This window comes from Anomaloglossus baeobatrachus, chromosome 12, assembly GCF_048569485.1.
Source record: "Anomaloglossus baeobatrachus isolate aAnoBae1 chromosome 12, aAnoBae1.hap1, whole genome shotgun sequence".
Lineage (NCBI taxonomy): Eukaryota > Metazoa > Chordata > Amphibia > Anura > Aromobatidae > Anomaloglossus > Anomaloglossus baeobatrachus.
Window position 1 is genome coordinate 101,434,212 of NC_134364.1, and position 110,869 is coordinate 101,545,080.

At 52.5% G+C, this 110,869-nt stretch overlaps 1 protein-coding gene across 1 annotated transcript; it reads right to left on the minus strand.

The window, feature by feature from the left end:
• Positions 1–38,441: 38,441 nt before the first annotated feature.
• SETDB1 (SET domain bifurcated histone lysine methyltransferase 1) lies at positions 38,442–100,886 on the minus strand. Its single transcript, XM_075331000.1, has 22 exons — positions 100,774–100,886; positions 97,216–97,429; positions 96,906–97,063; positions 96,753–96,790; positions 95,629–95,707; positions 95,356–95,541; positions 95,048–95,249; positions 92,322–92,395; positions 91,895–92,085; positions 91,007–91,136; positions 90,795–90,921; positions 84,652–85,122; positions 83,683–84,261; positions 83,228–83,344; positions 57,895–58,064; positions 56,881–57,416; positions 56,730–56,758; positions 56,512–56,638; positions 56,292–56,436; positions 49,721–49,935; positions 43,456–43,544; positions 38,442–38,767 (listed from the first exon to the last, which is right to left on the minus strand). The coding sequence occupies exons 2-22, from the start codon at positions 97,425–97,427 to the stop codon at positions 38,650–38,652; spliced, it is 3,993 nt and encodes a 1,330-aa protein (XP_075187115.1). The 5' UTR covers positions 97,428–97,429; positions 100,774–100,886; the 3' UTR covers positions 38,442–38,649.
• Between the last annotated feature and the right edge of the window lie 9,983 nt (positions 100,887–110,869).

Consider the following 110,869-nt stretch of genomic DNA (forward strand, 5'->3'; position numbering starts at 1 on the left):
TCCAGGCACTGAGACCGTGCTTCATCCACAACTCCTGTGGAGCCTGCTGGATAGGAGCCGGGCATCGTTCAGGGACATGGCCCTGCTACTTGGAGGTACTCTGTATCCCTGTGGGGACAGCGCACAGCAACACTCCAGCTTTGCTGGGTGTGCTAGTGCACCGGGGACCACGGCGCTGACCGGGTTAATATGTGCCATTACACACTCAGCGTTGCTGAGTGTGTTTATGTATAGGGACTGCCGCACTGACCGCCGCGGCCATGGAAACACTGCGGCGCGGCTGGGACTTGTAGTGCGCCGGGGACTTTCACGCCGGCCGCGCTTTTACGGCGGCCGCGTTTATTACTAGAGTCCCTGGCTTTTTGCGGCCTAGTTTCCTTTCCTCCCGCCCACAGCCCTGACAGGCAGGGGAAGGGCGGGACGCTGCACAGAACGAGCAGCACTGAGGGCTGGAGCATGCTTTGCATACTCCACCCCTCTCACTGTGCACAGTGCGGGCACCAGTTCCCGCTCTTTCTGGGTCACGCCCACGGCTCCCTCCTCTCCTCAGGACGCCGGCAGCCATTCCTGTCAGCTCCTCGGACGCTGCAGAGGGGGACAAAGTCTGGGAGACCCAGGCAGGGACTCTGGTGGCCTCACAACCGCTTTAGGCGGGTGGTAAGCAGCACCTGTGGTGCTAGCCCCATTGTGCAGTAGTGTAACATTATATGTTTATGGTATATATGTTTTACACTGTATGGTGCACAGTTGATTTCTGGCTATATACCCTATTGTGTTACTCAGGGAAGATAATAGCATGGCGCCCATGAAAGGCAGGGGTGCCAAAACACAGGCTTATTATGTTGCCTGCGCCGCATGTACGACCCCGCTACCGGCAGGTTCCACTGACCCTCATTGTGTGCACTGTTCGGCCCCTGTGGCACTTACTCAGCCGGAGCCTCTGCTAAGAGGGGCCCAGGGGGAGCCACCTGCTAACACTGTTCAGGTGACGGGGACGGAGTTTGCAAAACTCTCTGAGACTATGGCTAAGATACTAGAAGCCTTGCAGTCCAGGCCGGTATCTCAGCACAGGGACTCTGTTGAATCTTTGTTCCCTGGCCCACCTCAGCTGGACCAACAATGTCCTCCCGGGGTATCTCATGGATCCCAGGCTGAGGGTTCTGACACAGACCCCAGCCCCAGACCGACTAAGCGAGCTCGCTTAGATTTTCCCTCGACATCATCATATTGTGCAGGGTCTCAGAGGGGGGAATCTCTGGTTGATGATGCGGAGACAGCTGATCAGGATTCTGATCCTGAGGCCGCTCTCAATCTTGATACTCCGGACGGGGACGCCATAGCGAACGACCTTATTGCGTCCATCAATCGTATGTTGGATATTTCTCCTTCAGCTCCTCCGGTGGAGGAGTCAGCTTCTCAGCAGGAGAAATTCCGTTTCAGGTTTCCCAAGCGTACACCGAGTATGTTTCTGGACCACTCTGATTTCAGAGAGGCAGTCCAGAATCACCATGCTTGTCCAGATAAGCGTTTTTCTAAGCGCCTTAAGGATACACGTTATCCTTTTCCCCCTGACGTGGTCAAAAGTTGGGCTCAGTGTCCCAAAGTGGATCCTCCAATCTCCAGACTGGCAGCTAGATCCATACTTGCAGTGGAAAATGGGGCTTCACTCAAAGATGCCACTGACAGGCAGATGGAACTCTGGTTGAAATCCATCTATGAAGCTATTGGCGCTTCTTTTGCCCCAGCGTTCGCAGCCGTATGGGCGCTACAAGCTATCTCAGCAGGTCAAGCGCAAATTGACGCAGCCACACGCACGTCCGCGACACAGGTGGCGTCCATAACCACTCAGACGTCGGCATTTGCGTCTTACGCTATTAATGCTGTCCTGGACTCTGCGAGCCGTACGGCGGTTGCAGCCGCCAATTCGGTGGTACTCCGCAGGGCCTTGTGGCTACGGGAATGGAAGGCAGATTCTGTTTCCAAAAAGCGCTTAACCAGTTTGCCAATTTCTGGCGACCGATTGTTTGGCGAGCGTTTGGATGAAATCATCAAACAATCCAAGGGAAAGGATACATCCTTACCCCAGCCCAAACCGAACATACCCCAACAGAGGAAGGGGCAGTCGAGGTTTCGGTCCTTTCGGGGAGCGGGCAGGTCCCAGTTCTCCTCGTCCAAAAGGCCTCAGAAAGATCAAAGGAACTCTGACGCATGGCGGTCTAAGTCACGTCCTAAAAAGGCCACCGGAGGTGCCGCTACCAAAGCGGCTTCCTCATGACTTTCGTCCTCCTCACTCCGCATCTTCGGTCGGTGGCAGGCTCTCCCGCTTTTGCGACGCCTGGCTGCCACGGGTAAAAGACCGTTGGGTGAGAGACATTCTGTCTCACGGTTACAAGATAGAGTTCACCTCTCGTCCCCCGACTCGATTCTTCAGGTCATCCCCGCCTCCCGAGCAAGCCGAGGCTCTTCTGCAGGCGCTGGGCACTCTGAAGGCAGAAGGAGTGGTGGTCCCTGTTCCTCTTCAGCAACAGGGCCACGGTTTTTACTCCAACTTGTTTGTGGTCCCAAAGAAGGACGGGTCTTTCCGTCCTGTCCTGGACCTGAAACTTCTCAACAAACACGTAACGACCAGGCGGTTCCGGATGGAATCCCTCCGCTCCGTCATCGCCTCGATGTCCCAAGGAGATTTCCTTGCATCGATCGATATCAAAGATGCTTATCTCCACGTACCGATTGCTCCAGAGCACCAGCGCTTCTTGCGCTTCGCCATAGATAACGAACACCTGCAGTTCGTGGCACTGCCGTTCGGCCTGGCAACAGCCCCACGGGTTTTCACCAAGGTTATGGCTACTGTAGTAGCGGTCCTCCACTCTCAGGGTCACTCGGTGATCCCTTACTTGGACGATCTCCTGATCAAGGCACCCTCTCAAGAGGCATGCCAACACAGCCTCGACGCTACCCTGGAGACTCTCCAGAGTTTCGGGTGGATCATCAATTTTCCAAAATCAAATCTGACACCGGCCCAATCGCTCACATACCTTGGCATGGAGTTTCATACCCTCTCAGCGATAGTGAAGCTTCCGCTGATCAAGCAGCGGTCACTACAGACAGGGGTACAATCTCTCCTTCAAGGCCAGTCACACCCCTTGAGGCGCCTCATGCACTTCCTGGGGAAGATGGTGGCAGCAATGGAGGCAGTTCCTTTCGCGCAGTTTCACCTGCGTCCTCTTCAATGGGACATCCTACGCAAATGGGACAGGAAGCCGACGTCCCTCGACAGGAACGTCTCCCTCGCTCAGGCGACCAAAGCTTCCCTTCGGTGGTGGCTTCTTCCCACTTCATTATCGAAGGGGAAATCCTTCCTACCCCCATCCTGGGAGGTGGTCACGACGGACGCGAGTCTGTCAGGGTGGGGAGCGGTTTTTCTCCACCACAGGGCTCAGGGTACGTGGAACCAGCAAGAGTCCTCGCTTCAGATCAATGTTCTGGAAATACGGGCAGTGTATCTTGCCCTGAAAGCGTTCCAGCAGTGGCTGGAAGGCAAGCAGATCAGAATTCAGTCGGACAATTCCACAGCGGTGGCATACATCAACCACCAAGGCGGCACACGCAGTCGGCAAGCCTTCCAGGAAGTCCGGCGGATTTTGATGTGGGTGGAAGCCACGGCCTCCACCATCTCTGCAGTTCACATTCCAGGCGTGGAAAACTGGGAAGCAGATTATCTCAGTCGCCAGGGCATGGACGCAGGGGAATGGTCCCTTCACCCGGACGTGTTTCAGGAGATCTTTTGCCGCTGGGGGGTGCCGGACGTCGACCTCATGGCGTCCCGGCACAACAACAAGGTACCGACGTTCATGGCACGGTCTCAAGATCCCAGAGCTCTGGCGGCAGACGCCTTAGTTCAGGATTGGTCGCAGTTTCAGCTCCCTTATGTGTTTCCTCCGCTGGCACTGTTGCCCAGAGTGTTACACAAGATCAGGGCCGACTGCCGCCGCCTCATCCTCGTCGCTCCACACTGGCCGAGGCGGTCATGGTACCCGGATCTGTGGCATCTCACGGTCGGCCAACCGTGGGCACTACCAGACCGACCAGACTTGCTATCTCAAGGGCCGTTTTTCCATCTGAATTCTGCGGCCCTCAACCTGACTGTGTGGCCATTGAGTCCTGGATCCTAGCGTCTTCAGGGTTATCTCAAGACGTCATTGCCACTATGAGACAGGCTAGGAAACCAACGTCCGCCAAGATCTACCACAGGACGTGGAACATTTTCCTGTCGTGGTGCTCTGCTCAGGGTTTTTCTCCCTGGCCTTTTGCCTTGCCCACTTTTCTGTCCTTCCTTCAATCTGGACTGGAAAAGGGTTTGTCGCTCGGCTCCCTTAAGGGACAAGTCTCAGCGCTCTCTGTGTTTTTCCAGAAGCGCCTAGCCAGACTTCCACAGGTACGCACGTTCCTGCAGGGGGTTTGTCACATCGTTCCTCCTTACAAGCGGCCGTTAGAACCCTGGGATCTGAACAGGGTGCTGCTGGTTCTTCAGAAACCACCATTCGAGCCAATGAGAGATATTTCTCTCTCACGCCTTTCGCAGAAAGTGGTTTTTCTAGTAGCAGTCACTTCACTTCGGAGAGTGTCTGACCTAGCAGCGCTGTCATGCAAAGCCCCTTTCCTGGTTTTTCACCAGGACAAGGTGGTTCTGCGTCCGGTTCCGGAATTTCTCCCTAAGGTGGTATCCCCCTTTCATCTCAATCAGGATATCTCCTTACCTTCTTTTTGTCCTCATCCAGTTCACCAATGTGAAAAGGATTTGCACTTGTTAGATCTGGTGAGAGCACTCAGACTCTACATTTCTCGTACGGCGCCCCTGCGCCGCTCGGATGCACTCTTTGTCCTTGTCGCTGGCCAGCGTAAAGGGTCACAGGCTTCCAATTCAACCTTGGCTCGGTGGATCAAGGAGCCAATTCTCGAAGCCTACCGTTCGGCTGGGCTTCCGGTTCCCTCAGGGCTGAAGGCTTATTCTACCAGAGCCGTGGGCGCGTCCTGGGCTTTGAGGCACCAGGCTACGGCTCAGCAGGTGTGTCAGGCGGCTACCTGGTCGAGCCTGCACACTTTCACGAAACACTATCAGGTGCATACCTATGCTTCGGCGGATGCCAGCCTAGGTAGACGAGTCCTTCAGGCGGCGGTTGCCCACCTGTAGGAAGAGGCCGTTTTACGGCTCTCTTACGAGGTATTATTTTACCCACCCAGGGACTGCTTTTGGACGTCCCAATTGTCTGGGTCTCCCAATGGAGCGACAAAGAAGAAGGGAATTTTGTTTACTTACCGTAAATTCCTTTTCTTCTAGCTCCAATTGGGAGACCCAGCGCCCGCCCCTGTTTTTTTGTTTACACATGTTGTTCATGTTGAATGGTTTCAGTTCTCCGATATTCCTTCGGATTGAAGTTACTTTAAACCAGTTTATAATTCTTTTTCCTCCTTCTTGCTTTTGCACCAAAACTGAGGAGCCCGTGGGAGCACGGGGGGTGTATAGGCAGAAGGGGAGGGGCTTAACACTTTTAAGTGTAATACTTTGTGCGGCCTCCGGAGCCATAGCCTATACACCCAATTGTCTGGGTCTCCCAATTGGAGCTAGAAGAAAAGGAATTTACGGTAAGTAAACAAAATTCCCTTCTTTTTTTTTAACCCCTTAGAAAAATATACATGTTTGGTGTCTACAAACTTGTACCGATCAGAGACATTACACAAACAAAGGGAATTTTGTTTACTTACCGTAAATTCCTTTTCTTCTAGCTCCTATTGGGAGACCCAGACAATTGGGTGTATAGCTTCTGCCTCCGGAGGCCACACAAACTATTACACTTTTAAAAAAGTGTAACCCCTCCCCTCTGCCTATACACCCTCCCGTGCATCACGGGCTCCTCAGTTTTGGTGCAAAAGCAGGAAGGAGAAAACTTATAAATTGGTCTAGGGTAAATTCAATCTGAAGGATGTTCGGAGAACTGAAGACCATGAACCATAAGAACAAATCAACATCAAAAACATGTGTACACAAAAGAACAACCAGCCCGAAGGGCACAGGGGTGGGTGCTGGGTCTCCCAATAGGAGCTAGAAGAAAAGGAATTTACGGTAAGTAAACAAAATTCCCTTTTTCTTTGTCGCTCCATTGGGAGACCCAGACAATTGGGACGTCCAAGAGCAGTCCCTGGGTGGATAAAAGAATACCTCAATAAAAGGAGCCGAAAACGGCCCCCTCTTACAGGTGGGCAACCGCCACCTGGAGGACTCGCCTACCTAGACTGGCCTCTGCCGAAGCATAGGCATGCACTTGATAGTGCTTCGTGAAAGTGTGCAGACTAAACCACGTAGCTGCCTGACACACCTGCTGAGGCCGTCGCCCGGTGCCGCAAAGCCCAGGACGCACCTACGGCTCTGGTAGAATGGGCTTTCAACCCTGAAGGAAGTGGAAGCCCAGAAGAACGGTAGGCCTCGAGAATCGGTTCCTTGATCCACCGAGCCAAGGTTGATTTGGAGGCCTGAGAGCCCTTACGCTGGCCAGCGACAAGGACAAAGAGCACGTCTGAACGGCGCAGGGGCGCCGTGCGAGACACGTAGAACCGGAGTGCTCTCACTAGATCTAAAGAGTGCAAATCCTTTTCACACTGGTGAATTGGATTAGGGAAAAAGGAAGGCAAGGAGATATCCTGATTTAGATGAAAAGGGGATACCACCTTAGGGAGAAATTCCGGGACAGGATGCAGAACCACCTTATCCTGGTGGAAAACCAGGAAGGGGGCTTTGCATGACAGCGCTGCAAGCTCAGACACTCTCCGAAGTGATGTGACCGCCACCAGGAAGGCCACCTTCTGAGAAAGACGGGAGAGAGAGACATCCCGCAGCGGCTCAAAAGGCGGCTTTTGAAGAGCCGTCAGAACCCTGTTAAAATCCCAAGGTTCCAACGGACGTTTGTAAGGTGGGACCATGTGGCAAACCCCCTGCAGGAACGTGCGGACCTGCGGAAGCCTGGCTAGACGCTTTTGAAAAAACACGAACGCCGACACTTGGCCCTTGAGAGAGCCGAGGGACAAACCCTTGTCCATTCCAGATTGTAGGAATGAAAGAAATGTGGGTAAAGCAAACGGCCATGGAGGGAAACCGTTATCAGAGCACCAGGATAAGAAGATTTGCCAAGACCTGTAATAGATTTTGGCGGACGTTGGCTTCCTGGCTTGTCTCATGGTGGCAATGACATCCTGAGATAACCCTGAAGACGCTAGGAGCCAGGACTCAATGGCCACACAGTCAGGTTGAGGGCCACAGAATTCAGATGGAAAAACGGCCCTTGTGACAGCAAGTCTGGGCGGTCTGGAAGCCCACGGTTGACCCACCGTGAGATGCCACAGATCCGGATACCACGACCGCCTCGGCCAGTCTGGAGCGATGAGAATGGCGCGACGGCAGTCGGACCGGATCTTGCGTAGTACTCTGGGCAGCATCGCCAGAGGGGGAAACACATATGGCAGTCGAAACTGCGACCAATCCTGGACCAGAGCGTCCGCTGCCAGAGCTCTGTGATCCTGAGACCGTGCCATGAAGGCCGGGACCTTGTTGTTGTGTCCACCAGTGACTATGTAAGGGGAATACATGAAATAGCAGAAACTGCTGTGTGAATACTGACTTGAAAAATCCAATAGCTATATGTAAGAGTGAAAATGTGAAAAATGGAATCTGCATTACTGCCATGAACATATGAATCAAGAGAAATTTAGCTACTGAATTGATCAATGCAATAGAGCCCCAACACTACGCCAAAGTATATCTCTACTTTGGGGTCCCTAGCTTGTGTGTGTCCTCTCATGCAGTTAAAAAACTTTTAACTGCATGAGAGGACACACACAAGCTAGGGACCCCAACGTAGAGAAATACTTTGGCGTAGTGTTGGGGCTCTATTGTATTGATCAATTCAGTAGCTAAATTTCTCTTGATTCATATGTTCATGGCAGTAATGCAGATTCCATTTTTCACATTTTCACTCTTACATATAGCTATTGGATTTTTCAAGTCAGTATTCACACAGCAGTTTCTGCTATTTCATGTATTCCCCTTACATAGTCACTGGTGTGCATACCTTATCTCCCCATAGTGATGTTTTTTTAGGTTTTTGCACCCAGTTCAGACTTAGAATGGTGTTCCAAACGTTATTCCTTATTATTGCTTGTTGTTGTGTCGTGACGCCATGAGATCGACGTCCGGCGTTCCCCAGCGGCGACAGATCTCTCGAAACACGTCTGGGTGAAGAGACCATTCCCCCGCGTCCATGCCCTGACGACTGAGAAAATCTGCTTCCCAGTTTTCCACGCCCGGGATGTGAACTGCAGAGATGGTGGAGCCTGTGACTTCCACCCACTGCAGAATCCGCCCGACTTCCTGGAAGGCTTGACGACTGCGAGTGCCGCCTTGGTGGTTGATGTAGGCGACGGCAGTGGCGTTGTCCGACTGGATTCGGATCTGCCTGCCCTCCAGCCACCGATGGAAAGCCAATAGGGCTAGATATACTGCCCTTATCTCCAGAACATTGATCTGAAGGGACGATTCTATTGGAGTCCAGGTTCCTTGAGCCCTGTGGTGGAGAAAAACCGCTCCCCAACCTGACATGCTCGCGTCCGTGGTGACCACGGCCCAGGTTGGGGGGGAGGAAGGATTTTCCCCGAGACAGAGATGTGGGTAGGAGCCACCACTGAAGTGATGTTTTGGTTGCAAGTGAAAGAGAGATGTTCTTGTCGAGGGAAGCCGAACTCTTGTCCCATCTGCTGGAACGCTTTCAGGGCAAGATACACTGCCCGTATTTCCAGAACATTGATCTGAAGCGAGGACTCTTGCTGGTTCCACGTACCCTGAGCCCTGTGGTGGAGAAAAACCGCTCCCCACCCTGACAGACTCGCGTCCGTCGTGACCACCTCCCAGGATGGGGGTAGGAAGGATTTCCCCTTCGATAATGAAGTGGGAAGAAGCCACCACCGAAGGGAAGCTTTGGTCGCCTGAGCGAGGGAGACGTTCCTGTCGAGGGACGTCGGCTTCCTGTCCCATTTGCGTAGGATGTCCCATTGGAGTGGCCGTAGATGAAATTGCGCGAACGGCACTGCCTCCATAGCTGCAACCATCTTCCCCAGGAAGTGCATGAGGCGCCTTAAGGGGTGTGACTGACTCCGAAGAAGTGACTGCACCCCCGCCTGCAGAGAAAGCCGTTTGTCCCGCGGTAGCTTGGATTTCGGGAAATTGATGATCCACCCGAACTGCTGGAGAGTCGCCAGAGTGACGGTAAGACTTCGTTGACACGCCACCCGAGAAGGGGCCCTGACTAGGAGATCGTCCAAGTATGGGATCACCGAGTGGCCCTGAGAGTGCAGGACCGCCACGACGGATGCCATGACTTTGGTGAAGACCCGTGGGGCTGTCGCCAGGCCAAGGGCAATGCGACGAACTGGAGGTGTTCGTCCCCGATGGCGAAACGCAGGAAACATTGATGTTCGGGTTCGATCGGCACATGGAGATAAGCATCCTTGATGTCGATCGATGCTAGGAAGTCTCCTTGTGACATCGAGGCGATGACCGAGCGGAGAGATTCCATCCGAAACCGTCTGGTTCTCGCATGTCTGTTGAGCAGCTTGAGGTCCAGAACGGGACGGAATGACCCGTCCTTTTTTGGCACCACGAACAAGTTGGAGTAAAATCCGCGACCACGTTCCTGAAAGGGAACGGGAATCACAACTCCTTCCATCTTTAGAGCGTCCACTGCCTGAAAAAGTGCGTCGGCCTGTGCGGGGGGTGGGGAGGTTCTGAAAAAACGAGCCGTAGGTCGAGAGCTGAACTCTATCCTGTAACCATGAGACAGAATGTCTCTCACCCATCGGTCTTGAACGTGTGGCCACCAGGCGTCGCCAAAGCGGGAGAGCCTGCCACCGACCGAGGATGTGGCTAGATGAGGCTGAGAGTCATGAGGAGGCCGTCTTGGAGGCAGTGCCTCCTGCGGCCTTTTGGGGGCGTGACTTGGACCGCCACGCATAGGAGTTCCTCTGGCCTTTCTCCGGCTGGTTGGACGAAGAGGATTGGGGCTTGGCGGAGGGACGAAAGGACCGAAACCTCGATTGGATTTTTCTCTGCTGAGGTCTCTTAGGTTTGGACTGGGGTAAGGAGGAGTCCTTTCCCGAGGATTCCTTAATAATCTCATCCAACCGTTCGCCAAACAAACGTTCGCCAGAAAAAGGCAAACCAGTTAAGAACCTTTTGGAAGCAGAGTTTGCTTTCCATTCGTGCAGCTACATGGCCCTGCGGACTGCCACGGAGTTAGCGGATGCCACAGCCGTACGGCTAGCGGAGTCCAGGACGGCGTTCATGGCGTAGGACGAAAATGCTGATGCCTGAGAGGTCAAGGAAGACACATGCGGAGCAGAATTCCGCGTGACAGCATTAATCTCAGTCAGACATGCCGAGATTGCTTGGAGAGCCCACACAGCCGCAAAGCCCGGGGCAAAAGACGCGCCCGTGGCCTCATAAATAGACTTCACCAAGAGCTCTATCTGTCTGTCAGTGGCATCCTTCAGGGATGAGCCATCGGCAACAGACACAACGGACCTAGCAGCCAATTTAGAGACTGGAGGATCCACCTTGGGAGAGTGTGCCCAGCCCTTAACGACTTCAGGTGGAAAGGGATAACGCGTGTCAGTGTGCCGTTTAGCAAAGCGCTTGACGGGACCGCTCTGGGCTTCTGGACAGCGTCCCTGAAGTTAGAGTGATCAAAAAACGTATTGCGCGTACGTTTGGGGAATCGAAATTGGTGTTTCTCCTGCTGAGAGGCCGACTCCTCTGCAGGAGGAGGTGGTGGTGAGAGATCCAACACCTGGTTGATGGACGAGATAAGATCATTTACTAAGGCGTCCCCCTCAGGGGTATCAAGGTTATGGGCGAAGTCAGGGTCAGAGCCCTGAGCTCCCACGTCCGCCTCGTCTTCCTGAGAGTCCTCAAACTGGGATCCAGAGCAGCGTGAGGAGGCCGGGGAAGAATCCCAGCGAGGCCGCTTAGCAGGTCTGGGGCTGCGATCCGGGCAGGAGTACTCCGCCTGGGACCTAGGGGCTATCCTGGGAGCGCGCTGCGGCGCGGACCGAGAAGGGCCTGGAGGAGACAAACTAACAGGGACCGGGGACTGTGAAGAGCCCGGTCTGGACTGCAATGCCTCAAGCAGCTTAGATGACCATTTGTCCATAGACTGAGCAATGGATTGAGAAAGTGACTGAGAGAGTTTCTCAGCGAAAGAGGCCAACGCCGGTGTCTCTGTCCCTGCAGCCTGCTCAGGGGGAGCAGGGGGATCTACCTGAGCCGAGGGGCCCACAATTGCCCTAGGCTCCGGCTGAGCAAGCGTGGCAGGAGTCGAGCATTGATCACAGTGAGGGTAGGTGGATCCCGCAGGCAACATAGCCCCACAAGAGGTACAGGCCGCGAAAAAAATCTGTGCCTTAGTAGCTTTGCTCCTTGTGGACGACATGTTGTTGTCTCTTAGGAGAGTGACCACTGAGGGTATATGGGAAAAGGGTATACCGCCTTTCAGAACAGATATATATATCTATTTATATATATATATATCCCGGCACCTTAGGGGGGACCAGCACCGGGTGACCGGTGTGGCTTACCAACCGCTCACGAGCGGAGTGTGTCCTCCAGATTCCCTGTTGTGGATCCCCCGGAGCTGCAGAGCCTTGCTGCTGAATAGCATCCACCGGCAGAATGCTAAAAATGGCTGCCGGAGCTCTCAGGGGGGGAGTGGAGCCGAGGGCGGCGCTAGCAGAGAGCGGGAATCTGGAGTCCCCAAGTGGTCAATGAGGGGGGAGGGAGACATGCAGGATGCTCCAGCCCTCAAGGCCGACGTCATGTCGGCAATCCCGCCCTTACCCCTGACAGGCAGGCTCGGGGGCGGGATTTTTCGGACTAGGCCGCGACGAAGCCGGGGGCTAAATTTAAGGCCGCGCCCGACAAGCGGGCACGGTCGGCGCGGAAGTCCGCCGAAAAGATAATGGACGGAACCACCGCGGCTTCCGGGGAGAAGGTGCGACCCCTGTATAGTCCCCACATGAGGATACAGAGTACCTTCAAGTTGCAGGGCCCGGTCCCTGGGGATGAAGAAGCTCCGGTCCGGCAGGTTCCACCAGGGGCTGCGGATGGAGCACGGTCCCAGCACATGGATGACCGCATAGGATCCCACTTCTTCCAGAGCCGCATAAGGGATGGTGAAGGAGACGGCATGTGGCTCCAGCCTCCATACCCGCAATGGGTACCTCAACCTTAACAACACCGCCGACTTAGTGGGGTGAGAAGGGAACATGCCAGGGACCCCATTGGGGACCTCTTTTCTTCCATCCGACATAACTATGTATGAGAATGCATGAGTGGATGTGTGCCTCCTTCCACACAAAGCATAAAACTGAGGCGCCCGTGGTCCATGGGAGGGTGTATAGGCAGAGGGGAGGGGTTACACTTTTTAAAGTGTAATACTTTGTGTGGCCTCCGGAGGCAGAAGCTATACACCCAATTGTCTGGGTCTCCCAATGGAGCGACAAAGAAACATCGGTTTTGCTATATCGTGAATAAAATATACCCAAAAAAATCACGCAATCACACATTTTGTTTTTCGCAATTTTTTGCACTTGGAATTTGAAACTTATGGTTTCATTCAAAAATTCAACGTTTAAGGCCATGTGTCCACGTTGCTTTTTACCTGCTTTTTTGCTGCTTTTTCAACTGCAGCGTTTAATGCCAAAATAGATGTGTTCTGCTTTTCAAGCAAAGTCTATGGGAATTTGGGTTTCTTGTGCCCACTATGCAGTTCAAACTGCAGCCTTTTTGTGGCAGAAATTTGGTCAAAAACTCTGCTTTTCAGTTGAAAACGCAAATGGCAAAAACAATTGACATGTTGCTTCTTTGAAAAGCAGAGTTTTTGCCCAAATTTCTGCCACAAAAAGGCAGCATTTTGAACAGCATAGTGCAGACAAGAAACCCAAATTCCCATAGACTATGCTTGAAAAGCAGAACACATCCATTTTGGCATTAAACGCTGCAGTTGAAAAAGCAGCAAAAAAGCAGGTAAAAAGCAAAGTGCGGACATAGCCTAAGAATATACAGTGTGTCCACCCATATCCTGTCCACCGCCAGTAACTTGAGAACAGCGGCAGCTCTAGGCATAGAAGTGGTGTCTAGGTATAGTAAAGTAGCCATGTGCTACGTAATGAAACCACCTATAGCGCCACCTGGTGGAAAACAACGGAGTTAGGAATTTTATCTTAAAAACGGAACGAGATAGAGAAAAAAACAGATTTTTGTGTACTCACCGTAAAATCGTTTTCTCTTAGCCATCATTGGGGGACACAGGACCATGGGTGTTATGCTGCCTATCCATAGGAGGACACTAAGTAGATGCAAAAGCATAGCTCCTCCTCTGCAGTATACACCCCATGGCCGGGCCAGGCAACCTCAGTTTTAGTACACAAGCAGTAGGAGAAAAAAACAGTAAAAACGTCTCAACAGAGGAACATGAGAAAAGAAGAGTCATAACCAAATAAGTTACTGAGAGAACCAAGGCCCAACAGGGCAACAGGGTGGGTGCTGTGTCCCCCAATGATGGCTAAGAGAAAACGATTTTACGGTGAGTACACAAAAATCCGTTTTTCTCTGACGCCTCATTGGGGGACACAGGACCATGGGACGTCCTAAAGCAGTCCATGGGTGGGAAACATAAAAGAAGATAACGCAACCCAAGGACTAGGAACCAGTCCCAGACAGCCTGGAGCGCCTACTGAGAGAGGTGCTACCCTAATTTTCCTACCCAGATTTGCCTCAGTTGAAACCTGGGTATGGACTCTGTAATGCTTTGAAAACGTATGTAGGCTAGACCAGGTCGCAGCCTTACACCTCTGTTCCACTGAAGCCTGATGCCGAATGGCCCACGAAGCGCCAACTGCTCGCGTGGAATGAGCCCGCAGCCCACTAGGAATGGGCTTGAGTTGCAAGTGGTAGACTTCCTGGATCGCAGAGCGAATCCAGCGAGTCAGAGTCGCCTTTGAAGCTGCCTGTCCCTTCTTAGGCCCCTCAGGAATGACGAACAAAGAGTCCGTTTTCCTAACGGTGGCTGTCCTGGATATGTAATATCTGAGAGCTCTGACGAGGTCTAACGAATGCAGAGACCTTTCCACCCTATGAACCGGGTGTGCACAAAAGGAAGGCAGAACAATGTCCTCGTTCAAATGAAACGGGGTAAGAACCTTTGGAAGGAAATCCGGAAGGGGGCGCAGAACCACCTTGTCCGGGTGAAAGATCAGAAAAGGCTCGCGGCAAGAGAGTGCTGCTAGCTCCGAAACCCGTCTGATGGACGTAATTGCCACCAGGAATGTTACCTTCCAGGACAGAAGAGCAAGGGAGGATTCCTTGAGGGGTTCAAAGGGAGACCTCTGGAGACCATCCAGAACGAGGTTGAGGTCCCATGGTTCCAGCGGCCGTTTGTACGGGGGAACTAGATGGGAAGCGCCCTGGAGGAAGGTCTTGACTTGCGGTTTTTGAGCCAGGCGGCATTGGTAGAAGATTGAGAGCGCTGAGACCTGCCCTTTAAGGGAACTGAGAGCCAACCCCGCTTGCAAGCCAGACTGTAGAAAGTCGAGAATTCTGGGGATGGCCAGAGGCATAGGCTGGACGTTAGTTTCCCTGCACCATGAAGAAGGGAATTTTGTTTACTTACCGTAAATTCCTTTTCTTCTAGCTCCAATTGGGAGACCCAGACAATTGGGTGTATAGCTACTGCCTCCGGAGGCCGCACAAAGTACTACACTTAAAAGTGTAAGGCCCCTCCCCTTCTGGCTATACACCCCCCCGTGGGAGCACGGGTCCTTCAGTTTTAGTGCAAAAGCAAGAAGGAGGAAAGCCAATAACTGTTTCAAAAACAAATTCAATCCGATAAACAATATCGGAGAACGTAAGTTATTAACATGAACAACATGTGCACCCGAAAAACAAATACCCTCAGAAAAACAGGGCGGGTGCTGGGTCTCCCAATTGGAGCTAGAAGAAAAGGAATTTACGGTAAGTAAACAAAATTCCCTTCTTCTTTTTTGCTCCTAATTGGGAGACCCAGACAATTGGGACGTCCAAAAGCAGTCCCTGGGTGGGTAAAATAATACCTCGCGATCGGGCTGTCAGGCAGTCCTTTCTTACAGGTGGGCCACCGCCGCCTGCAGGACTTTTCTACCTAGGCTGGCATCCGCCGAAGCGTAGGTATGCACCTGATAATGCTTGGTGAAAGTGTGCAGACTCGACCAGGTAGCCGCCTGGCACACCTGCTGAGCCGTAGCCTGATGCCGTAATGCCCAGGACGCACCCACGGCTCTGGTAGAATGGGCCTTCAGTCCAGAAGGAGTCGGAAGCCCAGCAGAACGGTAGGCGTGAAGAATTGGTTCCTTGATCCACCGCGCAAGGGTGGATTTGGAAGCTTGCGACCCTTTATGCTGACCAGCGACCAGGATAAAGAGTGCATCCGAACGGCGCAGAGACGCCGTGCGGGAAATGTAGATCCTGAGTGCTCTCACCAGGTCCAACAGATGTAAACCCTTTTCAAAATGGTGAACTGGATGCGGACACAAAGATGGTAAAGTGATATCCTGATTGAGATGAAAAGAAGATACCACCTTGGGAAGAAACTCTGGAATTGGACGCAGTACTACCTTGTCTTGGTGAAACACCAGGAAGGGAGATTTGCAAGATAACGCCGCCAGCTCTGACACTCTCCGAAGAGACGTGACCGCCACCAGAAAAGCCACTTTCTGTGAAAGCCGAGAAAAGGAAATCTCCTTCATAGGCTCGAAAGGTGGCTTCTGGAGAGCAATCAGAACCTTGTTCAGATCCCAGGGTTCCAATGGCCGCCTGTAAGGGGGAATGATATGACAAACCCCTTGCAGGAACGTGCGTACCTTAGGAAGTCGCGCCAGGCGCTTCTGAAAGAATACGGATAGCGCAGAGACTTGTCCTTTAAGGGAGCTAAGCGACAAACCTTTTTCCAACCCAGACTGCAGGAAGGAAAGAAAAATAGGTAATGCAAATGGCCAGGGAGAAACTCCCTGAGCAGAGCACCAAGATAAGAATATCTTCCACGTTCTGTGGTAGATCTTGGCGGAGGATGGTTTCCTAGCCTGTCTCATGGTGGTAACAACATCATGAGATAAACCTGAGGTCCCTAGGATCCAGGACTCAATGGCCACACAGTCAGGTTCAGGGCCGCAGAATTCAGATGGAAAAACGGCCCTTGAGACAGCAAGTCTGGACGGCCTGGTAGCGCCCACGGTTGTCCTACCGTGAGATGCCACAGATCCGGGTACCACGACCTCCTTGGCCAGTCTGGAGCGACGAGAATGGCGCACCGGCAGTCGGACCTGATTTTGCGGAGCACTCTGGGCAACAATGCCAGAGGTGGGAACACATAAGGTAGTCGGAACTGCGACCAATCCTGAACTAAGGCGTCTGCCGCCAGAGCTCGGTGATCGTGAGACCGTGCCATGAAAACCGGGACCTTGTTGTTGTGCCGTGACGCCATCAGGTCGACGTCCGGCATCCCCCAGCGGCGACAGATCTCCTGAAACACGTCCGGGTGAAGGGACCATTCCCCTGCGTCCATGCCCTGGCGACTGAGAAAGTCTGCTTCCCAGTTTTCCACGCCTGGGATGTGAACTGCGGATATGGTGGATGCTGTGTTTTCCACCCACGTCAGAATCCGCCGGACTTCTTGAAAGGCTTGTCGACTGCGTGTTCCCCCTTGGTGGTTGATGTACGCCACCGCTGTGGAATTGTCCGACTGAATCCGGATCTGCTTGCCCTCCAGCCACTGTTGGAAGGCTCGCAGAGCAAGATAGACTGCTCTGATTTCCAGAACATTGATCTGAAGGGTGGACTCTCTCTGAGTCCACGTACCCTGAGCCCTGTGGTGAAGAAACACTGCTCCCCACCCTGATAGGCTCGCATCTGTCGTGACCACCGCCCAGGATGGGGGTAGGAACGACTTTCCTTTTGACAATGAGGTGGGAAGAAGCCACCAACGGAGAGAGTCCTTGGTTGCCTGAGAGAGGTAGACATCCCTGTCGAGGGACGTCGACTTCCCGTCCCATTGGCGGAGAATGTCCCATTGTAGAGGGCGCAGATGAAACTGCGCGAAAGGGACTGCTTCCATTGCTGCCACCATCTTCCCTAGGAAATGCATGAGGCGCCTCAAGGAGTGGGACTGGTTCTGCAGGAGAGATTGCACCCCTGTCTGCAGAGAGCACTGCTTGTCCAGTGGAAGCTTCACTATCGCTGAGAGAGTATGAAACTCCATGCCAAGATATGTTAGTGATTGGGTCGGGGTTAGATTTGACTTTGAAAAGTTGATAATCCACCCGAAACTCTGGAGAGTCTTCAGTGCCACGTTCAGGCTGTGTTGGCATGCCTCTTGAGAGGGTGCCTTTATAAGTAGATCGTCCAAATACGGGATCACGGAGTGACCCTGCGAGTGCAGGACAGCTACTACTGCTGCCATGACCTTGGTGAAGACCCGAGGGGCTGTTGCCAGCCCGAAAGGTAACGCTACTAACTGTAGGTGTTCGCTTTCTATAACGAAGCGTAGAAAACGCTGATGCTCTGGCGCAATCGGCACGTGAAGATAAGCATCCTTGATGTCTATTGATGCTAAGAAATCTCCTTGAGACATTGAGGCTATGACGGAGCGGAGAGATTCCATCCGGAACCTCCTGGTTTTTACATGTTTGTTGAGCAACTTTAGATCCAGGACGGGCCGAAAGGACCCGTCCTTCTTTGGCACCACAAACAGATTGGAGTAAAAACCGTGACCTTGTTCTTGAAGAGGAACGGAAGTTACCACTCCTTCCGCCTTTAGAGCGGTCACCGCCTGCAGCAGAGCATCGGCTCGGTCGGGCGGTGGGGAAGTTCTGAAGAAACGAGTTGGAGGACGAGAGACGAATTCTATCCTGTACCCGTGAGACAGAATGTCCCTCACCCAACGGTCTTTGACCTGTGACAGCCAAATGCCGCCAAAGCGGGAGAGCCTGTCACCGACCGAGGATGCGGAGAGAGGAGGCTGAAAGTCATGAGGAAGCCGTCTTGGTAACGGTTCTTCCTGCTGTCTTTTTTGGGCGTGACTGCGTCCGCCAAGAATCTGAGCCTCTCTGATCCTTTTGAGTCCTCTTGGACGAGGAGAATTGGGACCTGCCTGAGCCTCGAAAGGACCGAAAACCAGACTGACCCCTCCTTTGTTGGGGCTTGTTTTGTCTGTGTTGAGGTAAGGATGAGTCCTTACCCTTGGAGTGTTTAATGATTTCATCCAAACGCTCCCCAAACAATCGGTCACGAGAAAAGGGCAAACTGGTTAAGCACTTCTTGGAAGCAGAATCTGCTTTCCATTCTCTCAACCACAGGGCTCTGCGCAAAACCACGGAGTTGGCTGACGCCACCGCCGTACGGCTCGTAGAGTCCAGGACAGCATTAATCGCGTAAGACGCGAATGCAGACATTTGAGAGGTCAATGGTGCCACCTGCGGGGCAGATGTACGTGTGACCGAGCCGACCTGTATAAGCCCAGCTGAAATAGCTTGGAGTGCCCATACGGCTGCGAAAGCTGGCGCCAACGACGCTCCAATAGCTTCATAGATGGATTTCAGCCAGAGCTCCATCTGCCTGTCAGTGGCATCTTTAAGTGCCGCTCCATCTTCTACTGCAACTAAGGATCTAGCTGCAAGCCTGGAGATTGGAGGGTCCACCTTGGGACACTGGGTCCAACCCTTGACCACGTCAGGGGGAAAAGGATAGCGTGTATCTTTAAGCCGTTTAGAAAACCGCTTCTCAGGATAAGCGTGGTGTTTCTGGATTGCATCTCTAAAGTCAGCGTGGTCCAGAAAAGTGCTTAATTTACGCTTGGGATATCTGAAATGGAATTTCTCCTGCTGTGAAGCTGCCTCCTCCTGAGTAGGAGCTGGCGGAGAAATATCTAACATCCTATTGATGGACGCTATAAGATCATTCACTATGGCGTCACCATCCGGTGTATCCAGATTGAGGGCGGACCCAGGATCAGAATCTTGATCAGTTACATCCGCCTCATCACCCATAGATCCGTCCCGCTGGGACCCTGACCAGTGAGACGAAGTTGAGGGCCCCTCATAACGAGCCCGCTTAGGTTGTCTGGGACTGTCGTCCGAGTCAGAATCGTCACCCTGGGGTGCATGTGACACCCCCGGAGCTTGGAAGTGTTCCAGCTGAGGGGGACCAGGGAGCAATGATGCCACAGTGTCCATGGTCTGAGTTACTGGTCTAGACTGCAATGTTTCAAGAATCCTTGACATGGTCATAGACAATCTGTCAGCAAAAGCTGCAAACTCCGTTCCTGTCACCTGGACAGCATTCACAGGTGGTACACCCTGGGTCACGTCCAGCAGAGGCCCCGGCTGTGCAAGTTGCACAGGGGCCGAGCACTGCACACAATGGGGTTCAGTGGAACCTGCCGGTAGAGCAGCCCCACATGCGGTACAGTCAGCATATAATGTCTGTGCCTTGGCACCCTTGCGTTTTGCGGACGACATGCTGTTGCCTCCTTGTAATCTAGGAGGGTATATAGTCGAGAATCACCAGCGACCGTACAGTACAAAGTATTTGCAACACAAAATACTCAGTATACAAACGGCACAAGTGGGGGTGAGCCCTTGAGGGCTGCTTACAGCCCGCTGAACAGCGGGTATGAGGCCGTAGAATCCCGTGTCTGGGTCTCCCCGTCTCCCCTCTGCAGCTCAGCGTGCAGGCAGGAATGGCTGCCGGCGTTCTGTGAAGAGGGGCGGACCGTGGGCGTGCCACAAACAAAGAGCGGGAAACTGCGTCCTACTGTGCCTGGTGTGAGGGCTGGAGTATGTAAAAACGACTCCAGCCCTCAGCGCTGATGCTCTGTACAGCGTCCCGCCCTCCTCCTGACTGGCAGGTGCGGAGGCGGGAACGAACGAACTAGGCCGCAAAAGCCGGGGACTGTAGTAATAAGCGCGGCCGTGATATATGCACGGCCAGCGCGGAAGTCCCCGGCGCACCACAAGTCCCAGCCGCGTCGCAGTCCCAGCGGCCGGCGCGACCGTTCTCCCTGAGTCTACCCACTCAGCTAAGCTGAAGTGAGGAAATGGCACAAGCGCAGCAGCGCTGTTGTCCCCGGCGCACTAACACACCCAGCAATGCTGCGGTGTGCGCGCGTATGCACGGGGACACAGAGTACCTTGACGGAGCAGGGCCATGTCCCTGACGATACTCAGCTCCATATCCAGCGGCTTCTCCAGGGGCTGCGGATGGAGCACGGTCTCTGTGCCTGGAGACCGGTAAAATCCCACTTCGCCCAGAGCCCTAATGGGGATGGGGAAGGAATCAGCATGTGGGCTCCAGCCTCCGTACCCGCAATGGGTACCTCAACCTTAACAAGCACCACCGACAAAAAGTGGGGTGAGAAGGGAGCATGCTGGGGACCCTTGTATGGGTCCTCTTTTCTTCCATCCGACATAGTCAGCAGCTGCTGCTGACTAAACAGTGGAGCTATGCGTGCGTGTCTGACCTCCTTCGCACAAAGCAAAAAACTGAAGGACCCGTGCTCCCACGGGGGGGTGTATAGCCAGAAGGGGAGGGGCCTTACACTTTTAAGTGTAGTACTTTGTGCGGCCTCCGGAGGCAGTAGCTATACACCCAATTGTCTGGGTCTCCCAATTAGGAGCGAAAAAGAAGAAGGGAATTTTGTTACTTACCGTAAATTCCTTTTCTTCTAGCTCTTATTGGGAGACCCAGACGATTGGGTGTATAGCACTGCCTCCGGAGGCCACACAAAGCAATTACACTAAAAAGTGTAAGGCCCCTCCCCTTCTGGCTATACACCCCCAGTGGGATCACTGGCTCACCAGTTTTAGTGCAAAAGCAAGAAGGAGGAAAGCCAATAACTGGTTTAAACAAATTCACTCCGAGTAACATCGGAGAACTGAAAACCGTTCAACATGAACAACATGTGTACCCGCAAACAAACCAACAATCCCGAAGGACAACAGGGCGGGTGCTGGGTCTCCCAATAAGAGCTAGAAGAAAAGGAATTTACGGTAAGTAACAAAATTCCCTTCTTCTTCGGCGCTCTATTGGGAGACCCAGACGATTGGGACGTCCAAAAGCTGTCCCTGGGTGGGTAAAGAAATACCTCATGTTAGAGCTGCAAGACAGCCCTCCCCTACGGGGAGGCAACTGCCGCCTGCAGGACTCTTCTACCTAGGCTGGCGTCCGCCGAAGCATAGGTATGCACCTGATAATGTTTGGTGAAAGTGTGCAGACTCGACCAGGTAGCTGCCTGGCACACCTGTTGAGCCGTAGCCTGGTGTCGCAATGCCCAGGACGCACCCACGGCTCTGGTAGAATGGGCCTTCAGCCCTGATGGAACCTGAAGCCCCGCAGAACGGTAGGCTTCAAGAATTGGTTCTTTGATCCATCGAGCCAGGGTGGCCTTAGAAGCCTGCGACCCTTTGCGCTTACCAGCGACAAGGACAAAGAGTGCATCCGAACGGCGCAGGGGCGCTGTGCGGGAAATGTAGATTCTGAGTGCTCTCACCAGATCTAACAAATGTAAATCCTTCTCATAACGATGAACTGCATGAGGACAAAACGAAGGCAAAAAGATATCCTGATTAAGATGAAAAGAGGATACCACCTTCGGGAGAAACTCCTGAATGGGGCGCAGCACTACCTTGTCCTGGTGGAAGACCAGGAAGGGAGCCTTGGAAGACAACGCTGCTAGCTCAGACACTCTCCGAAGAGATGTGATCGCTACCAGAAAAGCCACTTTCTGTGAAAGTCTAGAAAGTGAAACCTCCTTCAGAGGCTCGAAGGGCGGCTTCTGGAGGGCAACTAGTACCCTGTTCAGATCCCATGGATCTAACGGCCGCTTGTACGGGGGAACTATATGGCAAACCCCCTGTAGGAACGTGCGCACCTTAGAAAGTCGTGCTAGACGCTTCTGAAAAAAGACGGATAGCGCCGAGACTTGCCCTTTAAGGGAGCCGAGCGACAAACCTTTTTCTAACCCAGATTGCAGGAAAGAAAGAAGGGTAGGTAATGCAAATGGCCAGGGAGACACTCCCTGCGCAGAGCACCAGGATAAGAATATCCTCCACGTTCTGTGGTAGATCTTAGCAGACGTGGGCTTCCTAGCCTGTCTCATGGTGGCAACGACCCCTTGGGATAAGCCTGAAGACGCTAGGATCCAGGACTCAATGGCCACGCAGTCAGGTTGAGGGCCGCAGAATTCCGATGGAAAAACGGCCCTTGGGACAGTAAGTCTGGTCGGTCTGGTAGTGCCCACGGTTGGCCGACCGTGAGATGCCACAGATCCGGATACCACGCCCTCCTCGGCCAGTCTGGAGCGACGAGTATGACGCAGCTGCAGTCGGATCTGATCTTGCGTAGCACTCTGGGCAAGAGTGCCAGAGGTGGAAACACATAAGGGAGCCGGAACTGCGACCAATCTTGCACTAGGGCGTCTGCTGCTAGAGCTCTTTGATCGCGAGACCGTGCCATGAATGTTGGGACCTTGTTGTTGTGCCGGGACGCCATTAGGTCGACGTCCGGCCTTCCCCATCGGTGACAGATTTCCTGAAACACGTCCGGGTGAAGGGACCATTCCCCTGCGTCCATGCCCTGGCGACTGAGGAAGTCTGCTTCCCAGTTTTCTACGCCGGGGATGTGAACTGCGGATATGGTGGAGGCCGTGGCTTCCACCCACATCATAATGCGCCGGACTTCCTGGAAGGCTTGCCGACTGCGAGTCCCTCCTTGGTGATTGATGTATGCCACCGCTGTGGAGTTGTCCGATTGAATTCGGATCTGCTTCCCTTCCAGCCACTGCTGGAAGGCTAGTAGGGCAAGAAACACTGCTCTGATTTCCAGAACATTGATCTGAAGGGTGGACTCCTGCTGAGTCCACGTACCCTGAGCCCTGTGGTGGAGAAACACTGCTCCCCACCCTGACAGACTCGCGTCTGTCGTGACCACCGCCCAGGACGGTGGTAGGAAGGATCTTCCCTGTGATAATGAGGTGGACAGGAGCCACCACTGCAGAGAGTCCTTGGCCGTCTGGGAAAGGAAGACTTTCCTGTCCAGGGATGTCGACTTCCCGTCCCATTGGCGGAGAATGTCCCATTGAAGTGGACGCAGATGAAACTGCGCAAACGGAACCGCCTCTATTGCCGCCACCATCTTCCCGAGGAAGTGCATGAGGCGTCTTAAGGAGTGCGACTGACTTTGAAGGAGAGCCTGCACCCCTGTCTGTAGTGACCGCTGCTTGCTCAGCGGAAGCTTCACTATCGCTGAGAGAGTATGAAACTCCATGCCAAGATACGTTAGTGATTGGGTCGGTGACAGATTTGACTTTGGGAAGTTGATGATCCACCCGAACGCCTGGAGAGTCTCCAGTGCAAAATTCAGGCTGTGTTGGCATGCCTCCTGAGAGGGTGCCTTGACTAGTAGATCGTCCAAGTAAGGGATCACAGAGTGTCCGTGAGAGTGCAAGACTGCTACCACTGCTGCCATGATCTTGGTGAACACCCGGGGGGCTGTCGCCAGACCAAATGGCAGAGCCACGAACTGAAGATGTTCGTCTCCTATGACGAAGCGCAGAAAGCGTTGGTGTTCCGTAGCAATCGGCACGTGGAGATAAGCATCTTTGATGTCTATTGATGCTAGGAAATCTCCTTGGGACATTGAGGCAATGACTGAGCGGAGGGATTCCATCCGGAACCGCCTGGCGTTCACATGCTTGTTGAGCAGTTTTAGGTCCAGAACAGGACGGAAGGAGCCGTCCTTTTTTGGAACCACAAAGAGATTGGAGTAAAATCCTCGCCCCCGTTCTAGAGGGGGGACAGGGATCACGACTCCTTCTGCTCTTAGAGAGTCCACCGCCTGCAGCAGGGCATCTGCTCGGTTGGGGTGTGGGGAGGTTCTGAAGAACCGAAGTGGAGGCCGAGAACTGAACTCGATTCTGTACCCGCGAGACAAAATGTCTGTTACCCACCGGTCTTTGACCTGAGACAGCCAAATGTCGCAAAAGCGGGAGAGCCTGCCACCGACCGAGGATGCGGAGGGAGGAGGCCGAAAGTCATGAGGTAGCCGCCTTGGAAGCGGTTCCTCCATTTGCTTTCCTGGGGCGTGAGTGAGCCCGCCAGGAATCTGAGCTCCCTTGTCCTTTCTGAGTCCCTTTGGACGAGGAGAATTGGGGCTTGCCCGAGCCTCGAAAGGACCGAAACCTCGACTGCCACTTTTTCTGTTGAGGTTTACTTGCTCTGGGCTGTGGTAAGGAAGAGTCCTTACCCTTGGACTGTTTTATGATTTCAGCCAATGGCTCACCAAACAGTCTGTCTCTAGATAATGGCAAGCTGGTTAAGCATTTTTTGGAACCAGCATCTGCTTTCCAGTCCTTTAACCATAAGGCTCTGCGCAAAACCACAGAATTGGCGGCCGCCATAGAGGTACGGCTCGTAGATTCTAGGACAGCATTGATAGCATAAGTCGCAAACGCAGACATTTGCGAAGTTAGGGACGCCACCTGTGGCACTGCTGGATGTATGATAGCATCCACCTGTGCTAAACCAGCTGAAATAGCTTGGAGTGCCCACACGGCCGCGAATGCTGGAGCAAACGACGCGCCGATAGCTTCATAGACAGATTTCAACCAAAGGTCCATCTGTCTGTCGTTGGCATCTTTAAGTGAAGCGCCATCCTCTACTGCGACTATGGATCTAGCCGCAAGCTTGGAAATTGGGGGATCAACCTTTGGGCACTGGGTCCAGCGTTTGGCCACTTCAGCGGGAAAAGGATAACGGGTATCCTTAGAACGTTTAGAGAAACGCTTGTCTGGATGAGCGTCGTGCTTCTGGATAGATTCTCTGAAGTCAGAGTGGTCCAAAAAAGCACTTAATTTACGCTTGGGATACAGGAAATGGAACTTCTCCTATTGTGCAGCTGCCTCCTCTGCTGAAGGAGCTGGGGGAGAAATATCCAACAGTCTATTAATCGCCGATATAAGGTCATTAACCATGGCGTCACCCTCAGGGGCATCCAGATTGAGAGGGGCCTCAGGATTAGAATCCTGATCACCGTCCTCAGTCTCATCACAGAGAGATTCTTCTCGCTGAGACCCTGAGCAGTGTGATGACGTGGAGGGTCTTTCCCAGCGAGCTCGCTTAGGCTGCCTGGGACTGTCATCTGAGTCAGAGACTTCAGCTTGTGATGCTTGAGACCCCCTTGAAGTACGGATTAGTTCCAACTGAGGGGGACCAGAGAGCATAGCCACAGCAGTGTCCATGGTCTGAGGAACTGGCCTGGCCTGCAAGGTCTCCAGGATTTTTGTCATAGCCTCAGACATTTTATCAGCAAACACTGCAAAGTCTGTCCCCGTCACCGGGGCAGGGCTCACAGGCGTCTCTGCCTGGGCTACCACCACAATAGGCTCTGGCTGACGAAGTGCCACTGGGACTGAACATTGCACACAATGTGAATCATTGGAGCCTGCCGGTAGATCAGCCCCACATGCAGCACAAACAGTGCACACAGCCCGTGCCTTGGCAGCCTTGCGTTTTGCGGATGACATGTTGCTGCCTCCTCAGAGCAGTACAGGGTGTCCAGCCAAGAAGCGACCTACAGTGCAACTATATATATATATATATATGGTACCAAGACAAAAGTACACTATATATCACTGAGGCACTAGTGGGGCCAGCACTACTGTGCAGCTTACCGCCCGCTTAGGAGCGGTGTGTGGTCGCCAGAAATCCCTCTAGTCTGGGTCTCCCAGAGCCTGCTGCCTCTCCCCAGCCAGATCGCATGTGTAATGGCTGCCGGCGTCCTTGTGGAGAGGGGGGGCGGGCCCTGGGCGTACACCGACGAAGAGCGGGAAGTCTGCTTCCCCTTGTGCCTAGTGAGAGGGCTGGAGCATGTAAATAAAGCTCCAGCCCTCGGCGCTGCCTATTGAGCAGCGTCTCTCCCCTACCCTGATTGACAGGGTGGGGGCGGGAACGAAGCGGCGCTAGGCCGCAGAAGCCGGGGGCTAAAGTTAGAAGCGCCGCCGCCGTAAAAGCGCGGTCGGCGCAAAGCCCCCGGCGCACCACAAGTCGCAGCTGCGCCGCCGCTCCAGGAGCGGTCGGCGCAGTAGTTCCCAATACACAACGTCACTCAGCAAAGCTGCAGTGACCTAACCCCCAGCGTACAGCGCCACTGTCCCCGGCGCACTACAACGCTCAGCAAGCCCTGAGAGTGTCCGTGCCTGCCGGGGACACAGAGTACCTGAAAGTTGCAGGGCCTTGTCCCTGAACGGCACTCCCGCTCCACATCCAGCAGGTTCTATGGGTCTGTGGATGGAGCCCGGCCCCAGGGCTTGGGGGCCGGCAAGATCCCACTTCCACAGAGCCCTCCAGGGGATGTGGAAGGAAAACAGCATGTGGGCTCCAGCCTCCGTACCAGCAATAGGTACCTCAACCTTACAAGCACCAACCGCGGGTGAGAAGGGAGCATGCTGGGGGCCCCATATGGGCCCTCTTTTCTTCCATCCGATAGAGCCAGCAGCTACTGCTGACTACAAACAGTGGAGCTATGCGTGGATGTCTGACCTCCTTCGCACAAAGCAGAAAACTGGTGAGCCAGTGATCCCACTGGGGGTGTATAGCCAGAAGGGGAGGGGCCTTACACTTTTTAGTGTAATTGCTTTGTGTGGCCTCCGGAGGCAGTGCTATACACCCAATCGTCTGGGTCTCCCAATAGAGCGCCGAAGAAAGGAAGATTTTCCACGTACGGTGGTAAATGCGGGATGAAGCAGGCTTTCGGGCGCTGATCATGGTGGAAATAACCGCGGGGGAGAATCCCGCTCTTGTTAATACCCAGGTCTCAATGGCCATGCCGTCAGCTTCAGGGCTCTGGAGTTCTGATGGGAAATGGGCCCTTGGGTCAGCAAGTTTGGGATGTCTGGAAGGCACCACGGTGCGTCTGAGCGCATTTGTACTAATTGGGCGTACCAGGCGCGCCTGGGCCAGTCCGGTGCTATCAGTATCACCGGGACTCCCTCTGCCTTGATCTTCCTGATTACCTGCGGCAGCAGGGGTAGAGGTGGAAATATGTAAGGCAGGCGGAATTGGTGCCAGGAGCAGACTAGAGCATCCGCGCCGATGGACTGCGGGTCGCGTGACCTGGCTATGAACGTGGGTACCTTTGCATTCAACCTTGAGGCCATTAGGTCCACGTCTGGTGTGCCCCAGCGAGTGCAGATGTGTAGAAACACATCTGGGTGGAGAGACCATTCTCCGGCGGCCAGGCCTTGGCGACTTAGAAAGTCTGCTGCCCAGTTCTCTACCCCCGGTATGTGTACCGCTGATATCACTGATCCCGACGATTTGGCCCAGCTGAGGATCTTGTGGGCCTCGAGATAAGCCGCTTTGCTGCGGGTGCCCCCTGCCGATTGATATAGGCTACAGCTGTCGCATTGTCCGATAGGACTCGAATCTGACGACCCGCTAGCAAAGGGCAGAACGCTCTGAGCGCGAGGAAGATCGCGCGGAGTTCCAGGATGTTTATGGGTAAGAAAGACTCCTGGGGCGTCCAACGTCCTTGAGCAGTGTAGTGCCGGTATACTGCTCCCCAGCCTAGGTCAGGACCAGCCAAGTTCACTGGGAGAAAAGATCTTCCCTTCGATAGGGATGAGGGCCGAAGCCACCAGCGGAGTGCGTACCTGACTGAAGGCGTCAGGTGAAGATGTCTGTCCAGGGAGAAGGGGCTCTTGTCCCAGGCCGCTATAAGGGTTAGCTACAGTGGGCGGAGGTGCAGTTGAGTAAAGGGTACTGCTCCCATAGCTGCCACCATCCTGCCGAGCACTTTCATGCTGAATCGAATGGAGCGAGACGGAGGACGTAGAAGGCAGCATACCGCTCGTTGAAGAGCGATCGTCTTGTCCTGAGGGAGAAGGATCAAGCCCCGACGGGTGTCCAGGGACATGCCCAGGAAGGTGATGGATCGTGATGGGATCGGGGATGATTTGTCCAGATTCACTAGCCACCCTAAGCGGGATAGGGTGTCCACAGTGATCAGTACGCTGGTTGAGCAGTCGCAGAAGGAGGGGGCATTGTTGAGGAGGTCGTCCAAGTAAGGGAGAACGACTACTCCCCTGGCGTGAAGGACGCTCATGGTGGCCGCCATGACTTTGGTGAACACCCGTGGTGCGGTGGCAAGGCCGAAGGGTAGAGCTACGAATTGAAAGTGGGAGTCCTTAATTGCGAAGCGGAGGAACTTTTGGTGATCTGGGGCGATGGGTATGTGCAGGTACGCGTCCTTGATGTCTATGGAGGCGAGGAAGTCCCCTTCCACCATGGATGCAATAATGGACCTTAGGGACTCCATTCTGAATCTCCGTACGTGCACATGTTTGTTCAGGTGTTTGAGGTCTAGGATGGGTCGAACTGACCCATCCTTTTTGGGGACCACAAAGAGGTTGGAATAAAAACCCCCAAACTTCTCGTCGTCTGGGACAGGTATTATCACTCCTGCTGTTTGGAGTGAGTGGATTGCTGAGAAAAAAGCTTCGCGTCGTTTTGAGTCTTTGGGGGGTTTGAGAGAAAGAACCGACTCGGGGGTCGGGTCCGAAATTCTATGTGGTAACCGGAAGACACAAGGTCTTGCACCCATTTGTCGTCTGAGGCGGCAGCCCAGATGTGATGAAAGAGCCGCAGTCGACCTCCTAAAATGAGTGTGTCTTCCAGGGCGCCGAAGGAGTCATGAGGGGGGAAACAGTCGTGGCCGAGTCTCCCTAGTCCTGGACTGTTTCGGTCTAGGCTGCCATGACGAAGTGGGTTTCGGGGAGAGCTGAGGTCAGTCCCTGCGTAGTCCGCGGCTGGTGGCGGGGACAGCACAGGATGTCGACCAACCAAATGAGTTCCGAAAGGAGCGGAACGAGGACTGTGGACGTCTGGTGAAGGACGTCCTGGACTTCAGCTGGGGGAGGGAGGTACTCTTTCCTCCCGTGGCATCAGAAATGAGCTTGTCCAGACGTTAGCCAAACAATCGGTCTTGAAAATAGGGAAGACACGTGAGAGAGTTCTTGGAGGCAGAGTCCGCTCGCCATTGTCAGAGCCAGAGAGCTCTACGGATGGCTATGGTATTTGAGGCAGGAAAAGGCTGCGCAGGTAGCAGCGTCCATGGAGGCCTACATGAGGTACTCCGCCGCAGCGGCAATTTGAGCTGTTACCTCTGTGAAGGTATGAGTGAACTGGGATTCCTCAAGCGAAGTGTTAAGGGATTATGCCCAGACCGAGATCGCCTTTGCGACCCACACAGCGGCAAAGGAGGGTGAGAGGGAGGAACCCGCAGCCTCAAAAGCAGAGCGGGCGAGGTGCTCCACCTGTCTGTCAGGTCCTTGATTGAGGAACCATGGGGTAAAGACAGGAGCGTCTTTGTGCTAAGGCGGGAGACCCAGCCCTTAGGGGCAGGTGAGGCAAAAGGGTACAGGTACTCCATGAGTTTTCGGTTACCGAAGCGCCTGTCAGGCTTCTCCCTTTGCTTTGTGAGGATATCCTGAAACTCTGGGTGATCAGCGAAAACCTTTTGGGGTTTCCCTGCCCTCTTAAAGGAGACCGCATGGTCAGTGGAAGTGGATGGGGGATCCTCCACATGCAGAGTATGGTTGATTGCGGCTATAAGGGAGTCTTATTGCAGTTTGATCATCTGGGGAGGCTGAAACCAAGGAATCCTCTTGGTGTAAACAGCATTCTCCCTCCTCTAGCTCATCAGAAGCCGTGGAGCGTGTGGGAGAGCCTACCCTGTGTGCTCCCGAGGGAGAGCCCGCTGGAGACACTCGGCCGTGTGATCTTTTCCTGATCCCTGCAATCGGTGAAGCATGTGCCCGGATTACCTCAGAAGGATCCTTCATAGGGGTATCCTCAGACTGCGTTCCGTCCAGGGACCCAGAAGGGTGTGGAGGACGACATTGCATAGCCAGCACCAGGTTCTGTGCCAGTTATTCCATGGATTGGGACAGAAACTGTGCCCATTCCGGTGGGCTGGGAGCCCTAGGCTCTGGGCTGACGGTTGCGGCGGTGGTGGCAGGAGCGTCTTGAGGGGCTATAGGGGCACAGGACTTACAGAGAGGTGTGTTTACGTGGTAGCTCAGCATGGCAAGCATTGCAGGCTGAATAATAGACTATGTGGGCCTCAGCACTCCTAGTGCCCTTAAAATTCTGCATGTTCCTAATAGGAGTATGCCAGTAGGGGGAGCAATGCTCAGCAGAGCTACAAGTGAAGCAAGCACCTCACCAGAATCAGCCGATGGCCCTGTCCTCAGGAAGGATTAAGCTCTATGGAGATCTTCACACGCTTTCCTGGGGGTAGGGGGGCTTATCGCGGCCGTGGGGGGGGGGGGGGCTTAGCGCTAAAAGAGCGCGAAGATGAAGTCGGTGTGCCCTTGTCACTGGTGGTTATCAGCCGGCTTTTTCTGCTAGAGCAAATAAACAGCGTGAGTCCCTGAGCCCTCCCCCTGCCACGGGAAATTATCTGCAGGACTTTCTGCAAACAGGAGTGACTTCTCCCCTTCTCCTGCCAGCAAGCTAGAGAAGAGTTAACACTGTGTGTGCAGGATACTTGGGGCTCTCCTCCTTGCACTCAGCAAGGGACTTTCTCATAATAAATACTGTAACTGTCCTGGGAGCCTTCCCTGCAGCGTCTTTTCTCCCTTTGTCTGGGAAACCAGTCAGGGGGGATCTCACCTTAAAGAAGGGAATTTTGTTACTTACCGTAAATTCCTTTTCTTCTAGCTCTTATTGGGAGACCCAGACGATTGGGGTATAGCTACTGCCTCCGGAGGCCACACAAAGCACTACACCAAAAAGTGCAAGGCCCCTCCCCTTCTGGCTATACCCCCCCGTGGTATCACGGGTTCTCCAGTTTTAGTGCCAAAGCAAGAAGGAGGAAAGCCAATAACTGGTTTAAACAAATTAACTCCGAGTAACATCGGAGGACTGAAAAACCGTTCAACATGAACAACATGTGTACCCGCAAACCACAAAAAAATCCCGAAGGACAACAGGGCGGGTGCTGGGTCTCCCAATAAGAGCTAGAAGAAAAGGAATTTACGGTAAGTAACAAAATTCCCTTCTTCTTCAGCGCTCTATTGGGAGACCCAGACGATTGGGACGTCCAAAAGCTGTCCCTGGGTGGGTAAAGAAATACCTCATGTTAGAGCTGCAAAACAGCCCTCCCCTACGGGGGTGTCACTGCCGCCTGCAGGACTCTTCTACCTAAGCTGGCATCCGCCGAAGCATAGGTATGCACCTGATAATGCTTGGTGAAAGTGTGCAGACTCGACCAGGTAGCTGCCTGGCACACTTATTGAGCCGAAGCCTGGTGTCGTAATGCCCAGGACGCACCCACGGCTCTGGTTGAGTGGGCTTTTAGCCCTGAAGGAACCGGAAGCCCCGCAGAACGGTAGGCCTCTAGAATTGGTTCTTTGATCCATCGAGCCAGGGTGGCTTTAGAAGCCTGCAACCCCTTGCGCGGACCAGCGACAAGGACAAAAAGTGCATCGGAACGGCGCATGGGCGCCGTGCGGGAAATGTAGATTCTGAGTGCTCTCACCAGATCCAGCAAACGTAAGTCCTTTTCATACCGGTGAACCGGATGAGGACAAAAGGAAGGCAAGGATATATCCTGATTAAGATGAAACGAGGAGACGACCTTAGGGAGAAACTCCGGAATGGGCGCAGCACTACCTTGTCCTGGTGGAACACCAGGAAGGGAGCCTTGGATGACAGAGCTGCCAGCTCCGACACTCGCCGAAGCGATGTGATCGCAACAAGAAACGCCACTTTCTGTGACAGGCGAGAAAAGGAAACTTCCTTCAGAGGCTCGAAAGGCGGCTTCTGGAGAGCAACTAGTACCCTGTTCAGATCCCATGGATCTAACGGCCGCCTGTACGGGGGCACAATATGACAGACCCCCTGCAGGAACGTGCGCACCTTAGGAAGACGTGCTAGACGCTTCTGAAAAAACACGGATATTGCCGATACTTGCCCTTTAAGGGAGCTGAGCGACAAGCCCTTTTCTAACCCCGATTGCAGGAAAGAAAGAAAAGTGGGCAATGCAAATGGCCAGGGAGACACTCCCTGAGCGGAACACCAGGATAAGAAAATCTTCCACGTTCTGTGGTAGATCTTAGCAGAAGTCGACTTTCTAGCCTGTCTCATTGTGGCTACAACTCCTTGGGATAATCCTGCAGACGCTAGGATCCAGGACTCAATGGCCACACAGTCAGGTTCAGGGCCGCAGAATTCTGATGGAAAAACGGCCCTTGGGACAGTAAGTCTGGTCTGTCTGGAAGTGACCACGGTCGGCCGACCGTGAGATGCCACAGATCCGGATACCACGATCTCCTCGGCCAGTCTGGGGCGACGAGTATGACGCGGCTGCAATCGGATCTGATCTTGCGTAAGACTCTGGGCAAGAGTGCCAGAGGCGGGAATACGTATGGGAGCCGGAACTGCGACCAATCTTGTACTAAGGCGTCTGCCGCCAGAGCTCTTTGATCGCGCGACCTCGCCATAAATGCCGGGACCTTGTTGTTGTGCCGGGACGCCATTAGGTCGACGTCCGGCACTCCCCAGCGGCGACAGATTTCCTGAAACGCGTCCGGGTGAAGGGACCATTCCCCTGCGTCCATGCCCTGGCGACTGAGGAAGTCTGCTTCCCAGTTTTCGACGCCTGGGATGTGAACCGCGGATATGGTGGATGCTGTGTCTTCCACCCACATTAGAATGCGCCGGACTTCTTGGAAGGCTTGCCGACTGCGCGTCCCTCCTTGGTGGTTGATGTATGCCACCGCTGTGGAGTTGTCCGACTGGATTCGGATCTGCTTTCCTTCCAGCCACTGTTGGAAGGCTAGTAGGGCAAGATACACTGCCCTGATTTCCAGAACATTGATCTGAAGGGTGGACTCCTGCGGAGTCCACGTTCCCTGAGTCCTGTGGTGGAGAAAAACTGCTCCCCACCCTGACAGACTCGCATCTGTCGTGACCACTGCCCAGGATGGGGGCAGGAAGGATCTTCCCTGAGACAATGAGGTGGGAAGGAGCCACCATTGTAGAGAGTCCTTGGCCGTCTGGGAAAGGGAGACTTTCCTGTCTAGTGACGTTGACTTTCCGTCCCATTGGCGGAGAATGTCCCATTGAAGTGGGCGCAGATGAAACTGCGCAAATGGAACTGCTTCCATGGCTGCCACCATCTTCCCTAGGAAGTGCATGAGGCGCCGCAAGGGGTGCGACTGACCCTGAAGGAGAGATTGCACCCCTGTTTGTAGTGATCGCTGTTTGTTCAGCGGAAGCTTCACTATCGCTGCTAGAGTATGGAACTCCATGCCAAGATACGTGAGTGATTGGGTCGGTGACAGGATCGACTTTGGAAAGTTGATGATCCATCCGAAAGACTGTAGAGTCTCCAGCGTAGCATTCAGGCTGAGTTGGCATGTCTCTTGAGAGGGTGCCTTGACCAGTAGATCGTCTAGGTAAGGGATCACCGAGTGTCCCTGAGAGTGCAAGACTGCTACCACTGCCGCCATGACCTTGGTGAAGACCCGTGGGGCTGTCGCCAGACCGAATGGCAGAGCTACGAACTGAAGATGGTCGTCTCCTATCACAAAACGTAGAAAACGTTGATGTTCTGTAGCAATTGGCACGTGGAGATAAGCATCTTTGATGTCTATTGAGGCAAGGAAGTCTCCTCGAGACATTGAGGCAATGACAGATCGTAGGGTTTCCATCCGGAACCGCCTGGCGTGCACATGTTTGTTGAGCAGTTTTAGGTCCAGAACAGGACGGAATGAGCCGTCCTTTTTTGGAACCACAAAGAGATTGGAGTAAAACCCTCGACCCTGTTCCTGAGGAGGGACAGGGATCACTACTCCTTCCGCTCTTAGGGAGTCCACCGCCTGCCGCAGAGCATCTGCTCGGTCTGGATGTGGGGAGGTTCTGAAGAATCGGGCTGGAGGACGAGAACTGAACTCGATTCTGTACCCGCGAGACAAAAGGTCTGTCACCCACCGGTCCTTGACCTGTGACAGCCAAATGTCGCAAAAGCGGGAGAGCCTGCCCCCGACCGGAGATTCGGCGGGAGGGGGCTGGAAGTCATGAGGTAGCCGCTTTGGAAGCGGTTCCTCCATTTGCTTTCTTGGGGCGTGCGTGAGCCCGCCAGGAATCTGAGTTTCTTTGCGTCCTCTGAGACCCTTTGGACGAGGTAAATGGTGTCTTGCCCGAACCTCGAAAGGACTGAAACCTCTGCTGCCACTTTTTCTGCTGAGGTTTGCTTGTTCTGGGCTGGGGTAAAGAAGAGTCTTTACCCTTGGACTGCTTAATGATGTCAGCCAATGGCTCGCCAAACAGTCTATCTCTAGATAAAGGCAAACTGGTTAAACATTTTTTGGAACCAGCATCTGCCTTCCAGTCCCTTAACCACAAGGCTCTGCGCAAAACTACCGAATTGGCGGACGCCATTGAGGTGCGGCTGGTAGATTCTAGGACCGCATTGATAGCGTAAGACGCAAACGCAGACATCTGCGAGGTAAGGGACGCCACTTGTGGCACTGCTGGATGTATGATAGCATCCACTTTTGCTAAACCAGCTGAAATAGCCTGGAGAGCCCATACGGCTGCGAATGCCGGAGCAAACGACGCGCCGATAGCTTCATAGACAGATTTTAACCAAAGGTCCATCTGTCTGTCATTGGCATCTTTAAGTGAAGCGCCATCCTCCACTGCAACTATGGATCTAGCTGCAAGTTTGGAAATCGGGGGGTCTACCTTTGGACACTGGGTCCAGCGCTTGACCACATCAGGGGGGAAAAGGATAACGTGTATCCCTAGAACGTTTAGAGAAACGTCTTTCTGGGTGAGCGTCGTGTTTCTGGATTGATTCTCTGAAGTCAGAGTGATCCAACAAAGCACTCAATTTACGCTTGGGATAGAGGAAACGAAACTTCTCCTGCTCTGCAGCTGCCTCTTCTGCTGAAGGGGCTGGGGGAGAAATATCTAACAGCCTATTGATGGCTGAGATGAGGTCGTTTACCATGGCGTCCCCATCAGGGGTATCCAGGTTGAGAGGGGTTCCAGGAGTGGATTCCTGATCACTCTCTTCAGACACCTCACAGGGAGACTGATTGCGCTGAGACCCTGAGCAGTGTGATGACGTTGAGGGTCTTTCCCAGCGAGCTCGCTTAGGGTGGCTGGGGCTATCATCTGAGTCATAATCCTCAGCTTGTGAAGCCGGGGACCCCCTTGTAGTCTGGATTGGATCCAGCTGAGGGGGGCCAGAGGACAGAGACCTCGCCGAGTCCAAAGACTGAGCCCCAGACATGGATTGCAAAGTTTCAAGGATTTTTGTCATAGTCACAGACATTCTATCAGCAAAAACTGCAAAGTCTGTCCCTGGCGCCGGGGCAGGACTTACAGGCGTCTCAGCCTGGGTCACTACCTCTCCGGACTCCGGCTGGCGAAGCAGCACCGGATCGGAGCATTGCACACAATGGGGGTCATCGGAGCCTGCTGGTAGAGCAGCCCCACATGCAGCACACGCAGTGTACACAGCCCTAGCCTTGGCAGTCTTGCGTTTTGTGGATGACATGTTGCTGCTTCCTCAGAGCGATCTGGGTATCCAGCCAGGAAGCGACCTCACAGTGCAAGAAATAAATAAATATATATATCTGGTGACACAGTACACCAATACACACTGAGGCACTAGAGGGGCCAGCTGAAATGCCGCTTACCGCCCGCTTAAGAGCGGGTGTGTGGTTGCCAAAAGCCCCCTAGTCCAGGTCTCCCAGAGCCTTGCGTCCTTCCTCCAGCCAGACTGCATGTAATGGCTGCCGGCGTCCTGGGAGAGGAGGGGGGGCGGGCCCTGGGCGTTCCTGGCTAAGAGCGGGAAGCCTGCTTCCCTCTGTGCCTAGTGAGAGGGCTGGAGCATGTAAATCAGGCTCCAGCCCTCGTCGCTGCTGCGAAACAGCGTCTCTCCCCTACCCTGATTGACAGGGTGGGGGCGGGAACGAAGCGGAGCTAGGCCGCAAAAAGCCGGGGACTAAAGTTATAAACGCCGCCGCCGTAAAAGCGCGGTCGGCGTGTCCCCGGCGCACCACAAGTCACAGCAGCGCCGCCCGATCCAGTGGGGGTCGGCGCTGCGTTCCCACAACACAAAGTCCCCCAGTAAACTGTAGGAACACTAACTCCAACGTTACGGTCCCCGGCGCACTACAACACCCAGCCAGCCCGGAGTGTGTCTGTGCCTGCCGGGGACACAGAGTACCTGTATGATGCAGGGCCTTGTCCCTGATTGTACTCCTGCTCCATATCCATCAGGTTCAACTGGGTCTGTGGATGGAGCCCGGCGTCAGAGCTTAGAGGCCGGCAGGATCCCACTTCCACAGAGCCCTACAAGGGGATGTGGAAGGAAAGCAGCATGTGGGGCTCCAGCCTCTGTACCAGCAATAGGTACCTCAACCGTACACCATCCACGGGTGAGACGGGAGCATGCTGGGGGCCCTATATGGGCCCTCTTTTCTTCCATCCGAAATAGTCAGCAGCTACTGCTGACTAAAATCTGTGGAGCTATGTATGGATGTCTGACCTCCTTCGCACAAAGCTTGAAAACTGGAGAACCCGTGATACCACGGGGGGGTATAGCCAGAAGGGGAGGGGCCTTGCACTTTTTGGTGTAGTGCTTTGTGTGGCCTCCGGAGGCAGTAGCTATACCCCAATCGTCTGGGTCTCCCAATAGAGCGCTGAAGAAACACTGCTTCCGTCCAGGCAGTGAAAATAGCAGAGTCAGCTTGCTGCGTCCGGTCACACCAGTGCCATATTCAACTCAGAGCCTGCAAAGAGAGGCTGAGGAATTGGGCTATAGGGGCACAGGCCTCTACCCTGGGCTTTGGAAAATCGGTGTCTGTGGAATCCGTCGTCCAGCCCAGAATCCAGCATCGCAGGAGGGGGTATGTGGAGGCGACACTCCACGTTCCCACCCGATGATGGTAGTGGGAGATCGGTCCCAAAAGGAAACAGTCACCCTCAAAAAATAACAAAACCTTTAAAAGGAAGTGCCTCCTACAGACACTAAGCTAAAACTGAGGCTGCCTGGCCCGGCCAGGGGGTGTATACTGCAGAGGAGGAGCTATGCTTTTGCATCTACTTAGTGTCCTCCTATGGATAGGCAGCATAACACCCATTGTCCTGTGTCCCCCAATGAGGTGTCAGAGAAAAAGTGATTACAAAGTTGCAGGGCATCATCAATTCAATACGAATCGACACCTTGTATACAGAAATGCTATGATTAGAACGTGTAAAACTCACAAGGCTGCGGACGTGAAGCGATACCTCATGGAGACCTTCCTACAAGTCATTGGGTATGGAGGCTGTGTGGAGTGGCCTCCACACTCACCTGACCTGACCCCATTGGACTTCTTTCTGTGAGGTCACATCAAACAGCAGGTGTATGCGACCCCTCCACCAACATTGCAGGACCTACGACGATGTATCACAGATGCTTGTGCAAACGTGTCACCTACCATATTGCACAGCGTGCAGCAAGATACAGTATGCTGTGCAGAGGCCAGATGTGCATTGTAGCTGATGGGGGCCACTTTGAGCATCAAAGTTAAATGAGCGCCATATGCGTGACCAGCATTCAATGTTTTTTGGGGGGGGGGGGGTCATGGGTTTCATATCATAGCATTTCTGTATGCAAGGTGTCGATTCGTATTGAATTCATGATGCCCTGCAACTTTGTAATCACTTTTTTTCTCTATCTCGCTCCATTTTCCAGATAAAAATGCTAACTCCGTTGTTTTCCACCAGGTGGCGCTATAGGTGGTTTCATTGCGTAGCGCATGGCTACTTTATTATACCTAGACACCACTTCTATGCCTATAGCTGCCGCCGTTCTCAAGTTAATGGCTGTGGACAGGATATGGGTGGACACACTGTATATGAATAGTAAGCAATGCTATTTTAGATCAGTTTCTCCTGATCCTTGCACCAGGAGAAGTTGAACCCCCTCAAAATTAGTTGTTTTAGAATAATCCCTTACAGAAAAGCGGCAAGCACTGACCCCTATCCTCTCCGTGCACCCAAATTTTATTACATTTTTTTGTTCTACTCTGATAGGTCCTGCATGAACATGTAGATGATCAATGGCCTGCAAACACCGCTGTTGTGGTCTCCAGACCCCAAACCACCACTGCATGGAGTTGGAAAGGAGATGTGAACACACAAATAAAGGGGTTATAACAGAGCTCTTCCCCTTATAAGCAACGACACCATAATTACACTCTAACTTTTATTATTTGGACATAGGAAAAAAAAAAAAATTAAACTAAACCAAACTAGAAAAGAAAAGGTGCCCTCTCCTCATCCCCTGGAGAGGCAGTAAGAGGGAGTGAGGGTAACGTGTGTGTGACGTGGAGTCGGGAGAGAGGGGGGGGGGGGGGAATATGTTTTCAGCACCAGGATTAGGTATTTGGCAGAAAGGAGTTACAGCAGACGCCCCCTGCACTCGGTGGATCCACAGCAACACAGCAGCTTCTTGCCTTCCACGCTGCCCACCTCGTAGTTGTAATCCCAGGTGAGCTCGGTGCCGGCTCGTATCCTCCTAGAAGGAGACAAGTAAAAGTAGTGCGGTATTACACAGTATATACACCTTACACAGCTTTATCTCCAGATACCTGATGCAACAAGGATCAATAAGTGTTTGTGATTATACGGGAGCTGCACGCGGTGTTCTTTACCTCCCTCGTAAAGGAGTGGGAAAGTGGCCACCTCTGATAATGTTCTTGACTTCATCACTCGTCTTAAGTGATAGAATTAAACACCTGTTTATTCTTAAAGGGATTGTCCAGGCATCAGCCTCAAGTCTGCAGTCCTAGGTGCACGCGGTCAGGATTCTCAGGAGACGTAAATAACCGCAAGTATAAGATTTTCATACATGCGGTCACATGCAGACTAGACGTGCACAGCCTGCACAACACAAGTGTATTGAATGAGGCTGGCCAAGTCTAGTTGGAATGCGGCTGGAAATATGCAAATCGCATACTTGGTCACATGACCACCCAGCGCCGGAAAATTTTGTCAACCTTCACAAAGAGACTACAAAACTTGAGGCCCCAAGCCTGGACAACCCCTTAAAGAACAGAGTGGATTTTTAGAATAAGAGGGGAAAAACGCAAAGTGGTTGCTCTTTACAGGCATTTTGGAATCTTACCCTCTAAAAGCAACCGAGACAACCCATTGAACCAACGCCAACGGAAAGCTTTTGTACTTTGTTTTTCTGGGGCAGATCAATATGGATGTGAGAGTTCCCTAATCTAGAACGGATGACAAACAAGTCACCGCTCATCGGCCCACCCTGTGTGATCATTGGCAGATGTGTCCTATATTCACAAGAACGACAAAAGATCAGGCATGTGGACAACCCCTTTTATAATCCATAACTGGGGTGTGATAGTATAGGAACATTTCTATGCTGAGGCATAATATTAGACCAATTAACCCTTTCATGTATATTTACGTCAAAGATTATGTCCCTAGCTTTTTCAAACTAAAACATTCCTAGTTCTTTTAGCCGTTCTTCATGTGACATGGTTTGCAGACCTTCTACCATCTTGGGGGCTCTTCTCTGGACTTGCTCCAATATATCAATGTCTTTCTTGAATTGAGGGCGCCCAGAACTGTACTCAGTTTTCCAGGTGGGGTCTGACCAGGGCAGAGTATAGGGGAATAATTAGTACCTTTCTTGATTTAGATTTAATGCTGGTCTTGATATATCCCAGAATTTTGTTGGCCTGTATCAAGGCAAGCATTGAATCTAGATCAAGAGAGGTGATTATTCCCCTATACTCTGCCCTGGTCAGACCATACCTGGAATACTGTGTACAGTTCTGGGCGCCCCAATTCAAGAAAGTCATCGATATATTGAAGCATGTCCAGAGAAGAGCAACAAAGATGGTAGAAGGTCTGCAAACCATGTCCTGTGAAGACCAGCTAGAAGAACTAAAGAGAAGGCTGAGAGGAGACTTAATAGCGGTCTACAAATATCTGAGAGGAAGTCACAGTGCAGAGGGAAATACCCTATTCTCATTAGCACAAGTACAAGACGCAATGGGATGAAACTTAATGGAAGATTCAGATTAGACATTAAGAAAAAGTTTCTGACAGTGAGGGCAGTCAGAGAGTGGAAAAGGCGACCACGGGAGGTAGTGAGGGCAGTCAGAGAGTGGAAAAGGCTACCACGGGAGGTAGTGAGGACAGTCAGGAAGTGAAACAGGCGACCCTGGGAGGTAGTGAGGGCAGTCAGGGGAGTGGAACAGGCGACCCTGGGAGGTAGTGAGGGCAGTCAGGGGAGTGGAAAAGGCGACCCCGGGAGGTAGTGAGGCCAGCCAGAGAGTGGAACAGGCTACCACGGAACGTAGTGAGGGCAGCCAGAGAGTGGAACAGGCGACCACGGGAGGTAGTGAGGGCAGCCAGAGTGGAACAGGCGACCATGGGAGGTAGTGAGGGCAATCAGGGGAGTGGAACAGGCTACCATGGGAGGTAGTGAGGGCAGTCAGGGGAGTGGAACAGGTGACCACAGGAGGTAGTGAGGGCAATCAGGGGAGTGGAACAGGCTACCCCGGGAGGTAGTGAGGGCAGTCAGGGGAGTGGAACAGGTGACCACAGGAGGTATTGAGGGCAGTCAGGGGAGTGGAACAGGTGACCACAGGAGGTAGTGAGGGCAGTCAGGGGAGTGAAACAGGTGACCACAGGAGGTAGTGAGGGCAATCAGGGGAGTGGAACAGGCTACCCCGGGAGGTAGTGAGGGCAGTCAGGGGAGTGGAACAGGTGACCACAGGAGGTAGTGAGGGCAGTCAGGGGAGTGGAACAGGTGACCACAGGAGGTAGTGAGGGCAGTCAGGGGAGTGGAACAGGCGACCACAGGAGGTAGTGAGGGCAGTCAGGGGAGTGGAACAGGCTACCCCGGGAGGTAGTGAGGGCAGTCAGGGGAGTGGAACAGGCTACCCCGGGAGGTAGTGAGGGCAGTCAGGGGAGTGGAACAGGTGACCACAGGAGGTAGTGAGGGCAGTCAGGGGAGTGGAACAGGCTACCCCGGGAGGTAGTGAGGGCAGTGAGGGGAGTGGAACAGGTGACCACAGGAGGTAGTGAGGGCAGTCAGGGGAGTGGAACAGGCGACCACAGGAGGTAGTGAGGGCAGTCAGGGGAGTGGAACAGGCTACCACAGGAGGTAGTGAGGGCAGTCAGGGGAGTGGAACAGGCTACCCCGGGAGGTAGTGAGGGCAGTCAGGGGAGTGGAACAGGTGACCACAGGAGGTAGTGAGGGCAGTCAGGGGAGTGGAACAGGTGACCACAGGAGGTAGTGAGGGCAGTCAGGGGAGTGGAACAGGCTACCCCGGGAGGTAGTGAGGGCAGTCAGGGGAGTGGAACAGGCTACCCCGGGAGGTAGTGAGGGCAGTCAGGGGAGTGGAACAGGTGACCACAGGAGGTAATGAGGACAGTCAGGGGAGTGGAACAGGTGACCACAGGAGGTAGTGAGGGCAGTCAGGGGAGTGGAACAGGCGACCACGGGAGGGAGTGAGGGCAGTCAGGGGAGTGGAACAGGCGACCACGGGAGGTAGTGAGGGCAGTCAGGGGAGTGGAACAGGCGACCACGGGAGGTAGTGAGGGCAGTCAGGGGAGTGGAACAGGCGACCACGGGAGGTAGTGAGGGCAGTCAGGGGAGTGGAACAGGCGACCACGGGAGGGAGTGAGGGCAGTCAGGGGAGTGGAACAGGTGACCACAGGAGATAGTGAGGGCAGTCAGGGGAGTGGAACAGGCGACCACGGGAGGGAGTGAGGGCAGTCAGGGGAGTGGAACAGGTGACCACAGGAGATAGTGAGGGCAGTCAGGGGAGTGGAACAGGCGACCACGGGAGGTAGTGAGGGCAGTCAGGGGAGTGGAACAGGCGACCACGGGAGGTAGTGAAGGCAGTCAGGGGAGTGGAACAGGCGACCACAGGAGGTAGTGAGCTCTTCCTCAATGGAAATCTTCAAGCGGAAACTGGATAAACATATAGCTGGGATGATTTAGAAAAACCTGCACTCGCAGAGGGTTACACCCTTTGGCCTATAAGGTCCCTTCCAACTCCACCATTCAATGATTCTATCTTTCCCTGCATGTCGGCTGATCTTTTCAGTTGACATGTCTCCAGTCACGTGTGGATCAGAAAACTGCCCGCTGCTGTTAGCCAGTTATATCTCGCTGTCAATCTGACAGTGGGATTTAACACGCTCCGGTGGGGAACACGTCGTTCCCCGCTAACACCGGCAGCCCTGTGACATGACATTTGTTCTCACTAAGTTAAGGAATATTAAATCTATACAAATAAAAAAAAAGGAAAACAGCGCATGCGGCACTTACAGTACAGCCAGCCTTGATAGAGCCAGTCTTGGGTGGACCCTATCAATCAAGGCTGGATATTTTGGAAGCACCGCATGTGCTCTATTGCTTTAAGACTCCATCTGCGGTATCTCCAACCAAGGGCATTATTCGCAGCACATTGATCGGGCAGCAGGACACAACAATAAGCAATAAGGAGATAGTCTACATGAGCCTAATGTGCTCACTATAGAGGAGTGCAATAATTACACATATTGCCAATACAAGCTTTATGGTTTACTACGCTCAGAAAAAGTGCTGCACTGTGTCTTTTCCTTCATCCCTATAGGGGGATATATTGAATCATAGATCTATAAAAATATAAATGAATCCGATTGGTAAATGGCTTAAAGAAAAAAAGCCAGAATCTGGATTTTGGCATCCGAATCATTGCAATAAAATAGAATAAGGGGGGGTTACATCATCACATTTACCCATAAATGTTATCAGTAATAACGATACAAATCAATTTTCTATTGGAATGCGGTGCTATGTATAACCCCGCCCACACTACTGATTGGCTGCTTTCTGTGGGAGCGTGGCTGGACTAGGAGGCACAAGAGACCTAGTCCTGTAGTGATAATCTCCTGCTGATAAAACAATGATTGTATTGAAACAACAACTTAAGAGAATGGCACTCCTGGAATGAAGTCTTCTTTGAACCCCATAAATCAGAAGTAATTTTGTGTGCCACAATTCAATATTTCTGTATTGAAACAACAGCACACAGCCTAATAAGTGAAACATTGGTTCAATCAAACTCTCAGCACCTACATCATGAAATCTGGTGAAAGATTCTCTTTCCCTCTCCACACAAATAACACATCCTGTCACTAATGGGAGAGCGGAGGAATGTTAAGCGGATTACTTACTTGCTGGCGAAGAAAGCCACCCAAGGGAAACGCAGGTCGTGAGTGTCCACAAACACGTTCTGGACAAACAGGTTAGGGCTGCAGCTATGCTGGAACGGGACACAAAGGGTCAGGTGAACCGATGGTTGAGGATGGGGAGTATTCTCATATACACAAAGGGGTTAAAGAAGGGAATTTTGTTTACTTACCGTAAATTCCTTTTCTTCTAGCTCCAATTGGGAGACCCAGACAATTGGGTGTATAGCTATGCCTCCGGAGGCCGCACAAAGTATTACACTAAAAGTGTAAAGCCCCTCCCCTTCTGCCTATACACCCCCCGTGCTCCCACGGGCTCCTCAGTTTTGGTGCAAAAGCAAGAAGGAGGAAAAAATTATAAACTGGTTTAAAGTAAATTCAATCCGAAGGAATATCGGAGAACTGAAACCATTCAACATGAACAACATGTGTACACAAAAAAACAGGGGCGGGTGCTGGGCTCCCAATTGGAGCTAGAAGAAAAGGAATTTACGGTAAGTAAACAAAATTCCCTTCTTCTTTGTCGCTCCATTGGGAGACCCAGACAATTGGGACGTCCAAAAGCAGTCCCTGGGTGGGTAAAATAATACCTCGTAATGGAGCCGTAAAACGGCCCCTTCCTACAGGTGGGCAACCGCCGCCTGAAGGACTCGTCTACCTAGGCTGGCATCCGCCGAAGCATAGGTATGCACCTGATAGTGTTTCGTGAAAGTGTGCAGGCTCGACCAGGTAGCCGCCTGACACACCTGCTGAGCCGTAGCCTGGTGCCTCAAAGCCCAGGACGCGCCCACGGCTCTGGTAGAATGGGCCTTCAGCCCTGCGGGAACCGGAAGCCCAGCAGAACGGTAAGCTTCGAGAATTGGCTCCTTGATCCACCGAGCCAGGGTTGATTTGGAAGCCTGTGACCCTTTACGCTGGCCAGCGACAAGGACAAAGAGTGCATCCGAGCGGCGCAGGGGCGCCGTACGAGAAATGTAGATTCTGAGTGCTCTCACCAGATCTAACAAGTGCAAATCCTTTTCACATTGGTGAACTGGATGAGGATAAAAAGAGGGTAAGGAAATATCCTGATTGAGATGAAAAGGGGATACCACCTTGGGGAGAAATTCCGGAACCGGACGCAGAACCACCTTGTCCTGGTGAAACACCAGGAAAGGGGCTTTGCACGACAACGCTGCTAGCTCAGACACTCTCTGAAGAGAGGTGACTGCTACTAGGAAAACCACTTTCTGCGAAAGGCGTGCGAGAGAAATATCCCTCATTGGCTCGAATGGTGGTTTCTGAAGAGCCACCAGCACCCTGTTCAGATCCCAGGGTTCTAACGGCCGCTTGTAAGGAGGGACGATGTGACAAACCCCCTGCAGGAACGTGCGTACCTGTGGAAGTCTGGCTAGGCACTTCTGGAAAAACACAGAGAGCGCTGAGACTTGTCCCTTAAGAGAGCCGAGCGACAACCCTTTTTCCAATCCGGATTGAAGGAAGGAAAGAAAAGTGGGCAAGGCAAAAGGCCAGGGAGAAAAACCCTGAGCAGAGCACCACGACAGGAAAATTTTCCACGTCCTGTGGTAGATCTTGGCGGACGTTGGTTTCCTAGCCTGTCTCATAGTGGCAATGACGTCTTGAGATAACCCTGAAGACGCTAGGATCCAGGACTCAATGGCCACACAGTCAGGTTGAGGGCCGCAGAATTCAGATGGAAAAACGGCCCTTGAGACAGCAAGTCTGGTCGGTCTGGTAGTGCCCACGGTTGGCCGACCGTGAGATGCCACAGATCCGGGTACCACGACCTCCTCGGCCAGTCTGGAGCGACGAGGATGACGCGGCGGCAGTCGGCCCTGATCTTGTGTAACACTCTGGGCAACAGTGCCAGCGGAGGAAACACATAAGGGAGCTGAAACTGCGACCAATCCTGAACTAAGGCGTCTGCCGCCATAGCTCTGGGATCTTGAGACCGTGCCATGAACGTCGGTACCTTGTTGTTGTGCCGGGACGCCATGAGGTCGACGTCCGGCACCCCCCAGCGGCAACAGATCTCCTGAAACACGTCCGGGTGAAGGGACCATTCCCCTGCGTCCATGCCCTGGCGACTGAGATAATCTGCTTCCCAGTTTTCCACGCCCGGGATGTGAACTGCAGAGATGGTGGAGGCCGTGGCTTCCACCCACATCAAGATCCGCCGGACTTCCTGGAAGGCTTGCCGACTGCGTGTGCCGCCTTGGTGGTTGATGTATGCCACCGCTGTGGAATTGTCCGACTGAATTCGGATCTGCTTGCCTTCCAGCCACTGCTGGAACGCTTTCAGGGCAAGGTACACTGCCCGTATTTCCAGAACATTGATCTGAAGTGAGGACTCTTGCCGGGTCCACGTACCCTGAGCCCTGTGGTGGAGAAAAACCGCTCCCCACCCTGACAGACTCGCGTCCGTCGTGACCACCTCCCAGGATGGGGGTAGGAAGGATTTCCCCTTCGATAATGAAGTGGGAAGAAGCCACCACCGAAGGGAAGCTTTTGTCGCCTGAGAGAGAGAGACGTTCCTGTCGAGGGACGTCGGCTTCCTGTCCCATTTGCGAAGGATGTCCCATTGAAGAGGACGCAGGTGAAACTGCGCGAAAGGGACTGCCTCCATTGCTGCCACCATCTTCCCCAGGAAGTGCATGAGGCGCCTCAAGGGGTGTGCCTGACCTTGAAGGAGAGATTGTACCCCTTCTGTAGCGACCGCTGCTTGATCAGCGGAAGCTTCACTATCGCTGAGAGGGTATGAAACTCCATGCCAAGATATGTCAGCGATTGGGCCGGTGTCAGATTTGACTTTGGAAAATTGATGATCCACCCGAAACTCTGGAGAGTCTCCAGAGTAGCGTCGAGGCTGTGTTGGCATGCCTCTTGAGAGGGTGCCTTGATCAGGAGATCGTCCAAGTAAGGGATCACCGAGTGACCCTGAGAGTGGAGGACCGCTACTACAGTAACCATAACCTTGGTGAAAACCCGTGGGGCTGTTGCCAGGCCGAATGGCAGTGCCACGAACTGCAGGTGTTCGTCTCCTATGGCGAAGCGCAAGAAGCGCTGGTGCTCTGGAGCAATCGGTACGTGGAGATAAGCATCTTTGATATCGATCGATGCAAGGAAATCTCCCTGGGACATTGAGGCGATGACGGAGCGGAGGGATTCCATCCGGAACCGCCTGGTCTTTACGTGTTTGTTGAGCAGTTTCAGGTCCAGGACAGGACGGAAAGACCCGTCCTTCTCTGGGACCACAAACAGGTTGGAATAAAAACCGTGACCCTGTTGCTGAAGAGGAACAGGGACCACCACTCCTTCTGCCTTCAGAGTGCCCAGCGCCTGCAGAAGAGCCTCGGCTCGCTCGGGAGGCGGGGATGACCTGAAGAATCGAGTCGGGGACGAGAGCTGAACTCTATCCTGTAACCGTGAGACAGAATGTCTCTCACCCAGCGGTCTTTTACCCGTGGCAGCCAGGTGTCGCAAAAGCGGGAGAGCCTGCCACCGACCGAGGATGCAGCTTGCGGAGGCCGAAAGTCATGAGGAAGCCGCTTTGGTAGCGGCACCTCCTGTGGTCTTTTTTGGACGTGACTTAGACCGCCATGAATCAGAGTTCCTTTGATCTTTCTGAGGCCTTTTGGACGAGGAGAATTGGGACCTGCCCGCGCCCCGAAAGGACCGAAACCTCGACTGCCCCCTCCTCTGTTGGGGTATGTTCGGTTTGGGCTGGGGTAAGGATGTATCCTTTCCCTTGGATTGTTTGATGATTTCATCCAAACGCTAGCCAAACAATCGGTCGCCAGAAATTGGCAAACTAGTTAAGCGCTTTTTGAAAGCAGAATCTGCCTTCCATTCCCGTAGCCACAAGGCCCTGCGGAGTACCACCGAATTGGCGGATGCAACCGCCGTACGGCTCGCAGAGTCCAGGACAGCATTAATAGCGTAAGACGCCATTGCTGACGTCTGAGCGGTTATGGACGCCACCTGCGGCGCGGAAGTGCGTGTGGCTGCGTCAATTTGCGCTTGACCTGCTGAGATAGCTTGTAGCGCCCATACGGCTGCGAATGCTGGGGCAAAAGAAGCGCCGATAGCTTCATAGATGGATTTCAACCAGAGCTCCATCTGCCTGTCAGTGGCATCTTTGAGTGAAGCCCCATCTTCAACTGCAAGTATGGATCTAGCCGCCAGTCTGGAGATTGGAGGATCCACCTTGGGACACTGAGTCCAACCTTTGACCACGTCAGGGGGAAAGGGATAACGTGTATCCTTAAGGCGCTTAGAAAAACGCTTATCTGGACAATCATGGTGATTCTGGACTGCCTCTCTGAAATCAGAGTGGTCCAGAAACATACTCTGTGTACGCTTGGGAAACCTGAAACGGAATTTCTCCTGCTGAGAAGCTGACTCCTCCGCCGGAGGAGCTGAGGGAGAAATATCCAACATACGATTGATGGACGCAATAAGGTCGTTCACTATGGCGTCCCCGTCCGGAGTATCAAGATTGAGAGCGGCCTCAGGATCAGAATCCTGATCAGCTGTCTCCGCATCATCAACCAGAGCTTCCCCCCGCTGAGACCCTGCACAATATGATGATGTCGAGGGAAAATCTAAGCGAGCTCGCTTAGTCGGTCTGGGGCCGGGGTCTGTGTCAGAACCCTCAGCCTGGGATCCATGAGATACCCCGGGGTGACATTGTTGGTCCAGCTGAGGTGGGCCAGGGAACAAGGATTCAACCGAGTCCCTGTGCTGAGATACCGGTCTGGACTGCAAGGCTTCTAGTATCTTAGCCATAGTTTCAGAGAGTTTATCTGTAAAGACTGCAAACTCCGTCCCTGTCACCTGGAGAGTGTCAGCAGGTGGCTCCCCCTGGGCCCCTCTTAGCAGAGGCTCCGGCTGAGCAAGTGCAGTAGGGGCCGAGCAGTGCACACAATGAGGGTCAGTGGAACCTGCCGGTAGCAGCGTCGTACATGCGGCGCAGGCAGCATAGTAAGCCTGTGTTTTGGCACCCCTGCCTTTTGTGGGCGCCATGCTATTGTCTTCCCTGAGCAACACAATAGAGTATATAGCCAGAAAACAACTGTGCACTATACAGTGTAAAGTATATACCATAAACATATAATTACACCTCTGCACAATGGGGCTAGCACCACAGGTGCTGCTTACCACCCGCTTAAAGCGGTTGTGAGGCCACCAGAATCCCTGCCTGGGTCTCCCAGAATTTGTCCCCCTCTGCAGCGTCCGAGGAGCTGACAGGAATGGCTGCCGGCGTCCTGAGGAGAGGAGGGAGCCGTGGGCGTGACCCAGAAAGTGCGGTAACTGGTGCCCCACAGTGCACAGTGAGGGGGGTGGAGTATGCAAAGCATTCTCCAGCCCTCATTGCTGCTCGTCTGTACAGCGTCCCGCCCTTCCCCTGCTTGTCAGGGCTGTGGGCGGGAGGAAGAAAGACTAGGCCGCAAAAGCCGGGGACTCGAGTAATAAGCGTGGCCGCCGTAAAAGCGCGGCCGCGCGGAAGTCCCCGGCGCACTACAAGTCCCAGCCGCGCCTCAGTGTTAAACATGGCGGCGGCGGTCAGCGCGGAAGTCCCCCTACATAAACACACTCAGCGACGCTGAGTGTGTAATGGCACATTTAACCCGGTCAGCGCCGCGGTCCCCGGTGCACTAGCACACCCAGCAATGCTGGAGTGTTGCTGTGCTCGGTCCCCACGGGGACACAGAGTACCTCAAAGTAGCAGGGCCATGTCCCTGAACGATACCCGGCTCCTATCCAGCAGGCTCCCAGGAGTTGTGGATGAAGCACGGTCTCAGTGCCTGGAGACCGATAGGATCCCACTTCACCCAGAGCCCTAAGGGGGATGGGGAAGGAAAACAGCATGTGGGCTCCAGCCTCCGTACCCGCAATGGATACCTCAACCTTAACAACACCGCCGACAAGAGTGGGGTGAGAAGGGAGCATGCTGGGGGCCCTATATGGGCCCACTTTTCTTCCATCCGACAAAGTCAGCAGCTGCTGCTGACCAATCTATGGAGCTGTGCGTGCATGTCTGCCTCCTTCGCACAAAGCATAAAAACTGAGGAGCCCGTGGGAGCACGGGGGGTGTATAGGCAGAAGGGGAGGGGCTTTACACTTTTAGTGTAATACTTTGTGCGGCCTCCGGAGGCATAGCCTATACACTTAATTGTCTGGGTCTCCCAATGGAGCGACAAAGAAAATAAAAATGCGGAAAAAAAAAATAAATAAATAATCAACTTACATTTAGGTACCGGCCCAAGTTTCCTTCCAATTTGGCATCGATAATGTAACAGGATTCTTCCCCGTCGTAAAACTGGCGGGTCGCCCTGCGCCCACCTCCTCCATCGCCTCGATCAGCCGATGCCATGTTGGGCTTGACTGTCATACCGTAAGTGGATTTCAGGGCAAATCCACGAGTAGATTTTACAGCCACTTGTCTCTTCACCGCCTTACCGCCTAAAGGGAGAAAAAATAAAATAAATAAATGGAAACAAAACAGGGCAGGGGGATCCCATCATCATTCCAAAAGAACTTTTGGCTTCAGGTTGCCTTGGCAGCCTGGAGATTATTAACTATTACATTTCCTTTTTTAAATTACAAAGAATAACACTAAGGGAACATTATATAAAAAAAAACCCATAAAAAATGAAACGTCGGAAAGAAGGGAATTTTGTTACTTACCGTAAATTCCTTTTCTTCTAGCTCTTATTGGGAGACCCAGACGATTGGGGTATAGCTACTGCCCTCCGGAGGCCACACAAAGCACTACACTAAAAAGTGCAAGGCCCCTCCCCCTCTGGCTATACCCCCCGTGGTATCACGGGTTCTCCAGTTTTAGTGCCAAAGCAAGAAGGAGGAAGCCAATAACTGGTTTAAACAAATTAACTCCGAATAACGTCGGAGAACTGAAAAACCGTTCAACATGAAGAACATGTGTACCCGCAAACAACCAAGAAATCCCGAAGGACAACAGGGCGGGTGCTGGGTCTCCCAATAAGAGCTAGAAGAAAAGGAATTTACGGTAAGTAACAAAATTCCCTTCTTCTTCAGCGCTCTATTGGGAGACCCAGACGATTGGGACGTCCAAAAGCTGTCCCTGGGTGGGTAAAGAGATACCTCATGTTAGAGCTGCAAAACAGCCCTCCCCTACGGGGATGTCACTGCCGCCTGCAGGACTCTTCTACCTAAGCTGGCATCCGCCGAAGCATAGGTATGCACCTGATAATGTTTGGTGAAAGTGTGCAGACTCGACCAGGTAGCTGCCTGGCACACCTGTTGAGCCGAAGCCTGGTGTCGTAGCGCCCAGGACGCACTCACGGCTCTGGTTGAATGGGCTTTCAGCCCTGAAAGAACCGGAAGCCCTGCAAAACGGTAGGCTTCCAGAATTGGTTCTTTGATCCATCGAGCCAGGATGGCTTTAGAAGCCTGCAACCTCTTGCGCGTACCAGCGACAAGAGCATCGGAACGGCGTACGGGCGTCGTGCGTGAAATGTAGATTCTGAGTGCTCTCACCAGATCTAGCAAACGTAAATCGTTCTCATACCGGTGAACCGGATGAGTGCAAAAGGACGGTAAGGAGATATCCTGATTAAGATGAAACGAGGATACTACCTTAGGGAGAAACTCCGGAATGATGCGCAGCACTACCTTGTCCTGGTGAAACACCAGGAAGGGAGCCTTGGATGACAGAGCTGCCAGCTCAGACACTCGCCGAAGCGATGGGATCGCAACGAGAAACGCCACCTTCTGTGACAGGCGAGAAAAGGAAACTTCCTTCAGAGGCTCGAAAGGCGGCTTCTGGAGAGCAACTAGAACCCTGTTCAGATCCCATGGATCCAACGGCCGCTTGTACGGGGGTACGATATGACAAACCCCCTACGGGAACGTGCGCACCTTAGAAAGACGTGCTAGACGCTTCTGAAAAAACACGGATAGTGCTGAGACTTGCCCTTTGAGGGAGTCTAGCGACAAGCCCTTTTCTAACTCCTATTGTAGGAAGGAAAGAAAGATAGGCAATGCAAATGGCCAGGGAGACACTCCCTGAGTAGAGCACCAGATTAAGAAAATCTTCCACGTTCTGTGGTAGATCTTAGCAGACGTGGGCTTCCTAGCCTGTCTCATGGTGGCAACGACCCCTTGGGATAATCCTGAAGACGCTAGGATCCAGGACACACAAGCCACACAGTCAGGTTCAGGGCCGCAGAATTCCGATGGAGAAAACGGCCCTTGAGACAGTAAGTCTGGTCGGTCTGGTAGTGACCCCGGTCGGCCGACCGTGAGATGCCACAGATCCGGGTACCACGATCTCCTCGGCCATTCTGGTGCGACGAGTATGACGCGGCTGCAATCGGATCTGATTTTTGCGCAGTACTCTGGGCAAGAGTGCCAGAGGTGGAAACACATATGTGAGCCGGAACTGCGACCAATCTTGCACTAAGGCGTCTGCCGCCAGAGCTCTGTGATCGCGCGATCGTGCCATAAATGCCGGGACCTTGTTGGTGTGCCGAGACGCCATTAGGTCGACGTCCGGCCCCCCCCCAGCGGCAACAGATTTCCTGAAACACGTCCGGGTGAAGGGACCATTCCCCCGCGTCCATGCCCTGGCGACTGAGGAAGCCTGCTTCCCAGTTTTCTACGCCCGGGATGTGAACTGCGGATATGGTGGATGCTGTGTCCTCCACCCACATGAGGATTCGCCGGACTTCCTGGAAGGCTGCTGACTGCGTGTCCCTCCTTGGTGGTTGATGTATGCCACCGCTGTGGAGATGTCCGACTGGATTCGGATCTGCTCCCTTCTAGCCACTTTTGGAAAGCTAATAGGGTAAGATACCCTGCCCCGATTTCCAGCACATCGAACTGAAGGGTGGACTCCTGCTGAGTCCACGTCCCCTGAGCCATGTGGCGGAGACAAACTGCTCCCCACCCTGACAGACTCGTATCTGTCGTGACCACTGCCCAGGATGGGGGCTATGGCAATGAGGTGGGAATAAGCCACTATTGCAGAGAGTCCTCGGCCGTCAGGGAAAGGGAGACTTCCCGTCCAGGGAGGTTGACTGCCCATCCCATTTGCGGAGAATGTCCGATTGCCGTTGGCGCAGATGAAACTGCGCAAAGAGAACTGCCTCGATGGCTGCCACCATCTTCCTTAGGAAGTGCATGAGGCGCCTTAAGGGGTGCGACTGGCCTTGAAGGAGAGACTGCACCTCTGTCCGCAGTGAACGCTGCTGGTTCAGCGGAAGCTTCACTATGGCTGATAGAGTATGAAACTCCATGCCGAGATACGTTAGTGATTGAGTCGGAGACAGATTTGACCTTGCCAAATTGATGATCCACCCGAAAGTCTGGAGAGTCTCCAGCGTAACATTCAGGCTGCGTTGGCATGCCTCGAGGGAGGTTGCTTTGACGAGTAGATCGTCCAAGTACGGAATCACTCCGTGAGAGTGCAAGACTGCTACCACTGCTGCCATGACCTTGGTGCCCACCCGTGGGGCTGTCGCCAGACTGAATGGCAGAGCTACGAACAGAAGATGTTCGTCTCCTATCACAAAACGTAGAAAACGTTGGTGCTCCGTAGCAATTGGCACGTGGAGATAGGCATCTTTGATGTCTGTTGAGGCAAGGAAGTCTCCTCGAGACATTGAGGCAATGACGGATCGGAGGGATCCCATCCGGAACCGCCTGGCGTTCGCATGCTCGTTGAGCAGTTTCAGAACCAGAACAGGACGGAAGGAACCGTCCATTTTTGGAGCCACAAAGAGATTGGAGTACAAACCCTCGCCCTCGTTCCTGAGGGGGGACAGGGATCACCACTCCTTCTGCTCTTAGAGCGTCCACCGCCTGCAGCAGGGCATCTGCTCGGTGGAGAGGTGGGGCCGTTCTGAAGAATGGAGTCGGAGGACGAGAACAGAACACTGTCCTGTGCACGTGAGCACAATGTCCGTCACCCACCGGTCTGTGACCTGTGGCAGCTAAATGTCGCCAAAGGCGGGGGAGTCTGCCATCAACCGCGGATGCGGAGAGAGAGAGAGAGCTGAGAGTCATGAGGAGACCGCCTTGGTAGCGGTTCCTCCGGCTGCCTTCTTTGGGCGTGATTGAGCCCGGCCGGAATCTGAGCCCGTCTGAGGTTTTGTAGCCCTTTTGCACGAGGACAATTGGGACCTGCCCGAGCTTGGGAAGGACCGAAACCTCGACTGTACTTTTAGGACAGCATTAATAGGGTAAGTCGCAGTGCAGACATTGCGGAGTTACGGACGCCTCTGCGGTACAGATGTACATGTGCTCAAGGCCAGCTGCGCAAGAACCGCTGAAAAGGTTAGGTTGCCTATACGGCTGTGAATGCCGGAGCAACCGACACGCCGATAGCCTCCTAGACAGATTTCAACCAGAGTCCATCTGTCTGTGAATGGCATCTTTAAGTGAAGCCCCATCTCCAGTGCAACTATGGCTCTATATGCAAGCCTGGAGATTGGAGAATCCACCTTTGGACCCTGGGTCCAGCGCTGACCACGTCAGGGGAAAAAAGGGATAACGTGTATCCTAAAAACGTTTGGAGAAGACGCTTATCTGGTAAGCGTGGTGTTCCTGGACTGCTTCTCTGAAGTCAGCGTGGCCAGAAAAATACTCAATATCTGCGTGAGACACTGAAAAGGAACTTCTCCTGTTCGTCTCCTATCTCCACTGGGGGAGCTGAGGGAGGAAGATCCAACCTTCCATTGGTGGACGGTATAGGATCATTCCGTATGGCGTTACCACCCGGTGTATCCGGATTGAGAGCGATGTCAGTATCAAAGCCCTGAAGAGCTGCCTTTTGTTCAAGTAGATTGCCCATGGGTGCAAGTCTCTAAATTATGACTACTCCGTCCCTGTCCATGGACAGGGTTGACAGGAGGTTTCTTTGGCCACAACTAGTAGAGCCCCGGCAGACGAAGTGCTAGAGACCCCGGCAGACGACGTGCTACAGGGGAGCATGCACACAATGGGACGGTGTCATGAACAGCATCCCATGTAGTAAAAACAGCACTGAAAACTGTGTTGCTTTTTTGCCGCTGCCGACTAGCTATCTAGAAGTATATAGCCAAGATTGGTGACCGTACATTGCAATGTATAGCATACAGGCATAAAGTACAAATGACCACTGCAGCACAAGCAATACAAGCAGCATAGAAGCCTGTGCCCTGGCACCCCTGCTCTTCTGCTGCTGTATACTAGTCATCTAGGGGAATATAGCCCAGAAGAGTGACCCTACAGTGCAATGTATAGCATACAAGCACAAGTACAAATGAACACTGCAGCACATGCAATCCAAGCAGCATAGAAGCCTGTGCCCTGGCACCTCTGCTCTTCTGCTGCTGTAGACTGGTCATCTCGGGGAATATAGCCCAGAAGAGTGACCATACAGTGCAATGTATAGCATACAAGCACAAGTACAAATGCACACTGCAGCCCATGCAATACAAGCAGCATAGAAAAAAACCTGTGCCCCAGCACCCTTGGTTTTCTGCTGCTGTAGTCTAGCCATTCCAGGAGAATATAGCTAAGACTAGCGACTGTACAGTGCAATGTATAGCATATCAGCATAAACACAAATGAACACCTCAGTCGTGCAAAACAAGCAGCCTAGAAAGCCTGTGCCTTAGCACACCTGCTTTCCTGCTGCTGATGTGTCGCTCCCCAAGCGGGCATATAGCGACCTATGCAGTTAAAAACAACACATGTATACACTGCATCTATATTGTGGTCAGCACTATATGTGCCCTTACCGCCCGCCTATAAGCGGGTGTATGATCGCCACTGTCCTGCCTTGGTGCCCCGAGCTCTGCAGTAATGGCTGCCGGCTTCTTCCCCAGCTCGTGTGAGTAGGGGCGGGCCGTGGGCGTGCCCCCAAGGCAGAGCGGGAATCCGGCGTCCGACAGAGTGCAGTGAGAGGGCTGGAGCATGTAAAAAGGCTCCAGCCCTCGGCGCTGCTGATTGCTCAGCGCCTGTCCCCTTCCCTGAGTGACAGGGAGGGGGCGGGAACGAAGCGGCACTAGGCCGCAGAAGCCGGGGACTGGATTTATAAGCGCCGCCGCCGTAAAAGCGCGGTCGGCGCCCAGTCCCCGGCGAACTACAAGTCCCAGCCGCGCCGCCGCTCCCGGAGCGTCCGGCGCGGTAGTTCCCAAAACACAAGGTCACTCAGCAAGGCTGCAGTGACTGTAACCCTTTACTGTCCCCGGCGCACTAGCACACCCAGCAAGTCTGGAGTGTGCTGTGCCTGTGTGTACGGGGACACAGAGTACCTGTAATGGTGCAGGGCCATGTCCCTGAACGGTACTCCAGCTCCGTATCCAGCAGGTTCAAATGGGTCTGTGGATGGAGCCCGGCGTCAGAGCTTTGAGGCCGGCAGGATCCCACTTCCTCAGAGCCCCTCAGGGGGATGTGGAAGGAAAGCAGCATGTGGGCTCCAGCCTCCGTACCCGCAATAGGTACCTCAACCTTACAACACCATCCAGGGGTGAGAAGGGAGCATGCTGGGGACACTATATGTGTCCTCTTTTCTTCCATCCGAAATAGTCAGCAGCTACTGCTGACTAAAATCTGTGGAGCTATGCGTGGATGTCTGACCTCCTTCGCACACAAAGCTAAAACTGGAGAACCCGTGATACCACGGGGGGTATAGCCAGAGGGGGAGGGGCCTTGCACTTTTTAGTGTAGTGCTTTGTGTGGCCTCCGGAGGGCAGTAGCTATACCCCAATCGTCTGGGTCTCCCAATAGAGCGCTGAAGAAAATGGCAATATTGGTGCTTACATGATGATAAGTCAGCTGGATGGGTCTACCTGTGTTAAAAGGGACATTCTTCTTGTCCTCATCCACATCGGAGCCGGAGGAGATGGTCTGAATGTCGTCACTATCGGCGTTAGCCTGCGCGGCCCGCTTCTTTGTTCCGCCTTCGCTCTCTGAGCTGGATAGTGTCAGGACCTCCTAAAAAGTACAAATATAAAAATCAGCATTTGGAGGATGACCCCCATCATCATCATCATGTCCGTGTCTGCTTACATCATTGGTCTGCGTGTTGGACTGGCGCCGGTTCTGGTGCATGGAGGTCTTGCTGACTGGTCTCCTGATGCCCTGAGGGTGCGCCGGGCTCGGGTTGTAGCCGTATACCCTGTTACTTTCTCCATGCCTAAGGGCAAAAAAAAATTAAAGTTGTGTAAAAAAACCTACCAGATATAGGAAACCCCTTTATAGGGTTCGGCTCTTCCTCCTGTACATACCCAGCAGGTTTGCCGGCTTCATCCGCCTCCTGTATGACAACATAGAATAAAGCAGCATGTTATTAGTGTGAACAGCATCTTATATCTGTGCTGTTCCCTTGGTAACTCCTCCTGTACATATGATTTAGTGGTGGGGCGCGCTCCTTCTCACCTTGCCACGTTCCTCCTTCTTTAGCAGTTTCTCTGCATCGGGTGCGTCTCCCTGTTTCAAAGACGACCGGCTGTCAGAGTCCATGTACGTGTCATTCATGGTATTCGAGCTCAGCCAGGAGGCCACCTTATTTTTGGAGGTCTCCTCCGGCAGCTTGCAGTCCGTGTTCTCCTCCTGGCTGGCTTGTCTGGCTAACGCGGAGTCCTTGGAAGCCGACTCAGACGTCCCATTGTCCTTCTGCCCCCTGGTTTGCCGGCGCGTGGAGTATGTCCGCCACACTGAGCTGTTGGTCAGGTCCTCCTTGTTGGCAAAGTTGTCGTCTGAGCTGTCATTGGACTCCTCCTGCTCATCGCTGCCGCTGTTCTCTTCTCCGTCCTCCTTCAGGTCTACCCCGCTGCTGTCGGAGGACGATTTTGCTTCGCTCTCGTACCCTTCTTTGAAGTTCTCCACACTTTCGATGTGGTCTAAGTTGGCGAAGTATTCGTCGCCCATCTCTAGACCTTCCTTGTCTGCAAAGTCATCTGTCAGGATTTTACCTGCAGGAGGACAGATCGGGAAAAATCACTTCTCTGATTTGTCACCATTAAAATAAAGATTGTGTACTCTGTAAAATCTTTTTCTCTGAGCCTTCATTGGGGGACACACACAGTCTCTCCTGTGTCCCCCAATGAAGCGATAGGGAAATAACCAGGTCTCAGCTTCCTGCTGTGGGTTTGGGTTTTTTGCGGTCTTCTCACTGATGAGCTTCCATATTTATAAGCACTGCATAACCCCGCCCCCTTCACCGATTGGCTTTCTGCCTACAGCGCACACACACACCTACCAATAAGTGGTGTGGGTGTGGTTGAAAAGACTAGAAGAGCTGAAGCTGGGATCTCAAAACAACAGCAAGTAGCCCAGTAAATGACCCAGCACTGGAATCAGGATCCCATTGGTGTGATCAGGTGTAGTATATAGGAGGTGGGGTCAGTGTGTATAGGATAAACGTGCACCTTGTGTGTCAGCGAGCCGTACCTGCGTATATACAGACGAAGGAACCCTTTGCTATGTCATCCAGGCAGCGGATCCCCCAGCCTTTGTTCTGGGTTTTGAAGAGCTGGAGACGCACCTGGAGGCCGTGCTGCACCAGGCGATTCGTGCACATGTTGTGGTTGCACTTACACCTCTTGTTGCACTCGTACACCCTGCAAAGAGCAAGTTAAAAAGCGCCTGTTAAAAATGAGCAAGTCTATAAATTTCTCTCTTCCTAAGAATCTTCTCTGTTGTATTGACTCGATGGCATAAATCTTTCCCAACAGATGAAGGGAATTTTGTTACTTACCGTAAATTCCTTTTCTTCTAGCTCCAATTGGGAGACCCAGACGATTGGGTGTATAGCTACTGCCTCCGGAGGCCACACAAAGTATTACACTAAAAAGTGTAAGGCCCCTCCCCTTCTGCATATACACCCCCCGTGGGATCACGGGCTGCTTCAGTTTTAGTGCAAAAGCAAGAAGGAGGAAAGCCAATAACTGGTTAAACAATTCAATCCGAAGGAACATCGGAGAACTGAAACCATTCAACATGAACAACATGTGTACCCGAACAACCAAAAATCCCGAAGGAACAGGGGCGGGTGCTGGGTCTCCCAATTGGAGCTAGAAGAAAAAGGAATTTACGGTAAGTAACAAAATTCCCTTCTTCTTCGGCGCTCCATTGGGAGACCCAGACGATTGGGACGTCCAAAAGCAGTCCCTGGGTGGGTAAATTAATACCTCAAGTTTGGACTGTAAAAACAGCCCTTCCCTACATGGAGGCAACCGCCGCCTGCAGGACTCTTCTACTTAGGCTGGCATCCGCCTAAGCGTAGGCATGCACCTGATAACGCTTGGTGAAGGTGTGCAGACTCGCCCAGGTAGCCGCCTGGCACACCTGCTGAGCCGTAGCCTGGTGCCGAAATGCCCAGGACGCACCCACGGCTCTGGTAGAATGGGCCTTCAGCCCTGATGGAACCGGAAGCCCAGCAGAACGGTAGGTTTCAAGAATTGGTTCCTTGATCCATCGAGCCAGGGTGAATTTGGAAGCCTGCGACCCTTTGCGCTGACCAGCGACAAGTACAAAGAGTGCATCCGAGCGGCGCAGGGGCGCCGTGCGGGAAATGTAGATACTGAGCGCTCTCATCAGATCCAACAAATGCAAATCCAATTCATATCGATGAACTGGATGAGGACAAAAGGAAGGTAAGGAGATATCCTGACTGAGCTGAAAGGGGGATACCACCTTAGGGAGAAACCCCGGAATCAGGCGCAGCACTACCTTGTCTTGGTGAAACACCAGGAAGAGAGCTTTGGATGACCGCGCTGCTAGCTCGGACACTCTCTGAAGAGACGTGACCGCTACCAAAAAGGCCACTTTCTGTGAAAGTCGAGAAAGTGAAACATCCCTCAGAGGCTCAAAGGGCGGCTCCTGGAGAGCAATTAGTACCCTGTTCAGATCCCATGGGTCTAACGGCCCCTTGTACGGAGGGACAATGTGACAAACCCCCTGCAGAAACGTGCGTACCTGAGGAAGTCGTACTATGCGCTTCTGAAAGAATACAGACAGCGCTGGGACTCGACCGTTAAGGGAGCCGAGCGACAAACCTTTTCCCAAACCAGATTGCAGGAAGGAAGGAAAAGTAGGCAATGCAAATGTCCAGGGAGACACTCCCTGAGCAGAGCACTAAGATAAGAATATCTTCCACGTCTTGTGGTAGATCTTGGCAGACGTCGGCTTCCTAGCCCGTCTCATGGTGGCAATGACCCTTTGAGATAATCCTGAAGATGCTAGTATCCAGGACTCAATGGCCACACAGTCAGGTTCAGGGCCGTAGAATTCAGATGGAAAAACGGCCCTTGGGACAGTAAGTCTGGCCGGTCTGGCAGTGCCCACGGTTGGCCCACCGTGAGATGCCACAGATGCGGGTACCACGACCTCCTCGGCCAGTCTGGGGCGACGAGGATGGCGCGGCGGCAATCGGAGCTGATCTTGTGTAGCCCTCTGGGCAACAGTGCCAGAGGGGGAAACACATAGGGTAGCTGGAACTGCGACCAATCCTGAACTAAGGCGCCTGCCGCCAGAGCTCTTTGATCGTGAGACCGCGCCATGAAAATCGGCACTTGTTGTTGTGCCGAGACGCCATTAGGTCGACGTCCGGCCTCCCCCAGCGGCTACAGAGTTCTTGAAACCCGTCCGGGTGCAGAGACCATTCCCCTGCGTCCATGCCCTGGCGACTGAGGAAGACTGCTTCCCAGTTTTCTACGCCCGGGATGTGAACTGCAGATATGGTGTATGCTCTGTCTTCCACCCACATCAGAATCCGCCGGACTTCCTGGGAGGCTTGCCGACTGCGTGTTCCGCCTTGGTGGTTGATGTATGCCACCGCTGCGAAGTTGTCCGACTGAATCCGGATCTGTTTGCCTTCCAGCCTCTGCTGAAAGGCTTGCAGGGCAAGATACCCTGCCCAGATTTCCAGAACATTGATCTGAAGGGTGGACTCCTCTGAAGAGAGTCCTTGCCCGTCTGAGAAAGGGGTACGTTCCTGTCTAGGGACGTCGACTTCCCATCCCATTGGCGAAGAATGTCCTATAGAAGTGGACGCAGATGAAACTGCGCGAAAGGGACTGGCTCTGCATGAGGCGTCTTAAGGGGTGTGACTGGCCTTGAAGGAGAGACTGCACCCCCGTCTGTAGTGAACGCTGTATGTCCAGCGGGAGCTGCACTATCGCTGAGAGAGTGTGAAGCTCCATGCCAAGATATGTCAGCGATTGGGTCTGTGACAGATTTAACTTTGAAAAGTTTATGATCCACCCGAAACTCTGGAGAGTCTCCAGCGCCACGTTCAGGCTGTGTTGGCATGCCTCTTGAGAGGGTGCCTTGACAAGTAGATCGTCCAAGTAAGGGATCACAGAGTGACCCTGAGAGTGCAGGACTGCTCCCACTGCTGCCATGAACATGGTGAAAACCCGTGGGGCTGTCGCCAGACCGAAGGGCAGGGCTACGAACTGAAGATGCTCGTCTTCAATAACGAATCGTAGCCAACACCGGTGCTCTGGAGCAATCGGTACGTGGAGATAAGCATCCTGATGTCTATTGACGCTAGGAAATCTCCTTGAGACATTGAGGCAATGACGGAGCGGAGGGATTCCATCCGGAACCGCCTGGTTTTCACGTGCTTGTTGAGCAGTTTTAGGTCCAAAACGGAACGGAAAGAGCCGTCGTTTTTTGGTACCACAACCAGATAGGAGTAAAAACCGTATCTTGTTCCTGAGGAGGAACAGGGATTACCACTCCTTCTGCCTGCAGAAGAGCATCGGCTCGGTCGGGAGGTGAGGAAGTTCTGAAGATCTAGTCGGAGGACGAGAACAGAACTCTATCCTGTACACGTGAGACAAAATGTCTCTCACCCACCGGTCTTTGACCTGTGGCAGCTAAATGTCGCCAAAGCGGGAGAGTCTGCCACCGACCGCGGATGCGGAGAGAGAGGGCTGAACGTCATGAGGAAAACGCCTTGGTAGCGGTTCCTCCGGCTGCCTTCCTTGGGCGTGATTGAGCCCGCCAGGAATCTGCGCCTCTCTGAGCCTTTTGAGTCCTTTTGGACGAGGACAATTGGGACCTGCCCGAGCCTGGGAAGGACCGAAACCTCGACTGTCCCTTCCTCTGTTGGGTGTTGTTTGATCTGGGCTGGTGTAAGGAAGAGTCCTTACCCTTGGACTGTTTAATGATTTCATCCAATCGCTCACCAAACAGTCTGTCACCAGATAATGGCAAACTGGTTAATCACTTTTTTGGAAGCAGAATCTGCTTTCCATTCCCTCAACCACAAGGCTCTGCGTAAAACCACGGAGTTGGCGGACGCCACTGACGTACGGCTCGTAGAGTGCAGGACAGCATTAATAGCGTAAGTCGCAATGCAGACATTGCGAGGTTAAGGACGCCATCTGCGGCACAGATGTACATGTGACAGTGTCCACGTGCGCAAGGCCAGCTGAAATAGCTTGGAATGCCCATACGGCTGCGAATGCCGGAGCAACCGACACGCCGATAGCTTCATAGACAGAATTCAACCAGAGGACCATCTGTCTGTCAATGGCATCTTTAAGTGAAGTCCCATCTTCCACTGCAACTATGGATCTATCCGCAAGCCTGGAGATTGGGGGATCCACCTTTGGACACTGGGTCCAGCGCTTGACCACGTCAGGGAGAAAAAGAAGGGAATTTTGTTACTTACCGTAAATTCCTTTTCTTCTAGCTCCTATTGGGAGACCCAGACGATTGGGTGTATAGCACTGCCTCCGGAGGCCACACAAAGCAATTACACTAAAAAGTGTAAGGCCCCTCCCCTTCTGGCTATACACCCCCAGTGGGATCACTGGCTCACCAGTTTTAGTGCAAAAGCAAGAAGGAGGAAAGCCAATAACTGGTTTAAACAAATTCACTCTGAAGTAACGTCGGAGAACTGAAAACCGTTCAACATGAACAACATGTGTACCCGAAAAACAACCAAAAATCCCGAAGGACAACAGGGCGGGTGCTGGGTCTCCCAATAGGAGCTAGAAGAAAAGGAATTTACGGTAAGTAACAAAATTCACTTCTTCTTCGGCGCTCCATTGGGAGACCCAGACGATTGGGACGTCCAAAAGCTGTCCCTGGGTGGGTAAAGAAATACCTCATGTTAGAGCTGCAAAGACAGCCCTCCCCTACGGGGAGGCAACTGCCGCCTGCAGGACTCTTCTACCTAGGCTGGCGTCCGCCGAAGCATAGGTATGCACCTGATAATGTTTGGTGAAAGTGTGCAGACTCGACCAGGTAGCTGCCTGGCACACCTGTTGAGCCGTAGCCTGGTGTCGCAATGCCCAGGACGCACCCACGGCTCTGGTAGAATGGGCCTTCAGCCCTGATGGAACCGGAAGCCCAGCAGAACGGTAGGCTTCAAGAATTGGTTCTTTGATCCATCGAGCCAGGGTGGCCTTAGAAGCCTGCGACCCTTTGCGCTTACCAGCGACAAGGACAAAGAGTGCATCCGAACGGCGCAAGGGCGCCGTGCGGGAAATGTAGATTCTGAGTGCTCTCACCAGATCCAACAAATGTAAATCCTTCTCATACCGATGAACTGCATGAGGACAAAACGAAGGCAAAGAGATATCCTGATTAAGATGAAAAGAGGATACCACCTTCGGGAGAAACTCCTGAATGGGGCGCAGCACTACCTTGTCCTGGTGGAAGACCAGGAAGGGAGCCTTGGATGATAGCGCTGCTAGCTCAGACACTCTCCGAAGAGATGTGATCGCTACCAGAAAAGCCACTTTCTGTGATAGTCTAGAAAGTGAAACCTCCCTCAGAGGCTCGAAGGGCGGCTTCTGGAGGGCAACTAGTACCCTGTTCAGATCCCATGGATCTAACGGCCGCTTGTACGGGGGTACGATATGGCAAACCCCCTGTAGGAACGTGCGCACCTTAGGAAGGCGTGCCAAACGCCTCTGAAAAAAGACGGATAGCGCCGAGACCTGACCTTTAAGGGAGCCGAGCGACAAACCTTTTTCTAACCCAGATTGCAGGAAAGAAAGAAAGGTAGGCAATGCAAATGGCCAGGGGGACACTCCCTGAGCAGAGCACCAGGATAAGAATATCCTCCACGTTCTGTGGTAGATCTTAGCGGACGTGGGCTTCCTAGCCTGTCTCATGGTGGCAACGACCCCTTGGGATAATCCTGAAGACGCTAGGATCCAGGACTCAATGGCCACACAGTCAGGTTCAGGGCCGCAGAATTCCGATGGAAAAACGGCCCTTGGGACAGTAAGTCTGGTCGGTCTGGTAGTGCCCACGGTTGGCCGACCGTGAGCTGCCACAGATCCGGATACCACGCCCTCCTCGGCCAGTCTGGGGCGACGAGTATGACGCGGCTGCAATCGGATCTGATCTTGCGTAGCACTCTGGGCAAGAGTGCCAGAGGTGGAAACACATAAGGGAGCCGGAACTGCGACCAATCTTGCACTAGGGCGTCTGCCGCCAGCGCTCTTTGATCGCGAGACCGTGCCATGAAGGTTGGGACCTTGTTGTTGTGCCGGGACGCCATGAGGTCGACGTCCGGCCTTCCCCATCGGCGACAGATTTCCTGAAACACGTCTGGGTGAAGGGACCATTCCCCTGCGTCCATGCCCTGGCGACTGAGGAAGTCTGCTTCCCAGTTTTCTACGCCGGGGATGTGAACTGCGGATATGGTGGAGGCCGTGGCTTCCACCCACATCAGAATCCGCCGGACTTCCTGGAAGGCTTGCCGACTGCGTGTCCCCCCTTGGTGGTTGATGTATGCCACCGCTGTGGAGTTGTCCGACTGAATTCGGATCTGCCTTCCTTCCAGCCACTGCTGGAAGGCTAGTAGGGCAAGATACACTGCTCTGATTTCCAGAACATTGATCTGAAGGGTGGACTCCTGCTGAGTCCACGTACCCTGAGCCCTGTGGTGGAGAAAAACTGCTCCCCACCCTGACAGACTCGCGTCTGTCGTGACCACCGCCCAAGACGGTGGTAGGAAGGATCTTCCCTGTGATAATGAGGTGGGAAGAAGCCACCACTGCAGAGAGTCCTTGGCCGTCTGGGAAAGGGAGACTTTCCTGTCCAGGGATTTTGACTTCCCGTCCCATTGGCGGAGAATGTCCCATTGAAGTGGGCGCAGATGAAACTGCGCAAACGGAACCGCCTCCATTGCCGCCACCATCTTCCCGAGGAAGTGCATGAGGCGTCTTAAGGAGTGCGACTGACTTTGAAGGAGAGCCTGCACCCCAGTCTGTAGAGACCGCTGCTTGTCCAGCGGAAGCTTCACTATCGCTGAGAGAGTATGAAACTCCATGCCAAGATACGTTAGTGATTGGGTCGGTGACAGATTTGACTTTGAGAAGTTGATGATCCACCCGAACGTCTGGAGAGTCTCCAGTGCAACAGTCAAGCTGAGTTGGCATGCCTCTTGAGAGGGTGCCTTGACCAGTAGATCGTCCAAGTAAGGGATCACAGAGTGTCCCTGAGAGTGCAAGACTGCTACCACTGCCGCCATGATCTTGGTGAACACCCGTGGGGCTGTCGCCAGACCAAATGGCAGAGCTACGAACTGAAGATGGTCGTCTCCTATCACGAAGCGTAGAAAGCGTTGGTGCTCTGTAGCAATCGGCACGTGGAGATAAGCATCCTTGATGTCTATTGATGCTAGGAAATCTCCTTGAGACATTGAGGCAATGACTGAGCGGAGGGATTCCATCCGGAACCGCCTGGCGTTCACATGCTTGTTGAGCAGTTTTAGGTCCAGAACAGGACGGAATGAGCCGTCCTTTTTTGGCACCACAAAGAGATTGGAGTAACACAGGCGTCTCTGCCTGGGCTACCACCACAATAGGCTCTGGCTGACGAAGTGCCACTGGGACTGAACATTGCACACAATGAGAGTCGTTGGAGCCTGCTGGTAGATTAGCCCCACATGCTGTACAAGCAGTGTATACAGCCCGTGCCTTGGCACCCTTGCGTTTTGCGGATGACATGCTGTTGTCTCCTCAAAGCAATATAGGGTGTACAGCCAAGAAGCGACCTTACAGTGCAGTACACAAATATAACACTGTGGCACTAGTGGGGCCGCACGTATGTGCTGCTTACCGCCCGCTTAGCGCGGGTGTGTGGTCGCCAGAAACCCCTAGCCTGGGTCCCTCAGAGCCTGCGTCCGTTCTCCAGCCAGACTGCATGTGTATAATGGCTGCCGGCGTCCTGGGGAGCTGCAAGCCTGGGGGCGGGCCTAGGGCGTGCACAGAGAAAAAGCGCGAAGCCTGTGTCCTACTGTGCTCAGTGAGAGGGCTGGAGCATGTAAATCGTGCTCCAGCCCTCGGCGCTGCCGATTGAACAACGTCTCTCCCCTACCCTGATTGACAGGGTGGGGGGCGTTAACGAAGCAGAGCTAGGCCGCAGAAAAACCGGGGACTAAAGTTAGAAGCGCCGCCGCCGTAAAAGCGCGGTCGGCGCGTCCCCGGCGCACTACAAGTCGCAGCTGCGCCGCCGCTCCAGGGGCGGTCGGCGCGGCGATCCACACACATAAAGTCCCCCAGTAATCTGCGGGGACTATAAGCCCAGCGCACAGCGCTACAGTCCCCGGCGCACTAGCACACCCAGCAAGCCTGGGGTGTGCGTGGCCTGCCATACGGGGACACAGAGTACCTGAAAGTTGCAGGGCCTTGTCCCTGAACGGCACTCCCGCTCCACATCCAGCAGGTTCTATGGGTCTGTGGATGGAGCCCGGCCTCAGGGCTTGGTGGCCGGTAAGATCCCACTTCCTCAGAGCCCCTCAGGGGGATGGGGAAGGAAAACAGCATGTGGGCTCCAGCCTCCGTACCCGCAATGGGTACCTCAACCTTACAAACCACAAGTGGGGTAAGAAGGGAGCATGCTGGGGGCCCCATATGGGCCCTCTTTTCTTCCATCCGATATAGTCAGCAGCTACTGCTGACTAAACAGTGGAGCTATGCGTGGATGTCTGACCTCCTTCGCACAAAGCAGAAAACTGGTGAGCCAGTGATCCCACTGGGGGTGTATAGCCAGAAGGGGAGGGGCCTTACACTTTTTAGTGTAATTGCTTTGTGTGGCCTCCGGAGGCAGTGCTATACACCCAATCGTCTGGGTCTCCCAATGGAGCGCCGAAGAAAGGATAACGTGTATCCTTAATACGATTGGAGAACGCTTATCTGGATAAGTGTGGTGTTTCCGGATTGCTTCTCTAAAGTCAGAGTGGCCAGAAAAGTACTCAATATACGCTTGAGATACTGAAAAGGGATTTCTCCTGCTGTGAAGCTGACTCCTCCACCGGAGGAGCTGAGGGAGAAATATCCAACATTCCATTGATGGACGCTAGAAGATCATTCACTATGGCGTCACCATCCGGTGTATCCGGATTGAGAGCGGTCTCAGGATCAGAGTCCTGATCAGCTACGTCTGCCTCATCATACAGAGAGTCCTGCAGGGACCCTAACCAGTGATGAAGCCGAGTGCCGCTCCCAGCGAGCTCGCTTAGGCTGTCTGGGACTGTCGTCCGTGTCAGAGCCTGCGCCCTGGGATGCATGGGACCCCCCCCGGAGCACTGATTTGTTCCAAATGAGGGTGGCCATGGAGCATTGTATCAACATTGCCCATGGTCCGTCTGGACTGCTGTTAGTCACAGTCACAGACAATCTATCAGCCGAAACTGCAACTCCGTCCCTGTCCCTGGACAAGGTTCACAGGTGGTTCCTTTGGCCACCTCAAGCAGAGACCCCGGCTGACCAATTGCTACAGGGGAGCATTGCACACAATGGGGACAGTGGAACCTGCCGTGTGGAACAGTATCACGTGCAGTACAAGCAGCATAGAAAGCCTGTGCCTTGGCACCCTTGCTTTTTTGCTGCTGTTGTCTAGCCATTTAGAAGTATATTGCCAAGAATAGCGACCGTACAGTGCAATGTATAGCATACAAGCAGAAAGTACAAATGAACACTTCAGCACATGCAGTACAAGCAGCATAGAAAGCCCGTGCCTTAGCACCCTTGCTTTTTTGCTGCTGTAGTCTAGCCATCTAGGCATAAAGTACAAATGGTATTAGTGGGGTCAGCACTTCAGGTGCTGCTTACCGCCCGCACAAGAGCGGGTGTGTGGTCGCCCGAATCCTGTGACTGGTTGCCCAGAGCTTGTCTCCCTTCTCCAGCCCAGACTGCGTGCAGGAATGGCTGCCGGCGTCTTGTGAAGAGGGGCGGGCCGTGGGCGTGCCCCAGACAAGAGCGGGAAACTGGCGTCCCACTGTGTCCAGTGAAGGGGGCTGGAGAATGCAAGCAGACTCCAGCTCTCGGCGCTGACTTTCTGTACAGCGTCCCGCCCCTCCCCTGACTGGCAGGGCTGGGGGCGGGAACGAAGCGAAAACTAGGCCGCAAAGCCGGGGACTCGAGTAATAAGCGCGGCCGTCCTATGTGCACGGCCAGCGCGGAAGTCCCCGGCGCACCACAAGTCCCAGCCGCGCCACAGTGTAAAACACCCCGCAGCGGCCGGCGCGGCAGTTTCTAACACATAAATTCACTCAGCTAAGCTGCAGTGAATAATAGCACAAGCGCTCCGCGCTGTTGTCCCCGGCGCACTAGCACTCCCAGCAATGCTGGTGTGTGTGTGCGCGATGTGTACGGGGACACAGAGTACCTTAATGTAGCAGGGCCCTGTCCCTGACGATACCCAGCTCCATAACCAGCAGGATCTCCGGGTCTGTGGATGGAGCCCGGTCTCAGTGCCTGGAGACCGGTAAGATCCCACTTCACCCAGAGCCCTGAGGGGGTATGGGGAAGGAAAACAGCATGTGGGCTCCAGCCTCCGTACCCGCAATGGGTACCTCAACCTTAACAAACACCGCCGACAAAAGTGGGGTGAGAAGGGAGCATGCTGGGGGCCCCATATGGGTCCTCTTTTCTTCCAACCGACATAGTCAGCAGCTGCTGCTGACTAAACAGTGGAGCTATGCGTGGATGTCTGACCTCCTTCGCACAAAGCATAAAACTGAAGCAGCCCGTGATCCCACGGGGGGTGTATATGCAGAAGGGGAGGGGCCTTACACTTTTTAGTGTAATACTTTGTGTGGCCTCCGGAGGCAGTAGCTATACACCCAATCGTCTGGGTCTCCCAATGGAGCGCCGAAGAAGAAGGGAATTTTGTTACTTACCGTAAATTCCTTTTCTTCTAGCTCTTATTGGGAGACCCAGACGATTGGGGTATAGCTACTGCCCTCTGGAGGCCACACAAAGCACTACATCAAAAGTGCAAGGCCCCTCCCCCTCTGGCTATACCCCCCCCGTGGTATCACGGGTTCTCCAGTTTTAGTGCCAAAGCAAGAAGGAGGAAGCCAATAACTGGTTTAAACAAATTAACTCCGAATAACATCGGAGAACTGAAAAACCGTTCAACATGAACAACATGTGTACCCGCAAACAACAAAAAAACATCCCGAAGGACAACAGGGCGGGTGCTGGGTCTCCCAATAAGAGCTAGAAGAAAAGGAATTTACGGTAAGTAACAAAAATTCCCTTCTTCTTCAGCGCTCTATTGGGAGACCCAGACGATTGGGACGTCCAAAAGCTGTCCCTGGGTGGGTAAATAAATACCTCATGTTAGAGCTGCAAAACAGCCCTCCCCTATGGGGGTGTCACTGCCGCCTGCAGGACTCTTCTACCTAAGCTGGCATCCGCCGAAGCATAGGTATGCACCTGATAATGCTTGGTGAAAGTGTGCAGACTGGACCAGGTAGCTGCCTGGCACACCTGTTGAGCCGAAGCCTGGTGACGTAATGCCCAGGACGCACCCACGGCTCTGGTGGAGTGGGCTTTTAGCCCTGAAGGAACCGGAAGCCCCGCAGAACGGTAGGCCTCTAGAATTGGTTCTTTGATCCATCGAGCCAGGGTGGCTTTAGAAGCCTGCAACCCCTTGCGCGGACCAGCGACAAGGACGAAAAGTGCATCGGCACGGCGTATGGGCGCCGTGCGGGAAATGTAGATTCTGAGTGCTCTCACCAGATCTAGCAAACGTAAGGCCTTTTCATACCGGTGAACCGGATGAGGGCAAAAAGAAGGCAAGGAAATATCCTGATTAAGATGAAAAGAGGATACGACCTTAGGGAGAAACTCCGGAATGGGGCGCAGCACAACCTTGTCCTGGTGGAACACCAGGAAGGGAGCCTTAGATGACAGAGCTGCCAGCTCAGACACTCGCCGCAGCGATGTGATTGCAACAAGAAACGCCACTTTCTGCGACAGCCGAGAAAAGGAAACTTCCTTCAGAGGCTCGAAGGGCGGCTTCTGGAGAGCAACTAGTACCCTGTTCAGATCCCATGGATCTAACGGTCGCTTGTACGGGGGCACAATATGACAGACCCCCTGCAGGAACGTGCGCACCTTAGGAAGACGTGCTAGACGCTTCTGAAAAAACACGGATAGTGCCGAAACTTGCCCTTTAAGGGAGCTGAGCGACAAGCCCTTTTCTAACCCCGATTGCAGGAAGGAAAGAAACTTGGGCAATGCAAATGGCCAGGGAGACACTCCCTGAGCAGAGCACCAGGACAAGAAAATCTTCCACGTTCTGTGGTAGATCTTAGCCGAATTCGACTTTCTAGCTTGTCTCATTGTGGCAATGACTCCCTGAGATAATCCAGCAGATGCTAGGATCCAGGACTCAATGGCCACACAGTCAGGTTCAGGGCCGCAGAATTCTGATGGAAAAACGGCCCTTGGGACAGTAAGTCTGGTCGGTCTGGCAGTGACCACGGTCGACCGATCGTGAGATGCCACAGATCCGGATACCACGACCTCCTCGGCCAGTCTGGAGCGACGAGTATGACGCGGCTGCACTCGGATCTGATCTTGCGTAGCACTCTGGGCAAGAGCGCCAGAAGCGGAAACACGTATGGGAGCTGAAACTGCGACCAAACTTGAACCAAGGCGTCTGCCGCCAGAGCTCTTTGATCGCGCGACCTCGCCATGAATGCCGGGACCTTGTTGTTGTGCCGGGATGCCATTAGGTCGACGTCCGGCACTCCCCAGCGGCGACAGATTTCCTGAAACACGTCCGGGTGAAGGGACCATTCCCCTGCGTCCATGCCCTGGCGACTGAGGAAGTCTGCTTCCCAGTTTTCTACGCCTGGGATGTGAACCGCGGATATGGTGGATGCTCTGTCCTCCACCCACATTAGAATGCGCCGGACTTCTTGGAAGGCTTGCCGACTGCGCGTCCCTCCTTGGTGGTTGATGTATGCCACCGCTGTGGAGTTGTCCGATTGGATTCGGATCTGCTTTCCTTCCAGCCACTGTTGGAAGGCCAGTAGAGCAAAATACACTGCTCTGATCTCCAGAACATTGATCTGAAGGGTGGACTCCTGCGGAGTCCACGTCCCCTGAGCCCTGTGGTGGAGAAATACTGCTCCCCACCCTGACAGACTCGCATCTGTCGTGACTACTGCCCAGGATGGGGGCAGGAAGGATCTTCCCTGAGACAATGATGTGGGAAGGAGCCACCATTGTAGAGAGTCTTTGGCCGTCTGGGAAAGCGAGACTTTCCTGTCCAGGGACGTTGACTTCCCGTCCCATTGGCGGAGAATGTCCCATTGAAGTGGACGCAGATGAAACTGCGCAAAGGGAACTGCTTCCATGGCTGCCACCATCTTCCCTAGGAAATGCATGAGGCGCCGCAAGGGATGCAACTGGCCCTCCTTCGCACACAAAGCTAAAACTGGAGAACCCGTGATACCACGGGGGGGGTATAGCCAGAGGGGGAGGGGCCTTGCACTTTTGATGTAGTGCTTTGTGTGGCCTCCAGAGGGCAGTAGCTATACCCCAATCGTCTGGGTCTCCCAATAGAGCGCTGAAGAAAATAGCTGATTTAATAAACCGCAGGTGGAGCAAAGCTTTTAACACGTGTCGGCAGTGGGGCCAATCATTTCATGTGCCCATCGGAGTGCCCGTGACGTGATTGCGGGGCGCCAATTGGTTGAAATAACAGCTAAGGGCCTGCTGAAGACCCCCATGCCTGTCAGTACGATTCTCCTGTGAAAGTAAACGATTGGCTGGTTCTCATAGGAGATTGTGATTTTCGCTATACATTGCATTGCTAATGCACTGCTATGTATAGTGCTATCAGGTGATCACAGGCTCAAGGCCTTTAAGGGAATGATTAAATGTTTTTAAAAACTGGTCAAAAAACCCCCAGAAAAGTTCAAATCACCCTTTTGCCCACAAAAAAAAAAAAATCCCACAAAGAAAAAAACCAACCCACACACATTTGGTATCACTGTTAACATACAAGTTCAATTAAAATATAACATAAATTAATACATTTGTTAACCGCCATAGCAAGAAAAAAAAAAAAAAAAAAAAAAAAAAAGGCCTTAATTACATTTCCCTCTCGTCTTATTGGGGGACACAGGACCATATGGGTGTAGGCTGCTGTTGCCAGGAGGCTGACACAAGGCGCTCTTCTTCCGCAGTATATACCCAGTGACTGACCAGGAACCAAGCCAGTTTTTTGCTTAGTGTCCTAGGAGGTGGACATGGACCTGTTCTCAGGCCCCCTTTTTTTTCGGATGCGTTTTTTTAGCCCTTTCACCTCTCTTCTGTTCTAGTCACAGATGGGTGATAGGGTGTCCCACACTCCTGCTCTCGCCCTATACGGGAATGGGGTAACAGGGTGGCTTCACCGTCAGGAAGAGGGGAGACCTAAGTGGTTGGACAATTACACTCTGCGTCACCCTGGTTCCCAGAGCCCCCTATATGTACATCCGCCCAGGCTCCTCCTCACTGCGCTTCTAGGCAAGCTGCGCCGAGTGGTGACGTTCGGCATTTCCAGGACCCGGATCAAGCCTGCTGTACACCTAACTGCTGTGTAGCAGCCGGGCCGAAGTCTGCGACCCTCCAGGTTCTTAACCGGCTGGCGCGGCTTCCAACCAACCCCCTAGACGCAGGTAGGGAGAGAGCAGCATCTTCTCCAGGCAGGTCTTGTTCAGCGTTGGAGCAGCGTGGGAGGAGAGGGTCTCCCTGCTTCAGTGACATCTGCGCTGCAGCATCGCGCTGTCGCCGGAGCATTTTTTTCAGCCAGGCACTAATTTAGGCCCTGGCTTCGGGCTAGTGCTGCCGCTGTCCACGCCCCCTTGCTCTGTTGTCCACAGCGCTGCTAATACAACCGCTGTGCATGCACGTCTCACCCCCACAAAAGGTGGGGGCTCTATCTGCTCCTCCCTACAGTGTTGGGACACAAGCCCTGTGCAGGCACACAGATATCCCGCTCCCCAGGCTCAGGATAGGATCCCTAGTAGGATCCAGAAGAAATCCCCTAAACAGGTCTACACCAGGCCATCCACATCCCATGATGACTCAGAGTCCGATTCTGCGTCAGTCAGCCTACGAGGATATGTCTCAAGAGTCATACTCTGACCTGGAACTGGCAGGAGTCCAATATCCGTGAGATGGTCGACAGTTTAGTCTCGGCTGTTCACCAGACTCTAATCGGTAAAAGATGCGCCTGAGGCGGCTTCAAAGATGGTGTCCTTCAAAAAAACCTAAGCGAACCCAGAGGTATTTTTCTAATAATCCCAAATTTAACGCCATTCTGGTCAAGCAAACAGCTCACCCAGAAAAACAATTTGCTGGCAAGCGTCGTCTCGCCCTTCTCTATCCATTCTCTCCGGAACTAGTGAAGGATTGGGCAGAGTCAACTGTTGCCGACCCTCCTGTGTCTTGACTAGCCAAGCAAACAGTACTCTATTCCAGACAGTACCTCTCTCAAGGAACCCACTGACCGCACCGTTGAGGCTCCGGCTAGGTCTATTTTTGAGGCGGCGGGTTCCTCCCTCTGCCCCTCATTTGCCACAGTGTGGGTTGCCAAGGCTCTTGCCGTCTGGAGTAAGTTTACGGAGAGACCTCTGTGCAGAAGGTTTGCCTTTAGAGTTGGTTGAGCTGACCTACCAAATATCCATGGCTGCCAAATACCTTATATACGCTTTGCTAGACTCGGCAAATTATGCTGCCATGGCAGCAATCAATTCGATGGTAATCCGTCGGATTCTCTGGTTTAAAGCCTGGAGTGCAGACGGTGCATCTAATAGATCCCTAATGGGGTTACCCTTTCAAGGGTCTCAACTTTTCGGCCAAACTCTAGACAGAATCATTGCTGATGCAACTGGGGGTAAGAGCACACCTCTACCTTAGCAGCGCCCCAAGTGCACTCCTTGCAAGAGATTCCCGTGGCGTTTTTGGTCCTTTTGGAACTTAACCTCTCAGCCACCTGCGCAGTCTGACCAACCCTCCCGGCGCATGGAGCAAAAGCCTGGACCCTCTGAAGACAAACACAGCCTGGTGCTTCCATCCTAGGGAGCCCAAGTCCGGTAGTTTCCGTTCTCAGCATTCCTCCTCAGCATGATGTCAGACCTCCCCCAACCACAGTAGGTCGACTGCCACTCTTTCAGGACGTCTGGCTTTCCTACATAGATAACACCTTGGTTCGAGAACTGGTATCCACCAGTAACAAAATCAAGTTAACCTTTCTCCCTACGAGACGTTGCCTGCAATCACATGTTCCCAAATCCGCGGCCCAAAGTCGGGCCTTGTCTCAGGCTATCGTGGTATTTGGTGACGCAGACGTCATCGTACCAGTTCCCACCGAACAACGTTATGAAGATTTTTACTCAAATCTTTTCGTGGTTCCCAAGAAGGACAGCTCAGCCCGTCCTATTTTAGACCTCGAGAGGCTAACAGACCAGTGCGGACTCGCCCCTTTCACATGGAATCTTTAAAATCTATGGTTGCGTCCATGGAATCGGTAGAATTCCTGGCCTCCGTCGATATACAAGACGCCTACTTACACATTCCAATCTACACAGCTCACCAGAGGTTCCTTCGGTTCGCAATTGGGGAGGAGCACTTCAAATTTACGTCTCTCTCCTTTGGCCTAGCCACAGCACCTTTGTAACTACCTATTGTAGTCATCCCGTACCTGGACGACCTCCTCATAAAGGGACAGTCATTTCTTGCCTGCTCAGAGAGTGTGCAAATATGCTTGGACACTCTCTCGAGGTTGGGCTGGCTCGTCAACTGCCAAAAGTCGTCTCTACTTCCATCTCAACGTCTTGTCTTTTTGGGCATGGTCCTAGACACTTCTGGAGCTCGGGTGTTTCTACCAGTAGAGAAACGGACCTCCCTGAGACAGGGCAATCAGGTCCTCCAGTGCAAGCGCCGCCTTCCTCTGCGGTTCAGGGTGAAGATTTTGGGGAAGATGGTGGCGGCGATGGAAGCCATCCAGTTTGCTCAATTTCACCTTCGTCCTCTTCAACTGACTCTTTCAGCGTGGGACAGAAACTTGGCGTCCCTTCACCCGGTTCTTTTTTCACCAGAGGGTGATTAACTCCCTTCTCTGGTGGACCCATCACTTCTCGCTCTCCCATGGGAGATCGTTCCTCCCGATTCACTGGCATGTAGTCACGACAGACCCCAGCCTGATAGGTTGGGGAGCTATGTTTCATCATCACACGGTTCAGGGTCGCTGGTCTATCCCGGAACGCTCCCTTACGATCAACATTTTGGAGATAAGGGCCGTATATCTGGCCCTTCAAGAGTTCCTTCCGCTTCTCTCGGGTCTCCCTGTTCGGATTCAATCCGACAACGCCACTGCAGTGGCATACATAAATCATCAAAAAGGGACCCACAGCTTAGCAGCGATGGAAGGCGTCACCGAGATCCTTAGTTGGGCAGAGAAGCACGCCTCTGCCATCTCTGAGGTTCGCATCCCAGGGGTAGAAAACTGGGCCGCGGACTTCCTAAGCAGACAAGTTCTGGCAGCGTCCCTCCACGGCAAGGTGGTCTAGCAGATCTGCCACAGGTGGGGTCCTCCGGACGTGGACCTCATGGCATCTCGCCAAACCGCCAAAGTCCACCCCTTCATAGCCTGCTCCTGCAACCACATGCAATATACTCTGTCGCCCTGGTCCTGCCGTGGTCCCAGTTTCGTCTTTCCTTACATATTTCCTGCGCTTCCCCTCATCCGAGGGTGATCAAGAAAGTCAAGGCGGAGGGGAGTCTCGGTGATACTAGTAGTTCTAGATTGGCCCAGGAGGGCCTGGTGCTCAGAACTCGTCCGGCTACTAGGTGACACTCGCTGTCAGCTTCCGGACCGCCCAGATCTTCTGTTGCAGGGATAGATTTGCCACCAGAACTCCGCTCGGCTGCGTTTGATGGCGTGGCTGTCGAGTCCTGGATTCTAGCCAGGATCGGTCTCTCTCCCCTGGTCATTTCCACTATGATGAATGCTTGAAAGCCCTCCTCGGCTCACATTTATCATAGACCCTGGAGATAGTTTCTCTCCTGGTGCGAACAACATGGAAAGACGCCGATTACCTATTCCTTGTCCAACATCCTGACCTTTTTGCAGGTAGGACTGTATTCCGTGCTAACCTTCAGTACCCTCAAGGGACAGGTCGCCGCCCTTTCATTTTTTTTCCAGAAGCAGCTAGCGACTCAATCGCAGATTCGTACCTTTCTTCACGGGGTAGGCCATCTGGTTCCCCCCTATCGTCAGCTCCTAGATCCATGAGACCTTAATCTGGTTTGAGGAGTCCTTCAGTAAGCGCCTTTTGAACCACTGCGAGAGGTCTCGCTCTCTTTACTTTCCGGTCACAATTTAGTGGCCATCACGTCGGTGAGGTGAGTTTTGTAATTGGCGGTTCTCTCCTGCCGGGTTCCCTACCTGTTTTTTCACCAGGACAAGGTTGTTCTCCAGCCCTCAACGTCCTTCCTCCCAAAGATAGTTTCTCCTTTTTATCTAAATGAGGAAATAATCCTGCCTTCATTCTGCCCTGCTCCGGTTCTTTAATTTGATAATTCCCTACATTATCTAGATTTTATCAAGGCTCTGAGGATCCATATATCTCTCGAACCGCGCCGTTCCACAAGTCAGACGCACTCTTTGTTCTTCCAGAAGGGCACAAGAAGGGTGCCTCAGCCACAGAAGTCCATGATTGGCCATTGGATTAGATCAGCTATCCGAGAGGCATACAGGGTCAAAGGCGTCACCCTTCCGAGTTGGATGAAAGCTCATTCCACCAGAGCGGTGGGAGCTTCTTGGGCTGTTCGCCATCAAGCTTCGGCGGCTCAACTTTGCAAAGCCGCTACCTGGTCCATTGTCCACACGTTCACCAGGTTCTACAGAGTACATACGCAGGCTTCTGCGGATACTGCCCTGGGGAGACAAGTCTTGCAGGCAGCGGTGGCTCACCTCTGACTTAGAGGGGCCCCGCTTTCAGTTACTACCTACGTTTATAGTTAATGGTCCGTTGATTTGTCTGACCTTACCAGTTATTAATGGTTTTGTTACCAACCAAGGACTGCTTTGGATCGTTCCATGGTCCCGTGTCCCCCAATAAGGCAAGAGAGAGAAGGATTTTTGTGTACTCACCGTAAAATCTCTTTTTCTGAGCCTTCATTGGGGGGACACAGCACCCGCCCTGCTTGGATTAGACGTTTTCTCATTCTTTCCATAATCTACAGCTTCTCCTACTACTTTTACACTACACTGGCTAGTTCCTGGTCAGTCACCAGGTGTACGCTGCGGAGGAGGAGATGAAGGGAATTTTGTTACTTACCGTAAATTCCTTTTCTTCTAGCTCTTATTGGGAGACCCAGACGATTGGGGTATAGCTACTGCCCTCCGGAGGCCACACAAAGCACTACACTAAAAAGTGCAAGGCCCCTCCCCTTCTGGCTATACCCCCCCGTGACATCACGGGTTCTCCAGTTTTAGTGCCAAAGCAAGAAGGGGGAAAGCCAATAACTGGTTTAAACAAATTAACTCCGAGTAACATCGGAGAACTGAAAAACCGTTCAACATGAACAACATGTGTACCCGCAAACAACAAAAAAAAAATCCCGAAGGACAACAGGGCGGGTGCTGGGTCTCCCAATAAGAGCTAGAAGAAAAGGAATTTACGGTAAGTAACAAAATTCCCTTCTTCTTCAGCGCTCTATTGGGAGACCCAGACGATTGGGACGTCCAAAAGCTGTCCCTGGGTGGGTAAAGAAATACCTCATGTTAGAGCTGCAAGACAGCCCTCCCCTATGGGGAAGCCACTGCCGCCTGCAGGGCTCTTCTACCTAGGCTGGCGTCCGCCGAAGCATAGGTATGCACCTGATAATGTTTGGTGAAAAAATGTGCAGGCTCGACCAGGTAGCTGCCTGGCACACCTGTTGAGCCGTAGCCTGGTGTCGTAATGCCCAGGACGCACCCACGGCTCTGGTAGAATGGGCCTTCAGCCCTGAAGGAACCGGAAGCCCCGCAGAACGGTAGTCTTCAAGAATTGGTTCTTTGATCCATCGAGCCATGGTGGCTTTAGAAACCTGCAACCCCTTGCGCGTACCAGCGACAAGGACAAAAAAATGCATCAGAGCGGCGCATGGGCGCCGTGCGGGAAATGTAGATTCTGAGTGCTCTCCCCAGAACTAACAACTGTAAATCCTTTTCATACCGGAGAACCGGATGAGAACAAAAGGAAGGTAAGGATATATCCTGATTAAGAAGAAACGCGGATACAACCTTAGGGAGAAACTCCTGAATAGGGCGCAGCACCACCTTGTCCTGGTGGAATACTAGGAAGGGAGCCTTGAATGACAGAGCCGCCAGCTCAGACACTCGCCGAAGCGACGTGATCGCAACCAGAAAGGCCACTGTCTGTGACAGGCGCGAAAGGGAAACTTCCCTCAGAGGCTCGAAAGGCGGCTTCTGGAGAGCAACTAGTACCCTGTTCAGATCCCATGGATCTAACGGCCGCTTGTACGGGGGCACAATATGACAAACCCCCTGTAGTAACGTGCGCACCTTAGGAAGACGTGCTAGACGCTTCTGAAAAGAACACGGATAGTGCCGAGACTTGCCCTTAAAGGGAGCCGAGCGACCAACCTCTTTCCCAACCAGATTGCAGGAGGGAAGGCAAAGTAGGCAATGCCGATGGCCAGGGAGACACTCCCTGAGCAGAACACTAAGATAAGAATATCTTCCACGAGTTGTGGTAGATCTTGGCAGACCGCGGCTGGCTAGCCCGTCTCATGGTGGCAATGACGTCGTGCTCACGGTCGACCGACGGTGAGGTGCCACAGATCTCGGTACCACGACCTCCCCGGCCAGTTTGGGGCGACGAGGATGGTGTGGCAGCAATCGGTAGCTGGAACTGTGACCAATCCTGAACCAAGGCGCCTGTCGCCAGAGCTCTTTGATCGTAAGACCGCGTCATGAAAATCGGGACCTTGTTGTTGCCGAGAAGCCATGACGTCGACGTCCGTCTTCATCCTGCGGCTACAGATTTCTTGAAAACAAACGGGTGCAGAGCCCATTCCCCTGCGTCCACGCCCTGGCGACTGAGGAAGTCTGCTTCCTAGTGTTGTACGCCCGGGATATGAACAGCTGATATGGTGTATGCTCTGTCTTCTACCCATAGCAGAATCCGCCGGACCTCTTGGGAGGCTTGTCGACTGCGTAGTCCGCCTTGGTGGTTGGTGTATGCCACCGCTGTGGATAGTCCGACTGAATTCGGATCTATTTGCATTCCAGCCACTGCAGGAAGGCTTGCAGTGCAAGATACACTGCCCAGAGCTCCAGACCACTGAGTTGAAGAGTGGACTCCTCTGAAGACGGTCTTTGACCGTCTGGAAAAGTGACACGTTCCTGTGTAGGGACATCGACTTCCCTCCCATAAGCGAAGAATGTGCTATTGAGGCGGACGCAGATGAAACTGCGTGAAAAAAGCTCGCCTCTGGATGAGGCGCCTCCTTGAAGGAGAGACTGCCCCCTCGTCTGTAGTGAACGCTGTTTGTCCAGCGGAAGCTTCACTATCGCTGAGAGAGTGTGAAAACTCTCCAGGAGATGCCAGCGATTGGGTTCAACCTTGAAAAGTTGAAGACCCACCCGAAACTCTGGGAAGGGTCCAGCGCCATGTTCAGGTTGTGTTGGCATGCTTCTAAAGGAGAGTGCCTTGACCAGTAGATTGCCCAAGTAAAGGATCACAGAGTGACCGTGAGAGCGCGGGACTGCTCCCTCTGCTGCCACGAACTTGGTGAACACCCGTGGGGCTGTCGCCAGCCAAAGGGTATGGCTACGAAACGAAATATTCTCGTCTTTAATAACGAATCGTAGCCAACGCCGGTGCCTCGGAGCAATCGGCACGTGTAGATAAGCATCCTGATGTCTATTGATGTTAGGAAAAACTCCTTGAGACAGAGAGGCAATGACGGAGCGGAGTGATGCCATCCGGAACCGCCTGGTTTTCACGTGCTTGTTAAGCAGTATAAATGCCAGAACGGGACGGAAGGAGCCGTCCTATTTTGGCACCACGACCAGGTCGGAGCAAAATGCGTATCTGGTTCCTGAAGAGGAACAGGAATTACCGCTCTTTCCGCCTGCAGAAGAGCCTCGGCTCGGTCGGTGCGGTAGTTTGAAAACAAACTGACTCTCACTCACAGGCCCTTGACCTGCGGTAGGTAAATGCCGCTAAAGCGGGGGAGTCTGCCCCCCCGCGGTTGCGGAGTGAGAGGGCTGAAAATTATGAGGAAAAACACTTTGGTAGCGGGTCCTCCGGCTGCCTTCCCCGGGCGTGATTGAGCCCGTTAGGAATCTATGCCCTTCTGGGCTTTTTGAGTTGTCTTGGATAGTTGAATGATTTCATTCAACCCTTACCAACAGACTATCACTAGATAAAGGCAACCTGGTTAAGCACTTCGTTGGAAGCAGCCTCTGTTCCAATCTCTCAACTACTAGCCTCTGCGTAAAAACACGGAGTTGGCGGATGCCACTGACGTCCGGCTCGTAGAGTCTCGGACAGCAATAACAGCATGATTCGCCATGCCGACATTGCGAGTTAAAGACGCTGCTGGGACCGAGAGTACCTGTGACAGCGACCCCCTGCGCAATACTAGCTGAAATAGCTTGGAGTGCCTTCACGGCTGCGACTGTCGGAGCAACCGACCTGCCGATAGCTTCATAGACAGATTGCAACCAGAGGCCAATCTGCCTGTCAATGGCATTTTGAAGTGAAGTCCTATCCACCACTACAACTATAGATCTAGCTGCAAGCATGGAGATTGGGGGATCCACATTTGGATACTGGGTCTAGCGCTTGACCACGTCAGGTGGGAGCGACACGTGTCTCATTAATACGGTCGGAGAAACGCTTATCGTGATAAGCGTGTCGTTTCTGGACTGCTTCTCTGGAGTCAGAGTGCTAAACAAGTACTCAATATACGCTTGAGATACTGAAATAGAGATTTCTCTTGCTGTGAAGCTGACCCCCCCACTGGAGGAGTTGAGGGAGAAATACCCAACCTTTCGTTGATGGACGCAATAAGATTATTCACTATAGCGTCACCATCCGGTGTATCCGGATTGAGAGCGGTCTCAGGATCAGAGTCCTGAACAGCTACGTCTGCCTCAACGTACAGAGAGTACTCCAGCTGGGACCTTGACCAGTGATGGAGTCGAGGGCTAATCCCAGCGAGCCCGCTTAGGCCATCTGGGACTGTCGACCGTGTCGGATGCCTGCTCTCTGGGATGCCTGGAATCACTCTGGCGCCTTGAGATGCTCCAAATCAGGGCGGCCAGGGTCATTGCAACCATATTGCCCACGGTCTGCTTGGGGTGCAAAGTCTGTAAGATGTCAGTCATAGTCACAGACAATATATCAGCGGAAAAACTGCAACTTCGTCCCTGTCTCTGGACAGAGATCACAGGTGGTTCTTTTGGCCACATATAGCAGAGACCCCGGTTGAGCAATTGCACGCACTGGGGGTCCTGGAACCGTATGACATGCAGTACAAGCAGCATAGAAAGCCCGTGCATTGGCAACTTGTCTTTTTCTGCTGTTGTTGTCTAGCTATCTAAGAGCCTAGCCGAGGATAGCGACCGTACAGTGAATAGTCATACAAGCATGAAGTACAAATAAACACTTCAGTACATGTAGTACACGCAGCATTGATAGGAGCATGAGACAAGGATAGCGACATACAGTGAATGTATAGCATACAGCATGACAGTAAACACTGCAGCCCATGCAATCCAAGCAGCATTGAAAGCTTGCGCGTTAGCACCCTAGCCTTTCTGGTGCTGTTGTCTATTTATCCAGGAACATTAGCCAAGGATAGCGACATACAGTGAATGTATAGCATACAAGCATGACAGTAAACACTGCAGCCCATGCAAGTCAAGCAGCATTGAAAACTTGTGCCGTAGCACCATTGCTCTACTGCTGCTTTTGTCTGTTTATCTGGGCGCATTAGCCAAGAATAGCGACATACAGTGAATGTATATCATAACAATAAACCGTGCAGCACATGCAAGCGAAGCAGCATTGAAAGCTTGTGCCTTAGCACAAATTGCTCTACTGCTACTGTTGCCCAATCTGACAGTAAACACTGCAGCACATGCAAACGAAGAAGCATTGAAAGCTTGTGCCTCAGCAGCATTGCTTATTTGCTGCTGTTGCCCAGAATAGCGACAGTACAGTACAGTGCATAGCATATCAGCACACAGTCCAAAAACCCACTTCAGCATTAGTGGTGTCAGTACTGCTTACCGCCCGCACAAGAGCGGGTGTGAGGTCGCCCAAAAACCTGTGACTGGTTCCGTTCTCCCAGAGTGGAAACCATAATGGCTGCCGGCTTCTCTTCCCCGTCCTGTGCAGAGGGGCGGGCCGTGGGCGAGCCCCAGCCAAGAGCGGGAACCCGGCGTCTCACTGTGTTCAGTGAGAGGGGGCTGGAGAATGCAAAGCAGACTCCAGCTCCCTGCGCTGAGCTTCTGTACAGCGTCCCGCCCCTCCTCTGACTGGCAGGGCTGGGGCGGGAACGAAACGAAAGCTAGGCCGCAAAGCCGGGGACTCGAGTAATAAGCGCGGCCGTCCTATGTGCACGGCCGACGCCGAAGTCCCCCGGCGCACCACAAGTCCCAGCCGCGCCACAATGTAAAAAACAATCAGCAGCGGCCGGCGCGGCCGTTTTCAATACATAAATTCACTCAGCAAAGCTGCAGTGAATAATAGCACCAGCGCTCCGCGCTGTTGTCCCCGGCGCACTAACACTCCCAGCAATGCTGGTGTGTGTGTGCGCGCTTGCCCGGGGACACAGAGTACCTTGATGTAGCAGGGCCCTGTCCCTGACGATACTCAGCTCCATATCCAGCAGGTTCTTTTGGGTCTGTGGATGGAGCTCGGTCTCTGTGCCTGGAGACCGGTAAGATCCCACTTCACCCAGAGCCCCTCATGGGGATGGGGAAGGAAAACAGCATGTGGGCTCCGGCCTCTGTACTAGCAATAAGTACCTCAACCTTACAACACCATCCACGGGTGAGAAGGGAGCATGCTGGGGGCCCCATATGGGCCCTCTTTTCTTCCATCCGACATAGTCAGCAGCTACTGCTGACTAAAATCTGTGGAGCTATGCATGGATGTCTGACCTCCTTCGCACACAAAGCTAAAACTGGAGAACCCGTGATGTCACGGGGGGGTATAGCCAGAAGGGGAGGGGCCTTGCACTTTTTAGTGTAGTGCTTTGTGTGGCCTCCGGAGGGCAGTAGCTATACCCCAATCGTCTGGGTCTCCCAATAGAGCGCTGAAGAAAACTTTTTTCTTAGTTTGCCTAGTGTCACCCTCCTGGCAACAGCAGCATACACCCATGGTCCTGTGTCCCCCAATGAAGTCATCTCAGTGGCTCTTGGAAGAAGGGGAGGCTAAAAACCTAAAAGGCAATAAATCCCCGCTCTTCAGTCTCCTGATGCTCCTTACCCGGTAGGCAGACATTCATCCAGCCTCTTGTGCGTGTAACCGGCGGACGTGTTCACTTGCGCCCCGGGGGTGCAGCGAGTGGCATCGATAGTTAACTGATGACAGGCGCATTTGGATCTGAAACATATGTAAAAGTCATGAGAACTTGTTATATGGGGGGAAAAAAGTGTCCCTTTAAAACACAACATGACCTCATCTCTCTCGAGGATGTAATAGCACGTGTCCTGGAGATGGTGTAGCTCAGTAACTAAGCCAGGTCCACACAGGGCAGGTGCAGGCTGTGTTATACAGCCAGCACTTGCCTCCAACTGTAGCTAACTATGATCGCTGCTGTTCAACTACAGAAGTAAGGAAATCAATGGGATCATTAAGGCCACATCAGTAGTCCATGAACACTAAACCATAGACCACCCCCCCCCCACCCCCACCTGGGGACCACCAGCGCTTTTTCCTACCTGTCCCGACATCCATCCGTGCAGTCACATCCTACCAGGAAGTCCGCGCCAGTGTTGATGAACACCCCTCTGCCGGGAATCCTCTCCTTGCTGTAGTCTACCTGCGGAGGGGGTGTCCGGTCAATCTCGTTAACGCAGGAGAGGGGCACGTCCTCCCTGCCGTAGGTGATATCCGGGATGTAATAAAAGGGTTTCTGAGGTGCGAACTTGCGATCCACCAACACGTAGGGGTCCAGGCAGAACATTTCTAAATACAGTTTGTCGCACTTGGACTCGAAGACGTAGCGTTCGATTTCCGGCATGGTCCGCAAGCTCAGCCCGCACGGAGTTTTGTAGATGACATGGAAGCCCATCTTGCGGTTCACCCGCCTCCTTGCCGTCATCCTCCGGAAGTCGTAGAGGAGCGGGACCAGCAGGGGGTTCTTGCCCCGGTGGTTGATGGCTCGGACTCGAGACAAGCAGTTGTGGTTGCACGTGTGAGGTAGGTAGAAGAGTTTTTCCCTCGGGGCCCTATAACTGATCTCCGTCGGCATTTGGTTTGTCTGGATAATCTGGAACGTGGGATTGGTGGTAATAAATCTGTAAGGAGAGGGAGAAAAAAAATAATAATACTGTTTACTGCGCACAGCTCCTATGCAGATCTATTTGTCTCCATGGTTACAGACTACAAACAAACTCAAGACTGGACAGAGGCATTACCATGGCGCATACTCCGGTTTCCAAAACAGTGAGGACCTCAATATCAGCTTGGCGGTGGTCTGACACCAGGCACCCCAACCTCATAGGAAAGCGACAGCTCCTTCTACTGCCTAAAGAAGGGTACTGCAGGACGAGTACGTGCTGTACTACATGGGGTATAGAGCTGCACACAGCTGTATCGGAGGGGGTGTCAGGTGTCAGACCCCAGAAGAGGGGATCAACATCCAAGACCTGGAGATTTGGGGTTGCAGAAAACAGAAAACAGCTCACCTATTGGGTTGTGCCATTTGTATGGCTTGGATGGTGTGATTGGGCTGAATTGCCTGAATGGCCTGAATAGTGGGGAAAGTCTGAATGGCCTGGATGGTCTGAATGGTTTGGATCTGCTGGATTTGCTGGATCTGTTGGATCTGCTGGATGGGCTGCATTTGCTGGATCTGCTGGATGGATTGGATCTGTTGGATGGGTTGGATCTGCATTTGCTGGATCTGCGGGATGGGTTGGATCTGCTGGATCTGTTGGATGGGTTGGATCTGCTGGATCTGTTGGATGGGCTGGATCTGCTGGACAGGCTGGATGGGCTGGAAGGTCTGGTTGAGTTGGTTTGGTGGAACAGGGCGCGGTCCAGTGATGGGCTCGATGGGTATGGGGGAGGACTGTCCAGAGCCCACCGATCCGGGGCGGAAGGAGGTGCTTTTCTTGGCTACTTGCTTTTTAGACTGCGCCTGTTGGCTGTCCGAGCTGAAACCAGAGACACGCAAGAGTCAGGCAATCGGCGTACTTGGATGGCACATTCGAAGCTGTGGAGAACAACTGGTAGAAACCTTATAAATCTGGGAGAATTACAGCCACATGTAACCGGGCCACGCAACTCCCAAACAAAACACTTACTGTATTTACATCTTACTGTATAAGTGTGTCCTTTGGGACTCTCCACTACTGTCTAAGGACTAGGGACTCTCCACTACTATCTAGGGACTAGGGACTCTCCACTACTATCTAGGGACTATCCACTACCATCTAGGGACTAGGGACTCTCCACTACTTTCTAGGGACTAGGGACTCTCCACTACTATCTAGGGACTAGGGACTCTCCACTACTATCTAGGGACTAGGGACTCTCCACTACTATCTAGGGACTAGGGACTCTCCACTACTATCTAGGTACTAGGGACTCTCCACTACTATCTAGGGACTAGGGACTCTCCACTACTATCTAGGGACTAGGGACTCTCCACTACTATCTAGGGACTAGGGACTCTCCACTACTATCTAGGGACTAGGGACTCTCCACTACTATCTAGGGACTAGGGACTCTCCACTACTATCTAGGTACTAGGGACTCTCCACTACTATCTAGGTACTAGGGACTCTCCACTACTATCTAGGTACTAGGGACTCTCCACTACTATCTAGGGACTCTCCACTACTATCTAGGGACTCTCCACTACTATCTAGGGACTCTCCACTACTATCTAGGGACTCTCCACTACTATCTAGGGACTATCCACTACTATCTAGGGACTATCCACTACTATCTAGGGACTCTCCACTACTATCTAGGGACTCTCCACTACTATCTAGGGACTCTCCACTACTATCTAGGGACTAGGGACTCTCCACTACTATCTAGGGACTAGGGACTCTCCACTACTATCTAGGGACTAGGGACTCTCCACTACTATCTAGGGACTAGGGACTCTCCACTACTATCTAGGGACTAGGGACTCTCCACTACTATCTAGGGACTAGGGACTCTCCACTACTATCTAGGGACTAGGGACTCTCCACTACTATCTAGGGACTAGGGACTCTCCACTACTATCTAGGGACTAGGGACTCTCCACTACTATCTAGGGACTAGGGACTCTCCACTACTATCTAGGGACTAGGGACTCTCCACTACTATCTAGGGACTAGGGACTCTCCACTACTATCTAGGGACTAGGGACTCTCCACTACTATCTAGGGACTAGGGACTCTCCACTACTATCTAGGGACTAGGGACTCTCCACTACTATCTAGGGACTATCCACTACCATCTAGGGACTAGGGACTCTCCACTACTTTCTAGGGACTAGGGACTCTCCACTACTATCTAGGGACTAGGGACTCTCCACTACTATCTAGGGACTAGGGACTCTCCACTACTATCTAGGGACTAGGGACTCTCCACTACTATCTAGGTACTAGGGACTCTCCACTACTATCTAGGGACTAGGGACTCTCCACTACTATCTAGGGACTAGGGACTCTCCACTACTATCTAGGGACTAGGGACTCTCCACTACTATCTAGGGACTAGGGACTCTCCACTACTATCTAGGGACTAGGGACTCTCCACTACTATCTAGGGACTAGGGACTCTCCACTACTATCTAGGGACTAGGGACTCTCCACTACTATCTAGGGACTAGGGACTCTCCACTACTATCTAGGGACTAGGGACTCTCCACTACTATCTAGGTACTAGGGACTCTCCACTACTATCTAGGGACTAGGGACTCTCCACTACTTTCTAGGGACTAGGGACTCTCCACTACTATCTAGGGACTAGGGACTCTCCACTACTATCTAGGGACTAGGGACTCTCCACTACTATCTAGGGACTAGGGACTCTCCACTACTATCTAGGTACTAGGGACTCTCCACTACTATCTAGGGACTAGGGACTCTCCACTACTATCTAGGGACTAGGGACTCTCCACTACTATCTAGGGACTAGGGACTCTCCACTACTATCTAGGGACTAGGGACTCTCCACTACTATCTAGGGACTAGGGACTCTCCACTACTATCTAGGTACTAGGGACTCTCCACTACTATCTAGGTACTAGGGACTCTCCACTACTATCTAGGGACTCTCCACTACTATCTAGGGACTCTCCACTACTATCTAGGGACTCTCCACTACTATCTAGGGACTCTCCACTACTATCTAGGGACTATCCACTACTATCTAGGGACTATCCACTACTATCTAGGGACTATCCACTACTATCTAGGGACTCTCCACTACTATCTAGGGACTCTCCACTACTATCTAGGGACTCTCCACTACTATCTAGGGACTAGGGACTCTCCACTACTATCTAGGGACTAGGGACTCTCCACTACTATCTAGGGACTAGGGACTCTCCACTACTATCTAGGGACTAGGGACTCTCCACTACTATCTAGGGACTAGGGACTCTCCACTACTATCTAGGGACTAGGGACTCTCCACTACTATCTAGGGACTAGGGACTCTCCACTACTATCTAGGGACTAGGGACTCTCCACTACTATCTAGGGACTAGGGACTCTCCACTACTATCTAGGGACTAGGGACTCTCCACTACTATCTAGGGACTAGGGACTCTCCACTACTATCTAGGGACTATCCACTACCATCTAGGGACTAGGGACTCTCCACTACTTTCTAGGGACTAGGGACTCTCCACTACTATCTAGGGACTAGGGACTCTCCACTACTATCTAGGGACTAGGGACTCTCCACTACTATCTAGGGACTAGGGACTCTCCACTACTATCTAGGGACTAGGGACTCTCCACTACTATCTAGGGACTAGGGACTCTCCACTACTATCTAGGGACTAGGGACTCTCCACTACTATCTAGGGACTAGGGACTCTCCACTACTATCTAGGGACTAGGGACTCTCCACTACTATCTAGGGACTAGGGACTCTCCACTACTATCTAGGGACTAGGGACTCTCCACTACTATCTAGGGACTAGGGACTCTCCACTACTATCTAGGGACTAGGGACTCTCCACTACTATCTAGGTACTAGGGACTCTCCACTACTATCTAGGTACTAGGGACTCTCCACTACTATCTAGGGACTCTCCACTACTATCTAGGGACTCTCCACTACTATCTAGGGACTCTCCACTACTATCTAGGGACTCTCCACTACTATCTAGGGACTATCCACTACTATCTAGGGACTATCCACTACTATCTAGGGACTCTCCACTACTATCTAGGGACTCTCCACTACTATCTAGGGACTCTCCACTACTATCTAGGGACTAGGGACTCTCCACTACTATCTAGGGACTAGGGACTCTCCACTACTATCTAGGGACTAGGGACTCTCCACTACTATCTAGGGACTAGGGACTCTCCACTACTATCTAGGGACTAGGGACTCTCCACTACTATCTAGGGACTAGGGACTCTCCACTACTATCTAGGGACTAGGGACTCTCCACTACTATCTAGGGACTAGGGACTCTCCACTACTATCTAGGGACTAGGGACTCTCCACTACTATCTAGGGACTAGGGACTCTCCACTACTATCTAGGGACTCTCCACTACTATCTAGGGACTCTCCACTACTATCTAGGGACTCTCCACTACTATCTAGGGACTCTCCACTACTATCTAGGGACTCTCCACTACTATCTAGGGACTCTCCACTACTATCTAGGGACTCTCCACTACTATCTAGGGACTCTCCACTACTATCTAGGGACTCTCCACTACTATCTAGGGACTCTCCACTACTATCTAGGGACTCTCCACTACTATCTAGGGACTCTCCACTACTATCTAAGGACTAGGGACTCTCCACTACTATCTAGGGACTAGGGACTCTCCACTACTATCTAGGGACTAGGGACTCTCCACTACTATCTAGGGACTAGGGACTCTCCACTACTATCTAGGGACTAGGGACTCTCCACTACTATCTAGGGACTAGGGACTCTCCACTACTATCTAGGGACTAGGGACTCTCCACTACTATCTAGGGACTAGGGACTCTCCACTACTATCTAGGGACTAGGGACTCTCCACTACTATCTAGGGACTAGGGACTCTCCACTACTATCTAGGGACTAGGGACTCTCCACTACTATCTAGGGACTAGGGACTCTCCACTACTATCTAGGGACTAGGGACTCTCCACTACTATCTAGGGACTAGGGACTCTCCACTACTATCTAGGGACTATCCACTACTATCTAGGGACTATCCACTACTATCTAGGGACTAGGGACTCTCCACTACTATCTAGGGACTAGGGACTCTCCACTACTATCTAGGGACTAGGGACTCTCCACTACTATCTAGGGACTAGGGACTCTCCACTACTATCTAGGGACTAGGGACTCTCCACTACTATCTAGGGACTAGGGACTCTCCACTACTGTCCAGGGACTCTACACTACTGTCCAGGGACTCTCCACTACTGTCCAGGGACTCTCCACTACTGTCCAGGGACTCTACACTACTGTCCAGGGACTCTACACTACTGTCCAGGGACTCTACACTACTGTCCAGGGACTCTACACTACTGTCCAGGGACTCTACACTACTGTCCAGGGACTCTACACTACTGTCCAGGGACTCTACACTACTGTCCAGGGACTCTACACTACTGTCCAGGGACTCTACACTACTGTCCAGGGACTCTACACTACTGTCCAGGGACTCTACACTACTGTCCAGGGACTCTACACTACTGTCCAGGGACTCTACACTACTGTCCAGGGACTCTACACTACTGTCCAGGGACTCTACACTACTGTCCAGGGACTCTACACTACTGTCCAGGGACTCTACACTACTGTCCAGGGACTCTACACTACTGTCCAGGGACTCTACACTACTGTCCAGGGACTCTACACTACTGTCCAGGGACTCTACACTACTGTCCAGGGACTCTACACTACTGTCCAGGGACTCTACACTACTGTCCAGGGACTCTACACTACTGTCCAGGGACTCTACACTACTGTCCAGGGACTCTACACTACTGTCCAGGGACTCTACACTACTGTCCAGGGACTCTACACTACTGTCCAGGGACTCTACACTACTGTCCAGGGACTCTACACTACTGTCCAGGGACTCTACACTACTGTCCAGGGACTCTACACTACTGTCCAGGGACTCTACACTACTGTCCAGGGACTCTACACTACTGTCCAGGGACTCTACACTACTGTCCAGGGACTCTACACTACTGTCCAGGGACTCTACACTACTGTCCAGGGACTCTACACTACTGTCCAGGGACTCTACACTACTGTCCAGGGACTCTACACTACTGTCCAGGGACTCTACACTACTGTCCAGGGACTCTACACTACTGTCCAGGGACTCTACACTACTGTCCAGGGACTCTACACTACTGTCCAGGGACTCTACACTACTGTCCAGGGACTCTACACTACTGTCTAGGGACTCTACACTACTGTCTAGGGACTCTACACTACTGTCTAGGGACTCTACACTACTTAAACTTCCCCTTCTTAAACGCGGTGGATCTTCAGCATGTTGGCAGTGGGACTTGGGCACCCGCATGCCAGTGAATCATTACTTAGAAGTCTGCGGGAGGTGGGAGTTAGAAGTCTGGAGCCAGATGTAGACGGCCATCATGTGAATGTTCACACTTACTCTGTGTCTATGAGCTGCGGCGAGGGGATGGACCGGGGAGAAGAAGGCTCTGTGGGCTTCACTGGAGACTCGCTGCCAGTTAGGTCATGGGTGTACTGGACTACCGGCCCTTTACTCCGCACAGCACCTGGATCCATGAGAGCGAAAGAAATAATTAGTTACAGAAAGAAATCAATTACTGGCCAAAATACAGCGCACACATAATTACTCACCCACGTTGGGGCGCGTCCTCTGCTGCCCAGCCTGTTTCTTCTCCTGAGTTGTAGCCGTGGAAGTCTTCATGCTGAACATGGGCTCCAAGCGAGTGGATCCTCGGTAGATCCATTCACAACGCTTATCGTCCTGAAATAGAAAAATGAGGTGGGGGGGGAGGGGAGGCTTAAAATGGGTAGATTGTGAGCTCCTGTGGGAAGGGACCTGTCTTCTAATGTTCGAGTGAAAATACTGCCACTATAAAACAAGAGTGTGATGATGGGATATTGTGGGTCATGTACAATGTTGTGTGGGTTAATGTTTAGGCGTGGTTCACTGTCCATTATTTGTATTGCTTGTGTGTACATTGTATTGTCTGTAGGTAGTCACACCCCCCCCCCCCCCCCTGTAGTGTTCCTGTCCCTAAGTTTGAGGGAAGAGGCCTGGGATCGACCTAAACTCTCTACTTACCTAGGGGATTTGTCAGTCTGTTAGAGAACTTGAAGAGAGAAGGATTGATCCTCTGGGAGAAGCTGAGACAAGAGACCTGGACATTTATCGCTTACAGGACTATTATATATTTGTGTTACTGGACTAATTTTACCCTCTGTTTTGTGGATTATGTTATGGACCATTCGTTATGCTTGGAAAAATGTTCTTTTAATTGTACAGCCATCTCTCGCTCTGTTGATTGTGTGATATGGGAGAAGGACCCCGTCAAAACTGGTGGCAGCGGTGGGATGGGGTCCTCTCCCATATCACATAATCAACAGAGTGAGAGATGGCTGTACACAGCCAGAATCCATTTACCCGCACCTGGCATATACATTACACATCAGTTAGGGGTTAAAGGCCATGTATACCAGATACAGTGGATTAAGAGGGAAGCCAGCAATGTATTTCCTTACCAAAAATAAAATCTTCACCAGGCTGCCGTCCACTTCCTCCACCTTGGATTTCCACCAGGTGCCCTCCCACTCCGTTTTGATCATCTGCCCACTCTTGAGTAGCACCATTGGACGGTTTGGATAGGCGGTGACGTATTCCTCAATGAAGTCTCGACACGACACGTCTTCTATGTCCTCCCATGATTTAGTGACTACAAAAAAAAGAAAAAACACAGTCCTGTTAACCAGGTACTCCAGTGGCTTAAGTAGTGTGTGCAGGGGGCTGGCTGATTGCTTATTTTAATAGCTAAGCGAGCCCCCTTTCTCTGAGGTACAGAAAGTGAACGGGGTTGAATTAACAACAGAATACGCATATGCTAAGCATTTTTGCCGTTGCGTAAATATGACAAATGTGAATTTGGATTTATCGGGATCGATCAACACTCACGTGGTCTGCACACCGGGTACAGCTCTGACTGTGTAACATAGGAAGCGTAGCCATCATCAAAGAAGATCAGAAACCTAAGAAACAAAACTTGCTGTTTTATCATCGCATAAAACCATACAGAGATCAGATCAAACCGGACACAGCACTACGTCCTCATAGACGTTAAAACCAAATATTTAAAGGGTTAATCCCATATTCGGAAATCGGTATTGTCAGATAGAGCTTGTGAAAATAAGCAATTTATCAATTTACTGCTTGTTAAAATACTCATTCATTATTGAGATATTAACACTTGTTTATAGCTACACGGCAACGGTGGTCGGTCACCTAGGCAACAAGCTGTATACAACAGAAAAAACGTGTTTATATTTGAAGAACGGCTACAAATTTTATCAAACAGTAAATTGCAAAAGTGCTTGATTCTACAAGCAGTATCTGACACTACCTATCCTTAAAGCTAGAAATATCCCTTTAACCCCGCCGATTTTTCGCTTTGTTTCTTTTTCCGCCATTCTTCTGAGAGGCGTAACTTTTTTATTTTTCGGTCCATATGGTCATGTGAGGGCTCATTTTTTGCAGAACGAGCTGTACTTTGAAATGAAACCATAAGTTTTGTCATGTAGTGAACTGGAAAATGGCAAAAAAATTCCAAATGCCGAAAAATTGCAAAAAAAAAGTGCGTTAGCAGCACTATGGTTTTTGAGATATTTTATTCACAGTGTTCACTATATGGTAAAACTGATGTGTGGGTGTGATGCCTCAGGTCAGTGAGAGTTCGTAGACACTAAACTTGTATAGGTTTATGTTGTGTCCCATGAATGGGAACAACCTGTTGTATGTAATTCTTGCATTGCATATTTTTCCTCCTATCAGGAAATTCCTTTATTGTTACTAGGTAGATTAGACTGTATGAAGTTTGTCCCTATGTACCTCCCTTAGTTGGCTTCTGTATAGAATGCTCCTCCCTTCTCCTTCAGTTTAGTCTAGAGGAATCATTACTGAACAGACATGTCTGCAACCCTGTACATATTATTCCTTTTCACCTGCCTTTACTTTGTACTTAATACAAGATTCTAGAAGAAAACTGCAGCGTTTCTCCTTGTCTTCCTACAAGTCATCGTTGGGCTGCGTTAACACTATCTGTGGAAGCCGGTAGAGTGAGTAAAACCATACAGTTATCTAAGGGACTGATAATTAGAGCGGTTGGATTCATTGCTACAAGGAAGATACAGAATAGTTTATTTTTATATAAGGGGTTAAAGAAAACAAAAATCGGAAAAAAGTAGCGCACGTTTTGTGTCATATTCCGTAACCCGTAGGGTTCTCATTTTTCGGGTATCTAGGGCTCAGTGACAGTTTATTTTTTGCGTCTCGAGCTGACATTTTTAAATGGTACCATTTTTGCGCAGAGGCTACGTTTTGATCGCCTGTTATTGCATTTTCTGCAAACGTTGCGGCGACAAAAAACATCATTTTGGCGTTTGGAATTTTTTAGCAGCTACGCAGTTTACTGATTACATTAATTGATTTTATATTCTGATCGGGCATTTCTGAACACGGTGATACTGCGTGCGTATTCTATATATAAAATTCTTTAACCCTTTAATTTTCAATGGGGCGAAAGGGGGGTGATTTGAACATTTAGGCCATGTGCCCACGGGCGATCGCACCTGCGGATAAATCCGCAGGTACGTCCGCAGGTTTCCCGCAGCTGCCCGCCGGCATCTGCAGCTATTTTTAGCTGCGGGATTCCAGCGATATAGCAGCGGTAAACCTGCGGACTTTCATGCGAATTACCTGCGGACGTCCCGGCCTCTGTCTCCATAGTGGAGGGCCGGGATTTCCGCAGGTAAATCAGCAGGAATAATTGACATGCATTTATGTGCGGTTGCGGGACATCCACAGCATATTCCACAGCCACACATTCTGCAGCGTGGGCACAGCACTCCCCATGTCCCATAGGATAACATGGAGAGTATCTGTACTTGCTGAAACCGGCGGATTTATCTAGAAAACCAGATAATTCCGCAGGTTTTCCGCGACAAATTCAGCAGAAACAAGCTCCTGTGGACACATAGCCTTAGTGTTTTTTTTAAATTTTTTTAAAACTTTACTTTTTATTTTATTTTTATTTTTTATTTTTCAGCAATCTGATCGCTTTGCCCTGATGATCACAGCTACACAGCTGTAAACAGAAGATGCGCTCACTTTCTGATTCACTGGGTTCCGGGCCGAGTGAAACTGAAAGCAATTCATGTGTAGTACAGGAGTCATCACATGACCCTGTGCTACCATGACAACCACCGGAAGTTATGTGATCACGTCATGTGACTACCAGTATCGGCAGGTAAGTAAATGTTAATCGCCGATGACCGCGCCATTATAACGGCACATATTGACAGCGCCATTTAACAGGTTAAACGGCATGAGCAGTTAACAATTCTGCTCGTGCCTGGCAGGCACACATCTCAGCTGAGATGTGCGCCGATCGTGGCATGCTGCCGGCGGCAGACCGCGGGCAGTAACATTATAACCGCTAGGATGTAATATTACTGCCCGCGGTCGTTATGGGGTTTAGGCAGTGGTCACCATCTGTAGCACCAGCTGATAGACTATGACAAGCTCTAACATCCAAGACACAGGTTGGAGAGCACCCAAGCGTAACAGAGGGGTCTGGACATCACGAAAATGCTGCAGTTCTGGAAACAAATGGATACTGTGGATACCTCATCTTATTCTTGCTGCTGGGGGGTTCAGCCACGATGCCGGCATATAGCCACACCTGGTTCCCGTCCTTGTACTTTGCCACCACTCTGCTCCCAACAAACAGCTTTTCAGTAGTCGGGTGGTAGTCGTAGGCTATGTGGTTCCCGGACAGCAGACTCTTTCCCTTGTTGTCAAACTTTACTTTGTATTTCTTACCTGGCCCTGGTGAACAGATTACAACATTACACACATAGGTGATTGGGCAAATTAAAAGGGGTTTATTAACTAAATACATAAAACCAAAAAGAATTCCATCTGTGTAACTCACCGACCATCTGGATTGAGATGAGAGTTCCTTTGTGCCATGTTTTGGTCCTCTTCTTTCCCAGTATACGCATGCTGACCGTCAGGTCGCCATCTTTGTTCACATCGTGGGGTGGTCCGGTCAGCTGGGAGCCGCCCATGGAGCTGGTAGGTGATGATGGATGGGAGGTAAGTCGGGTTTGCGGTCCGTCTGCAAGTCAAAGGTCGGATAGTTTTTGTACGTCAGGCCTAATCTGCTGAAAATCTGTCACAAGTAATATAGTGTGGGATAGATTACCGGACTTCTTCTGAATGGCCTCCACTAAGGTCTGGACATTTTGTTTGCATTTCTTCATGGCAGACATTGCGTCCTTCAACTAAAAAAAAAAAATAAAAAAAATAAAATAATTTATATAATATATACACACACACACACACACACACACACACACACACACACCTACACATATAAATAAAAAGAAAGGAATATTTGGCTTTTCCTACGACTCTTAAAGGGAACCTGTCGCCAGATTTTGGCCTTCTAAACTAAAACTAGCACCTTAAGAAGCGCCTTTTCTGCATTCAATAAAAAGGTGCATGTTTCCCCCCTCCCCCCCATACACTCCAAAAATACCTATATAAAATCTCCCGCCCTGTATTTAAATTGTCCGGTCTGGTCCGATGGGCGTCCTAATCTGCGCCTCCTGTCCCTCCTTTCACCCTCCTCCTGTGGTGATTGATGTGGATGAACCCTCCACGTAGGTGGGCAAAGTCTCCATATTCCCAGCTCGCGCAGGGGCACTTCACTCTGTCCTGTTGCGGGCAGAGCTGAAAACATAGGTGCGTCTGCGCAAATGAACAACTTCTTTGCGCAGGTGCAAGATTTTGCCGGGGGATGTGGATGTAGCAGGTGATATCATCCACATCGCTGGGAAAAATCTCATGTCTGAACAGAGCACTCGCCGGTTCGTGCAGGCGCACCTGATTTTGGCTTTGCCCGTAAAAGGGCAGAGTGAAGATCGCCTGCGCGAGTCGGGAATATGTCCGCACAGGCGCTAGATTTTGCTTGCCTACATGGATGGTGTCAAAGGCGTTATCCACGTCAATCAGTACAGGAGGAGAGTGAAAGGAGGAACAGGAGAACACCTACCGAACCGGACAATTTATATACATGGCAGGATAGCTTATAAAGGCATTTGTGGGGTCTATAGGGGGGGGGGGTCAGGGGGTAACATGCACTTTAAGCAGCGCCTGTGGTGCATTCTATAAAAGGTGCTAGTTTTAGTGTAGAAGGCCAAAATCTGGTGACAGGTTCCCTTTAAGGGAGATGATATGAATCATTTGGTACAAGGTGAGAGGTGTTTTTGGCAGAAGCTTATGAAGGGTCTGTACCGAGGAGACCACCCTAACTCGTGCACTTACTAGATGCTTCTCCTTTGGCGTCTTACTAACTTCTTCCCCTGTAAGAGAAGACAAAATTAATCCCTCGGGAAACTTGCCCTGCGAGGGACCTTACGACATTCTGTATAGTTGCTTTATGTGGTCAGGGAGAGGTTAAAGCCAGTATTTGCTGACCTGATCCTATGCTCAGGACGTCATCGTCATCATCCTCGTCTGGAATCTCGATGACTTCCACAGGCTTTGAGGACTCGTCATCCGAGCTGCTCTCCTTGTAGTCGATCCCCATCTCTTTGTACAGGGTCTTCACTAACGACTCGCAGTTATCCAGAGCCCTGAAAATAAGGAGCCATCAAACAGTCTATCCTACACTCAGCTTAGGTCAAAAAGGAGCTGCAGTACCAAACGTGGCCAGTACACAGTGAGTGGCCATAACGGGGCTCTCCGCACTGCCCCTCAGGGTCCAGCCCCCAGTAAGTGCCTTCACCTGGAAGCGCTGTCGTACAGGCTGTCCACCCCGGCCACCTCCTCTTCCTTGCGCTTCACCAGCTCCTCCAGTTCCAGCAGTTGGGCTTTCTTCTGCTTCACCAGCTCGTTCTTCTCCACCTCTCGGTCTATGAATTCGCGAAGCTCCTTCATCGATATGCCCAGCTCTTCCACCACCATGTTCTCCAGTTCTGCCATCTCCGGGTCATCCATGGCTACGGCGAAAAAAAAAACAAAAAACATTTTGACAAAGAAAAACAACTGTAACCCCTTAGATGCCACTGTCTATATCTGATTGCAGCGTTTAAAGGGGTTAACTCATCTTCTCAACCCCTTTCTGACAACGGACGTGCTGCTACAACTAAAGTCACCCCCTCCGCTCCTATCACCATGCATGATATTCAAGTCCAAGAGCTCACGATAAGACACGCAGTCTGAGGAGGGGTTGCCATTGCAACCTGGAGCCTGCTGAGGTCCTGCACCTGCCATGATGGTACTAACCTATGGCTGCCACTCATGGAAGACTGTGATTATTACTATATACTGCAACACAGTACACAGAAGGACAGAAAAAAAGAAACCACCCCCCTCTTTCATTTACTGAGTCTACGGGGTTTAACGCAGATAAAAGTCTGCCTCCTTGTGGTGGGAGGAGGATCGGCCACCCTTGTGCTCTCGCGCTTGATCACTTACCGATCACTGAGCGCTCCTGCCCCCTGCTGGCTGCATGTGCAGAGGGCGCAGTCAGGAAAGTGTCGGCCACGGCCCCTCCTTTTGCAGCAGCTGAAGTAATCTGATGCCGCTCCTCCTCTTCCTCCCCACCGCCCCCCATCCCCCACCGTCGCCTGCCTGCCTGCCTGTTTCCCAGTCAGCTGAAAACCCTGCTGCCACATACAGAGTCACAAAAATTCGCAAGGCAAGAGAGGTGGGGGAGGGGAAGGCAAACTCTTTCCTTCTGAAAGGGGGGAGGGGAAGAGGGAGGGGGAGTGAGGAGGAGGGGGAAGCTGGAAAGCGACATCTGCTGCAAAGTATCATGGAGCAGGAGCATTACTGGAGATGAGCAGGCTCAAGTCACCTCCGTGGCTGCTCATCTCCCGCATGGATCCTGCAAATTTTCCTTTCGATAGCAGTCACAATGAAGATACACGTTCCTGTGTATCGAGTCGCACTGCTGTAACAGTAAAGAATCATTTTGGTTACAAATAAGAGAATGAATTCTATTCCCCCTGCCACAGTCATATCAGGAGCTGGGAGGATTCTTTACTGTTAGAGCAGTGTGACTAAAAGCAGCTGAACCACAGTTCTGGGAGCTGATTGGCTCACTTCAATCCTTTCCTCTATGATCTCTAACCTGCTGTGACACTACAATTCCCAGCATGCTCCGACAGCTAGAGAACTGCAAGTTAGAGATGACTGAAAGCAGTAGGTTATTTTTTTCCACCGTCCCAACCGTTGGATAAATGGGTAACCTGGGATGTCAGCGCTGGCTCCTGGGAGGACGGTCCCTTTATGTCCAAAGAGCACAGGTGTCGGCCGTGCCTATAGCTCTCCTGCTACATACAATGCAGATGTCTGCTGTGTTATACAGCCAGCACCAGCAGCAACTAGAGCTAGTGCTAGCTGATCGCTGCCGCGTACCTACTCCTCATATAATCGACCGACCATGGGTTACCACACCAGCCTGGTGGAGGCGTCGGAAGACTGACAGCAACAATCCGCAAAACAGCCGCCCACCCCCCGCACCATTCACTCTCAATGTACCTGCCGGAACAAGCTGAGAGCAGCCCGAAGAGAATGAATAAAGCGCAGCTCAATCGTGCAGACCGCTGTTCCAGTTTGAGGATAAATGCACACGAGTGTATTTTTGGCCCGAGGGCTCTGCCCAGCCTCCTGGCTTCCTACAAACCAGAGGGCGCCGCTCTCCCCCGCCTCCTGGCTTCCTACAAACCAGAGGGCGCCGCTCTCCCCCCGCCTCCTGGCTTCCTACAAACCGGAGGGCGCCGCTCTCCCCCGCCTCCTGGCTTCCTACAAACCGGAGGGCGCCGCTCTCCCCCGCCTCCTGGCTTCCTACGGACCGGAGGGCGCCGCTCTCCCCCGCCTCCTGGCTTCCTACGGACCGGAGGGCGCCGCTCTCCTCCGCCTCCTGTCTTCCTACGGACCGGAGGGCGCCGCTCTCCTCCGCCTCCTGTCTTCCTACGGACCGGAGGGCGCCGCTCTCCTCCGCCTCCTGTCTTCCTACGGACCGGAGGGCGCCGCTCTCCCCCGCCTCCTGTCTTCCTACGGACCGGAGGGCGCCGCTCTCCTCCGCCTCCTGTCTTCCTACGGACCGGAGGGCGCCGCTCTCCTCCGCCTCCTGGCTTCCTACGGACCGGAGGGCGCCGCTCTCCTCCGCCTCCTGGCTTCCTACGGACCGGAGGGCGCCGCTCTCCTCCGCCTCCTGTCTTCCTACGGACCGGAGGGCGCCGCTCTCCTCCGCCTCCTGTCTTCCTACGGACCGGAGGGCGCCGCTCTCCTCCGCCTCCTGTCTTCCTACGGACCGGAGGGCGCCGCTCTCCTCCGCCTCCTGTCTTCCTACGGACCGGAGGGCGCCGCTCTCCTCCGCCTCCTGTCTTCCTACGGACCGGAGGGCGCCGCTCTCCCCCGCCTCCTGTCTTCCTACAGACCGGAGGGTGCAGCTCTCCCCCGCCTCCTGTCTTCCTACCGACCGGAGGGTGAAGCTCTCCACAACCACCTGGCTTCCTACCGACCGGAGGGCGCCGCTCTCCCCCGCCTCCTGTCTTCCTACCGACCTGAGGGTGCAGCTCTCCCCAACCACCTGGCTTCCTACATACTGGAGGGACCCGGTCGACGCCACCTCCTGGCTTCATTTTTGTGGTCGCCTACCCACGTAGGCACACTACTGAGAACAGGGTGCAGCACATCAATGAGCACCGACACTTCAACATTTAAAAAGTGCCAGTTTCAGAAAAACATCTGAGCTTCCTGACTAGTAAACCGACCACTTCTGATAGGCTACAGAGGTGGTCGGTAACCTAGGAAACAAGCAATAAGCCATAGAAATAAGAATAAATCCTTTCATTCTTGACATGTTAAATTGCACAGTTGCTGCTTTTGACGCGCCTTTGCAATCCTAACAGATGAGGATAGACAAACCCTTTAAGGGGTGTTAAAGCCACATTAGAGACGAGCGGCGCTGCTGAATACGTTCGAAGGGAGTAAAAATAAATATATATATATTTCAAAAAAATTAAAAAGAAATTTTAAAAAAAAGTAATAAAAAATATAAAAAAATTTGACACAAATAAAATAAAAAAAAATTAATCCGCCGCCAAGGGTCACATGACAAAGAGGCACCGGACGGCGCAAAAGACGAGCCCGTTATGTCTCAGGACAACTGCTCCCATCATTATCCACCATCCGCTCTGATTTAATAACACAGCATTATTGCGCCTGTCCGATAATCTAGAATATTTGATAATCTGGAAACAACGGATTACTGAGCTCTGCGCACGTGTCTCCGCATTGTGAGCACATTCAGACAAAAGCAGGGTCACCCTACCGGCAGCCGCACCGTCCCGAGCTCTGTTCTTCCGCCCCCGTTAAACGGTACTTCTTCTCCTATCTACGGTTGCCGGGGTGACGGGCCGGAAGTCTTCCCTCCGGAACCGAACCTGCGCACTGGCTGGAAGTGACGTCAGCGCGGCAGAGAGCACACTGCGAGAAGGCGGAGCCTGATGAGTGGGAGGAGCCAGAGAGGAGAAAAAAAAAGTGCGCGCTTTTCTAAGAAGGCGTGATTATCATCAATGGGCGTGGTAAAAAAGGTTTATTTAAATGAGGAGGCGGTACTACATAACTGACGAGTGAAAGGCACAATAAGAACTACCGAGGCGATGTTGCTAGGATTTGATTGACAAGGATTCACCCAAACGGAGCACAATGGGGGCGTGGTTACCATTTGATTGACAAGTAAGAGTGTTTAGGGATTAAGATGGTATAAATAAAGTTTATTGAAAAAAAAACAGAAAAAGTTCCTGTTCCATGTGGGGTTTTGTTTCTTAAAGGCACATGCACGGTGTGTTATCATTTCTCTGCTTATTAACAGTCATATTCTACTTAATAAGAACAAATTAGCAATCTATGATTCTCATGAACTATATATACTTGTCAGGTGTCCCCAATATGTGACCTTGTGGTGTACAGCAGATCTTGTGGGGTGTTCCCGGTATACGGCAGGTCTTGTGGGGTATTCCCGGTATACAGCAGATCTTGTGGGGTGTTCCCGGTATGCGTCAGGTCTTGTGGGGTGTTCCCGGTATGCGTCAGGTCTTGTGGGGTATTCCCGGTATACAGCGGGTATTGCAGGGTATTCCCGGTATACGGCAGGTCTTGTGTGGTGTTCCCGGTATACGGCAGGTCTTGTGGGGTGTTCCCGGTATACGGCAGGTCTTGTGGGGTGTTCCCGGTATGCGTCAGGTCTTGTGGGGTATTCCCGGTATACAGCGGGTCTTGTGGGGTGCTCCCGGTATACGGCAGGTCTTGTGGGGTATTCCCGGTATACGGCAGGTCTTGCGGGGTATTCCCGGTATACGGCAGGTCTTGTGGGGTGCTCCCGGTATACGGCAGGTCTTGTGGGGTGCTCCCGGTATACGGCAGGTCTTGCGGGGTATTCCCGGTATACGGCAGGTCTTGCGGGGTATTCCCGGTATACGGCAGGTCTTGTGGGGTGCTCCCGGTATACGGCAGGTCTTGTGGGGTGCTCCCGGTATACGGCAGGTCTTGTGGGGTATTCCCGGTATACGGCAGGTCTTGCGGGGTATTCCCGGTATACGGCAGGTCTTGTGGGGTGCTCCCAGTATACGGCAGGTCTTGTGGGGTGCTCCCGGTATACGGCAGGTCTTGTGGGGTGCTCCTGGTACACGGCAGGTATTGCGGGGTATTCCCGGTATACGGCAGGTATTGCGGGGTATTCCCGGTATACGGCAGGTCTTGCGGGGTGCTCCCGGTATACGGCAGGTCTTGTGGGGTGCTCCCGGTATACGGCAGGTCTTGTGGGGTGCTCCCGGTATACGGCAAGTCTTGTGGGGTGCTCCTGGTATACGGCAGGTATTGCGGGGTATTCCCGGTATACGGCAGGTCTTGTGGGGTGCTCCCGGTATACGGCAGGTCTTGTGGGGTGCTCCCGGTATACGGCAGGTCTTGTGGGGTGCTCCCGGTATACGGCAGGTCTTGTGGGGTATTCCCGGTATACAGCAAGTCATGTGGGGTGTTCATGGCCTTAAGGAGAAGCTGCTGGACTCAGAGTTTGAATCGGGGTCTCTGTGTGCTGCCCCTGCAGCGGATCGAACGGCTCTAATCTGGGGGTGGTGATTGCTCGTAGCTCGAGGGTCTCCGGGGGCTAGGGGCCACACTCAAATGAAAAGGGGAATATTTACAGGTGATTTGGTATAGTTCGTGCTGCCACCCATGGTGTACGGTAATAGGGAGTACCGCGGCTGCCGTTAGGAGTACCCAGAGTGATGGAGTGGGGCAGTAAGATGACGTTACCCTCCATGGGTAGGGGTAGGCCTCGGGACTCTGGATAGTGATGCGGGGAAGCAGTGCAGGGGTCAGTCGGGTAATCACTCAGCAATGAAGCAGACGCTGACAACAGGGTAAACCAAGTCTCTGACTGCCACTGTCTCCTGAGGGGAGCTCGTCCGGGTCCCCTCCCCTGCAGTGCTGCCTGGTGGTCCGTAACCTGCCTCCTGGCACAAAGTTTAGATTGTCTGTTGTGGCCCGGTAGCTTGGAGCTTTCCGGGCCCCGCTCCCCACTGTGGCTAAGTGAAGGAGCCTGCTCTCAGGAGCTCACACTTGGGATTTCAGTGGGCTGCTTGCTAGGAAAGCACTATCCCCCGCATTGCACTAGTGCCCCCGATCTCTGAGCTTCGTGGGAACAGTCCATAAAGGCCCTGTCCTCCGCAGGTTAATTGCCGGGTCGCCTGAAGCTTCTCCCCGACCTAGGGTCCCTGTACCCCGACATGCCTTCGGTCCTGGGCCGGTGATAGGACCAGGCTGCTGACCGTCCTCCTTGACGGGTTCCAGGCACCTAGCCTCAATCCCCTGCGACCGGATGTCCAACTGCGACCTAGTTTACTTCTCCCCTGGGAGCTACAACTCCTAGCTTCCTCAGAGCTCCTCACAGCTCGAGGGCTACCACTGAACTGACCTGACACCTCCCACCTCCCTGCTTGACCCCTCGGTGGGCGGCCCTATTCCATCCTAAGCAGCCCACTGGTGTGCCTGACAGGTGTAGTACAAGGTGTATCTAGGATTTGTGGAGGCAGTACTGCAAGATGGGGACCCAGAACCATGGGGGGTTGAGCCCTGCACGGGGAGAGCAGATTGTGCAGTACCCTGTGACCACCTGAATAGTCCAGGGGCGTCACATCTGCATAGGCCTTCTGTATAAATCTGTCCAGAAATGCCCACAAACCTCCAGAAATTATTAGTTTGTATCAGGGGTATGACATGAAAATCAGGAGTAGGAGTGCCTAGACTGGCCCTCAAAGGTACGCCTGATGGTGGCGAGGTCTGGACCGCCAACGTAGCCCTGACTCTAGTGTAGCCCTGGTCTGACACCCTCTCTCCCCCTCCCCAGAGAAGGGCTGGGACAGAAGAAATAAACCCCACAAAAACCAACAGACAGGGCAAAACCAAAGCTCAAACTCACTGCATGCACACACAGGGGAGAGGACAATACATGGGAGGAAATAAACAAACGACAAGGATATCTCGGAACAAATAAGGAATAATCGTTGAGAATGTCTTTATTTAGAATCACTCAGTAGAAATATCACATACGTGGTTTAGGTTACAGCCGGTCACAGAAAAAATGAGGAAAGTAACAAATTAATTCCGTAAAAATCTAGTTGTGCTTTTATTCCATTTACATTATCTATATATATATATTTATAATCACCAACAACATATAATGCATAGTTCATGACCATATAACGGTCTGTTAAAAGTGAGGACCGGTCACTTGCCATAAACATGTCATTTTTTTTACCTGTTGTAAATGCCGCTGTTCTCCTGAGTCCAGCGATGTTTCTCTTTTCTTCCTGTTCCTCTCCGTTCCTGAGATATGGCCTCTTCTTTCCTGTATATAAATCTAGTCTTGTTAGACAAATGGGAGTGGTCTACAGCTCTTCTCTGTGGGTGGCTTTAAGATAACACCTAGTTGGCTAAAAAGATTACAAGAAAGACAGAGCCATATCTCAGGAACGGAGAGGCGCATGAACTAACGAAAAACATCGCCGGATTCAGGAGAACAGCAGCATTCACACCAGGTAACACAAAAATAATTCTATATTTATGGTGAGTGACAGATCCCCTGTCAGCTACTCAGCAAATAATGTACATAATCTTCATGGGAAAGGCCACATATGGCCTCCAACAGATATTACAGTGTACGTCACCTTGGAAAAAAAAATAGTGTGTATATATCTATATATATAATTGCCTTATTCTGTCTGTCTGTCTGTCTGTCTGTCTGTCTGTCTGTCTGTCTGTCATGCTCCGAAATTGTGTCCTTACGGTGACACAAAGCTGATTGGCCGCTGGGCTCGCCATGGCCCCGCCCCCCCACACGGATTGGCCTCTCGCCCCGGCTCTCTGCAGGCCCCGCCCCCTCACGCAATGCACGCTCGCTCTGGCCCAACTGACACGGAGCCCCGATTCCCAGGTGAGTACACACACACACATCAGATCACACTCACTCTCACACTCACTCTCACACTCACTCTCACACTCACTCTCACACATCACATCCACACACTCACAACATGCTGGGATATCGCTTGCTTCTACACCGGCTCCGTCAGGATCCCAGCAGCGCCACACATAACCTTGCGATGCTGGGATCTTCACGGAGGCCGTGAAAGCTGGTAACCATTATACACATCGGGTAACTAAGGTCCCTTAGTTACCCGATGTGTATCATAGTTACCAGCGTACACCGGCTCACACTCACTCTCACACATCACACACACATCACATCGCATCCACACATCAAGGTCCTGCAGCTGCGGAACATACAGACACATAACAGCACACACATAACAGCACACACATAACAGCACACACATAACAGCACACACATAACAGCACACACAAATCAGATCACACTCACTCACACACACACATCACATCGCATCCACATACTCACAACATCCTGGGATATCGCTTGCTTCTCGGCGGCGGTACTGTGCTGTTGTGATCTTCCAGGACCTGCCGGAGGATCACATGGCCAGAAGCATGTGATATCCCCGGATGTTGTGAGTATAAGCGCGTATGTGCGATATCGTCAGTGTCTGTGTGTGTGAGTGGATGCGATCGGGTGTGTGTGAGTGGATGCGATCGGGTGTGTGTGAGTGGATGCGATCGGGTGTGTGTGAGTGGATGCGATCGGGTGTGTGTGAGTGGATGCGATCGGGTGTGTGTGAGTGGATGCGATCGGGTGTGTGTGAGTGGATGCGATCGGGTGTGTGAGTGTCGGCAGAGGAGCACGGCGTGCTGGAGGAGGCTGGGAGCAGAGAGGCTGATCATGGGGAAGGCTGGGAGGAGAGAGGCTGATGCTGGGGGAGGCTGGGAGGGGGAGGCTGGGACGAGGGAGGCTGATGCTGGTGGAGGCTGATGCTTGGGGAGGCTGGGAGCGGAAGGCTGATGCTGAGGGAGGCTGGGAGAGGGAGGCTGGGAGGAAGGAGGCTGGGAGGAGAGAGGCTGATCCTGGGGAAGGCTGGGAAGGGGAGGCTGATGCTGAAGGAAGCTGGAAGGAGAGAGGCTGATGCTGGGGGAGGCTGGAAGGAGAGAGGCTGAGGCTGGGAGGAGAGAGGCTGATGCTGGGGAAGGCTGATGCTGAGGGAGGCTGGGAGGGGAAAGCTGATGCTGGGGAAGGCTGGGAGGACGGAGGCTGGGAGGAGAGAGGCTGATCCTGGGGAAGGCTGGGAGAGGGAGGCTGATGCTGGAGGAGGCTGGAAGGAGAGAGGCTGATGCTGGCGGAGGCTGATGCTGGGGAGGCTGGGAGAGGGAGGCTGATGCTGAGGGAGGCTGGGAGGAGGGAGGCTGGGAGAGGTAGGCTGAGAGAAGAGAGGCTGATGCACACACACACACACACACACAGCGCGCGCGCGTGCACTGCACAACACACCACACACACACACACACACACACTGGGAACCACAAACAACTGCCCTACACAGACACCCACACACACAGACAACGCTGCACACACACAACACCCAACACACAAACACCGCGGCACACACAAATATACGCACATACCGCACAACACACACATTGCTCAAAACATACGTCCCCCCAAAACACACCACACACACACAAACCGCGCAACACACACACACAACGCTACAGACACACAGCGCTCCACAAACAACGCAACACACGCAACACACATACAACACCGCTCTCACCCCCCGTCACACCCAGACAACACCCAGAACATGTACAGCGCCTACACAAACACTTGGTAACTACAGACAACAACATCTCTCTATATATATATAACAAAAATCATACATGAACTACACAATACGTAAATTCTAGAATACCCGATGCGTAGAATCGGGCCACCTTCTAGTATATATATATATATATATATACCATATATATATATATATATATATATATATATATATATATATATATATATATATATATATATATATATATATATACTAGAAGGTGGCCCGATTCTACGCATCGGGTATTCTAGAATTTACGTATTGTGTAGTTCATGTATGATTTTTGTTATATATATAGAGAGATGTTGTTGTCTGTAGTTACCAAGTGTTTGTGTAGGCGCTGTACATGTTCTGGGTGTTGTCTGGGTGTGACGGGGGGTGAGAGCGGTGTTGTATGTGTGTTGCGTTGTTTGTGGAGCGCTGTGTGTCTGTAGCGTTGTGTGTGTGTGTTGCGCGGTTTGTGTGTGTGTGGTGTGTTTTGGGGGGAGGTATGTTTTGAGCAATGTGTGTGTTGTGCGGTATGTGCGTATATTTGCGTGTGCCGCGGTGTTTGTGTGTTGGGTGTTGTGTGTGTGCAGCGTTGTCTGTGTGTGTGGGTGTCTGTGTAGGGCAGTTGTTTGTGGTTCCCAGTGTGTGTGTGTGTGGTGTGTTGTGCAGTGCGCGCGCGTGTGTGTGTGTGTGTGTGTGTGCATCAGCCTCTCTTCTCTCAGCCTACCTCTCCCAGCCTCCCTCCTCCCAGCCTCCCTCAGCATCAGCCTCCCTCTCCCAGCCTCCCCAGCATCAGCCTCTCTCCTTCCAGCCTCCTCCAGCATCAGCCTCCCTCTCCCAGCCTTCCCCAGGATCAGCCTCTCTCCTCCCAGCCTCCGTCCTCCCAGCCTTCCCCAGCATCAGCTTTCCCCTCCCAGCCTCCCTCAGCATCAGCCTTCCCCAGCATCAGCCTCTCTCCTCCCAGCCTCAGCCTCTCTCCTTCCAGCCTCCCCCAGCATCAGCCTCTCTCCTTCCAGCTTCCCTCAGCATCAGCCTCCCCTTCCCAGCCTTCCCCAGGATCAGCCTCTCTCCTCCCAGTCTCCTTCCTCCCAGCCTCCCTCAGCATCAGCCTTCCCCTCCCAGTCTCCCCCAGCATCAGCCTCCCCAAGCATCAGCCTCCACCAGCATTAGCCTCTCTCCTTCCAGCCTCCCCCAGCATCAGCCTCCCCATGCATCAGCCTCCACCAGCATCAGCCTCTCTCCTTCCAGCCTCTCTCCTTCCAGCCTCCCCCAGCATCAGCCTCCCCTTCCCAGCCTTCCCCAGGATCAGCCTCTCTCCTCCCAGCCTCCTTCCTCCCAGCCTCCCTCTCCCAGCCTCCCTCAGCATCAGCCTTCCGCTCCCAGCCTCCCCAAGCATCAGCCTCCACCAGCATCAGCCTCCCTCGTCCCAGCCTCCCCCTCCCAGCCTCCCCCAGCATCAGCCTCTCTCCTCCCAGCCTTCCCCATGATCAGCCTCTCTGCTCCCAGCCTCCTCCAGCACGCCGTGCTCCTCTGCCGACACTCACACACCCGATCGCATCCACTCACACACACCCGATCGCATCCACTCACACACACCCGATCGCATCCACTCACACACACCCGATCGCATCCACTCACACACACCCGATCGCATCCACTCACACACACCCGATCGCATCCACTCACACACACCCGATCGCATCCACTCACACACACCCGATCGCATACACTCACACACACAGACACTGACGATATCGCACATACGCGCTTATACTCACAACATCCGGGGATATCACATGCTTCTGGCCATGTGATCCTCCGGCAGGTCCTGGAAGATCACAACAGCACAGTATCGAGGCCGAGAAGCAAGCGATATCCCAGGATGTTGTGAGTATGTGGATGCGATGTGATGTGTGTGTGTGAGTGTGATCTGATTTGTGTGTGCTGTTATGTGTGTGCTGTTATGTGTGTGTGCTGTTATGTGTCTGTATGTTCCGCAGCTGCAGGACCTTGATGTGTGGATGCGATGTGATGTGTGTGTGATGTGTGAGAGTGAGTGTGAGCCGGTGTACGCTGGTAACTATGATACACATCGGGTAACTAAGGGACCTTAGTTACCCGATGTGTATAATGGTTACCAGCTTTCACGGCCTCCGTGAAGATCCCAGCATCGCAAGGTTATGTGTGGCGCTGCTGGGATCCTGACGGAGCCGGTGTAGAAGCAAGCGATATCCCAGCATGTTGTGAGTGTGTGGATGTGATGTGTGGATGTGATGTGTGGATGTGATGTGTGGATGTGATGTGTGGATGTGATGTGTGGATGTGATGTGTGGATGTGATGTGTGGATGTGATGTGTGAGAGTGAGTGTGAGAGTGAGTGTGATCTGATGTGTGTGTGTGTACTCACCTGGGAATCGGGGCTCCGTGTCAGTTGGGCCAGAGCGAGCGTGCATTGCGTGAGGGGGCGGGGCCTGCAGAGAGCCGGGGCGAGAGGCCAATCCGTGTGGGGGGGGCGGGGCCATGGCGAGCCCAGCGGCCAATCAGCTTTGTATCACCGTAAGGACACAATTTCGGAGCATGACAGACAGACAGACAGACAGAATAAGGCAATTATATATATATAGATACATACACACTCTATATATGCACAGATGATGTTACTTTATTTATCTTGTACTGAGTATACCCCAGAGCTGCAACAACAGGGAGATGAATAATCGACCGCAAACAGCTGCTATGCCAAACAAATTCTTTTTTATTCAAACGTTCTTTTCATCGGTGCAGATAAAATTGCGGGGGGTGGCTTGGATGCGAGTCCCTCCAAAGGACGGCGGCCGTTTCGTCTGTAAGTCAGACTTCTACGGGTCTATTCTGCTGGTGGAGTCACTATGTACATACATTACATTACTGATCCTGTGTATGCACTTAGTGAGTGCAGCTCTGGAGTATAATACAGGAGGTAACTCAGGATCAGTAATGTATGTACACAGTGACTGCACCAGCAGAATAGTGACTGCAGCTCTGGAGTATAATACAGGAGGTAACTCAGGATCAGTAATGTATGCACACAGTGACTGCACCAGCAGAATAGTGACTGCAGCTCTGGAGTATAATACAGGAGGTAACTCAGGATCAGTAATGTAATGTATGTACACAGTGACTGCAGCAGCAGAATAGTAAGTGCAGCTCTGGAGAATAATACAGGATGTAACTCAGGATCAGTAATGTAATGTATGTACACAGTGACTGCAGCAGCAGAATAGTGAGTGCAGCTCTGGAGTATAATACAGGAGGTAACTCAGGATCAGTAATGTAATGTATGTACACAGTGACTGCACCAGCACAATAGTGAGTGCAGCTCTGGAGTATAATACAGGAGGTAACTCAGGATCAGTAATGTATGTACACAGTGACTGCACCAGCAGAATAGTGAGTGCAGCTCTGGAGTATAATACAGGAGGTAACTCAGGATCAGTAATGTAATGTATGTACACAGTGACTGCACCAGCAGAATAGTGAGTGCAGCTCTGGAGTATAATACAGGAGGTAACTCAGGATCAGTAATGTATGTACACAGTGACTGCACCAGCAGAATAGTGAGTGCAGCTCTGGAGTATAATACAGGATGTAACTCAGGATCAGTAATGTAATGTATGTACACAGTGACTGCACCAGCAGAATAGTGAGTGCAGCTCTGGAGTATAATACAGGAGGTAACTCAGGATCAGTAATGTAATGTATGTACACAGTGACTGCACCAGCAGAATAGTGAGTGCAGCTCTGGAGTATAATACAGGAGGTGACTCAGGATCAGTAATGTAATGTATGTACACAGTGACTGCACCAGCAGAATAGTGAGTGCAGCTCTGGGGTATAATACAGGAGGTAACTCAGGATCAGTAATGTATGTACACAGTGACTGCACCAGCAGAATAGTGAGTGCAGCTCTGGAGTATAATACAGGAGGTGACTCAGGGTTAGGAATTGCACTCAGTCTTGATTATACCCTTTAATGAGTTTACTGCATTCAATTTAGCTTAGTCGTAATTCAAACTTTAGTAAAATAGTATTGCAGTTTTCTCTGGCTTCAAAACATTGTTTTGCAATGGGTTAGAGAGCGTTTTTTTATTTTCACTAGTTACTTAA

What these genes read in the sequence shown, in the direction of transcription:
- SETDB1 (XM_075331000.1), bottom strand. Translation starts at nt 97,427, where the DNA reads ATGGATGACCCGGAGATGGCAGAACTGGAGAACATGGTGGTGGAAGAG. An exon ending in CAAATGGCACAACCCAATAG is followed by an intron (nt 84,262 to 84,651) that starts GTGAGCTGTTTT and finishes CTCTCCTTACAG; the next exon opens with ATTTATTACCACCAATCCCA. An exon ending in ACGGATGGATGTCGGGACAG is followed by an intron (nt 83,345 to 83,682) that starts GTAGGAAAAAGC and finishes CATATGTTTCAG; the next exon opens with ATCCAAATGCGCCTGTCATC.